Source organism: Schistocerca americana, chromosome 1 (genome assembly GCF_021461395.2).
Source record: "Schistocerca americana isolate TAMUIC-IGC-003095 chromosome 1, iqSchAmer2.1, whole genome shotgun sequence".
NCBI classification, from domain to species: Eukaryota; Metazoa; Arthropoda; class Insecta; order Orthoptera; family Acrididae; genus Schistocerca; species Schistocerca americana.
Genome location: NC_060119.1, coordinates 912,128,483 through 912,272,661, shown reverse-complemented (window position 1 = coordinate 912,272,661; position 144,179 = coordinate 912,128,483).

Genomic DNA, 144,179 nt, shown 5'->3' with positions numbered 1-144,179 from the left:
CGTGCGTTATCCTGCTGAAATGTAGGGCATCGCAGGGATCGAATGAAGGGTAGAGCCACGGGTCACAACACATCTGAAATGTAACGTCCACTGTTCAAAGTGCCGTCAATGCGAACAAGAGGTGACCGAGACGTGTAAACAATGGCCCCTCTTACCATCATGCCGGGTGATACGTCAGTATGGCGATGACGAATACACGCTTCCAATGTGCGTTCACCGCGATGTCGCCAAACACGGATGCGACCATCATGATGCTGTACACAGAACCTGGATTCAATCGAAAAAATGACGTTTTGCCATTCTTGCACCGAGGTTCGTCGTTGAGTACACCATCGCAGGCGCTCCTGTCTGTGATGCAGCGTCAAGGGTAACCGCAGCCATGGTCTCCGAGCTGATAGTCCATGCTGCTGCAAATGTCGTCGAACTGTTCGTGCAGATGGTTGTTGTCTTGCAAATGTCGCTGTCTGTTGACTCAGGGATCGAGACGTGGCTGCACGATCCGTTACAGCCATGCAGATAAGATGCCTGTCATCTCGACTGCTAGTGATACGAGGCTGTTGGGATCCAGCACGGCGTTCCGTATTACCCTCCTGAACACACCGATTCCATATTCCGCTAAAGTCATTGGATCTCGACCAACGTGGGCAGCAATGTCGCGATACGATAAACCGCTATCGCGATAGGCTACAATCAGACCTTCATCAAAGTCGGAAACGTGATGGTACGCATTTCTCCTCCTTTCACGAGGCATCACGACAACGTTTCACCAGGCAACGCCGGTCAACTGTTGGTTGTGTGTGAGAAATCGGTTGGAAACTTTCCTCATGTCAGCACATTGTAGATGTCGCCACAGGCGCCAACCTTGTGTGAATGCTCTGAAAAGCTAATAATTTGCATACCACAGCATCTTCTTCCTGTCGGTTAAATTTCGCGGTTGAAGCACGTCATCGTCTTGGTGTGTATTCAAACACTGAATATGACCAATTTATAGCGCGATTTGACTCTGGAACTGACACCGGAGATGGCAAAGTTTACGCAAAGTGCAAAGAAAGGTGGGATGACGTCGCTGGGAAGTTACTCGGATATTACGCGAGTGTAGAGCTTGAAACAGTAACTACAAATCTCATACTACACAGCCTCAAAGTGTAATAAATCACGAACTATGTGCCTGATTTGTTCATAGACAAATTTTTTAATCGTCTGTTGCCTACTCAGTTTAATAACCTGAAATCTAAGTTTGTATGGTGAAAGGAGTAAGTTGTGATGACGTAGTCTCCACCGCCGTACATCTAAAAGAACTAAATCAGTGTCACCTTACTGGAGTTGCTGAAATTTGTTATGAATGTAAATACAGGTGAGGCGCGCATGTTCAGTGTAGCTCCTGAGCTGAATATAACGTAAATAAATGGAACAGATTTTGCATGAAACCATTATTAAGTATTCATAGGAGATGAAAGTACCTGTGGTTGGACTGGTAAACCAAGAAAAAGGTGTAACATAATGAATTCTCGAAATCCAAATGTATTAGAAACACAATATAATACATAAGAATATCAGATATATAATTTAGCTTTTAGAGGCTATCAACAGACATTAAGCCAGGGTATTAAACATCCCTCATGAACATCGTATAACAGCATTACGAGAAAATAACTTCACAAACTGTTTAGAAATGTACTTGCGAATCAAGGAAGCTGTTGGTAAGTTGTTTGAATTTACAAATGGTTAACACAGAGACAGACCCAACAAGGTTTTTGAATTATATAAAAATGAGAACAATCATTCAGCATTTTACATGGCAAGTCCCAGCAAAAGATAACGTGAGAGGTACACGATTGTACCTAACTTCGATGTTATCATGGTTCACAATCGCACGAATGCAGCTGGAGTGTTTGCTGCTTATGCCCAAAGATGATGATCGAAAACATCCATATCAAATAAACAGGAAAAGTGTCTGAATACTACTGTTGCGACGTACTGCTCTTGTCGAAAGACGAGACGAGAATGGCTTTGTGCTTGAATCAGCGTGGTGGAGACAAATGAACGATGTGCGCCTAGAGCTTTGACAGGCTAATTCTGTTCAAAGCTTTCGCCTTTCAGGAAGGGATCTCTGCAGCTCATTGTTTTGGCAAAAGACGGAGACGGCTACTGATTGCCTGCAAATCAAAAGTGGCTTACTCCTAGTGCAGCTTGCAGCTTATGACACGAGCTCGATACGAAGTGACCGTTCTTCAAATTGTCCTTGTTACAAAAGCAGACTCGTGTTACGGTACCACACTGTTCTGAGGAGCATTATAGTGAAATTAGTGACGTCTTAGTCATCCACTACGCCTGATGTAAACTCGATGGAGGACATTTGGGATGCAATAGGGTGCCACAAAACAGTTGGGTGAGGTTCCAAGAAAATTAATTTAGGTTGGAGCTACTTTTAAAAACACAGCAAGATAGGCGTAGAGGGCACCTGACCTTCCCCTCTGCTCGGGTATGTCTTTTTTGAGCGGATAGAGTTCAGCACACGTCTTAGAAACAAACAATGCAGCACTGCAGCTATAAGTAATTTTATGTCACTACAATGGTTGCCGTATGTAAGGAAGAATTTTGTTTTCAGAAATGAACCATACTGAGCTCTAGACATCCTATTTGGTATAGTCTGAGTACAAAACCATCATGACAGAAGCTTTCTGATATCCTCTCTATGTTTAAAAACACCCATTCGTTACTATCTTCTTAGTTCCTTACCATATGGGTATACTCAGCGAGGCGCATCCGTGTGATATCCTTACATACAGGACGATTCCGTGGTGATGCATGCCTTAGGAACTACGACCACTAGCTCATCTTTGATACTTTGAAGCAAATATGTTCTACTGCAAGCTCTTTGGTTTCCATATGTTTGGAGGAGGTAGTGTGGACCAAAGCAAGAAAAAAGTCTAGTAAACATTGGCTCCAAAATGCATATCTTACGAGCTGTGAGCACTAGTTTATGTTCGTGATGTGTTTGACAGTATGGAAGATGAGCAGCTGCTCATAATTTCTGAAGGTATCGCATTTTACGGACAATAAGACGATAAGCACAATAAGACGCACCTTAATTTTTAAGCATTATTTAAATAACATTTTTACCATTATTATCATTACATTGCAAAGCCAGACTAAAAAAATTCTTAGTTTATAAAACCGAACTGACCTTCAAAATCCCCGAAAATCGTCATCTGAACTTCCTTATTCTTCTTCTTCGTCGCTGTCATCGGTGTCCTCTTCATGTATGACGTGGCCTTCACTTCCATCGAGAGCGTTACTCATGCCGCACTTCTTGGAAGATTTAACAACAATGGCTTCTCTCTTTCTAGGCTACGACTGTTTTATCTACTGACACGCTTGTTTGACTGTTCGTCGTTTTAAAGCTCCTTTCGGCCTAATTTCATATTGGGTTTCATTCATCATCCATCTGTTCCATTCCTCTCTGATATACACTTTAAACTGCTTATTTATCAAGACATCAAGCGATTGCGATTGTGAAGTAAGTGCTCCCGGAATAACAGCACGCTCTGTATTTCCCTGTCTCAGTTTCTCTTTCACAGTAATTTTCAAGTGACTACCAAACTGATCTAGTACAAGAAGAGAAAGAACTCTTCTTTAAGAAACACTTTTTCTTCTCTGCCTCACCCTGTTAATCCATAGTTTAATACCAGTCTCATCCATCAAACCCTTGTCATGTACCAGAACAACAGCACCTGGCGGTATTTCAGAAGGTTTTGGCATTGTTTTGTGCTTGAAAATGATCGTTAGATTAAGTTTACTACCGTCAGCACAACAACAGAGGACAACGTTTTTTCATGTCCACTTGTTTTTATAGTTTCAGCACCCTTCATGGCAACAGTTCTGTTATTCGGTACATCAAATGTCAGAGGAGATTCGTCAATTTTCGCTAATTGGCTTAGTTCCACATTAGTTTTCCTTCGATGTTGAAAAATGAAGTGAGAGAGAGACAATATTTTCTTTTCATACTCTTGTCGCGTTTTCCGAGATATTTTGGTTTCCGTTCGCATGCTAAGATCATGACGCTTTATACACGTGTAGCACCAGCAAACTCCACCCTTAAATTCTGTTACCTTCCACTATAGCACTACCTTAGGAGCGTGGATTTCAGTCACATTTGTACAAAATGCGTTCAAAAAGTTTTGCACAGTCGTCTCTAACTTCTTAATTTTTTGCAGGAGAAGATGAAATTTTTGTGAACATACTTGGAACATCTAGCTATAAGTTGGTATATAAAAGTATTTTCCTTTATTTACAGGTGAGCCATAATGGACCGTAAAGTAGATGTCAGGTTGCAACAACGGTCGGTGATGGAGTTTCTCTTTAAGACTGGCAATGACTGTGCCACATCGATTCACATGAAGTTGCTCTCTGTTTATGGGGAGGACATAGAGGATCGCAGCAGTATCCAGCGGTGGTTGCAGAGGTTTAAAGAAGGTGATTTCTCTCTACTGGACAATCGACGATGCGACAGACCATCGACGGCAGTGAGTGATGTGAATAAGGAAACTGGGACGTGCACGGCTTGCGTTTATCCCATTTATTGTTTCTCATCTTCTATTACAGTACCGCCACCTTGTTTTCTTATTCCATTTACTGGTTTTCCTGCCTTACTTGCCCGTGAGCGGCAGCAGCAGCGCGTATCGATAAGTACACTGTCCTGCCATCTCTGGAGCGACCGATAGTATTTCCGGGTCGTCGTGTGTCTGGCAGTCAGTTGGAGACGGACCAGCAGCGCAGTCGGGACGGAGTAGCAGTGAAGTTGGGGACTGAGCACCGGTGAAGGGCCGACAGCCAGTGCTCGCCGACCGCTGGCGGCATACAAGAACTGTCCTATGGAGGGAGAGTGGACCGGCACGACCGTTGGTTGGTCTTTCGGTTGGTCGTCTCGTCGGCCGACGTATATTTGGTCCTTTCACCGTTTCCGGGCCTGGGCAGTCGGTCGGTTGGTGTGGAGCAGCGAATGCTCCGCCGGACGTAGTCTGGCCAGGGACGCTGGCGGTTTCTACGTGGTGTTGGAGTGTGTGGGGCTGTTCTAATTGTTATGTGGTCCTTGGCCCACTAAGCCTTGACACGAAACTTGAGTTTTGATTTTATCTGCCAGCAAGTCAAGACTGTTCTACTGTGTCGTTTTTAGTTCGTTGTCGGCTGTTGGGATATTCCCACGAGTAACAACATGGTTTTCTAGTTGGAAAATTCTAGCCACCCTCCAGTGGAGTTTCACTGTATTTGGTTATTTGAATTGAAATGCACCAGCGGAATCTTCTGCCTTGTGGCCGTTAACATTCCGGTTACCTGCCCTGGCCGTTGACGTAAATTTCAGGCAGTGTAGTTTCCTCATCGTGTTGCTACTGTCCAGCACGGTGTGTAGTTGGACAGCTCCATGTGTGATTGGTTGTGGGCGCCAATATTTTCTACGTTGTTCCGTTGAACTCGCTGTTGTGCCCTGGTCGGGAGTTATCTTGACGGTGGGTCCGTTGACTGTCGGTCGGTTGGGTTGTCGTCGGATCGTGAATGGTTGGCCCGACTGCCTGTCTCACCTAAGTGAGCGTTAGACCGACCCTCGAACATCTGAGCGCCCTTGGGTGTACTGCCTTTTCAAAATTTGTTCTTTATGTTTGTACTTGTATGGCTTCTAGCCGATTTTTTTTAAAATTAAGCTGGTTTTACCCTTAAAGCGTAAGATTCTTTAGGCCTTCAGCCTAATTTAAAGAACTGTTTCACGTAAGACCTTTGGCATTTTAAAGGTTTTAATGTTGTTGAATTTTAAGTGTTGGGCATTCAGCCGATTTTAAATTAAAATTGGTTGCTCTGAAAATCACAGATTGTTTGAGCTTTCAGCCTAAATAAAGAACTGTTGTAAGATAAGGCTTGCCTTCTAAATTTCTGATTATGTTTGCGTTTTCAGTTATTGGCCTTCAACCATTTTTAATTTAAAGTGTCTTCCAGCTGGTAATTAAGTCCCAAAGATTAAAGCTGTGCGTTTAAAAAAACTTCCTTTGGCTCGTGTAATGTTTGATTAAATAATAAAGTTGTATGTTGGAGTGTAACTGACAGCCCCTTATTTTGGCCCCTTTCCACAATTTAAACTACCTGTCCCGTCGAGCAGGTTTAGCAGGCCGTTTCAGAGACCACTGATCAAATCATCCAATGTGACGACACGACAGCTTGCTGAAATGACTCGTTTGTCATTGGGCAGTGTGGTATCACTGGTACAGTCACTAGGGTACAGAAAAATCCTTGTACGTTGGGTGCCTAGATTATTGACAAAAGAAATGAAAACGCTGAGGAAGAATGTGTCCGAGGGTCTCATGAAGATCTTTACTGAAGAGTGGAAACAGTGTTTTGACGGCGTCATTACCCAGAATGAGACATGGTTGTTTTTGTCCTAACCTGAGAGCAAAATCCAGTCGATGGAATGGCATCATCCGGGTTCCGCTCGGAAGAAGAAACCAAGATTTTCACGAACAGCAGGCCGAAAGGTGATGGCGTCCTTCTTCTGGGATCAGTGTAGTGTCATTTTCATTGACTTTTTGGAACCTGGTTCCACAATTAACCGGAAAAGTTACTGTTTGTCACTGGACAAGCTGCGACGTGCCATCAAGGCCCATAGACCACAGCTTCAGAGTCAGCTCATCAGTCTACACCATGACAATGTCAAACCCCATACAGCCCTTATGACACAGGAGAAAATCAGAGAAATTGGGTAGAAAATCGTTCTTTCCCACAGTCAGGACTTGGCTCTGTCTGATTTTTACCTGTTTGGTCGTCTGAGGGAGCACCTGCGCGGTAAAACAGTTGAAAGTGAGAAAGACCTTATTTCCTGTGACAAGCGGTGGTGTAAAAGTCAGTCTCCAGAATTCTACCAAAGTGCATTTACATTATGGAAAGAACGTTGGCCAGATGCGTCACAGCTACATTGGGTAGGGTCAACGTATAGCTAAATTTTCCCAGTATCTTCACAAAATATTTCATTGTCCTCCAGCAAAAAAATAAAAAAATTACAGACGACTGTGCTAAACTTTTTGAACGCCCTTGTGTTATTTCCAGTGCCTTTTTGTCTGTGTCCTTAAATAGATTTCAATATGTCATCTTCTTCGGCATTTTGCATTCGGTCCTCTATTTTCATATCTAGTCTACATCATTTTGTGCAGCTGTTCTTTACTAGCCGGCCAGTCGCGAATGGTTTTCTTCTCTTGGTGCAAGGTCGAAATGACGCTCAGCTGCTCTGTTTCCAAGTCCTTCTTCATTTGCTGTTACTTTCCATTTATAGCCGGTATCATATGAATGCCTTTATCTTTGCATTACGAAACTAGCCACTTACAAAAATACTGTACTGTTTCCGACAACACAAATAAGTTTCAGTTCATGTTCACTGGCATCGTTGACTGCAATGATGCATCAGACTCTGGACAGTGTTCTAGGTCCGATGGCGGGGCGGACAGTGTCAGCGAGCTTGTGAATCCCTGCAACTCGTGTTCGTCGCATCGGTGCACTGCAGCTGCCAGTTGAATAAAATGTTGCCAAATAGAGATACACTCCTGGAAATTGAAATAAGAACACCGTGAATTCATTGTCCCAGGAAGGGGAAACTTTATTGACACATTCCTGGGGTCAGATACATCACATGATCACACTGACAGAACCACAGGCACATAGACACAGGCAACAGAGCATGCACAATGTCGGCACTAGTACAGTGTATATCCACCTTTCGCAGCAATGCAGGCTGCTATTCTCCCATGGAGACGATCGTAGAGATGCTGGATGTAGTCCTGTGGAACGGTTTGCCACGCCATTTCCACCTGGCGCCTCAGTTGGACCAGCGTTCGTGCTGGACGTGCAGACTGCGTGAGACGACGCTTCATCCAGTCCCAAACATGCTCAATGGGGGACAGATCCCGAGATCTTGCTGGCCAGGGTAGTTGACTTACACCTTCTAGAGCACGTTGGGTGGCACGGGATACATGCGGACGTGCATTGTCCTGTTGGAACAGCAAGTTCCCTTGCCGGTCTAGGAATGGTAGAACGATGGTTTCCATGACGGTTTGGATGTACCGTGCACTATTCAGTGTCCCCTCGACGATCACCAGTGGTGTACGGCCAGTGTAGGAGATCGCTCCCCACACCATGATGCCGGGTGTTGGCCCTGTGTGCCTCGGTCGTATGCAGTCCTGATTGTGGCGCTCACCTGCACGGCGCCAAACACGCATACGACCATCATTGGCACCAAGGCAGAAGCGACTCTCATCGCTGAAGACTACACGTCTCCATTCGTCCCTCCATTCACGCCTGTCGCGACACCACTGGAGGCGGGCTGCACGATGTTGGGGCGTGAGCGGAAGACGGCCTAACGGTGTGTGGGACCGTAGCCCAGCTTCATGGAGACGGTTGCGAATGGTCCTCGCCGATACCCCAGGAGCAACAGTGTCCCTAATTTGCTGGGAAGTGGTGGTGCGGTTCCCTACGGCACTGCGTAGGATCCTACGGTCTTGGCGTGCATCCGTGCGTCGCTGCGGTCCGGTCCCAGGTCGACGGGCACGTGCACCTTCCGCCGACCACTGGCGACAACATCGATGTACTGTGGAGACCTCACGCCCCACGTGTTGAGCAATTCGGCGGTACGTCCACCCGGCCTCCCGCATGCCCACCATACGCCCTCGCTCAAAGTCCGTCAACTGCACATACGGTTCACGTCCACGCTGTCGCGGCATGCTACCAGTGTTAAAGACTGCGATGGAGCTCCGTATGCCACGGCAAACTGGCTGACACTGACGGCGGCGGTGCACAAATGCTGCGCAGCTAGCGCCATTCGACGGCCAACACCACGGTTCCTGGTGTGTCCGCTGTGCCGTGCGTGTGATCATTGCTTGTACAGCCCTCTCGCAGTGTCCGGAGCAAGTATGGTGGGTCTGACACACCGGTGTCAATGTGTTCTTTTTTCCATTTCCAGGAGTGTACGTTTTCCGCGGCATCGAATTTATGGCCAATTCCAAGACTGGGGAGAATTTTGAATTACGCATTGGACATTTTTAATTTATTTCGAGGATAAGACCTACTTGAATTCTGCAGGCAATTTTTCGAAGAAGAAAGTGCTTCTTATAGTCCGTAAAATACGGTACTCGTTTTTGAGCCCATGTTTACTACACCTTTTTGTTGTTTTAGCCCACGCTACCACCTTCGAAAGTTGCGTACCTTTCGATTTTGGCAATAACAATACCGATACACGGATTCCACTATCAGAGGCGTCAGAATGATTTTTGCTGATAACTTTCTACTTGGTCCTTTCCCGATCAGGGTCACTTCTCAGACTGATACATTTACTTTTCTCCACCATTCCTGAAATTTTTTAAGATTCTCATGGGATCACCCGATATGTCGAATCTTGCGATATCCAAAATCACACTTGGTGTCCTTAGTCTGATGCTGATTTACGCTGAAAATGTGAGACTTTCAGACTCTTACTGCGACAGTTTATCTGAATGACATTAAATTAGTAATAAGAACATTTCCTATTCGGTGTTGCGCAATCTGGCGGCACACGGCATGATATACAGGGTAAGAAAGAAGGATAGGTACATGCTTTGAGGGGTGATACTATTAGTGATTCTGAACAACAAACGTCAAACGAACATATGTCCTGTTCTTAACAGTTTCCGAGGAATCTAATGAAAACAGTGCGGAACAGGACAAATGCAGACTATAATGAATGAAACATTGTGATCTAATGCTTAATTGTGTGCATTTCCTCAAAAAAGGTGATCAAGAAGTCTACCGTCAAATGCAGTGCGTCTTGCAGCTCTAGGTGACAGTTGCTGTGTTGCTGATCTAAGCTAATTCGTACTGTCCTTGAGCAGACACATGTAAAATAGGAGCGATAAGTCCCTTCTTTGGGTCTACGCTACGCTTGTAGACTTCAATGTTAAGCCATCCACACAAGAATAAGAGCAGGTGACTGCTGTGGCCAAGAAATGACTCTACAGCGACCGATGCAACACCCATAAAAAGTTTCAGTGAGATACTGTGCCACGGCCGTACGGAACATGCAAGATAAGTGTGCATGGAAATGGTCAGTGAAGACATGATGACGCTTAGTTTGTTTCCGCATGTGAGAGTTGGTGAAGAAGGACATGCGACTGGCGCCCGCTATTTTCGAACAGCTGAATGTCGGATACGGTTAAGAAGAGGGCATATGTCATTTGAAGTCTTTCGTTCAGAATCACAATAATTATCATCCTTGAAAGCATGTATCTTTCCTCTTGACTGACCTTGTAGTATCTGAACTTCAGTACTACTATTTTTTGCACATTACCGAGCCGCGCGGGATTAGCCGAGTTGTCTCAGGCGCTGCAGTCATGGGCTGTGAGGCTGGTCCCGGCGGAGGTTCGAGTCCTCCCTCGGGCATTGGTGTGTGTGTTTGTCCTTAGGATAATTTAGGTTAAGTAGTGGGTAAGCTTAGGGACTGATGACCTTAGCAGTTAAGTTCCATAAGATTTCACACACACACATTACCGAAACCGTGGCATCAAGGAATTGATAGCGTCGGCACTTATCTGTTCCGCAGTAAATAGTTGTTGTAAGGTCTCGACAGGGCACAAACTGCTTATGTCAACCTGCCTTGCAAGTCTCCTAGATTTGCCTAGTTGTGCTCTGGATCCCCAGGCACACATTCTCGACGTGAGACTGCTACACAGGCGCCTGGAATCACTTCGCGTCCTCGTTAATCCGTTCCACTCGGCCTGTCGCTTGACTGCCACTTTGCCACACTCTGTTGCGTTGATTCGCAACACGAGCGACTGTTTCTGGGCGCCCCATTGTGTCCCGCTGCTGCTCGCCAACCCCTGGCGCCGCCCCACGCGTTGCTGCATCATTTATGGCCCGAGCACCGCCGCCCAGCCGGGCCCTTCCGGAGGGCCGTCGAGTTACATATTTCAATGCGCATTTAGTTAAGCGCCTGAATAGAAATTCGCTCATTATAAATCGCGCGCGGGAACCTGCAATCCGGTCGTTCCGCCCTTGCCGTTGGCCGTAACTGATTGTTGCTGAGAGCCCCCCCCCCCCTCAACCCCCCGTTGTTCCTTGGGAGGCCACAGCGTCTCAGGCTTCACGCCTTCCAGAAAGGCTTGAGCGGGCATAAACTGTGCTGCAGCACAACTTCATAGCTCTGTCACCGTTTATGCGTTTCTGGAAGAGTGAACTCTAGAACGCATTTTCGTGTAGTATGGCACATGGGACATTCGGCATGTGATGAGAACGTCCTCATTTGTGTCTTCAGGCACGAAGCATATCTTCCCGTCAGTCGTCTCGGCGCTTCTGTAGCGCCTGATGAAATCTCCTCGCGGCCGCGGCCATAGTAAATTGGGGTGGCAAAAGTCATGAGACACCTCCTAATATCTACGTATACATTTATACTCCGCAAGTCACCCAACGGTGTGTGGCGGAGGGCACTTAACGTGCCACTGTCATTAACTCCCTTTCCTGTTCCAGTCGCGTATGGTTTGCGGGAAGGACGACGGCCGGAAAGCCTCCGTGCGCGCTCGAATCTCTCTAATTTTACATTCGTGATCTCCTTGGGAGGTATAAGTAGGGGGAAGCGATATATTCGATACCTCACCCAGAAACGCACCCTCTCGAAACCTGGACAGCAAGCTACACGGCGATGCAGAGCGCCTCTCTTGCAGAGTCTGCCACTTGAGTTTGCTAAACATCTCCGTAATGCTATCACGCTGACCAAATAACCCTGTGACGAAACGCGCCGCTCTTCTTTGGATCATCTCGTCTGTCAACCCGACCTGGTACGGATCCCACACTGATGAGCAATACTCAAGTATAGATCGAACGAGTCTTTTGTAAGCCACCTCCCTTGTTGATGGACTACATTTTCTATGGACTCTCCCAATGAATCTCAACCTGGCACCCTCCTTACCAACAATTAATTTTATATGATCATTCCACTTCAAATCGTTCCGTACACCTACTCCCAGATATTTTACAGAAGTAACTGCTATCAGTGTTTGTTCCGCTATCGTGTCGGACATCCATTTTCCCGGCGGAGTTCAGCAGCTTGACGTGGCATGGACTCAACAAGTCGCTGGAAGCCCCTTGCAGAAATACTGAGGCACGCTGCCTCAACAGGCTTCCCTAATTGCGAAAGCATTGCCAGTACAGGATTTTGTGCGAGAACTGACATCTCGATTACGTGTCATAAATGTTCGGTAGGATTCATATCGGGCGATATGGGTCGCCAAATCATTCGCTCTAACGGTTCAGAATGTTCCTAAAAAATGGGTCTGAGCACTATGCGACTTAACTTATGAGGTCATCAGTCGCCTAGAACTTAGAACTAATTAAACCTAACAAACCAAAGGACATCACACACATCCATGCCCGAGGCAGGATTCGAACCGCACGGCCACTCCGGCCAGCAGAATGTTCCTAAAACCAATCCCTAACAGTTGTGGCCCTGTTGCATGCTGCATTGTCATCCATAAAAATTCGATCATTGTTTGGGAACATAAAGTCTATGAATAGCTAGCTGCAAATGGTCTACAAGTAGCTGAACATAACCATTTCCAATCAATGATCGGTTCTGTTGGACCAGAAGATCCCATCCACGCCATGTAAACACAATCCATACCATTATGGAGCCACCACCAGCTTACACAGTGCCTTGTTGAAAACATCAAGGCTTCGTGGGGTCTACACCGAACTCGAAACATACCATCAGCTCTTACCAACTTAAGTCGGGACTCATCTCACCAGGTCATGGTTTTCCAGTCGTCTATGGTCCAACCGATATGGTCATGAGCCCAGGATAGGCGATGCAGGTGACGTCGTGCTGTTAGCAAAGGCATTCGCGTCGTTTGTCCGCTGTCGTAGCCTGTTAACTCCAAATTCCACCGCACTGTCCGGACGGATATGTTCGACGTACGACCCATAGTGATTTCTTCAGTTATTTGATTGCTGATTTCAGTGCTGTATGTAAACGCCGCTGCTCTTGGTCGTTAAGTGAAGGCCGTCGGTCTCTGCGTTATTCGTGGTGAGACGTGATGCCTGAAATTTGGTATTCTCGAAACAGTCTTGACACTGCGGATCTCGGAATATTGAACTCCATAGCGACTTCCGGAATTGGAATGTCCCGTGCGTCTAGCTCCCAAGTGCTATTCCACGTTGAAAATCTGTTTATTCCCGTCGTGCAATCATAATCACTTCGGAAACCTCTTCACATGAATCAGCTGAGTACAAATGGCAGCTCCGCCAATGCACTCCTCTTCAATACTTGGTGTACGCAATACTGCCGCCATCTGTATAACTGTGTATCGCTGTCTCGTGGATTTTTGTAACCTTTGTGTACACTAAGCTTTTGACAATGTTGACTGGAATACTCTCTTTCAAATTCTGAAGGTGGCAGGAGTCAAGTGCATGGAGCGGAAGGCTATTTACAATATGTACGGAAAACAGATGGCAGTTATAAGAGTCGAAGGGCATGAAAGGGAAGCAGTGGTTGGGAAGGGAGTGAGACAGGTTTGTAGTCTATCCCCGATGTTATTCAATCTGTATATTGAGCAACAGTAAAGGAAACAAAAGAAAAATTCGGGATAGGAATTAAAATCCATGGAGAAGAAATAAAAACTTTGAGGTTCGCCGATGACATTGTAATTGTCAGAGACAACAAAGGACTTGGAAGAGCAGCTGAACGGAATGGATAGTGTCTTGAAAGGAGGATATAAGATGGACATCAACAAAAGAAAAACGGGGGCTTTGGAATGTAGTCGAATTAAATCGGGTGATGCTGAGGGAATTAGATTAGGAAATGAGACACTTGCAGTAGTGGATGAGTTTTGCTATTTGGGAAGCAAAATAACTGACGATGGCCGAAGTAGAGAGGATATAAAATGTAGACTGGCAATGACAAGGAAAGCGCTTCTAAAGAAAAGAAATTTGTTAACATCATGTATAGATGGCTATCTATGGAGGTGAAACATGGGCGATAAATAATTTAGACAAGGAGAGAATACAAGCTTTCGAAATGTGGTGCTACAGAAGAATGCTGAAGATCAGATGGGTAGATCACATAAGTAATGAAGAGGTACTGAATAGGAGAGAAGATAAATTTGTCGCAGAACTTGACTAGAAGAAGGGATCGGTTGGTAGGACATATTCTGAGGCATCAAGAGATCACCAATTTAGTATTGGAGGGCAGCACGGAGGGTAAAAATCGTAGAGGGAGACCAAGAGATGAATACAATAAGCAGATTCAGAAGGATGTAGGTTGCAGTAGGTACTGGGAGATGAAGAAGCTTGCACAGGATAGAGTAGCACGGTGAGCTGTCTCAAACCAGTCTCTGGACTGAAGACCACAACAACATAGTGTACACTTACTCTTAACGCTGTACGCTGCGTGAGACAAATCACGCTACGTATTGGTCTGTAAACTTCCTCTGAAACGTTTGTTGGCGGACCTAGGTAAAGTATAGGTCCTGCTACACATGTGGTATCAAGCTAAATGACGGTCGCTCTCTTTGATCTGCGAGACAGGGTTCAGTCACTTTGCAAGATCCCATCATTGTACGAAACCTCCATAGTCACGAATACGTAGAAAGATGTGTGGGGAGATGTACAGTAGAATTGATTCTTATTTCCACTCGAAACTGCAGAATTTTAAGTTAACCATTTCCTGAAGCACCTTAATGAATCGGCAGTTAGGACGTCCTCCTACCTGTACTACTTACAATCCCGTTGATGTTGTCTGTAAACAGTTCTGGTAGCATACTTGATTCGCCTTGACATGCAAGCAGGCACCTGTGTGGCTATAATTTGGGAATGTGTGCCGCTAATCTATTTGAAATAAATTCCGGAACGCCATTACGATATATTTATTACCGAACACCGTAAAACAGTTTCAATTTAAACAGTTGAAATAATCCATCACAAAAATTTACTAAAGAACGAGAGCATAGCTGAGGCGAGTAGCATAGAGAACAGACTCTAATTACAGCCTATCACCGACTGACTAGACTAGCGCTCAGTAGAAGTCTCGTGCATACTTCCTATAATTTCGTAACTATTCGTATGTGATAGGTAAGTGAGGAATTTCCATTTGTTTTCATATATAGCAGATTTACTGCCTAGTGGTATTGCAGTATCAAAGCTTTAATGAGAGTTAGGCTCCTCCTAGTATTTACTCTGCAAACTTGGAGTCTAATAATCAATATTTATTCAAGAAAAGTTTTAGATTTTTCGCCTGGGTACTGTTGGGTCAACGTTGTATATATCGCCAGCCAAGATTCGGTGTCATGGCTCGCTCGTTCCTCCTTACTCCACTGACTCACTGCTGCGATGGTACATCCGTTACCGATGCCTGCGTGGAAAACAGATTTTCACTCGCTGCTGTAGCATTCCGCGGCACTGCTTAAAGAATCGAAGTACTTCTTGTAATGCAGTGTCTCGATAAAATTTAAAATTTAGAAAGTAAAATGCTATTCAAAGAAGCATAAGAGGAACCCTGCACCTTCCCCTATCTCACTACTAAATGCACTGTAGCTATCTGGTTCTTTTCAAAAGCTCCAAAGCTCGACCACTGAACTGTACAACAAACACCGCAATTAGTCACAACAGCATCTACAACCTGTTTCTACCATCTACTCTGCAAATACCACAGGTTCACAAAGACAGAAATGATACGAGCAGAAACAAGAACTCAACACTTCAAATTTCTATTGGAGCAAAACGCAGTTTATTATCCCTCGCCAAGTGCTCTTCATGTGTTAGGCAACGCCTCCAGCGAGATAGTTGCTCCAAGCTCTGTTAGGCAGCCTCTTCACGTAGAGGCCGTGTACGCTAGCTAACCAACAACAGTCACCTCGAAAACACAACTTTACTAATCCATCACATCCGAAATACGCCTCCACACCACCTCCGCCCCAGCGGGCTCAGCGACACCTCCTCTAACCCTGTCAAGGCTGCTGCTTGACTCCTCGACTACACCAGCTGCTCACAGTTACACGAAATTAAACCCTCACGTACGCCACTCAGCCAATCAAGCCTCCAGAGCAGCAAGTAGGCACTGCCATTGGACATTTGCTGTTAACTCTCGGAGCGCTACCGAAAATTGCTGCAGCTGGCTGACACTTTCGGCAGCTTGTTTCCGAAACGGTTTCCTTGGTAAACACCAGAAAATCTGTGAAAACACTCGCCTTCAGCCGTATTAGAGAAACCCAGCTCTTTATCTTCAGGCTGGAGAACAGTTCACGTCCGCCGGAATCCGCAAAAGCGACGTTGTTTCGCAATACCGATTAGCACTAGGAGATGGTCGCGACCCGTAAATGATACGTTACAGATACAGCGCATGGATATTATATTACACAGTTAAAACCACGCATATGGAGTATATAAAAAGGACAGACGAATGGATCAATAAAATTATAGAGCAATATCATTAACATCGGTGAAGTGCCGGGTCCTACAACTGAATACTATCATTTTACTGGAGCGAGTAAAGCAGGGATTAAGAAAGGAGCATTCATGCTTTTTGCAAAAAACAACCGGCGAACGGTGCATGCAGTTCAATAGACAGGTTATATATTCCTGTTTTTGTACTCTTGAGTCAAAGGACAGGTTTAGTGCAGCTCTCCACGCTAGTCTATTCTGTGCAATTTCCTTAGTCTATGCATAGCTACTGCAGCCTACATCCGTTTGAATCTGCTTACTATATTCGAGCCTTGATATCCCTCCACGATTTTTACCCTTCACCTCGTTTCGTTACTTATCAACCTACATCTTATTTTACTCAAGTTACCCCATAACTTTTTGTCCTCTCTGGTTAGATCCAGTACCTCGTCATTAGTTGTTCTACCGATCCATCCAATCTTCACCATTCTTTTGTAGAATCACAGTCCTAAACTTGCTTTTCTCATCTGTTTATCGTGCACGTTTCACTTTTGCACCAGGCTGCAACTCTGAAAAAGGTTAATTAACACTTTAATTAACTTTCAACGTCAACAGATTTTCATTTCTGACAAGCTTTTTCCAGTCTGCATTTTACATCCTCTCTGATTTCATCGGACTTATTTTGCTGACTAAATACCAAAACTCATCTAATTCCCTTTCGAAATTTCTCGTTGTCTTCCTTCGCAGACTGAATAATATCGGGGATAGTGTGCAATTTTCTCTCCTTCCGTTCTCAGCTTCTTGTTCCTTTTATGTCCTTCTACTTTTATAACCTCACTCTGGTTTCTGTACAAACCTGAGACAACGTTTCGTTCCCTTTACGTTATCTTTGCTACCATCAAAGAGTATCTTCCTAGATATTGAACGGGTGATTCACGATTATAAAGGGAAATGAAAATATAATAGTCATGGGGGACTAGAACGCAGTTGTAGGGGAAGAAGTAGAAGAAAGGATTACGGGAGAATATGGACTTGGTAGCAGCAACGAGAGAGGAGAAAGGCTAATTGAGCTCTGCAATAAATATCAACTAGTTATAGCGAAAACACTGTTCAAAAATCACAAGAGGAGCAGGTACACTTGGAAAAGGCCAGGAGATTCGTGAAGATTCCGATTATATTACATCATGGTCTGGCTGAGATTCCGAAATCAGTTACTCCTGTACCCAGGAGCAGATACAGACTCGAAAACACTGTTCAAAAATCACAAGAGGAGCAGGTACACTTGGAAAAGGCCAGCAGATTCGTGAAGATTCCGATTATATTACATCATGGTATGGCTGAGATTCCGAAATCAGTTACTCCTGTACCCAGGAGCAGATACACACTCGGATCACAATTTAGTAATGATGAGGAGTAGGCTGAAGAGGCTTGTCAGGATGAGTCAGTGCACAAACAATTGGGATTCGGAAGTTCTAAACAATGAAGAGACATGATTGAATTTCTCTGAGGCTATAGACACTGTGATAATGAATAGCCCAGTAGACATTTCAGTTTAACTAAAAATGGCACACACATAAATGGAAAAAAACGTAGGTACCAGTAAATTAATTGCTATGAAACCATGGACAACTGAGGAAATACTTCATCTGATCGACGAAAGAAGGAAGTACAAAAATGTGCAGGGGAATTCCGGAATACAAAAATACAAGTCACTTAGTAACGCAATAAATAGAAAATGCAGGAAGGCGAGAAGCTAAGGCGAAATGGCTCATGAAAAATGTGAAGAAATTGAAAAAGAAATGATTGTCGCAAGAACTGATTAAACATATAGACAAGTCAAAACAATCTTCGGTGAAATAAAAAGCAAGGACACTAACATTAAGAATATGATGGGAACTCCACGGTTAACTGTAGAGGAAGAGAAGAGAACGGATAGGTGAAAAGAATACATTGAAGGCCTCTATGAGGAGGAGGCCGTATATGATGTCGTGATAGAAGAAGAAAAAGGAGTCAGCGGGGGACAGATAGGGGATCAAGTATTAGACTCACAATTCAAAAAAAAACTGTGATCGCCTTAAGATCAAATAAGGCAGAAGAGATAGATAACATTCCATCAGAATATTCACTTTGATGTGTATAATGTATGAGACTAGATGTACCATCAGATTTTCGGAAAAACGTCATCGACAAGATTCCGGAAATATCAAGAGACGAAAACTGTGAGAAATATCGCACAGTCAGCTTAACAGCTCATGCATCCAAGTTGTTGACAAGAATAATATACAGGAGAACGGAAAAGATAACTGAGGAAGTGTTAGATAACAATCAGTTTGCCTTTAGAAAAGGTAAGGCGCCAGAGAGACAGGTCTGACGTTGCAGTTGATAGTGGAAGCAAGGCAAGAAAAACTGAGACACGTTCATTGGATTCATCGACCTGGGAAAAGCGTCGAAAACGTAAAATGGTGTGAGATGATCGAAATTTTGAGAAAAATTGGTATAAGCTAGAGAGAAAGACGGGTAATATACAACAAATACAAGAACCAAGAGGGAACAATAAGACTGGAAGAGCAATAACGAAGTATACGGACTCAAAAGGGTCTGAGAAAGGTATGTATTCTTTCAGCCCCCTGTTTAGTCTATACGTCGAAGAGCAATGACGGAAATACACTACTGGCCATTAAAATTGCTACACCACGAAGAAATGTAGATGATAAACGGGTACTCATTGGACAATATATGTGATTACATTTTCAATCAATTTGGCTGCATAGATCCTGAGAAATCAGTACCCAGAACAACCACCTCTGGCCGTAATAGCGGCCTTCATACGCCTGGGCATTGAGTCAAACAGAGCTTGGATGGCGTGTACAGGTACAGCTGCCCATGCAGCTTCAACACGATACCACAGTTTATCAAGAGTGGTGACTGGCGTATTGTGACGAGCCAGTTGCTCGGCCACCATTGACCCGACGTTTTCAGTTGGTGAGAGATCTGGAGAATGTGCTGGCCAGGGCTGCAGCCAAACATTTTCTGTATCCAGAAAGGCCAGTACAGGACCTGCAACATGCGGTCCTGCATTATCCTGCTGAAATGTAGGGTTTCGCAGGGATCGAATGAAGCGTAGAGCCACGGGTCGTAACACATTTGAAATGTAACGTCCACTGCTCAAAGTGCCGTCAATGCGAACAAGAGGTGACCGAGACGTGTAACCAGTGGCACCCCATACCATCACGCCGGGTGATACGCCAGTATGGCGATGACGAATACACGCTTCCAATGTGCGTTTACCGCGATGTCGCCAAACGCGGATGCGACCATCATGATGCTGTAAACAGAACCTGGATACATCCGAGAAAATGACGTTTTGCCATTCGTGCACCCAGGTTCGTCGCTGAGTACACCATCGCAGGCGCTCCTGTCTGTGATGCAGCGTCAAGGGTAACCGCAGCCATGGTCTCCGAGCTGATAGTCCATGCTGCTGCAAATGTCATCGAACTGTTCGTGCAGATGGTTGTTGTCTTGCAAACGTCCCCATCTGTTGACTCAGGGATCGAGACGTGGCTGCACGATACGTTACAGCCATGCAGATAAGATGCCTGTCATCTGACTGCTAGTGATACGAGGCCGTTGGAATCCAGCACGGCATTCCGTATTACCCTCCTGAACCCACCGATTCCATATTCTGCTAACAGTCATTGGATCTCGACCAACGCGAGCAGCAATGTCGCGATGCGATAAACCGCAATCGCGATAGGCTACAATCCGACCTTTATCAAAGTCGGTAACGTGGTGGTACACATTTCTCCTCCTTACACAAGGCATCAAGACAACGTTTCACCAGGCAACGCCGGTCAACTACTGTTTGTGTATGAGAAATCGGTTCGAAACTTTCCTCATGTCAGCACGTTGTATGTGTCGCCACCGGCGCCAACCTTGTGTGAATGCTCTGAAAAGCTAATCATTTGCATATCACAGCATCTTCTTCCTGTCGGTTAAATTTCGCGTCTGTAGCACGTCATCTTCGTGGTGTAGCAATTTTGATACCTAGTAGTGTAAAAGAAAGGTTCGACAGTGGGATTAAAATACAGGGTGAAATATATCAATGGTAAGATTCGCTGATGACATTGCAATTCAAATGAAAGTAATGAAGATTTATAGAATGTGCTGAATGGAATAAACAGTGTAACGAGTACTGAATATGGATAGAGAGTAAACCGAAGAAAGACGAAAATAATGAAACGTAGCAGACATGAGAACAGCGAGAAACCTAACATCAGTATTGTTGATTATGAACTTAACTTCATTAAGGAATTATAAGAGAGAGTCTGCTAGAGTCAAAACAAACCACAATTTGAGAAAGAAATTTCTGAGAATTTACGTTTGATACACGCAGTGAGACATGAACTGTGGGAAAACCGGAATAGAAGTGAATCTAAGTATCTGAGACCTGGTGCTACATAAGAATGTTGAAAATTTGTTGGACTGTTATGGTGAAGAATGAAGATGTTCTCCACAGAATCGGCGTGGAAAGGAATGTTCGGGAAAACTGAGGAGAAGAAGGAGGAGGATTGTAGGAGATCTGTTACCACGTGAGGGAATAATTTCCATGGTAATACACGGAGCTGTAGAGCTTAAGAACTGTGGAGGGAGACAGAGATTAGAATACATACAGCAAGCAATTGAGGCCGTAAGTCGCAATTGGCACTCCGAGATGAAACGGTTGGCGCAGGAGATGAATTCGTGCTGAACCACATCAAACCAGTCAGAAGACTGATCAATTAAAAAATAAATTACAGTCAGCATTGTCAAAAGCTTTCTCTAAACCTACAAACGCTGTTGTCATAGGTTTGCCACTCTTCCGTCTCTCTTCTCAGATAAGCATAGGGTCAGTGTGGTCTCCCGTGTTTCTACATTTCTTCAGAATCCAAACTAATCCTTCCCGATGTCGGCTTGAACCAGGTTTTTCGCTCTCCTGTACATAATTGGCGTCAGTGTTTTTCAACTACGACTTATTAAACTGAAAATTCAGTGATATTCATAGGGCTTACCACAGTGTTGTGTGTCTTATACAACTGGTGAAATAATTTTTCACAGTGGGTTCTCCCCTGGATCTCAGTAATTCTGAGGGAATGCCGTCTACTTCAGGGGAATTATTTCAATTGGGTCTTTCAGATCTCTGTCAAATACATCTCACAGTCTTATAACTTGCGTATCGTCTTCATTTACTTCGTCGTGGGTTTTTCCTTATATCGTCTTCAAGTGTGTTCCCCTTATTGCAAAGCGCTCTATGGGTACCTTCCACAATTCGGTCTTCAATTCTTGCTTAGTACGTGCGTGGCATCTGAGCTCTAAATATTCATACATGAGTTACTCTTTTCTCCACAGATCTCTCCACTTTTCCTCTTTGCTGCATCTATCTTGCCAATAATCATGCATGCCTCTACAGCTTTAAATACTTCGCCTAGGCATTCCTACTTTGCCAGTATGAACTCACTATCACTTTCATTTTTAGACGTCTGTATTCCCTTTTTGCAAGTTTCATTTTTTGCTTTTTGACACTTGCTACTCTTTACTTAGATTCAATCCCTATGTGTCTTTAAACGAACTGCAAGAGGAATAACAGAGCATTCGAGCACAGTGCGAGTTTTCGCTTTGCAGTCTATATTCTACCGACTGTAGAATATATGATCAAAAGTATCCAGACACCCAATAATAATAATAATAATAATAATAATCTAAAATCAAAGAAATAGAGAAACAAGAAAGGAAAATTCTCAGGAAAATTTTTGGCCCGATACAAGAGCAAGGAATCTGGAAGAAGAGACCAACATCAGAATTATATAAATACACAGACAAGATTACGGATACAATGAGGAAAAGAAGAATGCAATTCTACGGACATATCCACGGGATGAATGACAGCAGAATTTCAAAGCGAGTACTTAAAGTCATCAACTCAGGCAGGGGAAAAACAAAATGGATAAAAGAAGTTGAAGAGGACCTCAGACAAGCACACATAACAGTAAACGATGCAGAAAATAGAACTGATTTCAGAAACATCATCAAAAAACATAAATTTGACACCACAACACAGAAGAGATCAGGATGCAAATGGACAGCTGAGCGAAAGAAACAGCGCAGTGAGCACATGAAGAAAATTTGGGCTTAGCAAGAACATAAACAATCACCATAAAAGAATTCAAGTTAAAACGCTCTCTTTAAATGGGAATAATCGAAAAGTAATAAAATAATAATAATAACAGTACAGTAGAATCGCTCTGCACTCTATATTACAGTCTATCTGATGAAAAGCAAGCACACACTTAATAACAATAATAATAACAATAACACTAACATTATTGTAACTTCAGAGAAAGGGCGCTCCCTCCTAAGAGTGATACGTGTTATTATTATTAACGTGTCTTCTTTTGTAGCTAGACGTGTACTGTAAGCTGTGTTGTACTGCTTGGCAGTTGCTAAGGAACCGAGACATTGTCGGACAGGAATAATCATAGGCAATGATGGACACAGTACAAACGTAATAGAAGTGAAGTGATACATTTATAACGAAAAATGGTAAAGATCTCCACATGGGAAAGCAGTCACAAACAACATTAATTTCTGACACATGTCAGACTTCCAACATTAAGGTCTATATTGGACTCTCAGTGAGGTTTATACGCTCCTTGAACACTAATACACATTTTGCAATTTTTATTGATGCTGGCTACCAAAATGTTGAAGAGCCCTTGTGGGATATTGTCTATTCCACTATTGTCCAAGACCTTTTTCAGTTCTTACTGGTTCAGGAGGGAGGCATACAGACAGACATGATCCAGAATATTGTGACAAAATAAAACACCTACAGCCGTCCTTATGATTTTATTTAATTTTGTTGCAGCCAGTTTCAAAGCTTCATTCCTCCATCTTCAGGCTACTGCTGTACTGATTTATTTTGCTTTTGTTTCATTTAATGTTATATCATTGAGTATCTGTAAATGTGTTTGAATCGATAATATAAAATTGTATACTCCTTTCTTTGTTAAAAATTTGATGTCATGATTTGATTCTATGCAATGTAGTATATCTGTCATTTAAATTCTTTGTCCCAATTGGAGGGAACAAAACTTACTTTATATAATTGTAATTACTGTGTGGATAAATTCTTGTAGAAATGTCAATATGTGTAAATGGTCTGTTTTATTTAATGTGTTTGTTTGCTGTTCTGTAAACTGCTGATCCTCACTTAGGGTTCTTAGTTATTCTGTCTGTAAAAGTTGTTGTGGTTCCCCTCGGGAACGGAACTGTGTAGCGCGCACAAATTGTGGCTGGCCTAGGCAGAAAAGGTGGAACAAGAGTCAGTCGGGGACGAGCTACGAGTCGGGGACGAGCTACCAAACTGTGCACTGCCGTGTAAAAGATGCATATTGTCCTGGTTCCGAGAGAGGCTTTTTCTGCTACTGTCCAATGCCTCGGATGGATGGATGGATAAATAGCTGGAACGAATCTGGATTTGGTATTCATCATCGCCACCAAGAAGGGCCAGAGTCCAGCAATTCTGCCTGCGAATCCACCTACCAACTTGCAGTTGCCACCATGTTGCGCAATCACTGTAACGTAGTACTATAATGATGTACAGTGAAGGATCAGCTTACTGGATGTTTTAGTGTGCACAAATATAAGGTAATTTATAACTGAATTTATGTACCTACCTTAATTTTTTCCTCATCATAACATCTCTCAGGTTCCTCTCCGTTTGAACTAAAGTAATTACCGAGTGTCCCTACTGAAAGAACATTAAAGACCAGTGTTTTGCTTATTAATGCCTCTTGAACTTAGTAAAAAGAAAGTTAAAGTTAATGTGGCAAGAGAGTGAGTTAAAGTAAATGTTGTTTGCTGAAAATAATTTTCCTATTAAAACTGCTTATTAAAGTGCTGTTGCCAACTGCAAAATTAAAAGTTCTTAAGACTGAGGCTTATAAAGTTTTGCTTAGCAAATGATCACCTTGCTATCTGTAATAAATTCTAAAAGGTGAGTCAGTTTCTTGCAATTTTGTCAACATTGTGTTTCGCTGTAGTAAAAGTGGAAAACTGCAATAGTAGGAAATTATATGTTCATGATTGCTAAGTGTTTGTCTCTCTTGTGTATTGGAAGTGCATATTAATAGTAAAACTGGATCCACAGTTTGTCTATTGTGTTAATGCTCGGTAACAAGTAACGGAAAGACCATTCATTATGAAAATCATAATTTCTTTCTTCAAATGATAGTGAGAAGCAACCTCTCAGTGGATTCCAATTAACTTTCATTTCAAATAGTAAAGTATTTAACTGAGAGAGACTCAACCTATATCCAATTAATGATTCTTCAGTGAATATAAATAGTAACGTTATAAGACCATTCAGTTTGAATAAGCCCTGAAAGTAATAGTGTGTTTCGTTACCTATTATAATTTTACAAATAGTTTGTGCTGCTCTAGCTGTTTGTTCCAACTTTAACGTTAACATATGCAGGTGGCAGAGTTCATTGCACTCGCGTGTGGCTACGTGTTGGTTGTGTTTGTCCGTTACAGCTACGCATATCTACTTTCTTAAACGAGAACATTAATCTTTCTCTTGCCTAATTAGGCTGGCGACCGTTTTCCTTTTTCTTTAAACAGTGTAGATAGGCAAAAATATTGTTTGTTACTGTTCGAATATTTACGTAATTCTGACTTTCATTTTCCGATAAGCCACCTCCATTAGGTACAACACGGTCAACATAACAAAATTCCTCTCAGAGGGTAACACTGCTCTTTTGCTTTATACCATAATTGCCTTAACAAAATAGTTTTATTTCACAACCTGTTTCCAGCTTTAAGGTTATGGTACAGCAGTAGCACACGGAAGTGTTATAGATGGACATACAAAAACATGATCCAGAATAATCTCCATGCAATATTGCTGTGCTGTTCCGGTACCACGTGCAAATATGTAGAGCAGATTTTTGCCATTGCGCGTAATTCCTGTCCAAACTGTAACGCCTAGGTTATACCAACGACGTTCATGAGCATTCTGTGGGTGTGTAATGTCTCTCCACGCCAGGATCACTTGCCACAGTGAAGTGGGATTCGTAGGAGAATATCACTCTGGACCAGTGTTGCTGACCACAACCATCAATTTCTCTATACCCACGAAATCTTTCTCGACGATGGACTGGTTGAAATGGGATACACTTGAAAGGGTCCTGTAGCCACCTTTCAATAGTCCGGTAGCCCATTTTCACTAGTATTTCTCTTTCCTTCCTTGTTTCTCTTTTCTCACAATTATCATAGTGGTGTGATTGAATGAATGTGGTTGTGTGTCACGTTGCTAGACGGTGGCGTAGTCTGCTGCAGAAAGTCTGCGATAGTCGTACAGATTCAGCAGGAGTTGTACAGAATAGCCAACTCTCGTAGTGATCAAGTAGGCAAAGAGGTTTTCGCTACTTGTGAGAAATCCACCTGCGTTAGGTTGGTGGCGGAAATGGCATCTTTGGGTTTTCCGGGCCACGTGGAGCGTGGAAGAAGCTGGAGAAGAAGCAGGAGGCAGTCTGCCGCCGGTACGGGAAGCGTCCACAGCTGTGCTCCAGTCGAAGAAGGTTGAGTTAGACTGACCGCGTGCCGCGTTGTTACCTGGCGAGGGGAGAGCTGTTAGCTTTTGGTCTCGCTTTTCCTTGCTTGCTTTGCCTTGTCGCAGCAAGGAATGCAAAACTTTGGCAGATGTTCCACTTAGTAAATTTCTATAGCAGACTTGGATCCATCGGAAGAGCGGCACACAAAGGTGTCGATAAGAAGCGAGCACTCGCTTCTGTATGAATGTCTGTTTGCCTTTTGCTGTGCCTGTATAAGCTTTCATTTTTCTAAATATTAATAGCTTTGCCTTCTCGTAAATTTTCCTTGCTTAATGTATCTTTCGTCCGTGGGGAGCCGACCACGTGGTTGAACATTAAAGTTTTGTTGGGCTACCGTCATCACTAACTGTCCGGTCTCATGCTTGTTTTAAAGAACTTTAACTGCTCATGATTGTGTGATGTGTTATTGTTGCAACTTGGACACGATACCTACGAAGTGCGTCTCCACAAGCCACGTGGGCACGCGGGTGTACTGCGAAACGTGTACCGCTTTACGAGTTGTTGCGATCGGGCAACAGCAGTGGTATGAATGATTCACGCCAATGATTTTAGGAGTAGATTAGAACGGTGAATGTATCGGTGCTTTTCTTTAATGTCTTAGGAATAAATGATTTCATCCACAATTTTCTCTTGTGTTCCGAGGTTACGTTTTTGCACCTAAGCCACTCACCTCATAGCTTTCCCGTTAGCACATCCAACGCGTTTCCTTACGCACAGGTCCAGTGATTAGTTTCCTTTTTTATTTTAAAACAAGTGTTTTAGATTAAGTCTTATTTTCAGGTGTGTTCTGGGAGCTGATCAAATGCAGTGTTCATGCATTTTCTATTTTATTTTAAATGTTTGATTGTCGTGAACAGTGCGCGGGCAATACTATTAATTACATTGTATCCGCTATGAGCGACATTACAACGTATGCATTTTTGTGAGTTTTTGGTCTGTGATCAAATTAATTTATTTTCCGACTCGACCAAACCTTCGATTAGCTGTATGGTTAGAGTCGGTGGCTACCCTAATCTTCTCACGTCAACTTCCCAAGCAATAAGTATTTACATTCCCAATAATAACGTAATAACCCGTAGAAACAGGTTAGTTACACACTTAGCAGTATTCTGAGCAAACAAACCAGACCCATCTAATCGCCATGAAATCGTCCTGCCATTGGCACGTGTACTAGTAGTGGTTGCAAGGTCTGCGGTAATGTGTCTTGGAATGGAGTGTTTGTTTCTTTTCGCCAATAGGGCTACACATCGATCCTCTTGCAGTGTGGTGGTCTATCTACACTACTGACCATTAAAATTACTACACCATGAAGATGACGTGCTACAGATGCGAAATTTAACCGACAGGAAGAAGATGCTGTAATATGCGAATGATTAGCTTCTCAGAGCATTCACACAAGTTTGGCGCCTGTGGCGACACCTACAACGCGCTGACATGAGGAAAGTTTCGAACCGATTTCTCATACACAAACAGCAGTTGACCGGCGTTGCCTGTGATGCCTCGTGTGAGGAGGAGAAATGCGTGCCATCACGTTTCCGACTTTGAAAACGGTCGGATTGTAGCCTATCGTGATTTCGGTTTATCGTATCGCGACACTGCTGTTCGCGTTGGTCGAGATCCAATGACTGTTAGCAGAATATGGTATTGGTGGGTTCAGGAGGGTAATACGGAACGCCGTGCTGGATCCCAACGGCCTCGTATCACTATCAGTCGAGATGACAGGCATCTTATCCGCATGGCTATAACGGATCGTGCAGCCACGTCTCGATCCCTGAGTCAACAGATGGGGACGTTTGCAAGACAACAACCATCTGCACGTAAAGTTCGACGATGTTTGCAGCAGTATGGAATATCAGCTCGGAGACCATGGCTGCGGTTACCCTTGACGCTGCATCACAGACGGGAGCGCCCGCCATGGTGTACTCAACGACGAACCTGGGTGCACGAATGGCAAAACGTCATTTTTCCGGATGAATCCAGGTTCTATTTACAGCATCATGATAGTCGCATCCGTGTTTGGCGACATGGCAGTGAACGCACATTGGAAGCGTGTATTCGTCATCGCCATGCTGGCGTATCACCCGGCGTGATGGGATGGGGTGTCATTGGTTACACGTCTCGGTCACCTCTTGTTCGCATTGACGATACTTTGAACAGTCGACGTTACATTTCAGGTGTGTTACGACCTGTGGCTCTACCCTTCATTCGATCCCTGTGAAACCCTACATTTCAGCAGGATAATGCAGGACCGCATGTTGCAGGTCCTGTACGGGCCTTTCTAGATACAGAAAATGTTCGACTGTATCCCTGGCCAGCACATTCTCCAGATTTTCCAACTGAAAACGTCTGGTCAATGGTGGCCGAGCAACTGGCTCGTCACAATACGCCAGTCACTACTCTTGATGAACTGTGGTATCGTGTTGAAGCTGCATGGGCAGCTGTACCTGTACACGCCATCCAAGTTCTGTTTGACTCAATGCCCAGGCGTATCAAGGCCGTTATTACGGCCAGAAGTGGTTGTTCTGGATACTAATTTCTCAGGATCTATGCACCCAAATTGCGTGAAAATGTAATCACATATCAGTTCTGGTATAATATATTTGTCAAATGAATACCCGTTTATCATCTGCAATTCTTCTGGGTGTAGCATATTTAATGGCCAGTAGCGTACAATCACCGACAAGGATTCGCGTAACTTTTCCACCTTGAGAAGCCATTTTTAATCGCAAGATGACGCTTTTGGACATACCCATTACTGTGGCCACAGTAGTAACACTTTGACCGACTTTCAGTCGTCCAGTTGCTCGTCTAGGATTGTAGCAGTCAAAGGATGTCTTGCAGACAAGTTGCCATTCCATACGGACTGTCACGCTAAATGGTTCCATAACAACGTTCGTCAAACACCATGCTTTGTGAACTGCCGAATGCATGCAGAACGTTCACACAAAGTCTTCGCTGCAGTTAACACGTCTCGCCCTCTATGTTTCTTTGTACTGTTATTGGTCTGGCGTTCTGTGGCTGTTGTCGTTTCTTCCGTAGTAATTGGCAATTGCCCCTTAGAAAGTGTCAGTTGTTTCTTAGCAATTGTCACGCAGTGTACATTGTCTGCACTATGTTTTTTTATTTAAACGAGCAATAACGGTCAGTCAATTTCATTGCGGTAACGCACAGCTTACACCTTAACAGCACATTGATATAGGACTCTTGCACTGAATACAACAGCAGTTATACGTGACACAGGTCTCTATACGTTTCTGGAGATATATATTTTTACGAAATTCACGATACTTGGTACGTGTAGTATTCTTCCCTCATTCTGACAGAATAATCGTTAACGAATGTATATCAGGGATATGCTGTGTCACTCTTAGAAAAGTTGTAATGCATATTTTTCATGTGTGGAATTCTGCAAACTGTTGAAAATTCGTTTTGTAAGCTTCTCTGTGAGCAGTACTGCTTTCCTCATGTTCTTGGCTTTGATAAATATTTATAAAAGTGTTACAGTCGCTGATAAATGTTGCACTTACATTTCCAATATCTATCATCTTGAATGATTTACGTTCAGGTCAACTATACCAGCAATCAGCCACCCACCACACGCTTTTTTACAGGTTGCTACTACCCTCTTTTAAGTGCGAAACTACACTCCTGGAAATGGAAAAAAGAACACATTGACACCGGTGTGTCAGACCCACCATACTTGCTCCGGACACTGCGAGAGGGCTGTACAAGCAATGATCACACGCACGGCACAGCGGACACACCAGGAACCGCGGTGTTGGCCGTCGAATGGCGCTAGCTGCGCAGCATTTGTGCACCGCCGCCGTCAGTGTCAGCCAGTTTGCCGTGGCATACGGAGCTCCATCGCAGTCTTTAACGCTGGTAGCAAGCCGCGACAGCGTGGACGTGAACCGTATGTGCAGTTGACGGACTTTGAGCGAGGGCGTATAGTGGGCATGCGGGAGGCCGGGTGGACGTACCGCCGAATTGCTCAACACGTGGGGCGTGAGGTCTCCACAGTACATCGATGTTGTCGCCAGTGGTCGGCGGAAGGTGCACGTGCCCGTCGACCTGGGACCGGACCGCAGCGACGCACGGATGCACGCCAAGACCGTAGGATCCTACGCAGTGCCGTAGGGGACCGCACCGCCACTTCCCAGCAAATTAGGGACATTGTTGCTCCTGGGGTATCGGCGAGGACCATTCGCAACCGTCTCCATGAAGCTGGGCTACGGTCCCGCACACCGTTAGGCCGTCTTCCGCTCACGCCCCAACATCGTGCAGCCCGCCTCCAGTGGTGTCGCGACAGGCGTGAATGGAGGGACGAATGGAGACGTGTCGTCTTCAGCGATGAGAGTCGCTTCTGCCTTGGTGCCAATGATGGTCGTATGCGTGTTTGGCGCCGTGCAGGTGAGCGCCACAATCAGGATTGCATACGACCGAGGCACACACGGCCAACACCCGGCATGATGGTGTGGGGAGCGATCTCCTACACTGGCCGTACACCACTGGTGATCGTCGAGGGGACACTGAATAGTGCACGGTACATCCAAACCGTCATCGAACCCATCGTTCTACCATTCCTAGACCGGCAAGGGAACTTGCTGTTCCAACAGGACAATGCACGTCCGCATGTATCCCGTGCCACCCAACGTGCTCTAGAAGGTGTAAGTCAACTACCCTGGCCAGCAAGATCTCCGGATCTGTCCCCCATTGAGCATGTTTGGGACTGGATGAAGCGTCGTCTCACGCGGTCTGCACGTCCAGCACGAACACTGGTCCAACTGAGGCGCCAGGTGGAAATGGCATGGCAAGCCGTTCCACAGGACTACATCCAGCATCTCTAGGATCGTCTCCATGGGAGAATAGCAGCCTGCATTGCTGCGAAAGGTGGATATACACTGTACTAGTGCCGACATTGTGCATGCTCTGTTGCCTGTGTCTATGTGCCTGTGGTTCTGTCAGTGTGATCATGTGATGTATCTGACCCCAGGAATGTGTCAATAAAGTTTCCCCTTCCTGGGACAATGAACTCACGGTGTTCTTATTTCAATTTCCAGGAGTGTATTAAAAATGGTTCAAATGGCTCTGAGCACTATGGGACTTAACTTCTGAGGTCATCAGTCCCCTAGAACTTAGAACTACTTAAACCTAACTAACCTAAGGACTTCACACACATCCACGCCCGAGGTAGGATTCGAACCTGCGACCGTAGCGGTCGCTCAGTTCCAGACTGTAGCGCCTAGAACCGCTCGGCCATTCCGGCCGGCAAAACTATTAACACTGTAGTATTATGACAAGCAGTCTACATATGTTATGCAGGAACGTAAATGAGATTTCATGGAAGAAAGACAACAGCTTTTTCGAGACATGTGTGGTAGGAAGTAACATACATATTGCCCGGAACATACTTCCTCATATTTTGACCAGTTTAGCCCCTTCAGGATACACAATGCGTCTTTTGCAATATATAACACAGAAGTCACACTGTAAGTAACACAGAAGTCACACTGTTATACCATATCTCTAATACTCTACTGATTTATTTTGCCTTTTCCTTTGGTTTAATGTTACATCGTTGAGCTTCTGTAAATGTGTGTGATTGAATCGACAGCATAAAACTGTACACTCCTTTCTTTGTTAAAACTTTGATGTCATGATTTGATTCTATGCACTGTAATATATCTGTCATTTAAATTCTTTGTCCCATTTGGAGGGAACAAATCTTACTGTATATAATTGTAATTTTGTGTGAATAATTTTTGGTAGAAATGTCAATATGTGCTAATGTTCTGTTTTATTTAACGCATTTGGTTGCTGATATGTAAACTGTTGATCCCCATTTAGGGTTCTTAGTTAGTTTGCATGTAAAAGGTCTAGTGGTTCCCCTCGGGAACGGAACTGTGTAGCGCGCGCAAATTGTGGTTGGCCTAGGTAGGAAAGGTGGAATAAGAGTCAGTCGGGGACGAGCTACCAAACTGTGCACTGCCATGTTAAAATTTTATATTGTGCTTGTTCCGAGAGAGGCTTTTTCTGCTACTTTCTAATGCCTCGGATGGATGGATAAATAGCTGGAACGATTCTGGAACTGGTATTCATCATCGCAACCAAGAAGAGCCAGAGTCCAGAAATTCTGTCTGCAAATCCGCCTACCAACATGCAGTTGCCACCACATTGCGCAATCACTGTAAAGGAGTACTATAATAATGTACAGTGAAGGATCAGCTTATTGGGTGATCTAGTGTCCACAAATATAAGGTAACTTATAACTGAATTTATGTACCTACCTTGATTTTTTCCTATCACTTCACCTCTCAGGTTCCTCTCCATTTGAATTATGACTACCGAGTGTCCTATTTTGTGGAAAAAATGAAAGCCTCGAAGTTAGACAGTTAATTACATAATGTTATTTGATCTTTGATGAGAAGGGCATATTCAGATTTACTGTGGATTTAGTGAAATTGTGGGAGGCAGTAAATGTAGTTTTGTGAAGTTTCAAAGTCACCTTTTTAATCCTTTACTTGAAAGTAAAATTTGCTGTTCCTTTTATAAATCAAAGTCCTTAAAATTGAGGCTTATAAAGTTTTGCTTAGTTAATGATCATAGTGCTACCTGTAGTAAACTTTAAAAGGTGAGTCAGTTTCTTGAAATTTTGTCAACATTGTGTTTCACTGTAGTAAAAGTGGAAAACTGTAATAGTAGAAAATTATATGTTCACGATTTCTAAGTGTTTGTCTCTCTTGTGTATTGGAAGTGCATATTAATAGTATAACAGGATCCACAGTTTGTCTATTGGGCTAATGCTAGGTAACAAGTAATGGGAAGACCAATACTTATGAAAACCATAATTTCTTTATTCAAAAGATAGTGAGAAGCAACCTGTTAGTGGATTCCAATTAACCTTCATTCTTAATAGAAAAGTATTTAGTTGAGAGAGACTTACGCTGTGATCAGTTCATTATTTTGCAACGAACTACATTTATAATTTTATGTCAGCTAGGAAATGTTTGAACAATAATACTGAACCTATGTCCAATTAATGATTCTACAGTGAATATTAATAGTAAAGTTATAAAGACCATTCAGTTTGAATAAGCCCTGAAAGCAATAGTGTGTTTCGGTATCTGTTATATTTTTGCAAATAGTTTGTGCTGCTCTAGCTGTTTGTTCCAACCCTAACGTTAACATATGCAGGTGTCAGAGTTCATTGCAATCGCGTGTGGCCAAGTATAGGTTGTGTTTGTCCGTTAAAGTTACGCATACCTACTTTCTTAAACTAGAACGTTAATCTTTCTCTTGCCTAATTACGCTGGCGACCGTTTTCCTTATTCTTTAAACAGTATAGATAGGCAAAAATCTTGTTTGTTACTGTTCGAATATTTACGTAATTCTGACTTTCATTTCCGATAAGCCATTTCCGTTAGGTACAACACGGTCAACCTAGCAAAATTCCTCTCAGGGGGTAACACTGTTCTGTTGCGTTATACCATAATTGCTTTAATAAGATAGTTTTGTTTCACAACCTGCCTCCAGCTTCGAGGTTATGGTATAGCTGTAGCAGACAGGAGTATTATAACACCAACTAAACAACTGCATTGTTGTTTGTAATGATTTGTAATCAATAACAGACTAAACAGTAGCTGGTCTCTTCGCCTATATAGATGCAATAGTTACCTTTATTTTTGTATAGCTCCAGCTCACGTTGATCGTGAATCCTGTGCAAATCGCTGCAGCCTTGCTATAGATAAGACTTTACATAAAAACATATATTCCGCAAGCCACTGCACAATGCACTGTGGAGGCTCCATCATAACAGTATTACCGATTCTCATTTTTATTCATACACATACACACAACCACAAGCGTGATGAGAATATAAAAGAATAGTTATCCACTGCAATGACTAAAGAAGCCTAAGAAAATCTGATGGATAACGTCAACAATTAGTGGCTATCAAATAATTCTGTATTGTACCTGTCCTAATCTCTTTTATTGTATTCCTATGATAGCTACGCTAGATATGCAGTGGCAGCGGTATAACGGTGTCAGAGTCTCAGTGGAATGCGTAGTTTTTTACAGGAAATACATCGTTTTCTTCAAATTTTTTATATACTACAATTCCAACAGTGTTACACAGCATCCAACGAACTATCTATTGTATCATTTACAATGGTTCGGCTGCTATGCAGATCAGCCACGAGCAGTGATGCACAATGCAGAGCTACTGCATGAGTATGGAAAGATTTGGGCTGTAATTACAGTATTTCCCCGCATGGGCTCGTCGTGAGTTGATTGTCCCTGATACTGTATTCCGGCTAGAACAGCGTATGGGCAGTTCACATACATGTAGTGATACTCATTTTTAGGAACAATCCCACCAGTATTTTCACATTGGTGAAAGTTGTAGTGTTAAAGTCTATAGGTATCATGGAGACAAGATTTGCGGCTGCTCCTGTGCACTCATAAGTCAACTCGTCAGTTATTAGTGCTTGGATTATTTCCCTTAAGATTCCTGCAAATGAACCTGGGCCCGACATGAGCATCCTACTTCAGCTCGCTCCATATGCCTGCTGCTAGGTATTTTTGCAGTAGTTATTGTTTCCACTGATAGTGTAGGAGATTTATAGTCCTAATTATGTGAAATAATTAGATTTATTTACTATGAGGCCCTTTACACACCAACTACCAGTTCTCTATAGGTCTTCATGCAATTCGTTACTATCTTCTTGAAAACAACTCCATCAGGAGCGGACATCCTAAATATAAACAAAATACGAATACCATACAAGCCGATGTTATTTGGTTTTACAACAATTTTCACAAATTTACTACAAAAGACACAGATTCTCTAAGTTACCTCTTTACAGTTTTAATACTATATAACGAAAAGGTTCACTCTTATATAGTTAACATTTCATCATCTAAAAAAGGTTTAAATGTAGATGTTTAGTTTCTTGTATAGCAAGATGAATGACATGCTCCCCGTATCAAGGGATCTGAAGATGGTTTATTGTTCCAGAATCATAAATACAGAAGAACTAAAACAAAAACTAAGTACCAACAGCTTCATTATTGCACAAATTTGTCTCATTTTTTTCTTTCCCCTGCTCTACATACTGTCTGAATATGTCGGGGATAGGCCTTCTCAATTACTTTCTCTCTTCTGTAAACAGAGTTTTTCTTCATAAGTTGTAGTTAACTTTTCGTTGCCTGTTTTTTATGTGTAATAGAATAGTCAGATTTACAAAGAGTGTATGCCGGGTGCAAGGCATATTTTTCTTTTTTTTTTTTGTCCGAAACCATTACATGACAGTGAATATTATTCTGACATACACTTACTCGCGTCTTGGTTGCTGAGGGCGCCGCCAAAGCCGGGCCCTACAGAGATAAGTGGAAGTGGGTTTACTGATACACATAGAAGTGCACTAAACGACCAACCAGAAGTGCAGCGATGAGCAATCCCGAAGAAAACATTCACCGACTCTGGCGCTGATATATAGAACAAATTTATTCAAGCTGCTGGGTAAAACATGATGTATTAGCATACGGTGCAACTGTATCAATATATTTATACAATCTGGTAATTAAAAAATAAATTAATTTCATACAGCCTCTCGTAGCCGATCCTAATTTTCTTAATAAACCCGAGTAAAATTGAAATACGATACCCTAAAAACGAAAAAAAAAATATATGAAAGGATCGCTAGCACTTTCTCACGCGTAGCTGCCCTAAATCCTTCTGGGGTACCGTAAATAACAAGTCTCACGAACATTTCTCGGATCTTACACTGTCCAAACAGCTTCCGCTTGTCGATGCACAGGTTGCTTTTAGAGCCAGCGATAGCGTCAATACTCTCTCTGATGCCACTGATTCATGCTTCTGGGGAGAGACGATGAATGGTGATACAAAAGTTTTGCAAAAAGACTAATAGCGCCAAACAAGCCGATATCGACACCTTGCACTGGTTCCTGAGCTATATGACAGAACCTGAGGTTTCAAAATTAATGTCACTCACATCAGTTAATGTCAGTTTTGAGAGAAACATTGGAAAGGAAAACCAGTTGAATGAGTTATCCATGCGATTTAAATCGTTTTAGAAGTTCAGTTGCGTTTGTTAAGAGTTTAAGCAAACTATTATGCTATATTATTACTACTAATTTATTACAGCTATTCGTTAGACTGATAAAATTTAACTATGGACGGAAGAGGCTTCACTGCTTCATTGAACAGTCTAAGAATGTAAGTGGCCTAATATTAATTATCAGTACGGCTTTTACATTTCAAAATACACAAATTTTGTTGTTTCTATATTTACATACAAACCCTTCATATTTTGGGCTGTCATAGAAGCAGTGCTTAGACAGGCTGTAATATAGTTATACAAGTCACACCTGCGTATTATAATAATTCTTAACATTTTAATCATACATCATGTCATCATCATCGTCGTTCTGCTGAGTTACACCATTGGAGCTTGTTTACAGCTTGACTGTAATGTTTTGAAGTACACGTGGTTTATTCATGGCATGTATTGCAGCGGTTATTTAATACCATATTTCTTTTGTGCGTTCATGGCCATTCTGGACTGGCGAATAAATCTTTCTTGTCGTTGCTTTTACAGCTTCATCTCTCGAAAGGAAGCACAGAGTTCGTTGAATGTACCTTTGAATTTAACAGACTTCAGTTAGCGTAAATGGAAATGCCATGTGGCTAGGGCCTCCCGTCGCGTAGACCGTTCGTCTGGTGCAAGTCTTCCGAGTTGACGCCACTTCGGCGGCTTGCGTGTCGATGGGGATGAAATGATGATGTTAAGGACAACACAACATCCAGTCCCTGATCGGAGAAAATCTACGACCCAGCCGGGAATCTAAACCGGGCCTTAAGGTATGACATTCCGTCGCGCTGGCCACTCAGCTACCAGGGGCGGACAGTTATCGTACAGCATGTATTTGTGACCACTTTCCCCTTAGCTATGGAGTTTCTCAACGTTATGTTGTTTAGAAATTCATTCCTGAGAATTAAACCGAGTGCGTATTTAGGCTGACTTTATACACTACCGGCCATTAAAATTGCTACACCAAGAAGAAATGTAGATGATAAACGGGTATTCATTAGACAAATATATTATACTAGAACTGACATGTGATTACACTTTCACGCAATTTGGATGCACAGATCCTGAGAAATCAGTACCCAGAACAACCACCTCTGGCCGTAATAACGGCCTTGATACGCCTGCGCATTGAGTCAAACAGAGCTTGGGTGGCGTGTACAGGTACAGCTGCCCATGCAGCTTCAACACGGTACCACAGTTCATCAATTCTAGTGACTGGCGTATTGTGACGAACCAGTTGCTCGGCCACCATTGACCAGACGTTTTCAATTGGTGTGAGATCTGGAGAATGTGCTGGCCAGGGATACAGTCGAACATTTTCTGTATCCAGAAAGGCCCGTACAGGACCTGCAACATGCGGTCGTGCATTATCCTGCTGAAATGTAGGGTTTCGCAGGGATCGAATGAAGGGTAGAGCCACGGGTCGTAACACACCTGAAATGACCGTCCACTGTTCAAAGTGCCGGCGATGTGAACAAGAGGTGGCCCAGACGTGTAACCAATGGCACACCATACCATCACACCTGGTGATACGCCAGTATGGCGATGACGAATACATGCTTCCAATGTGCGTTCACCGCGATGTCGCCAAACACGGATGCGACCATCGTGATGCTGTAAACAGAACCTGGATTCATCCTAAAGAACGACGCTTTGCCATTCGTGCAGCAAGGTTCGTCGTTGAGTACACTATCGCAGGCGCTCCTGTCTGTGAGGCAGCGTCAAGGGTAACCGCAGCCATGGTCTCCGAGCTCATAGTCCATGCTGCTGCAAACGTCGTCGAACTGTTCGTGCAGATGGTTGTTGTCTTGCAAACGTCCCTATCTGTTGACTCAGGGATCGAGACGTGGCTGCACGATCCGTTACAGCCATGCTGATAAGATGCCTGTCATCTCGATGCTAGTGATACGAGGCCGTTGAGATCCAGCACGGCGTTCCGTATTACCCTCCTGAACACACCGATTCCATATTCTGCTAACAGTCATTGGATCTCGACCAGCGCGAGCAGCAATGTCGCGATAAGATAAACCGCAATAGCGATAGGCTACAATCCGACCTTTACCAAAATCGGAAACGTGATGGTACGCATTTCTCCTCCTTACACGAGGCATCACAACAATGTTTCATCAGACAACGCCGGTCAACTGCTGTTTGTGTATGAGAAATCGGTTGGAAACTTTCCTCATGTCAGATGTCGCCACCGGCGTCAACCTTGTGTGAATGCTCTGAAAAGCTAATCATTTGCATATCACAGCATCTTCTTCCTGTCGGTTACATTTCGCGTCTGTAGCACGTCATCTTCGTGGTGTAGCAATTTTAAGGGCCAGTAGTGCATAATTTTGATCCAATCTTCTGGCACGTCTAGGTATTCTTTGTTTTCACTGTTTTTTTTTTTTTTTTTTTTTTTTTTTTTTTTTTTTTTTTTTTTTTTTTTTGTTGTTGTTATACGTAAGTCAAATAACGCGTGACAAGGATGTATTTACAGACTCCCGGAACTTCATATCTACAGTTTCTGTTTTCAGGTAAGGAGCCTGAGCTCGTTTCAATATCGTCAGGGTCATTTTTGTGTTTTGATTTTGCCCAGTCCATGAGTCTAAAAAAAAGTATACTCTCCAAGTTTCACGAATTTACCCTCATATAATCGCTGATGCAAGAAGCTGTTAACTTTTTCTGTCTTTTCCAACTTCATCAAATTGTTAAGAATAAGAGGTCTAACAACAACTGCTGGATGAAAGTTTAGTTATGGACTCGGATCAAGATTGCTCTCAAAAGCAACGCGTATTAAGGATACAATGGCAGGTTTTATTGAGAAATTCCTAAAAATGTGTTTGATTCATTTTAACTCTGAGCCATCGATATATATTGAAGAAAACTGCTTATATTGCTTGTTACGAAGAGCGCCACTGCTTCGGAACACTTATGGGTCTCCGAGAAGCGGAGGGGACGACTTTTGCGAGCAGGTGTGGAAGACGGCCGCGATAGTGATAGAGGGAGCGGAGAGAGGATGACCGCCAGCCGGTACTCGAGTGGCGCGGGGTCAGTGTCGCTGACGTGCTGCCGATGGGCGCCGTCCCACACAGCGAGGGCGACGTCTGCGATATTAGCGGCCCAACCACGAGGTGAGTCAGACGCGGGGCGCCGCGCTGAGGCGGGGGACCTGGCGGCGACCAAATTACGGCGGGGTGCCGTCGGCGCTCGCGAGGACGCCGCCCCGGGCGTCGCGGGGGTTGCCCGGCAGCGGGGGCGTGGGCGGCGGGGGAGGAGGCGCGCTTATCTCCCGTCCCGCAGCAGTGGCCGCGAGGGCGACGACGCCGGCCCGTCATTTTTGTTATTGAATTACCGCCCCGGCGACCCAAAGGCCATTTGAGGCATCCGAATGGGCTCTCGCTGCGAAAGGATGGACTTCGGGCAAATAGAGATGAAATTATGTCCTATCGATGGGAGCCTCCCACCATGCTTCGAATGGTAAGTGCGAGAAGAGCACGCCAGCGGAAGAGAAAAGTGTTCGGGCTGAATCAAATTTTTGGATCAAGCCTCGAGCATAATGTAGGGCAGCGAGGGACTAATAAAGGACGGGACCGAGGGCAGATGTTCTAGTTGCATATCGTTCACCAGCATTGCTGCGGAACTTTCCGTACCCTTTTGCTCAATTACTTGTATTCACTAAACCATCACTATCATGTCCCGTCCAAGTTTAGGCGGCCATCATTTTCTGGTATCTTCTCTTGCTTGTCCGATTAGATTTTATTGCTTAGGAAGCCTTCTCATTTTTCACTCTTTGTATAAGTTGTAGATAAAGTAACTGAGATTTGAAATTTTCACCCGCGGAGTGTGCGCTGATATGAAACTTCCTGGCAGATTAAAACTGTGTACCGGACCGAGACTCGAACTCGGGACCTATGCCTTTCGCGGGCAAGTGCTCTATCAACTGAGCTACCCAAGCACGACTCACGCCCCGTCCTCACAGCCTTACTTCTGCCAGTACCTCGTCTCCTACGTTCCAACCTTTACAGAAGCTCTCCTGCGAACCATGCAGAACTAACACTCCTGAAAGAAAGGATATTTCGGAGACATGGCTTAGCCACAGCCTGGGGGATGAGAGCTCCTGTAAAGTTTGGAACGTAGGAGACGAGGTACTGGCAGAAGTAAAGCTTTGAGGACGCGCCGTGAGTCGTGCTTGGGCAGCTCATTTGGTAGAGCACTTGCCCGCGAAAGGCAAAGGTCCCGAGTCCGAGTCTCGGTCCGCCACACAGTTTTAATCTGCCAGGAAGTTTCATAACTGAGATTTGTTTAGCATTGATTTCTCGTGTAGTACTTCACTTGTGTGCTTCTTTGTTGCGTGATGTTATTAACTACCTCGTAAGGAGGTTTCATGTTGATTTGGAACCACATGCGTGTATTTCTTGCATAACTTATACCGAATCCCAAATGTCTGATATGTATGACTTGTTCAAATGGCTTGTTATTTATGACACTTTTCATTTTAGTATTTCTTTTACTATTATATTTGAGTTTCCACTGAGATCTTTAAAGTGTACGTAGTTGGCACATGTCTCCGACAGGTAATGTAAGCTGTTAAAGTATCTTACAAGACTGCACCCGGGTGACGTCGTCGACGACGCCGGTATTTTGACAGGGTGTGCACCTGTCGAAATATCGGTGAGATCCTACCGAATTATTGGCGGCCGTTGACGACCTCACTCGACTACATTTCCGTAAGTTGTCTGATCACTGTATACCCCAGGAAAAACTCAGATCCAACGATGATGCAAGCCAGTTGGAGATTGTCTTTTAGAATTAACCTGTCGCCAGGGATTAATGCGCTAGGGTTGGAACTTTAATAGTGGCAAGTATTTATTTACAGCTCGTACAAAATAGATACGTGTCTCAAAGTTTTACTGACCTTCAAAATAGTCGCCCGCATTGTGTATAACCCGTTGGCAGAGTCGTGAAAGTCGTAGGACATTCTTAGCAGTGCCAATTGTGTTGACAGTTCGAGCGGCGCGTCCTATTGCCCGACTAATTGCAGCAGTTCTGAAGCGAATGCCGTGAAGTGTTTCCTTCAGTTCAGAAATCGACTTGAACTCACTAGGGCCGGCCGGAGTGGCCGTGCGGTTCTAGGCGCGTCAGTCTGGAACCGCGTGACCGCTACGGTCGCAGGTTAGAATCCTGCCTCGGGCGTGAATGTGTGTGATGTCTTAGGTTAGTTAGGTCTAAGTAGTTCTAAGTTCTAGGGGACTGATGACCACAGATGTTAAGTCCCATAGTGCTCAGAGCCATTTGAACCATTTGAACTCACGAGGGCTTAAGTCATGGGAGTGCAGTAGGTGGTATAGCACTTAGTAGCCCCATCAGTAGCACAAATCAGTAACAGCTTGCGCTGTACATGCTTGAGCGTTGTCCTGCAAAATGATGGTCAGGTCCTGCAGAAAGTGTCATCACTTCTAAGCTGGTCGTAGGTTGTGTTTCAAAAACTAACAGCATAGGGACAGAAGTGAAGACACTTTCTGCTGGACCTGACCATTATTTTGCAGGACAATGCTCAAGCACGTACAGTGCAAGGTGTTACTGATTTGTTTCACTGATGGGGCTGCTAAGTGCTGTACCACGTACTGCACTCTCCCGACTTAAGCCCTAGTGAGTTCAACTCGATTTCTAAACTGAAGGAAACACTTCACGGCATTCGCTTCAGAACTGCTGCAAATTCGTCAGGCAATAGACCGCGCCGCTCGAACTGTCAACACAATTGGCACTGCTAAGACTATCCTACGACTTCCACATCGCAGGCAACGGGTTATACACAATGCTGGTGACTACCATGATGGTCAGAAAACTTTGAAACACGTATCTATTTTGTACGAGCTGTAAATAAATAGTTGCCACTATTAAAGTTCCACATCTGTCTAACGTTAAATGTATGGCACATTTGACTGATATTGGCTACATCAGCACATCTGACTAATCTTAATTATTTGAGCACATGCCACTAATGTTGAACATACAAACGCGACGAACTGATAATGAATATACATCTGACTATAATGAATACATATTTGACTGTAATGAATATTGAAACGCAACACAATTAATTTACCGTTATTGAAATAAAATTGTACACATGGATAACGTTTCTGACTGCATAAAACCATCTATATCTAGCAGTGCTTCAAACTTTCTGGCAGCGTTTTTGAGTTATTGGACAAATTTGCACCTATAAATAATCTTGATTTCAGAGTATGACATACCGGAACAGAAAGCTGAAAAAAAAGCCATGCTGTGCTGTGCGTTGTTATCGGTAATCGTGCAATGGACTAACTTGATCCTGGACGCTAAGATCTTGTGTCATTTTATCGAATTACTGTATTTCCTTATTAAGTCTCCGACTGAAATCGTACATCAGTCTTCAGACAGAATGTCCATTTTGCCAAAAAGGAATCAAAGCTGTAGACATAGATGGCACTTGATGAACAAACGTGACATAAGTCTTAAAGACAGGTAACAAAAGAAACGCAAGGAGAGGAAAGTAAGAGTGCATTATCTGCAGGCATCAAAATTTACAGTCTAATTTGTTTAAACTAAAAATACACGTGTTCATCACATCTCGTACATTTTTCGCCTCAGGACAAAGCATGCAAGAACAACGGAAATTTCTGACCGAAAATCACGAAATCTGTTTTCACTTAGATCGTTTATTAAACAAATCGAATTAACAGGACACACACAATAGGTACGTAACATAGAGATAACAGTATAAGGCGACGTTTCATAGCCTTTGCATTCTACACACACTCGTCGCGAACACCTCTGTTTTCTACAATAAAAATAATATCTGTGAGTCGACTCAAATAGGCACAAATCCCGACGCCTTTTGAGAACATTCCTATGTCGTAAAAATCACACATATTCTGGCCTCAACCACAGCCTGATAAGACAAGGGTCATGGAGCTCACTAACTACCATGTGGTACGCAAAAGCTAGAATTTAACAACGATTTCCTCTCCAGAAAGTTACAAGCACACCGCACATTTAACCATAACAAATTCCAAAACCGTTAGGATGTACGCGGTCGAGAAGTGACCGCAATAACAGCATGTAAATTAACACAAAGGATCCTGGCAAGACACCAACCAATGTCTTGTCACGCTAATTTGCGAAATATTATATGTATGGACACACTTAATGAAACACTGCAAGGCTAAGCATTTACGAAACAAAAGAGCAACGTAGTACTAAAACTGACTAACTGGGTGAGAGCGACGTGGGCTTTGGAAAAGACTCTCTCAAGGAATTGTAATTGCCGATTTCATTAATTAATTTGTTGAATTAATTCCAATAATTAAACTGAGAACAGATGTGTAAAGTGATATAAAGTCAATCCTCGTCGTCTCGTACAATAACGTCGTCTCGCGCATAACCCAGGTACTCCAAAGCCGGCGGCGAGGTTTATCACAGGTACCGTCTCCTGCTAGCGTTTGTGCCAGGGGCTCATCGTTCTCAGTTTTCGCTGTAAGTCCTTTACCTAAAAGACTAAAATAACGCACTTAACCGTTGGCAACAGATTTTGCTCAGCTCGATAGCCATTTGCCCTACTGAACTGCAGCTAACGTGACATCTTTGACTGATACGAAATCACGAAAGATAAATTACTGTTTGAGATGCATCGAAAGCCCTCTCTTCCTGCTCGCACATTCTAAATATATGTGTACGCGAGTTAGCTCCTGGAGAGTCTTTCGCGTTGTATGGCTGTTGTCGAAGAAACTTTTCGGTTCCGGGCGTTTCGTACAGCGTTGCGCTGGACATCTTCGGAGGTGCTCCTGGCGACGCTGCGACTTGCCAACTGACGAGTGGGACGTCGGAGAGCGGAGAAAGTAGTGTGTAAAATGGCCGTCGTCTGGTTTGCACGTGATTAGCAGAGATAATCCCTGTCAGAGATAAACTTACCTATAGATTGCCGCCTGTCAATGATAAAAACCTTTCAGAATTTCTCCTACATACTTACTTGCGTACCTAACAAAATTTCCCCATAGTTGATAGAAGATTATTCTCAGATATCAGGCAGTTCGATAATAACCTCGATACAGTTTGAAAGTATGATACACTCAAAATGAAAGGTTCGGTCACAGGAACGCAGTCAGCTCTACTGATTTGGACTGAAACACCTATTTACAAGTAAAATGAATCAAAATTGAAGTATTTGTTTGTCACTACTATAAAGTTTTTATAATGATTCGTTATGGGGTACTACTGTCTTATGCAAATGGGATCAATATACTAGCGGTTTCATTGTTAACGGAACATTTTATTTTTCTTAGGGATAAAAGTGTCAGGCAATATACATATTATCGTGAAGAAGGCTGAAGTCATATCTCGACTTCTTCACTGTTTCCATTTGTTTACCCACGCCGTCCTTTCCTGCTCTTTGCTTAATATTATTTATTTATTAGTTGATGAAAATATGTTAAATACGCCTCTATATACTGTTTTGAAATCAATTTTATGTCTTTTCGTTGTACAGTCTAAGTTGCGGCTTTGACGCAGCTGTCAACATGTTTACGTTATTTCAATCAACTGTTGTTAATAATGTGCAATATTTTGTCTCACGTGTTCACTTTGTACCGATCATAGACTACAGTTGCTCCCAACCTTTCTTCCATATTAATAGTATAATAATGCAATAATAGGAGGCACACATATGCTCCGTATCATACGGCAGGTAATTGCAAATGTTTTAATTACCATCTCGAAAAACTAAGTTACGTAATTTTTATTATTTGCTTCCACTAACGCCTTTAGTCCTGGTACACGGTGAAATCAGGGCTCCATGTATCGTATGTGAAATGTTTTACAAAAGTATTTTATTGTGAAAGCATTTTTACAGCTAACGTTTGAAAATTGCTGTTTGTCTCTTTGACTAGAAAAGAAAGAAATACATGTTTCACTGTTATTGGAAATTCAACGCCTAAGGATGTGAAATATGGCCAGACTGATTCACTGACCACTGGCCAGCACAAACCTTTAAGGATAGAAACTTGGAACTTGGAGAAGGTGTGGATCTTATAGTGTAAGCATCGTATAAGAAGGAATTATTTGAATTTCCACTCCTAAGTGGTTCAAATAGCGGATGAAAAGCTTTTTGAAAACATGTCGCTATTATGGCAGTTTTAAAACCAGAACTACGAAAATTGGTATTTGGTTTCTCAGACGGAAATAAAATAGTAAGCGTTCCAGCATTTTCGGAAATTCAACCACCAAGGAGGTAAAATAATGGGCGAAAGTGTTTTGAAAATAAATCATTATTAGCGAACTACTAAAGTATTTTGGAAGCTACATCTATGAAAATTGGTATTTGACTTCTCGATTAGAGACGAAAAATACTTGTTTCAGTATTTTAGAAATTCAACCCTCTAAAAGAATGAAGTAGGGGATGAAAAGTTTTATGACGTTATTTCATTATGAACGCATTCTTAAAGCTAAATCTAAAAACATTTGTATTTGGATTCTCTGTTAGAAACAGAAAAATATGTGTTTCACTGTTTTTGGTAATTCAACCCCTACGGGGTGAAATAGGGGATGATATTTTGAGAAAATGTTTCGTAATATTAAAAACAAATTTGAAGCAGAATCTATGAAAACTGGTATTTTTCTTCTCGGTTAGATACAAGGAAATATGCGTTAGAGAATGAAATTTCTACGGAAATAGTCACAAAAATGTAAAAAGTATGATTAATAAAAACCTTGGACTCCAGCTACCAGAATCACATTTCATCAGAAGTAAATTTGGAAAACATCATGCTTCAACAGCCTTAATTAGCTTGAAAAGTTTGGAAGGTGTTGCGATTTGTGTACAACATAAAATTCAATTAAAGAAAAACAGTAGATAAATAAAATTGTGCAAACCATAAATCTACGCGAGCGAAGCTAGTAAACAAATAAATAAATAAGGGCCATGCAGTCTGTTATGAGACTGATGATAAAGCATTGTCACTTATAATAGGTAGCATCCGGATGTTGTTAACAGACTAACCTACACCTACTAAATAGATCGCCCGGGTACCCACACGCATTGGCACTCCTCTTCCAGGATCGTGATTCGGAGAGGTGCGCCGGTCGTGGATCGAATGACGTAGGCCGGTGTGCCGGCCAACACAGACGTGGTTTTTAGGCGGTTTCCCATGTATACCTAGATGACTGCCGTGCTGTTACCCACGTACCACCTCATTTAGACGATTCGCAAACTTTTCGAAATCGTTATCACAATTTCACATTGATAACATAAGAGGAAGACAGATGGGGTACACAAATTCCGTCTCAGAAGGAGACGGGATGGTGACTGGAAGGATGTCTCTAACCTTGCCAAATTCACATTAACATGCCACCCTCGTGAAGGTAATTGATGGAAACTGAAGAGCTACATTCACGAAAAAGTAACCACCCGAAATACTGGTTCAGCAGCTGTAACGCTCAGGGACAATCAGGAAAATGTGCATAGCATCTGCTAATGGACACGTACTGGGCGTGTGCTTCCTATGAACTGAATGAGGGTGTCCACGAGTAAATTTGTTTGAGCGTCTCTCTTACACGTTTCTGTCAATAGAAAGAAAGAAAGTGAAGGATGAGAGCAGAAACGAAAAATAGAAATAAAATAAAAATTCATACACTGTCGACGCCTGATGATAGTTACAAAAGCGATAAAAATACGTTAAATGTGTTAAACTGTTTCGTTAAAATCAAACGTTGTATCAAACATTTCATTTATTTGTTTCCTTGTTTCTTTTTGGAATATAAATAGGATAAAAACCCATTAAGTACTAACGCACAGTTATCCGAAGTCCATTAGAGTGTGCATCCTCATCGATTATTGTTCTATTTGCACCGTAATCGGTCGTTTCCCGCAGGCACCAAGAGCAGGATTTTTCGTTTCTACTGTATAAAACATAGCAGAATACTTTTACGTTGGTGACAACTCACGGATCTACTGTAAAGGAATTAAATCTAAAAAAGGCCTTTTGAGATACTTGTAACTAGTGATATGTGATGTGTCGACAGAAGTGCCGACACAGTGTGGTTTGAGGGGACCGCAATGCACGCTATAAGCTCACGAAGGATGGCGTGAGGTCTGAAACAGGATACGTAATGAATGCTATAAGGAAAAGTACGTAGCTGCTGGAATACTTAACTTTAATCCATCCTTGTTGTACATCGCTATTGACGATACAACTGAGACTCTGTAGATTCAGGCAATAAACTACTAATGGCGCCTTGCTAGGTCGTAGCCATTGACTTAGCTGAAGGCTATTCTATCTGCTCTGCAAATGAGCGAATGAGCGAAAGGCTTCGTCAGTGTAGTCGCTAGCAAAGTCGTCCGTACAGCTGGGGCGAGTGCTAGTCCGTATCTCGAGACCTGCCGTGTGGTGGCACTCGGTCTGCGATCACTAACAGTGGGGACACGCGGGTCCGACATGTACTAATGGACCGCGGCCGATTTAAAGCTACCACCTAGCAAGTGTGGTGTCTGGCGGTGACACCACAATATGAAGGGATAATTGTGATTGTATCGGAAAATAAAGAAAATGATTTAACTGATCCACAGTTGTTAGACACTGTTACTGTGAATTTATTGTGCCAAGTCTTTTCTGTCGGCTTTTTGATCTCACTTGCTCCCTCTGCAAGCAGCACTAGATCTAACTTCTAGAAATACCTCGCTCCATCAAGGCATGTCCTTCAAATTGCAACGATACCTTTTGTTTTCCGCAAGAGTTACATATGTAAAAATTACAGATATTTTGTACGAGACCTCAAGAACATGCAACAAGTGACTGGCGATGCATATAGAAAAATGATAACTGTGGATACTTTCGTGGTTTGTATACATGAAATGACCCTTGTGACGAGCAGCAGGTACTCATTGAAGGGCAGAAGGCTTGACAGCTCCTCAGTAACCGAAGGCCGTCGCCATTTATTGGGGAGACCACCCGTGGGAAGGGAGTAAAAGCATTTCCCCGAAACGTGAATGATCTTTGAACAGAAACCGTTATATGGTATACAGCTGACAACCGTTACAGATGAAAAGGCTCCTTGGTGAGACGTTGGGCAGTCAGTAACGGAAGCGGAGCGCCAATCGTCAAAGACAGTAGCGGCGAGGAGGCAGCGTAGGTGCCCGCACTCGCCAGACGATTGGAAAGACAGAATGGAAGATCTTTAATATCCTGTCGATGTCAAGGTCTTTAGAGACGGAGCACAATCTTGTACTGGGATCGAAATTGGTAGAATCCTTTTCAGAGGAACCATCCTGGCATTTGACCTCAGCGATTGAGAGAGACCGAGGGAAACCTAAATCTATAATGCTGCATGGGGATTGATATCACCATTATACCGCTGACTGCTGCGCCACCTTGCTTAGTAGAGGTAGTTAGTTGGTTCGTCTGGAGAGACAGAGATTGAACGCCAGTGTCATCACTCCATTTTTCCAAATTCAGACGGATCGTGGATTAAAACCATTCTCCAAAGGAGTCTGGGAAAGTAAAAAAGGCGGAAAACTAACTGGGAAACACACTGAAAGACAAAACGAGAGAAGCAAAACAAAAGGAGGAAACGTGCACTAAAATGAAACAAACAGTAGAAGGTATTAATATAATATAGCAGATGGACTGGGCTGGCCAATCGCTAGAATAGAAGAAAGGAAGAGCCAGCCACTCTTTAACAAACAAAAATCTCCAGCCTAAAAGACAAGGCGAGAGAAACACAGATAGGAAAATACGAACACCAAGGGGAACAAAAGGCAAAGAAAGAGTGATGAGGAGTTAAAATGAAGGGAGGGTAAAGGCTTGGGAGAGAAGGCCAGACACCCACCCTTAAATTGTGTGATAAAAAACCCCCTCACGAATAAAACATAAAAATAAATCAGCTGTTGGGGTATTGTCTCCTAAAACTGCAGGCAGTGTGGTGGAAAGGTTAAAAGTCCGCCTTGGGGCGACTAAAATTGGACAGTCCAACAAGATGTGGACCACAGTCAAGTGGGAACTACAGTGACACTGAGGTGGGTCCTCGCAGTGGAGGAGGTGACCATGAGTCAGCCAAGTATGGCTGATGGGTAGCCAGCAAAAGACAATAGAGCCCCTTTGAGAGGCTCGCATGAATGACTTCCATACCACACATTCATTGTCTCCTTGATAACATGTAGTTTATTTGGCGTATTGAGGCTGCACCGTTCAGTATCCCAGATATGAAAACTTCACGGCATAAGACCGATCAGAGGTCAACGTCTGGCGTGTTGATCTCCAAAGTTGGTCTACTGGTAGCCTGTTTGGCCAGCTTGTAAACTAGTTAATTTCCAGGATTCTGCTATGTCCTGGGGTTCAAATGAAGGCCACTGAAGGTCCACTGTTTTTGAGGGCAGAAACAGTCCTGGATAGTCATTATCAAAGGATGGTGAGGGAAGCACTGGTCGAGAGCTTGAGGCTGCTTAAGGAATCCCTACACATAAGGAAGGACTCACTGTGCAAGAGCAGATATGCTTAAGAGCGTGACAGATGTCTACAAACTCTGCAGTTGAAACACTACAGCCATCGAGCGAGGAGCACTTTCAAATATGTTTAGAATGAGCATAAGCGAAGCCAATGTGACCATCGACAGTCGAGCCATCAGTGTAGATTATTTCTGAGCTCTAGAACTCACCGAGAATAGAGAAAAATTGGCGGGAGATGGCCTCAAGGGGGACTGACTCCCCTGAGGCACACAATAGGTCTAGACAAAGCTGTGGCCGAGCCATCAACCACAGAGATGTACATGAATGAACTAAGAAGAAAGGTGGCAGAGGGAAAGACTCAAGTTTAGTGAGAAGGGACCGGACATGGACTGCAACCAGAATCTCCAATCTCCACCCCCACTGCGAGAGATGGATCACAATCTTAGGGAAAATGAGATTGTAATTTGGATGTTGAGGCGAACTGTGAATGTGGGCCTTATAATTCACAAGCAGTTGTTGTCGCCTGATCCACAATGGAGGAACCCCAGCTTCCACGAGGAGGCTGTTCATTGGGCACATTCAGAAAGCCACCTTTGCAAGACGAACTCCACAGTGGTGTACAGGGTTGAGCACCCACAATGCTGGGGGCGATGCGGAACCACACGACAGGCTCCAATAGACAAGATGGGAATGTACAAGGGTTTTGTACAGCTGCAACAGTGTAGGATGATCTGCTCTCCAGTCAGTTTGACTCAGGCATTGAAGAATATTAAGATGCTGCCTGCACTTTTCCTGAAGCTTAAGAAAGGTAGGTAAGCCAAGTTAAACAGGGATCGAAAACCAGGTCTAAAAGGCGATGAGTCCTACAATAAGCAGCTGACTATCGAGATAAAGTTCTGGGTGCCAGTGGACAGTACAACGATGACAGAAGTGAATGATGCAAGTCTTGCTACCTGAAAACTGAAGGCCATGGGTGAGGGCCCATGACTGTGCCTTTCATATGGCTCCCTGCAGTCGACATTCAACCACTCCAATAAAAGAGGAGTAGAACGTTGTAGGAAAATCGTCAGCATATATGAAGGAGGATGAAGAGGATCCCACTGGTGCTGCAAGACCATTAATGGCCACTGAAAAGAGGGGAACACTCGGACAGAGCCATATGGGACCACATTCTCTTGGATATATGGCGAACTGTGTGAAGCACCGACTTCAGCTCTGAAAGTGCGGAGCGACAAAATGTTCGGTATAAAAATCGGGAGTGGGTCTTGGAGACCCCCACTCGTGCAGAATAGTGAGGATTTGGTGTCGCCAATTGGTACCATAGGCTTTCGTTAGGTCAAAAAACGGCTATAAGGTGTTGATGGCTGGAAGAGGGTGTTTGGATGGCAGACACTAGGTATACCAAGCGGGCATAGAGCCGTTAGAAGATAATGAGGTGTTCCAGGGACAGGTGCCACTTATGATGTTGGAGGGCCTGCATATGGTCTGTAATGGCCACAGCAATTTCTGGCGACCACCAAGGCAATGTCTTCTGCTGAGGGAAACCTGGTGAACAAGGGATTACTGATTAAGCTGCAACAACAATGGTAGTAGTGATGGTTGGGATCACCTCATCGATGTTGCCATGCAACAGAGATTCAACAGCGGTAGCAGAGGTGAAAGTGTCCCAGTCAGCCTTAGTAAGAGCCTAGCTGGGCCAGAATCCAGATGAGTGATGCCCGAGGAGGGTCAGGAAGAGTGGCAAAAATGGTCACAGCCACTGAAGTCGACGTGAGATGTCCAGTGGATAGACAGTAGAAAGTCAAGATTGCAAATGGAGAGATCAGTGGCCGAGTATGTGCCACGTGCTACAGTGAAATGAGTGGGGCACCTGTACTTTTGAAGCAAAGGTCGAGGTGAGTTAGAAGATTCTCGACATCCTTACTACTGCCAGTAACCTTGGTTCCACCTCATAAAGGGTTAAGAGCATTAAAATCACCCAGAAGTAGAAAAGATGGGAGGAGTTGGGAAATAAGTGTAGCCAGTACATGGTATGACACTTCACCATTTGGTGGAAGGTAGGTGTTGGAGATGGTAATTTCCTGCATTGTCCTCAATCTGACACCCACAGCTTCTAAAGATGTTTGAAGGGGCACAGGTAAGGACATAAATACAGACTCCACTGGACATCATGTGACAGTCACTACGATTTTTGTAGTAACCCGATAGCCTCATAGTGCGGAGGTCCACATTGCAGGAAAGCAGGTTTTCTGAAGGGCAACGCAAAAAGCAGGTGTAATGCTTAACAGTTGTCACAACTCAGCCAGGTGGGAGAAAAAACCGCCACAATTTGAATGGAGGATTACGCTCTTTGTCGTCTGGGAAGGCATTAAGGGATCAAGGTGACAGGTTATGCCTCAGGGCCACTTGCTGCCACAGGTTGAGTGCTGGTATTCAGTACCATTGTGTCTGAGGCGTCAGTGAGACTTAGGTCCTCAGGGGACGCTAGAATCTCCACCTCATCTTCAGAAGCAGAGCTGTTAGGGAATGGTGGTGTGGGGATCACCAGAATCGTCTGTTTCTTAACAGACTTCTTCTTGTCTGTTTGCCCATTCATCACTGTTTAAGGGCTTGCTGGGAGGGCATCTCTGAAGTAGCTTTAGGGAGAGAAGAAGACCGCAAAGCCCATCGACCAGCGGCTAGTGGCACCTTCACCCACTGGCTGGTGTCTACTTTATCATGAGCTGGTAGAATCCCAAATGACCCATGTGAGATTAGCTATAGGAGGCTGTTGCTTCTCCAGTTGGAGGGGACTGATGTACCTTGCATTTGAGGGGATGGTGCTTTGAGAGCAAGAGAAGGAGATGTGCCCCCCCCCACCACCACCACCTGGAGGGGAGCCACTGGAGAAGACTTAGATGAGGAGTATTCAGATGCAGTGGACATCAACAATCTCGACATGTGATCTACAATTGCACCAGGAGGACAAGTGCCCAAATTTAAAGCACTTAAAGCACTGCATAGAGGGAGGGACGTATGGTTTTACGTCACATCAGTATACCATCACCTTAACCTTCTCAGGTAACTAATCACTCTCAAAGGCCAAGATGAAGGCACTGGTATCAACGCTATTATCCTTAGGGCCCTTATAGACACAGTGGACGAAGTGAACACCCTACCGTTCTAAATCAGCTCGTAGCTCGTCGTCGGACTGCAACAGGAGGTCGCGATGAATAAAGATTCCCTGGCCCCTGTTGAGGTTTTTATGGAGAGTGACCGAAACGGGAATATCATCCAGCTTGTCACAACCGAGTAATGCCTGTGACTGGGCTGGGGATGCCACCTGCATCAGAACTGGGCCATTGTGCATTTTGGACTGCGCTGTTGCTTCCGCCAACTTATCATCCAGGTGTTCAACAAAAAATAGAGGCTTTGCAGCCAGAAAGGAGTCCCCACATCGGTTCTGCTGCACACTAAATAACAAGGTGTAACCCTACGTTCAGCCCATGATGTAGTCATTGAGGGGAATGATGTGGAGTCATATTCTTAACTTTATATTTAGATTTCCCTTTCTTAGATACTGCTGGGACCATTCGGTTCCCAGCAAAAGATGACTTGGTCCACTTCATTGCAGGTCATCCAGTGTGATGCCACCCACTCTGATCAGGGGCTTTACCCACCGCAAAGGCCTCCTGGCGCGCGTGATGCCCCAAGACGATGGATGTCTACGCCTTGGCATATGTGGGGAGGTTGCAGCTCAGGCATCAGCAATGTGGTCTCTGTGCAGTCAGGGGGCTATGACCAAGAGGGTGCATGACGACGCCTCCACGATGGACTGGCTACTGTGCTTGATATTGGGTGTGTGGAAATACAACATTGTCGTGGGGGAAAAAGAGAAGAATGGGCAATCGATGGAGATAATGTATCCCATTGGCGTTCTTGACCAAATGGCCCACGCTTCGGGAAAATTTGGACAGTGTGGAGGTCAAACCCTAAAAGGGGACCATAACGTATTAGGCCGAAAAGTAGAAGACTCCTTTTCGTCGCCTCTTATGACAGGCAGTAATACCTTGGGCCTATTCTAACTACCAAACACACATGTGGGGGTGGGGAGTAGAGGTGATTGGAGTTGTGGGAGCGAAGGTATTTTTCACTTCCTACTAGGGACTCACGGAGGTAAAGACACACCTAAGCATTTGACGTGTTGGAGAATATTTGTATTTATGAGATGACCCTTATGATGATTGCAGACACAGAATGTTGTAGAGGCAAATACCATAGCCGACTGCAATACTACCTAGCTCATACAGTCAATGCAGTGAATCAACAAATTAAAGTAACTATAAGTGATATTTTCACAGTGAAAAGGCACTGTATTATTAATACTATGTATTTGCTCCCTCATCCTATACTAATCACTATTGATAACTCATTCATAGAGCCTAATGATCTTCGTCATCGAGCAACAGTGGCAGGGTCGAAAACAGTATGAGCTGTGTTGTAACAAGGACCAGAACGGTCGAGGGGTTGAGGTGACGGAAAGTGCGGCGGGACCCGTGGAGCGCCCCGCGAACAACACAACGGGAGAGGACGGACACGACCAACGAAGGACAGAACGAACAACAACAAGATCGAAACAACGGAGTCACAAGAAAACCTAACAACCATGTCCACTCGCACACAGAACAAGAAAGTAAATAAGCTGTCTAAGGTGAGGCAAGGCGATGTGTTCAGAGACGTAAGCAAGGTTAGACTGCCTGGCTGAGCTTTTTTTTTTTTTTTTTTTTCTTTATTGATTTTCAATTCCCCCCGAAGGGGGCGGGCCGGCAGCAGCTTACTACGCTGCTCTACTACAGCCTAGACTTTTTGTAAAGAAAGGAAGAAGAAAGAAACAAGGAAAAACAGGCGATAAAATGGCGATTTAAAGTGAAAAATAGCGTAAAATTGCGGAAAGTTAAAACAGAAAGCAAGAGGGGGTTGGCAATGTAGATAAAAGACACAGGAATCAGACAAGTAACACAGTAGACACACAATTAAAAAACATGGCGACAGTCTGGTTTCTGTTCGCAAGTAATAAAAAGCACACCCAGCTACTGCACGAAAAAGGCGGCACAAAGATGGCACTCCCGACCCAAGGCAGATGGGGGGGGGGGGGACCTGGAGTAGGGGGAAAAACAAGGAGGGAGGAGAGGAAAAAACGAAAAGGGGGGGGGGGGGGAACCAAGGAGGGAGAGGACTAATAGAGGGGGAGAAGGGCAGACGCGAGAGGGAATGAGAGGAGGCAGAGGAGGGAAATGTAAAAGGACGCGGGGGAGAGAAGGGGCCAAAGAGAGGGGAGGTGGTCTGGCTAAGCGAGAAGCAGGCACTTAAAGTACTCTATCGGGCGCGCCGCTATTGGCCGCTGGAACCACGTGTTCGACTGTGGTGCCCTCACACTAAATGCGGGCCAGGAGGCGCGCGCCGCCACAGCGTACGGCGCTATGGTGCAGAGACCTCTAGGGCTCTTCGACGTCCATGACGTCTGGCGGGGATCCAAATTCCGCGGCGCGCAGTACCAGAAGCTGTACAACAGAAATGTTGTATCTCATTGTAAAATATGTGTATGCATATTGTAAAGGGGTCATTAGTATATATAACGACAATGAATTCATAATAGTTGTCGTTGCATTCATATTATTCTCTACATCTTTCGTAATGATAGTGAGACATACAATTGTGGGCTTTTAACTTGGTTTGTAAGTGCGAAACGACAACATCAAAGGTGCCCAGCCAGTTCTAGAAGTTTGGCTCAAATGGCTCTGAGCACTATGCGACCTAACTTCTGAGGTCATCAGTCGCCTAGAAATTAGAACTAATTAAACCTAACTAACCTAAGAACACCACACACATCCATGCCCGAGGCAGGATTCGAACCTGCGACCGTAGCGGTCGCTCGGCTCCAGACTGTAGCGCCTAGAACCGCACGGCCACTCCGGCCGGCTCTAGAAATTTATTTTATTGTTTTTTTTTTCTGTTCCGTTAAGTAGCTTTCAAGTGTGGTAATTCTTTGTATACTATATATAAAACCAAGCTGTAAAGTGCAACAAAATGCCGAAGTCGACTATCTCGTCTGAGACGTTTCACTTGCTGCATCAAGGTCAAGGGATATTGAGTGCAGTAGGGGCACGTACCCAAAGTTCTACGGTATGCACAATAGCTTTGGTGTCAGTGGGTGACAGTACTTTTAGCACTTACGCAATATATTGGCCTTACGAGTCCGTTATATAATATCTACCTGCTGTTTGCAATTTACTGGGAAATTTCACGAGACAGGAAAGACAGGAAGATTTCATCTATAGGCGTCACGCATCTCATACGGTACGCAGCCTACTGATTTCGTAACGGGTCAGACCGTTTTTTCAGCCATAATTTAACTGTATCAGGAACTACCGGAAACAATCACGTGTCTTGAATAATCTGTAGGCACAGTATTCATATACAAGGCTGTGGGAAACTACTACATGCCTGTGAGTTCAGAGTTGATAGCCAAGTGAAACTGTCTAGTGCCTTTTGTAAACTATTTGTGTCAGATTAATTTTTTTTGGGAGAGAGAGAGAGAGAGAGAGAGAGAGAGAGAGAGAGAAGACTATAGCTGGGCACATGTAACTGGACGTCTAGAGACTTCAATAACGCCACAACTCACGCCGGACGAGCAAGAACTGGACTTGATTTCTCGCACTGGTACTCAAAACTTGCTACAGTACTTCAATCGTGAGCAGTCAGGTAGAACGCCTAGTCATGAATCCTGTGCACGCAGCGCCTTCGTCTAGTGGTTTACCCCTCCTCACCGGGTCTCTCAATGTGCCACTTCTTCCTGCAGAATTTCTTACGAGTTTGCATAGCCAAACGTTGAGAGTCGAAAAATTACTGAACAGTGTCTGTGTGAGACGGTACAAGGGAGGTGTTTTGTCTGACTGTTTGAAGTCCAAGAGTACGTGTGCTAGAACGAGAAAAGAAGGATATAACGAAATTAGAATTATATGAATACCTTCAGCTGCTGATAGGCGTTGATATATATCAACGGGGACAGGTTAAAATGTATGCCCCGACCAGGACTCGAACCCAGAATCGCCTACTTACAGGGCAGAAGCTCTATCCAATTTGTTTTTTGTTCGATACAGTTCGTTGCGTTTGGTCTGGATGACGTCACAAGACAACCGTTCAAGATGATCGTTGATTCCTTGACTCAGTTTTTTTTTTATTACGGAGAGTACGCGGCCCTCTGACCGGACACACGGATCTACCGTGCCGGCATCTGAGCCACCGAGGGCACAGAGGATAGCGCGACTGCAGGGGGTATCTCGCGCACGCCTTCCACGAGACCCACATTCTCACCTTGTATGTCCCTCCCATGAACCATTGACCTTGCCGTTAGTGGGAAGGCTTGCGTGTCTCAGCGATAAAGATGGCCGTACCGTAGGTGCAACCACGACGGAGGGGTATCTGTTGAGAGGCCAGACGAACGTGTGGTTTCTGAAGAGGGGCAGCAGCCTTTTCAATAGTTGCAGGGGCAACAATCTGTATGATTGACTGATCTGGCCTTGTAACACTAACCAAAACGGCCTTGCTTTGCTGGTACTGCGAACGGCTGAAAGCAAGGGGAAACCACAGCTGTAATTTTTCCCGAGGGCATGCAGCTTTATTGTATGGTTAAATGATGAGGGCGTCCTCTTGGGTAAAATATTCCAGAGGTAAAATAGTCCCCCATTCGTATCTCCGGGCGGGGACTACTCAGGAGGACGTCATTATCAGGAGAAAGAAAACTGGCGTTCTACGGATCGGAGCGTGGATTGTCAGATCCCTTAATCGGGCAGGTAGGTTAGAAAATTTAAAGAGGGAAATGGATAGGTTAAAGTTAGATATAGTGGGAATTAGTGAAGTTCGGTGGCAGGAGGAAGAAGACCTTTGGTCAGGTGAATACAGGGTTATAAATACAAAATGAAATAGGGGTAATGCAGGAGTAGGTTTAATAATGAATAAAAAATAGGAGTGCGGGTAAGCGACTATAAACCGCATAGTGGACGCATTATTGTGGCCAAGATAGACACAAAGCCCACGCCTACTACAGTAGTACAAGTTTATATGCTAACTAGCTCTGCAGATTATGAAGAAATTGATGAAATGTATGATGAGATAAAAGAAATTATTCAGCTAGTGAAGGGAGACGAAAATTTAATATTCATGGGTGACTGGAATTCGAGAGTAGGAAAAGGGAGAGAAGGAAACATAGTAGGTGAATATGGATTGCGGCTAAGAAATGAAAGAGGAAGCCGTCTGGTAGAATTTTGCACAGAGCATAACTTAATCATAGCTAACACTTGGTTCAAAAATCATAAAAGAAGGTTGTATACATGAAAGAATCCTGGAGATACTAGAAGGTATCAGATATATTATATAACGGTGAGACAGAGATTCAGGAACCACGTTTTAAATTGTAAGACATTCCCAGGGGCAGATGTGGACTCTGACCACAATCTATTGGTTATGAACTGTAGATTAAAACTGAAGAAACTGCAAAAAGGTGGGAATTTAAGAAGATGGGACCTTGATAAACTGACTAAACCAGAGGTTGTAGAGAGTTTCAGGGAGAGCATAAGGGAACGATTGACAGGAATTGGGGGAAGAAATACAGTAGAAGAAGAATGGGTAGCTCTGAGGGATAAAGTAGTGAAGGCAGCAGAGGATCAAGTAGGTAAAAGACGGGGGCTAGTAGAAATCCTTGGGTAACAGAAGAAATATTGAATTTAATTAATGAAAGGAGAAAATATAAAAACGCAGTAAATGAAGCAGGCAAAAAGGAATACAAACGTCTCAAAATTGAGATCGACAGGAAGTGCAAAATGGCTAAACAGAGATGGCTAGAGGACAAATGTAAGGATGTAGAGGCTTATCTCACAAGGGGTAAGATAGATACTGCCTACAGGAAAATTAAAGAGACCTTTGGAGGAAAGAGAGCCACTTGTATGAATATCAAGAGCTCAGATGGAAACCCAGTTCTAATCAAAGAAGGGAAAGCATAAAGGTGGAAGGAGTATATAGAAGGTCTATACAAGAGCGATGCACTTGAGGACAATATTATGGAAATGAAAGAGGATGTAGATGAAGATGAAATGGGAGTTACGATACTGCATGAAGAGTTTGACAGAGCACTGAAAGACCTGAGTCGAAACAAGGCCTCGGGAGTAGACAACATTCCATTAGAACTACTGACAGCCGTGGGAGAACCAGTCTTGACAAAACTCTACCATCTGGTGAGCAAGATGTATGAGACAGGTGAAATACCGTCAGACTACAAGAAGAATGTAATAATTCCAATCACAAAGAAAGCAGGTGTTGTCAGATGTGAAATTTACCGAACTATCAGTTTAATAAGTCACAGCTGCAAAATACTAACACGAATTCTTTACAGACGAATGGAAAAACTGGTAGAAGCCGACCTCGAGGAAGATCAGTTTGGATTCCGTAGAAATGTTGGAACACGTGAGGCAGTACTGACCTTACGACTTATCTTAGAAGAAAGATTAAGGAAAGGCAAACCTACGTTTCTAGCATTTGTAGACTTAGAGAAAGCTTTTGACAATGTTGACTGGAATACTCTCTTTCAAATTCTAAAGGTGGCAGGGATAAAATACAGGGAGCAAAAGGCTGTTTACAATTTGTACAGCAACCAGATGGCAGTAAGAGTCGAGGGACATGAAAGGGTAGTAGTGGTTGGGAAGGGAGTGAGACAGGGCTGTAGCCTCTCCCCAATGTTATTCAATCTGTATATTGAGCAAGCAGTAAAGGAAAGAAAAGAAAAATTCGGAGTAGGTATTGAAATCCATGGAGAAGAAATAAAAATTTTGAGGTTCACCGATGACATTGTAATTCTGTCAGAGACAGCAAAGGACTTGGAAAAGCAGTTGAACGGAATAGACTGAAATGTGCAGGAGCTCCATCGTGCATGAACCACATGTTGCGTCGTACTTGTAAAGGCACATGTTCTAGCAGCACAGGTAGAGTATCCCGTATGAAATAATGATAACGTGCTCCATCGAGCGTAGGTGGAAGGACATGGGGCCCAATCTAGACATCACCAACAATGCCTGCCCAAACGTTCACAGAAAATCTGTGTTGATGACGTGATTGCACAATTGCGTGCAGATTCTCGTCAGCCCACACATTTACAATTTCATCACGTTGGAATGAAGCCTCATCTGTAAAGAGAACATTTGCACTGAAATGAGGATTGACACATTGTTGGATGAACCATTCGCAGAAGTGTACCCGTGGAGGCCAATGAGCTGCTGATAGTGCCTGCACACGCTGTACATGGTACGGAAACAACTGGTTCTCCCGTAGCACTCTCCATACAGTTGAGAGGTGGCATGAGCCCCCTCTCATATTTCTATCTTACGATTTTCCTCTCTAATTGCATGCAGTGAAAATTCGCTGTTCCTTCACATGCGGACTTCCCACGCAGCGTCTCTCGTCACCCGGGTGGTCCGGTGACAGGCGGGCACTGCTGATCTGGAAAGGGTTAAGCCGACGGGTGTGAGGAAGTCGAGTGTATGCTTTGCAGACGCCGACATTGTCAAAAGACACGCCCGGAGGGGTCTGAAGTAGTGGCTGCGCTAGAGGTTCCGTTACTTCGCAGAAACTTAGCGAAAACACTTTCTGGCGGGCTACCAGCGAGGCGTGGGGATGACTTGTGTACCCAGGCAGTTGTGGCGGGAAAATTCCCGCGATTTCTGCAAAATAGGAACTGTGATTGGCTTGCTCAGGGCATAACTCCGTGATGTAGCAAAATCAGCGCAGAAATTGGCGCCAAGAATCTCCATTGGTGGAATGGTAGTGCTCCGGCAATAGAGTGGAATTTTCCGCCAGTTTTCGAGTTGCTGATTGGAACGTTTAACCACGGCCACTGTCTTGGGGGCGGGAATGTTGTGTGTTCGGCCTGTATGGGTGCTCTAGGTAGTCGGCTCTCGCCTTTCTGTCGAAGACGTCGAAGCAACCAGCCATCGCCTCCGGTACGCCAAATCGTGTTCTTGCAGTTAAGAAGACAGATTGGTAAGGTATGTCCTCAGCACCGGCAGACAAGGATTTTCCTAGGTGATAATCAGAGCTCAGCAGAGCGCACCTGTTCGTCTTTTTCTAACTTTGTTCTGTCTTGGGTAGCAGCAATTAATGTTGGGTTGGCTATGTGTTTTCTCTTAAGATTTGAGTTGCAAGGAATTGGCTCCACATACCACTTCGTCATAATCCTCACAATCTAGTTTAGGGACAACTTCACATTCGCAGCGTTTGTTTGAGTATCCAATTTGAGCCAATTTGATGTAATGTAAATGTTTCATGTGTTTTTGTTTATTATTTTGTGTTTAGTCTTAATAAATCATATTGTTATTTTGCACAGAACTTTCATTCTGTTAATCGGTAGAGCAACCCTATCATTCGTCACTATGTTAATGAAACCTTCGTTTATTTAACTTATTTATCAAATTAAATTATTGCAGGTGCCAAACTCTCTTCTACTCCACTGGCAGGGTTGATTAGAGTCAGTTCGCGTATTTTTTTTAATCCTTGTGCAACAGCAAAAGTCGGAGTTAGAATAGGGGGGGCTTAGAGCATCATTTACATATGTAGATTCTAGAAGAATTTAGTGTTAAATACACTACTAGCCCCGGCACCTCGCACAGTGACGTGGTCAACGTTACCTTGTACAGCAGCAACTTCTCTGACGCTGACGTTAGGGTTATCGTCAACTGCACGAAGAATTGCCTCGTCCATTGCAGGTGTCCTCGTCGTTCTAGGTCTTCCCCAGTCGCGAGTCATAGGCTGGAATGTTCCGTGCTCCCTAAGACGCCGATCAATTGCTTCGAACGTCTTCCTGTCGGGACACCTTCGTTCTGGAAATCTGTCTCGATACAGACGTACCGCGCCACGACTATTGCCCTGTGCTAATCCATACATCAAATGGGCATCTGCCAACTCCGCATTTGTAAACATTGCACTGACTGCAAAACCGCGTTCTTGATGAACACTAACCTGATGATGCTACATACTGACGTGCTTGATGCTACCTAGTACTGTAGAGCAATGAGTCGCATGTCAACACAAGCACCGAAGTCAACATTACCTTCCTTCAATTGGGCCAACTGGAGGTGAATCGAGGAGGTACAGTACATACTGACGAAACTAAAATGAGCTCTAACATGGAAATTAGGCGTTTCCGGGTATATGTCCACATAACATCTTTTCTTTATTTGTGCTTGAGGAATGTTTCCTGAAAGTTTGGCTGTACCTTTTGTAACACCCTGTATATGCCATGAATATATCTCCAAAAGAACAGACACCATACGAGAAGCATGTAACGTTCTTCAAGTACCATCGCTCATAATGCATATGTTGGTAAAATTACGGAAATTTGAATATCGTATAGACTGGAACCGACACTCATCCTTTCTAAGTACCAACCGCAAATTTAATTGTAATTGAGGAATAGAAAGTAATTATAGTGCTTTACATGCCCTCAGCGGTGCACAATGCGGTGGCTTTAGGAAGACATACAAACAACAACAAAAGTTTTGTATCACCTCGGGTCCGAGAGTTCCGGAACCTGTACATAAAATTGTAATAGAGATCAAGAGAAACATCATTTCCATCGTTTTTATTTATGTGTGAAAACCACACAATGCATGTTGTGCCACCATACGGTGAGACCTCTAGAGGTGTTGGTCAAGACTGCTGTACACACAGGTACCTCTAATACCCAGTATCACATCCTCTTGCATTGATGCAAGCCTGTATTCGTCGTGGCATACTGTCTACAAGTTCATCAAGGCACTGTTGGTCCAGACTGTCCCACTCCTCAACGGCGATTCGGTGTAGATCCCTCAGTGTGGCTGGTGGGTCACGTCGTCCATAAACAGCACTTTTCAGTCCATCCCAGGCATGTTTGATAGAGTTCATGTTTGGAGAAAATGCCGGCCACTACAGTCGAGCGATGTCGTTATCCTGAAGATGTGCACTATTTGGGCGCTAATTGTTGTCCATAAAGACGAATGCCTCGTCAATATGCTGCCTATATGGTTGCACTATCGGTCGGAGGATGGCAGTCACGTGTATCGTACAGCAACTACGGCGTCTTCCATGACCACCAGCGGCGTACGTCGGCCCCACATGGTGCCACCCCAAAATAGCAGGGAACCTCCACCTTGCTGCACTCGCTGAACTGTGTGTCTAAGGCGTTCAGCCTGACCAAGTTGCCGCCAAACAAGGCTCCGACGTTTGTCTTTTGAAGGCACATGTGACACTCACTGGTGAAGAGAACGTGATGCCAATCCTGAGCGATCCATTCGGGACGTTGTTGGGCCCATCTGTACCGCGCTGCATGGTGTGGTGGTTGCAAAGGTGGACCTCGCCATGGACGTCGGGAGTGAATTTGCGCATGATGCAGCCTATTGCGCACAGTTTGAGTCGTAACATGACGACCTGTGGCTGCAAGAAAAGCACTATTCAACATGGTGGTAGCCCTAGGGTGGGCTGAGCGAGGCATGTCATCGACAAAAAAATGGTTCGAATGGCTGTGAGCACTATGTGACTTAACTTTTGAGGTCATCAGTCCCCTAGAACTTATAACTACTTAAACCTATCTAACCTAAGGACATCACACATATCCATGCCCGAGGCAGGATTTGAACCTGCGACCGTAGCGGTCGCACGTTTCCAGACTGTAGCGTCTAGAACCGCTCGGCCACCCCAGCCGGATGTCATCGACAGTTCCTGTGTCTCTGTATCTCCTCCATGTCCGAACAACATCACTTTAGTTCATTCCGAGACGCCTCGACACTTCCCTTATTGAGAGCCATTCCTGGCACAAAGTAATAATGCGGATGTGATAGAATCGCGGTATTGACCGTCTACGCATGGTTGAACTACAGACAACACGAGCCATGCACCTCCTTCCTGGTGGAATGACTGGAACTGTCGGACCCCCTCCGTCTAATAGGCGTTGCTCAAGTATGGTTGTTTACGTCTGTGGGAGGGTTTGGTGATATCTCCGAACAGTGGAAGGGACTGTGTCTGTGATACAATATCCATAGTCAACGTCTATCTTTATTAGTTCTGGGAACCGGGATGATTCAAAACTTTTTTTGATGTTTGTATATACATGTGGAACATGACGGGAGACCTGCTTTAGTTTGTGAATTAAATTCTGCCTCGATGTCAGTTGTAGTGAACATGGAACTTCCCTGATTGATGTTGTGCCGAGGCCATGTATTATGATCAGTGCTGGTGACAATTCAGTGCCATGAAATCGTCCAGTAATTTCGAATAGCGCTGTACAATAAGCATAACAGCAGTAACCAGCTTTGAGAGTTGGAGGGAGCTTTCCGCGTAGAGATCCAGATTTTGTAAAATTAAAAAATCTGGTTCCCTCCAGCGAGAATACAGTCTTTAAAATCGGAGAAAAATTTATGGCCGATGATACTTTGATGCCTGTGGAACGCCAGGCCGAATCAGCCGCAGAGTGTCTCATGAAATAAACAAAAGAACCTACCTCAAGATCTTTGTGCGGAAAAACGCGTTTCCTTGCCGGGCCGGTATTAGGCGGTAAATGTTAACGAGTTGACACAAGCGCAGATCGCGCGACAGCGCAGCTGCAGCTGCTCATGCAGAATGCAGGCGCGCCGCCGCACAATGGGCCATGGCTAATTGACAGCTCCTGTGCGCCCGCCACCCGCCATTCGCCACCCGCTCCTCTGCGCACGACCCAGTGCTTCTTCTGCCCTCACACTGTACCACTCAGTCTGAGCTCCACAAGACCACGTTTCCAAGACAGTTTTACTAACACACAGGTACTAACATTCCCTATCGTCTTATCTCTTTTCTTTGATATCACGTAAACTGCAATTTACCTATTTCACTGAAGGAGAAAGAATAGCACTCCAGGGTGGAGCTCTGCAACCTAAACGAAAGTTGGTACGTGTTTCCATATCTGAAACTATGGCTATTCAGATTTCACGCCAGTCGCGTAAGCGAGATGCTACTAGCGCCACTATGAGGATGGAAAACAGTTTTGCATTAAATACCGGTCGTAACGGTAGCCAGAGATAGTTGCCTTTGAGGTTGAGTGTGGTGAGTTGATGTTACTCAAGAACGCCTTTAAAGCGACAAAGACTCCATTATCAGCTCCTCACAAACTTTTATTGATGTCGTGTAATAGGGCTGTGACTAGCTGGATGTTCCTTCTACGATATTGCTGGAAGACTTGGCAGGAATATGACTGTTGGCAACGGTGTTTAAGAGAATGTATGGTCGCGAGAAGTTCGGAAACACGACGGCCTCGTGACGCTACCGAAAGAGATGACCACTGTGTTCAGCGTATGGTTCTGACGCTTGGTACTGCATCTGCTGCTGCAGCAATTTGAGCAGCATTTGACACCCCAGTGACAAAACGATGTGTTACAAATCGGTAACAGCTCCGAGGCAGCTGCCTGTAGCGTGGATTTCATTGACCGAAAACCACCGCCAAATGCGTCTTTAGTAGTGTCAAGAGTTCGTCCACACATGGAGCACCCTCTTTCAGCGTGACAATGCCAGACCCACACATGAGGGATGCAGCATCTCCAACAGTTAGACGACTTCGGTTCACTTACATTGATCACCTTCCATACAGTCCCGAATTGACTCCGTCCGATGTTCATCTGTTTCTAGATCTTAAAGAACAATTTAATGGACCTCACTTTGATAGTGATCATGCGGTGCACGTGAAGGTAAGGTTGTGACTCAATCAATAAAGTGAAACATTCTACAGTAACGGTATCAACAAACTGGACAGAAGTATTACAAAAAGCAGGCCGGAGTGACCGCACGGTTCTAGGCACTACAGACTGGAACCGAGCGACAGTTACGGTCGCATGTTCGAATCCCGCCTCGGGCATGATGTGTGTGATGTCCTTAGGTTAGTTAGGTTTAATTAGTTCTAAGTTCTAGGCGACTGATGACCGCAGAAGTTAAGTCGCATAGCGCTCAGATCCATTTATTACAACAAATGTGTGTTAGTTTTAATGCAATTATTTTTGTAAACCGTGGACATCAAAATGAGAAACGTCTACATTTTTACGTACTTAAGACTGTAACTTGTTCGAGATTTAAACAACCGTGTTAAAATACGCAATAAGGTGTAATTTGAAAAAATTCTGGCAAGTAGAAGGTGTAAGTAGGCTGTTTCGGTTTTTTTATTGGTAACGCCACGTAGCGCTCTATATGAAAATCGCTGACTGTGCTGTGTGCAGTCTGAGGCTGATCGGCGTTGTTGCAATAATCGCTATTGTAGTGTTGGGCAGTTGGCTGTTAACAGCGCGTAGCGTTGCGCAGTTGGAGGTGAGCCGCCAGTAGTGGTGGATGTGGGGAAGTGAGATGGCGGATTTTTGAGAGCGGATGATCTGGACGTGTGTCCATCAGAGACAGTAAATTTGTAAGACTGGATATCATGAACTGCTATATATATAATGACTTTTGAACACTATTAAGGTAAATACAATGTTTGTTCTCCATTAAAATCTTTCATTTGCTAACTATGCCTATCAGTAGTTAGTGCCTTCAGTAGTTTGAATCTTTTATTTAGCTGGCAGTAGTGCCGCTCGCTGTATTGAGTAGTTCGAGTAACGAAGATTTTTGTGAGGTAAGTGATTTGTGAAACGTACAGGTTAATGTTAGTCAGGGCCATTCTTTAGTAGGGATTTTTGAAAGTCAGATTGCGTTGCGCTAAAAATATTGTGTGTTATTTAGTGTTGATCAAAATAGGTAAAGAGCGAAATGTCTAAGCACGTTCAGTTCTGCTCAGCTGTTTGAAAATCAAGTAATGTAAGAAGTTTATCAGCACAGTAATTCATTAATTTTTCTAAGGGGACGTTTCATAAGGCAACCGTTGGCAGAATAATACACTCCTGGAAATTGAAATAAGAACACCGTGAATTCATTGTCCCAGGAAAGGGAAACTTTATTGACACATTCCTGGGGTCAGATACATCACATGATCACACTGACAGAACCACAGGCACATAGACACAGGCAACAGAGCATGCACAATGTCGGCACTAGTACAGTGTATATCCACCTTTCGCAGCAATGCAGGCTGCTATTCTCCCATGGAGACGATCGTAGAGATGCTGGATGTAGTCCTGTGGAACGGCTTGCCATGCCATTTCCACCTGGCGCCTCAGTTGGACCAGCGTTCGTGCTGGACGTGCAGACCGCGTGAGACGACGCTTCATCCAGTCCCAAACATGCTCAATGGGGAACAGATCCGGAGATCTTGCTGGCCAGGGTAGTTGACTTACACCTTCTAGAGCACGTTGGGTGGCACGAGATACACGCGGACGTGCATTGTCCTGTTGGAACAGCAAGTTCCCTTGCCGGTCTAGGAATGGTAGAACGATGGGTTCGATGACGGTTTGGATGTACCGTGCACTATTCAGTGTCCCCTCGACGATCACCAGTGGTGTACGGCCAGTGTAGGAGATCGCTCCCCACACCATGATGCCGGGTGTTGGCCCTGTGTGCCTCGGTCGTATGCAGTCCTGATTGTGGCGCTCACCTGCACGGCGCCAAACACGCATACGACCATCATTGGCACCAAGGCAGAAGCGACTCTCATCGCTGAAGACGACACGTCTCCATTCGTCCCCCCATTCACGCCTGTCGCGACACCACTGGAGGCAGGCTGCACGATGTTGGGGCGTGAGCGGAAGACGGCCTAACGGTGTGCGGGACCGTAGCCCAGCTTCATGGAGACGGTTGCGAATGGTCCTCGCCGATACCCCAGGAGCAACAGTGTCCCTAATTTGCTGGGAAGTGGCGGTGCGGTCCCCTACGGCACTGCGTAGGATCCTACGGCCTTGGCGTGCATCCGTGCGTCGCTGCGGTCCCGTCCCAGGTCGACGGGCACGTGCACCTTCCACCGACCACTGGCGACAATATCGATGTACTGTGGAGACCTCATGCCCCACGTGTTGAGCAATTCGGCGGTACGTCCACCCGGCCTCCCGCATGCCCACTATACGCCCTCGCTCAAAGTCCGTCAACTGCACATACGGTTCACGTCCACGCTGTCGCGGCATGCTACCAGTGTTAAAGACTGCGATGGAGCTCCGTATGCCACGGCAAACTGGCTGACACTGACGGCGGCGGTGCACAAATGCTGCGCAGCTAGCGCCATTCGACGGCCAACACCGCGGTTCCTGGTGTGTCCGCTGTGCCGTGCGTGTGATCATTGCTTGTACAGCCCTCTCGCAGTGTCCGGAGCAAGTATGGTGGGTCTGACACACCGGTGTCAATGTGTTCTTTTTTCCATTTCCAGGAGTGTAGTTACAGAGAAAGATCGCTTTTCCATAGTAATGAATGTGACAGAGACAACAATAGAAACAGACAATATGGGAACCAAAATAATTATTATCAAGGGAGACAGAATAACTTCAGACGCAACGGTGCACCACGCAGTTACTATTCTGGGAGAAATTCTCCACCACATGACCGACAAACAAGAAACTGTGTAAACTACCGTCAAAACGACAGACCTGAATTCCATCAGAACTGGCGAGCTTCAAACAGGGCAGGGCCCTCTCGTCAAGGTGAATTTGTAGAAGTTAGGTCTCCTAATCCCAATAACGACGCGCGCTAACAAAGAGACAGACAATGACTCCCATCGCAGGCAGCCACGTGCGCTGGCTGCCTCAGCGAAAAATAACATACACGCTAAGCTTGAGAAAAATTTTAGCATTCCTTACCGACGTATACAACATGATAATTGCTTTGAAGTTTAAACTCTGTCCACTAGTAAGAGTAAAGGATTGCACCATATTTCACATGTAAAACCGTTTATTGAGAGATAATTGCCTTTTAACTTAGTCTTTCCTATCAAATTTTTCACTTCACGTTACTAGTACTCTTTGTCACATTTAGAAACTGTTAACATGTAACTATGTTTTAAAGTTAACTATCCAGTCTAGAAACCTAGGGAACATATTTAGACAGTAATTACAAATGCATTGTTATAGTGAACAGACGACACAGTGTTATTGTGTGTGTACATTCTTGCTTGTTAGTTGCAAGATCACGTAACGACTATAAGGCTCACATACTTAGAACATATACCGGCACTGCTAATGAGATTTTCATGCAACATTTTGGTTTACTTGAAAATACATTCTTTGTTTGAAGTACTTTCTGTGAGATTAAAGATGACGTTGTATTTGGTTTCTTTGACAGCTACACGATTATATCACGACGCTACTAATATGTGACACAATTTACATTGTTGCTTTTGTGGTGTATCTGTTTTATATCTGCACAGTTTTTCTGAATTCTTCTGGAAAGTAAAACATGTTTTAGTAATAACTTTTGTGGTATAGCTACAATGTGACAGCCTTTTTCGCAGCACAACAATATGTTACAGTATGGTACTTTCTTGAGCACGGTAATGTACACTCTTTGACATAAAACTTGACCGGCGGCCGGCCGCTTCAGAGGCTAAGTCCGCGCCGATCGCGACATGGGACAATAAAACTGGCCAACTCGCTAATTCTCTAAGTCCGGTCATCTGCACAATCTGGCAACACTGCAGACTGCGGCACTTCCTGGAGGAAAACTTGTCCCATGATGGAGAAACTATAGGCTGATTGCACCTGTGGTCTAGCGGTAGCGTGCGTTGTTTCTCTTCATAATGTCAGTGGATCGAGAGCAGCTGGCATCAAATATTTTTATAGCCTCTTCTGCCTGAATACTGAACACGTGAATGTAATAGTAGCGCAGATTCAATCTATTTCGCTTTCTGACACACCGATATCAAAATTTTGTCCAGTAACCATTTTGCGGCAGATTTCCTGCAGACTGTCCTCCTCTGGACGCCGTAATCGGCAAAGCTCCGGGATCCATTTGCTGGCTACTGGCAGCGGCCGTGGCGACAGCAGCGGCGCTGCACTCCCCCGTTCTTTATCGAAAGCGCCTGCTACCTCTCATCGCTTTTGATGATTTAAAACGCTTTATTATTAAATGTTGCTCCACAGAAAATTTCTACGATTTCCATTCACGCTCAAAAGCAACGGAGACAGACGCCCTGATTAGTAGGTGGGTATTATATTACATTAATCGGCAAGAGCTGAGTATGGCCGGAAATTAATTTTATAGACAGGGACGAAATTAAACCACCTCACTACATTCGATGAATTTATAAATGCTTCATACCTCGTTTCTTTTCCTTTCAAACTCAATTATTTGTGCAACTTTTGGTCAATGTTTGGATGTTTTCGTCAAGCCAGAGTGAGCGTCTGTGGTGTAAAGTGTATTACAGTTCTTGTTTCATTTCTTATGGTAAGTCTATGCGATAAACTGTGTGAATACCTTGCAATGCATGCTCTGTAGCAGTGCAGGAACACTGCACATTTGGAGTTCCATGTATGGGTTCATGAAGTATTTATTGTTGATCGGAAGTGATAGTTATGGTCATCAGATTTAAACCAGAAAAATTTGTCGTTTTGAAGGTTTCAGAGAACGGAAAGGAATTGCTAACGCCGGTGTTAGAAAACGTCTACAGTTAAATGCTATTGCAAAAATTTAGAAGAAGGGAACTATATTAATGAACATGTGCACTTCATAAACAACCTTCTGACATGTTAGACCTATATGACGAACAAAGCTCAAATTTATATCGTTGAAAGTCGGTTTGAATCTTTTCAGGACCTATTTTACAGTGAAGCACCTTGGAATTTGCAAAGCAGAAGTCCATGATATTAACTTAATTTACTAAGTCGAAATCGGACGAAGGTTCATGTTTAAAGGCATTCTTCAGATTCCGCATAAGAAATTTTTACTAGCAGTTTGCAACTCCATTACTTAAAATGGAAAGTAAAAGGTTGTAGTCAGCGGCTTCTACCGTGATTCGAACTGCTATGTCTTATAGTACAAGCACTGCAAAGCACAAGGGAACCTCTGAACTAACGACACACTGGCGGCCAGAGGCGGACTATAGTCACTGCGATGTTGCCTGAGCCTCAAAACGCAACCTTAAACACACAGAGGAGGTGGAGATTACTGTTTTAACGTCCCGTCGACAACGATGTCATTAGAGACGGAGCACAAGCTCGGATTAGGGAAGGATGGGGAAGGAAATCGGCCGTGCCCTTCCTAAGGAACCATCCCGGCATTTGCCTGAAGCGCCGGCCGAAGTGGCCGTGCGGTTAAAGGCGCTGCAGTCTGGAACCGCAAGACCGCTACGGTCGCAGGTTCGAATCCTGCCTCGGGCATGGATGTTTGTGATGTCCTTAGGTTAGTTAGGTTTAACTAGTTCTAAGTTCTAGGGGACTAATGACCTCAGCAGTTGAGTCCCATAGTGCTCAGAGCCATTTGAACCATTTGCCTGAAGCGATTTAGGGAAATCATTGAAAACCTAAATCAGGATGGCCGGGTGCGGGATTGCACCGTCGTCCTCCCGAATGCACACACAAACAGGTGTTACTTATGTGAAGAACGCCGTTCTTGGAGTCCAGAAATTAAATATACTTTCTAATTGTGTCATCTTGCAGTGGATTATATCGTACGAGTCTTCGATGTGGGAAACGAATGTCAAGTGAATTTAGCGAGGTAACGCCGACCTACACCCGGAAGTAAATGCACTATCAGAGTGTTGACAAATACTTGCTACGATGCTGCCATTTCTCGGCTCTCTGACGAGGCAGCTCTTCAGCGAAATGCTTGCCGTGATTCTCCGATACGGTTCTTCAGAGTGGAGACGCGCGCGCACGTTTGGTTTTTATGCGGCGTTCTCCCCTGATGGTTTCTGACGTCGCCTTGTGGGCTATGGATACATATGAGACACTCAATTATCATTAATCCAGAATGATACAAGTTTCAGCTTCCGGCGTGGAAGAAGGCTGTTGACGCCGACATTATATCATTTCAACGTAGGGAAAGCAAAACGGATCATTCAATGTTTCTCATTCAACATAAAGCATGTGAGATAAATTTCCGTAACGTTCATAATCATCTAAAAATACAAACGAAGTAAAAATACACCGGAAGCTTATTCGAATTGAATATAATGTAAGATACCAAACGCTTTGCACCTCGATGTCGAATTTGTCCACTTGCAATCTTTTGCAGCATACACATAGAATGTCATGATTACCACGAGAATGAAGAAATATGTTGGTAAGGATGGAAGCAAGAAAGGACGCAGTCAACAAATATTCTATTCCTCATGGCATACATTTCATTTGACACGTAAGAAGAGGTAAAGCGGGAATTTACTTTCGTTAACACGAAAGACATGCCGCCCATATTGATAACGAGGAAGTCTGCGTCTTCATACGTTTCCTTAGCAAATATCAACTTTAAACTGCATAACGCAAACATTTTTAACAGACACGAATTCCTACCCAGCATCTATTGTCCCTGTTAACGAACAACGAGAGATGTTAAATATTGCTTCTTCACAAGTAACTTACTTGAAATGCCGTGAGGTAAAGCTGTGTGTTGGACACGGATTCGAACCCGGAACCTAATCGGATTGCTATCGAAGCACAATCAAATGTGACATATCGGAATTTTGCGGCAGTAGCTAGATGTTTTAACTGAAATGACGAGACGAAACATTAATTTTTTCCTTCCCAGGACTCCAACCGGGCACCTATCGCTGTTATATTCTAGAGAAAACGAACGTTAAATATAGGTTTGTTGCACCAGCAGTGACATGTGAGCATGTTTGAATTGAAATAATATGACGAAGAGTTCAGCGCTCACTGGGAATAGAGCCCCACACATATCGTTGTTGACTGCACATAAAGAGAAGTCAGCTACCGAATTTTTCTCCACCAGCTGCTCAGAATAGCATCTTGAACTTACAGTCATCTCGCAAATAGTTCTGTGTCTCACTGGGAGTTAAAAACGTCAGATATCGTTAGTGTTGACAGCGAATGAAAATACATTAAAAATCAAAATTATCATCCACCAGCAGATAGGTGTTCTCATGATAGAGCTTGATAATACATAATTAAATCTTTAGTGCCGGCCAGGATTCGATCCCATTCACACGTAATATGTGAAGGTGTTGAGGAATCTGCAGTTTTGGACAAACAACAAATTGTAGCCGAGCTGTATTGCCACGAAGGGATCAAATTCCGCGTTAAGGGCGGTCTGAGTTGCATTCCCAGTTCAGAACCAATTTTATCGACATACAGAAGCTCAAATAAAAGATGGAATAAGTGTCCTGTGACCATACATAGCGTTTGTGTCGTCACTTGAAATAAATAACTAGTATAAGAAAGGTTACTGGTGATAGAGTTTCTACATGTCGCCACTCCAGACTTTATTGTGGTTCAACCTACCGTCTACTTGGTAAAGAAGGAATATCATCTTTAATGTGAATTTTCAGACCACGCAGCCATTATATCTCCTTCACTTGGTGTAGCCAGGAGAGAATGGAATCTGTCTCTCACTATCTAAAATCATTGACAGAAGTGGGAATCGAACCCAGACCATAGGTATAACAACCTACCATCCGTCCAACAGACCACGAAATCCCCGTCTCTGCGAGTCATTTTTCTATCGTAACGCAGTTGCGCCACACTGGATGAGAATTCTGACACACAGGCTCCCTGTAGTAATTTGCAGCATGTTCAGTAAATTCATTTACCTGGTTGACCGAATCACCATGAACTAGCTGCCTCGGCTACCCAGTGCATACATTCGACTATTTTGTAATCACAGAAATAAAATCACGTAACTGCCGCCTACACACAACTGCCAACAGTGTAGGATGCAGAAGTTTAAATAGGAAGTGTTCCTTTCCACTTGAGCTATTCTATTGCGCTATCTGTTACTACAAAACGTCGCTCAGTCCAAAAGAAAAGCTGTAACTGTTTGTCTCTCAGAAGTCAAGACCTGGCCATATGCATAATCTCACAGTGCTGTGGAATCCAAAAGTTCTGGAGGAATAGTTGCCGAGCTCTGGAGCTGTTGTAGCTACGTGTCAGCTTGTAGCATAGATAAGATGTCGCGAGTTCGAATACATTCAGTGCCACATTTAATAAAACGCAATTCTGCTCTGCTGAAGTTATCAATCTAATGGAACTTTGAACTTAATTCCCTTCACTTCTCAACCCAAAGTAGTCGCATGTGGAAAAAGGACTAACTACTGTGACATTTTGTTCTGTTCAGGTTTAATAGACAGCAGGCAGCAGATGCATCTCGAAGATGTGTAAAGAGAGCGCATCGTGCCATAATACGTCAGAAAAGTATTTTCTACATTAGCTGTCGTGTGGTAGTGATATTTTATTCTTCTTCAAACTTTGACAGCTTTAACTCAGAACAAGTTTTCTACATGCATGTAATCAATAAACTGCATGTGCATTGTCAGACTGTCATAGGTAACATCAGAGAATTCGCATATATCGTTGACGATTAATTTCTCTCTCATGTTTACTATTGTTTTAACAACACTAAAGGAAACCTTACGAAAATTGTGCACTGTATTATAAGAAATGAAATAAAACTAACCATGATAACCTTACGACGAAAGTATCTATACACAAGCATGCCTCTATCGACACGAATTAGTAAAATACTACTCACTTAGTTTTTGATTGGGTCTGTATTTAATTGGTATGCTGTGTCATACTCAAGAGGTATGCAAATGTGACATTTCATAAATATAGTTACGTATTCCTAGAAACCCAAAATTCGCTTGTCAGCAGCGGAAAGAGGCGTTACCTGTTGTGCAGCATTGTGAGTTTTTCAACATTGCACTATGAGCTGAAAGCGTTTTCTTGCGATTTCCTTATTGATGTTTGATCTGACTGCTTGTAGCTCTTTCACAGAAGGGATAAAAACGTTACAGTCAGTGAGACTGGAACTGCGAACCGTAACAGACGCTGTTTCACAGGTAAGCACGTTACCACAGAGCTGGCGAGGAGGCATGGGTCTCAGCTTCCTATTTCGAGGGCAATAGTAACTAGAACTCGTAAACCGCTATTTAAAGGTCGAGATTAGTTGCGATTTCCACCTGCAACGACTTTCCTGGGCTGAAAACCGTAAATTTTCAATCTTTTGTTACCCTTCAAGCGATAATAACTCAGATTATTCAATGGAAATGACAGGTAAAATCAAGTGAACTTTGAGGCTTAATTCCGTGCACATCAGGAAGTAACTCGTCGATCACAGAGTTGCCAAACATACGTTGCCTTGTTGCCAAATCTCAGTTACAGTACCAGCAGGAAGAAGACGAACCGATGTGATCCTACAGCGGTCTGGGAAGTGACCATAGCTGGTGTCTCCAAGTCGCGGCTGCTACGGCCTGGAATACGTAATGCGTCTGATTCGCTTTCTGTAACTAGGTTTAGGGACTGAAGCGTAGTTACTAATAATACTCAGAACTGACTGCAAACTGAGCATCATAAATCAGTAACTCTCACTGTTGTTTTTATATTTCTTTCGTAAGTGTACTCAAAACTAAGAAATTTGCTGAATTTGTGAAAAATCAAAATGGCTTCACATCCAGCCTATGATGCCTAGAAGAGTCTTTACATCCTGCTGACATGAGAATAGCATAATCTCTGCATCAGAAGCTTGCTTCTACTTGACCATTTAATAGACTCGCATTTTTTCCACCGTTACTAATTTTGTAAGCTAAGCACATCATCCGTTACAGCACACTCCTGGGGCTGGGTAATGTGACCACAATGGTCTGGTGGAACGAGCTATCACAGGTGCAATGCGTGGGTTCAGGCATTTACTTTTAAGAGGCACAAACATATTTATTTTACCTCTGGTAACCTCAAGAGAAAGACGTTATAATCCAGAATCCGCCTTAAACATCACGTTCCTTCATTACCGACTGGGCAGAGCCGGTTTACGTTGGGCAATGACACAGCGGAAATCATGGTAAACAGAAATACAGTCGCCAGTAAGCTTACTTACATTAGCAAATTTTATTTTATTTGATGAACCGATAGCCATTTAAAGGGACAGGGCTCTTATTTTACTTGTACTTGATTGAACTAGAGACGTTTAAAAATTTGGTGCTGGACTGTGATTCGAATTCGTATCTCCTCTTTCGAGTATCTGAATCTCTCGGAACAGTATAGTTCAGTCATTTCGTTCCTTTTCCCAAGACTGCAATCTTCTCTAGGTCTCCAAAGGTAAGTATGTGGGTCTGAAACCTGATCCAGTACAAAAATATTCATAATTTCATTTCTAGCTTTATCAAGTGCACACCGCCCTGCTAGTGAAAATTAACGCGCAATTTCAATGTCTGTTCATGTGTTTCCAACAATCGCAACAGGTGTCGTTATTTCTGGTCAAACACGCACACATCTTACTGTTCATGAGTAAGCAACTGATACTTATGCTATATTCGTGGATGCACGGTAGGTGTGCAGTTCGATTGTCGCTTAGGCATAAAAGTTTGTATCCTTATTTTAGATTCAGACACCTAGCGGCTCGTAAGAAAAACCGATACGTAACATTTGATTTTTCTTAGTTAACAATCGGATTACATGTTGGGTTCGTATCTCCGTCACAGAACTTCACATCATGCACTTCATCTTTAAATGCATGCGCACTTTGTTGCTTCAGAATGGAGGTATATCAGACATCTTTCGTGGTTAGATAACAGGGACGAAAGGGTCTTGATAGGAGTCACGGTTTATTACAAAAATTGTCGTCTTTTATTTTCAAGTTTAGATTTGGTTACTGGTATTGGCAAAACTTTCGGTAATTCATGACTCTTCATGGCTAATCATCAATATGATGTGATTAGATTAGATTAGATTACATTACATTAGATTACCTCTTGTTCAATAGATCATGAATACGACATTTCGTAATGATGTGGAACGTGTCATTTTAATGAAAAAGTTCTTTAAATACCATGATTCAATTTCTTTACAACAATTTTTTACACACTCTCTCATTGCTTTTTATTTCCCTCCCTCCCTCTCTCTCACTCTCTCTCTCTCTCACGCACACACACACACACACACACACACACACACACACACACATTCTTTTTTTTTTATTTGTTTGTTGTGCTCGATTATCGGCGAGGCACGAAAACGCCTGTGAATGACTTTCTTAGTTTTGAGTACACTTACGAAAGAAATATAAAAACAACAATGAGAGTTACTGATTTATGATGCTCAGTTTGCAGTCAGTTCTGAGTATTATTAGTAACTACGCTCCAGGCCCTAAACCTAGTTACAGAAAGCGAATCAGACGCATTACGTATTCCAGGCCGTAGCAGCCGCGACTTGGAGACACCAGCTATGGTCACTTCCCAGACCGCTGTAGGATCACATCGGTTCGTCTTCTTCCTGCTGGTACTGTAACTGAGATTTGGCAACAAGGCAACGTATGTTTGGCAACTCTGTGATCGACGAGTTACTTCCTGGTGTGCACGGAATTAAGCCTCAAAGTTCACTTGATTTTACCTGTCATTTCCATTGAATAATCTGAGTTATTATCGCTTGAAGGGTAACAAAAGATTGAAAATTTACGGTTTTCAGCCCAGGAAAGTCGTTGCAGGTGGAAATCGCAACTGATCTCGACCTTTAAATAGCGGTTTACGAGTTCTAGTTACTATTGCCCTCGAAATAGGAATCTGAGACCCGTACCTCCTCGCCAGCTCTGTGGTAACGTGCTGACCTGTGGAACAGCGTTTGTTACGGTTCGCAGTTCCAGTCTCACTGACTGTAACGTTTTTATCCCTTCTGTGAAAGAGCTACAAGCAGTCAGATCAAACATCAATAAGGAAATCGCAAGAAAACGCTTTCAGCTCATAGTGCAATGTTGAAAAACTCACAATGCTGCACAACAGGTAACGCCTCTTTCCGCTGCTGACAAGCGAATTTTGGGTTTCTAGGAATACGTAACTATATTTATGAAATGTCACATTTGCATACCTCTTGAGTATGACACAGCATACCAATTAAACACAGACCCAATCAAAAACTAAGTGAGTAGTATTTTACTAATTCGTGTCGATAGAGGCATGCTTGTGTATAGATACTTTCGTCGTAAGGTTATCATGGTTAGTTTTATTTCATTTCTTATAATACAGTGCACAATTTTCGTAAGGTTTCCTTTAGTGTTGTTAAAACAATAGTAAACATGAGAGAGAAATTAATCGTCAACGATATATGCGAATTCTCTGATGTTACCTATGACAGTCTGACAATGTGTAACGACAATTATACGTATAATAAATTTTTTTCTTTATGAATTTAGATAAATTAATAATAGCAATGTGTTGAATTTCTTTTTCGATTCTTTTCGTGTCATGTTAAAGAAACTGTGTGTAACTTTTGAAACGAATATTATTATTTCTGTTAGATTTCAAATAATGTGGTAATCAAAGGGAAGTGTATTTAGTGTTAAAACTATTGTAAGATGTGAAAATTGTAATTTATACACTTGGTCCATACGTAGGTAATGCGTTAGGATATGTGTAGTAGAAAACCTGTGGTGAATACCCTACCTGTAGGGGAGCGGGAAAAGGTGGAGGCAGGCGAGGCGGGAAAACGCACACTAGCGCGGTTCTGCACAACGGGCTCAGAAACACAGTGGGAGGCGAGCAACAGTCGGAAGTACTGTACCGAGGAGGCTACCCAGGAAAAGTGGATTCCATTGAGCCTCGGATGGACCGATTCCGACGACTACTTGGCATGGCTATATTCTGAGGCACAAAATTGGAAAGATTACGACGCTAAGAAGATGGAAAGTGCCGATGTTGTGTGAGCCTTAGCCGTGCTTGCATGTGTGCCGTGCTGCCCGCTATCTCGCTGCCCGCCAACCGCCGCACCGACTTGCACAGGTCAAACATTTATTTCATCTTTAGAAGTGTATCTGTGTGGACCAGTGTCGAAAATGTTTCTAACTGTTCAATAATAACGTGACTTTTACCAGAATTGCCTTAGCCATTACTTATCCTGATCACTGACCTAGACAGGATCCTTACCTCGTATTGTGCAATCCGAGTATCTTAAACTGAAAGTTTAATATTTGTGTTAATGAAAATTATCAGCAGATTAATCTATGCCATAAAGTAATCTATAGTTCTGTGTGCTGTTGCAAATATTGGTAAAGAACAAAAGAGTTTTTGTTGGATTGAGTTAGCGATGTTATTTAATTAATTTGAGACAGAAATAATGACAGTTAAATTATCCAGAAGTAAGACAAAAGAGTAGTTATCCAGAGATTGATAAAGTTGTGTGTTAATTTGCCTTCAGTACTAGATAGTTTCAGTATAACGACTATAACAGTTTCAGGGCCCCCCCCCCTTTTGCTCTTGTTCATTCGTTCAAACCTTGATGTGTACTGATCAAATTTGACCAGTAAAGCTAAATTCTATATTAATCATAAATGTATTAGTGTTTTTCCATTATTCATAGTGATATTGTGTGTGTACTTTTAAGATTGTCAACGCTAGGGCAATCTATGCCCGATTTCAGTCTGCTCAACATACAAAATGCAATTCGTAGTAATCATTACTGTGTGGTGTTGTGTAAATGTAGCTCGTCCAAATTAGTATCAAAAAGAGAAAACTTTAGTTCAGTGGATTTTTCGGGTTCCAAACTTTGCCATATAACGCATCATTACTACGTGTTACTATGCTTGTACATGCACCCACTTGTACAAGGAAAAACTCACTAATTGCCTAACTAGGCTGGCGACCGAATTGTTAATTATAGGTAGCATTTACTGTGTGTACTTCTTGTCCATGCGGAAGAATAATTATACTGTACATTTACTTGATGCATCACTGTGGTTATTGACTGAATATAAGTCCGATCTTGCTTCTATTAGGTACACGCGGTCAACTAATGTACTAAAATCCTTGTTTATAAGGTGAAGCCCGTGAACTTATTACAGTACAGGCTTTATATAGCTAACCTACGTCCGAGCAGGGCGGTAGCGTTACAAGTGGCTTCCCGGTGACAGGACATCCAGTTGTTGTCGGTTACAAATTAACGTAAAGATTGAACAGTGGATGTTCAGTGGCACGAATAGCAATAAAGTTTAGCAAAATAAACTGCAGTGTGAGTCAAGTATAATAGTGTGGTATAGTTGGCATTCAATATGGACAGGAACGTAGGCAGGGTAGATGCGCCAAGTGAAATGGAGAATGCGGCTGGCAGTAGCCGGAGTTTACGCGGCCAGATAACAGATGGCGTTAGCGAAAGACAGTTGGCGTACATACAATACCACGAACATGTCAATGAACAGATTGAAAGGTTGAGATCGCCTCGAACACAACAAGGGACAAAACAGGAAGCAGAGGGTGACTTTGTAGATGATAGTGGGTATGTGAACGAATCCACTGACATATTTGATTCACCACAGATAAAGAAAGAACCGAAAGAAACTTCTGAAGTAGAATCGGAACACATCGATCCTGTAGAACAAAACAGTATAAAAATTTTAAGTATGAACGACTTATTTGAACAATTAACCAAACAAATTGCAGGACAGAATGAGCAACTTCAAAATCAAGTCGGCAATCAGGTTAATCAGCTTAAAACACATGTTGATCAGCAGCTCAAAACGCAGAATGAACAGCTTAAAACACACGTTAACGAGCAACTCAAAACACAGGTGGATCAAATTAAAGCACAGGTGGAAGGACAGGGAATTAAAATTAGTAAACAGATAGAACAGGTAGAACAAAAAGTGGGTAATTTAAGTTCTGTGGTAAATACTCTGAAATTTGAAATTGATACCATTAACAAAAATATGGATACTATGCAGGAGGAAATTGGAAACATTAATAGTAGATTTGATGTTGAAATTCTCAACATCCAAGAGAAAGTAGAACCTTTGGTTGAAACTAAGGTAGACGAAAAAGTTTTCGGTCTTAAAACTGAGGTCGTAAACAAATGTCAACACGGGATATCGCAATTGAAAAAGGTAGTTTCAGACACTGAAAGTGATTTAAGTAAAAAAGTAACCGGATGTGTTCACAATTGTGAACAAAATACTACGAAAATTTAGGGCAAAATTTTCGATCTGGAGAGCAAAATTAAAGATAGGCCTGGTGTTGTCTGTAATGGCACACCAATTACGAAGCTGTTAGAAGGCGAGGAACGCTTCGATCCGGCCAAGAAACATAACGGGTGGCATCCGTTAGATTTTATCAAAAATTGCGAGAGAGTATTTCCTGAGCACTTGTCTGATCAGGAAAAGATAAACGTAGTAATTAGCGCCTTAGCAGGTGACGCTAAGCGCTGGGGAATAAATTTAAATACCGAACGAATGACTTTCGAAGAATTCAGGCAAAGATTTACGGAAGAATATTGGTCTGAACAAAAGCAGGACCATTTATGGCGCGAGTTTATCATGGCCAAACAGCATGATAACCGGGGCAGAAATTCTTTGAAAGATTTCTGTGAGTATTGGTACCGGAAATTGACACACCTAAGAGGTAGAAGATCAGATTCGGAAATTATCTGGGAGCTATATAAAAAGCTTCCGGAGGATTCAAAAAGGTATGTAGGAAGCAATCATCGCAGCTTCCAAGCATTTCTCGAAAGAGTCGAAGACGAAGATCATTGGCGCGAAAGTCGTGCCAATTATCAAAGTTTTGGTAACCGTAATAACCGACACAATGACGAACGAAATGACGGCGATGGATTTCGCGTCAATGTAATACAGAGAGGAAGAGGCAGAGGAAGAGGTAGAGGAAATAATCCAGGTCGCGGTAGAGGGTATACCGCGCAAAATAATAACGACGCGGGAAACTAATTTCCGCGAACGTTGCGGGCCAAACGGAAGCGGACAATATATACCGGCCCCGATTCAAGAAAAGATACCGGACCGACCGTAATGTAATAAGACAGGCTAGGGACGAGCGTGGAACGCCGCGACGTGTTGTGGCGAAACAAGCGTCAGGTGCGAGCCAGAATGAATCATCGCTGCCGCACAGAGCGCTACATGTTAACAGGCGAGTGGAGCATCAGAGGGCAACGGCCCAGCCTAGCCGAACATCTGTTCGGAAAGAAGCCGCTAGCAATACGGCAGCAGTAGATACGAACATAGCCGTCAGAGCTAAAGAAAATTTTACGAGTGATAATTCCGTGGCAAAGGAAACAATAATTGAAACTTTAAATACACAGAGAGGTGCGGTTAGCAGTGTTTGCAATGAGATAAAAGGCGAGGATGAACTAGCAGAAGTAACTGATTGGCGTGTGCAGATCGATGATCTGTACAAGGGCCTAAAGCAATGTGAGTGGGAGGATTTTAAGAAGGAGTATGAGGCGAAGAAATTAGTTGGTGGAAAGAGAGATAGTAGGGACGTCCATAAAGTGACGTGGCCCAAATTTGAAGAGGGGAGAATAAATAGCGCCGCGCAAAGTACGCGTGCTGCCAATAGGATGAAGGTTAATGATAGGAAGGATTTGGAGGATGAAATCCTCCGCATTGATGAAGAAATAACTTCTGCTAACAGTCCGCCAATAGTACAAGCTGCTACCGAGAGGCACCGTGGAGAAGGGGTAGATGATTACCTGAAAGTAATTAAAGTCCACGAGGATTACACCAAATATGAAGTCACAGTGGATGTGAATAAAGCTGAGGATGAGGCCGTTTTGCCAAAAGAGGAGATTGAATTAAAATCTAAGCCTGACGACAATACAGAGGAAGAACTTAGTGCCTGTCTCAGAAAAGCTTTTATGTTAGAACCTGAAAGCGATCCGGAATGGTCGGATTCCGACGATAGTTCAGATGATGATAGATACGTAAATACAGACGAAAATGAATGTACTAACTCTCCCTATTGTGCAAAAGTAGCGTGCTTAAGTGAATCTGATGTTGAGGAAGAGAGTAGTAATGACTCTAGTGAAGATGAATTTTCAGGTGTAAAGGAAAATGAATATACTTTTACTGAAAGAGGGTATGAGAAAATCAGTGAAAATAATAGGGATGCAGTTAATTGTGGCATTGTACCTAATGATGAAGAAACTTCAAAACAAAATCCAGACGTTGAGACCGAACAAAGAAAGAAAGAACCACCGGACGACTCTGTGTTTATTTTGCGAAGAGTTCAAGTAAGCAAAGACTTTGAACTCCAGAAGCCTAAGAAGCCACCAGACTTAAGTGACTGTTTTATGAACCAGAAAAGACTGCCTTGTTAATAAAGAGATTATGGGGGCAGGATGTTGTATTTTTATATATTATTAATATTATGCATGACTTTATTATTACTGTAACTCAGTTTTATCTGAAAGTGAATTATTGTTTGTTGAATTAGAGCCTGGGGCAGATTTATATCGGATTTTGAGAATATCATGAACACCTTACATCATGAAACTACAGGATTTCCACCGGAAGAAATTTTGTTAGGCAGAAGTAGTAAAAGTTTAATTGAAGAAAAACTAGAGTTTCCACCTTGTACAAGTTTGGGATTGGATCAAAAGAAAGAATTGGTGATAAAAAGGGCAAAGCAAAAAGCTGAATCTAGATCTAAAAGACACAATAAAAATTTAAAAGTTTCAAAATTTAAAATTGGAGATTATGTTCTTTTAAAAACCCACGAAAAGTCTAGTGAACTAAACCATGAAATTTCAAAATTTAAGTATATTTATAATGGACCATATGTAATACAGAATATTCCACACGACAATGCTTACTACCTGATCTACCCAAAATCCAAAAGACCTTTAGGCGTAAGAAATATTGTGGACCTAAAATTGTATGTACCTAGGAACGAGTAAATGTGCTGTATCTTATGCTGAACCCAAATTATTCTAAATGTATCTAATCTTTGTAAATGTCTGTATACCCTTGAAAGTGTGCTAATGTAGTTATGTGAGTTTCAGATTACCAATTGTACTGTAACTGTAAAAATGTACGGAGAAAAGGACTGAAAAGAAAGGATAAATGCTATCAGTCAGATAAAAGATGGGACTGTCAAAATGAAAATGAGCAGTGTATGAACCATAATATGAAGGACTGCCAAATACCAATGAGGGCAGATAAATAATCGATGGAAAATTGTAAATGTGATCCAGGAGATGTCACCATATGAAGTGAAAAGGACTGCCCAAATCCGCATAATAGGCAGCAAATATGTGTAGTTAATTTTCTGAATATATGTGTGTGTGTTTTGTTTAGTAAGTAAGAAAATGGACTGCTATTCAAAGCATGCAGCGATAAATTATTTTATAGTGTATACAAAATATGCAATTGTTTTTGTAGTTAAATGTTTGTATTCCAGAATTTTAAATTATTTCTTTGAGAAATTCAGAAAAAATGAGTAAATTGCTATTTTAGTGAGGTTATGATGGGAAGTTGGACTGTGCAAAAGACACTTGAGTAAATGACAAGTAATTATTCTAGAAGTATTAAAAAAGTGTAAACCTATATACAGTGAGCAAAAGGAAATATGTAGTGTAAATCTTTTTGAACAATTAAGTAAAGACTCGGAACCACTGTATAATTGTAAGATTTATTAGTGTTCCCATAAAATTTAGACTTAAGAAAATTTTCTGGAAACAGGGGCATGTGTAACGACAATTATACGTATAATAAATTTTTTTCTTTATGAATTTAGATAAATTAATAATAGCAATGTGTTGAATTTCTTTTTCGATTCTTTTCGTGTCATGTTAAAGAAACTGTGTGTAACTTTTGAAACGAATATTATTATTTCTGTTAGATTTCAAATAATGTGGTAATCAAAGGGAAGTGTATTTAGTGTTAAAACTATTGTAAGATGTGAAAATTGTAATTTATACACTTGGTCCATACGTAGGTAATGCGTTAGGATATGTGTAGTAGAAAACCTGTGGTGAATACCCTACCTGTAGGGGAGCGGGAAAAGGTGGAGGCAGGCGAGGCGGGAAAACGCACACTAGCGCGGTTCTGCACAACGGGCTCAGAAACACAGTGGGAGGCGAGCAACAGTCGGAAGTACTGTACCGAGGAGGCTACCCAGGAAAAGTGGATTCCATTGAGCCTCGGATGGACCGATTCCGACGACTACTTGGCATGGCTATATTCTGAGGCACAAAATTGGAAAGATTACGACGCTAAGAAGATGGAAAGTGCCGATGTTGTGTGAGCCTTAGCCGTGCTTGCATGTGTGCCGTGCTGCCCGCTATCTCGCTGCCCGCCAACCGCCGCACCGACTTGCACAGGTCAAACATTTATTTCATCTTTAGAAGTGTATCTGTGTGGACCAGTGTCGAAAATGTTTCTAACTGTTCAATAATAACGTGACTTTTACCAGAATTGCCTTAGCCATTACTTATCCTGATCACTGACCTAGACAGGATCCTTACCTCGTATTGTGCAATCCGAGTATCTTAAACTGAAAGTTTAATATTTGTGTTAATGAAAATTATCAGCAGATTAATCTATGCCATAAAGTAATCTATAGTTCTGTGTGCTGTTGCAAATATTGGTAAAGAACAAAAGAGTTTTTGTTGGATTGAGTTAGCGATGTTATTTAATTAATTTGAGACAGAAATAATGACAGTTAAATTATCCAGAAGTAAGACAAAAGAGTAGTTATCCAGAGATTGATAAAGTTGTGTGTTAATTTGCCTTCAGTACTAGATAGTTTCAGTATAACGACTATAACAGTTTCAGGGCCCCCCCCCCCCTTTTGCTCTTGTTCATTCGTTCAAACCTTGATGTGTACTGATCAAATTTGACCAGTAAAGCTAAATTCTATATTAATCATAAATGTATTAGTGTTTTTCCATTATTCATAGTGATATTGTGTGTGTACTTTTAAGATTGTCAACGCTAGGGCAATCTATGCCCGATTTCAGTCTGCTCAACATACAAAATGCAATTCGTAGTAATCATTACTGTGTGGTGTTGTGTAAATGTAGCTCGTCCAAATTAGTATCAAAAAGAGAAAACTTTAGTTCAGTGGATTTTTCGGGTTCCAAACTTTGCCATATAACGCATCATTACTACGTGTTACTATGCTTGTACATGCACCCACTTGTACAAGGAAAAACTCACTAATTGCCTAACTAGGCTGGCGACCGAATTGTTAATTATAGGTAGCATTTACTGTGTGTACTTCTTGTCCATGCGGAAGAATAATTATACTGTACATTTACTTGATGCATCACTGTGGTTATTGACTGAATATAAGTCCGATCTTGCTTCTATTAGGTACACGCGGTCAACTAATGTACTAAAATCCTTGTTTATAAGGTGAAGCCCGTGAACTTATTACAGTACAGGCTTTATATAGCTAACCTACGTCCGAGCAGGGCGGTAGCGTTACAAATGCACATGCAGTTTATTGATTACATGCATGTAGAAAACTTGTTCTGAGTTAAAGCTGTCAAAGTTTGAAGAAGAATAAAATATCACTACCACACGACAGCTAATGTAGAAAATACTTTTCTGACGTATTATGGCACGATGCGCTCTCTTTACACATCTTCGAGATGCATCTGCTGCCTGCTGTCTATTAAACCTGAACAGAACAAAATGTCACAGTAGTTAGTCCTTTTTCCACATGCGACTACTTTGGGTTGAGAAGTGAAGGGAATTAAGTTCAAAGTTCCATTAGATTGATAACTTCAGCAGAGCAGAATTGCGTTTTATTAAATGTGGCACTGAATGTATTCGAACTCGCGACATCTTATCTATGCTACAAGCTGACACGTAGCTACAACAGCTCCAGAGCTCGGCAACTATTCCTCCAGAACTTTTGGATTCCACAGCACTGTGAGATTATGCATATGGCCAGGTCTTGACTTCTGAGAGACAAACAGTTACAGCTTTTCTTTTGGACTGAGCGACGTTTTCTAGTAACAGATAGCGCAATAGAATAGCTCAAGTGGAAAGGAACACTTCCTATTTAAACTTCTGCATCCTACACTGTTGGCAGTTGTGTGTAGGTGGCAGTTACGTGATTTTATTTCTGTGATTACAAAATAGCTGAATGTATGCACTGGGTAGCCGAGGCAGCTAGTTCATGGTGATTCGGTCAACCAGGTAAATGAATTTACTGAACATGCTGCAAATTACTACAGGGAGCCTGTGTGTCAGAATTCTCATCCAGTGTGGCGCAACTGCGTTACGATAGAAAAATGACTCGCAGAGACGGGGATTTCGTGGTCTGTTGGACGGATGGTAGGTTGTTATACCTATGGTCTGGGTTCGATTCCCACTTCTGTCAATGATTTTAGATAGTGAGAGACAGATTCCATTCTCTCCTGGCTACACCAAGTGAAGGAGATATAATGGCTGCGTGGTCTGAAAATTCACATTAAAGATGATATTCCTTCTTTACCAAGTAGACGGTAGGTTGAACCACAATAAAGTCTGGAGTGGCGACATGTAGAAACTCTATCACCAGTAACCTTTCTTATACTAGTTATTTATTTCAAGTGACGACACAAACGCTATGTATGGTCACAGGACACTTATTCCATCTTTTATTTGAGCTTCTGTATGTCGATAAAATTGGTTCTGAACTGGGAATGCAACTCAGACCGCCCTTAACGCGGAATTTGATCCCTTCGTGGCAATACAGCTCGGCTACAATTTGTTGTTTGTCCAAAACTGCAGATTCCTCAACACCTTCACATATTACGTGTGAATGGGATCGAATCCTGGCCGGCACTAAAGATTTAATTATGTATTATCAAGCTCTATCATGAGAACACCTATCTGCTGGTGGATGATAATTTTGATTTTTAATGTATTTTCATTCGCTGTCAACACTAACGATATCTGACGTTTTTAACTCCCAGTGAGACACAGAACTATTTGCGAGATGACTGTAAGTTCAAGATGCTATTCTGAGCAGCTGGTGGAGAAAAATTCGGTAGCTGACTTCTCTTTATGTGCAGTCAACAACGATATGTGTGGGGCTCTATTCCCAGTGAGCGCTGAACTCTTCGTCATATTATTTCAATTCAAACATGCTCACATGTCACTGCTGGTGCAACAAACCTATATTTAACGTTCGTTTTCTCTAGAATATAACAGCGATAGGTGCCCGGTTGGAGTCCTGGGAAGGAAAAAATTAATGTTTCGTCTCGTCATTTCAGTTAAAACATCTAGCTACTGCCGCAAAATTCCGATATGTCACATTTGACTGTGCTTCGATAGCAATCCGATTAGGTTCCGGGTTCGAATCCGTGTCCAACACACAGCTTTACCTCACGGCATTTCAAGTAAGTTACTTGTGAAGAAGCAATATTTAACATCTCTCGTCGTTCGTTAACAGGGACAATAGATGCTGGGTAGGAATTCGCGTCTGTTAAAAATGTTTGCGTTATGCAATTTAAAGTTGGTATTTGCTAACTGATACTGTCTAAAATCGAGGTATATCACTCTCTGTATGCCTAATCAGGAATGACTGTTAATGTCCGTCAGTCACGAAATCTTTGCTTAGTCTGCATGAGCTGGGTTTGAATCCAAATGCAGAACAAGACGGTTCGTCGTGCCATTTAATGTTAATACATATTCTCAACTAGCTGCTTGTGAATAACTTAAATTTTTAATGTCATTTTGTGTTAAGTAGTTAAAATGGTTCAAATGGCTCTGAGCACTATGGGACTTAACTTCTAAGGTCAGCAGTCCCCTAGAACTTAGAATTACTTAAACCTAACTAACCTAAGGACATCACACAACACCCAGCCATCACGAGGCAGAGAAAATCCCTGACCCCGCCGGGAATCGAACCCGGGAACCCGGGCGCAGGTAGCGAGAACGCTACCGCACGACCACGAGCTGCGGGCACATCAATAATAACCTCGTGTATTGCTTCAGTGACTGTTACCGTCTTGTTTGACACCGAGATGATGTAAACAACACAAATTCGGGTCCCTGACAGATAATTCTAGTCTCTTCAGGGACTTAGGCTTGTTTGGTTGTTGTTGTAGATTGGCATTCGCGAAGAATACTACTGTCGCAAATCCTGAGAGGTTTTCGAAACACATACGATACGGAGGGCTAAGAATAGTCTCTCAGTTTTGACCTTTAGAATAGTAGTTGCCGCGCGGTGTGGCCGCGCGGTCGAGTGCGACGTGTCACAGATTTCACGGCCGCTTCTGCCGGAGGTTCGGGTCCTCCCCCGGGCATGAATGTGTGTGTTGTCCTTCGAATAAGTTAAAGTTAGTGTAAGTAGTTTCTACGTCTAGGGACTGTTGACCCTAGCAGTTTGGTCCTTTAGTCATTAGAACTTAAAAAAGAGCACTAGCGGAAGGAATTGATAAGATCAAGCTTCTGCAGAACAACTGGAACTAATGAAAAAAAAAGCAGCTATGGTTACACAATTTGAGCACTTTACTGCAGCAGTGCTTTGTTCGCACAGTAGTAAATACTGCCCTTACCATAATCGTAGCTGACGTATACAGCTCCCAACGTGAAACATGAAGAGTACGACCACCTTTTGCATGAAGCGACCATTTTGAACTGAAATACGTTTCCTAACTCAAAACCACTCCTTCTGTGATAATTATTGACAATATTTGATCGAGATGACAAGAAAATATTAAATGGATGTAGCAGATACAATGTAGCCCCACAACCGCAAATCATTCTCATACTAACACAGTTGCCAACAAAGGTGTACGACGTTGTGAGTCCTTGACTACGTTAGTGGCAAGAAGATTCCGTTTCCTTAGCAGGAATTCTTCACGAACGGATGCGGATGCATTGCAGTCCGAATGACAGGTATGGCGGTATGCCTACATGTCTAAAAAGAGCAGAAAACCTAATTGTTAACACTTTGAGTAATATTCCCACGTCTGTGACTCGTATCATGGTTAAAGCCCATGTATTACCACTGTTCGTGCTTACCTACATCATCAAATAACAGCAGAAACGGAGAGAAATACTTTCGGAGTATACGCCTTGATATTTGAATTCATTTTTGGATTTAGCAGATTTTATTTTTCAATAAAGCTATTGTTTCTATTTCCAGACAACATTTCATATCGTTCTTACTTCTGCGCAGCAGTTATTTTGCTGCCCACATGGGAAACCACGCCTACGACTACCACCGTCTCATTTCCTGACCTAATACATACTGCATAGCCTTACGTAATTTTACTGCTGCTCATTACCCTTTTATTAAAGGCTATACATCAAGGAAAGAGAAATAACATCTACATGCAATGTTTACCGTGATGCAATCAGAAAATTGTGCTTATAAAAGTGCTCAGAACCGCTGAACGAGCCTTTCAATTTGCAGCACACTCCAGACCGAGTGAAACAAAATAATATTAAGAGGAGCAAGTTGACCATAGCGAGCGTCCGGAGGGTTTGATGTAGTGCCGTGAAGTTGGACCAGTTTCAATCGAATTTAGTTCCTGATAGAACAAAATGTGATCTTGATACAAAAGCATCAGTGTACTCATATGGGAGCTCCTTCGGACGTGTAATTGATAGAATACCTGGTCACGTTAGGTAACGTTTCGCTTGCGACCATCACTGATTTTAATTTCAGCCCATTCCTTGATGACGCACATTTTTTCATTGTTTCCGGCCTCAGATAATTCCTAAAGCGTTATATCGTGTGTTAGTCACACCGTAAGTTAGACACCCATAAAGCTCTGGCTTGCTTTAGAGCATCAAATTGAGCAGCGATTCGAAAATACAAAAGACCACTTCTGAAGAAGGGCCTGCTGGCAGCACCACTGTGGACAGTATCAATGCCCATGTTTTACGTCACAAGATACAGAAGTGATTTATATACATTTCGAAAAATTCATTTACTGAATGCTTTCGAGTCTGGTAGCGTATGGGAAGGGTGTTTTTGTCATGATGAAAAGTCGCGTAACGCAGATTTCACTAGTTTCGTTGGATTTGAGAATGGGAGTCAGTTTCTGGGTAGTCGAGTGATGTGATCATGGTCAAGACCGACTGCTATTTTCACACCACGGTGGCTGCAGCAGCGTTCCTGTTTCGTCAACACAAACACCACGTGTCTGGGCCCACTGCTCATGACGTCACATGCTGCGAGTGGCAGTGTCAAGAGGGCGCAGTGTTTTTTCAACATGTTACTCAAGTAATAAGTCAAATAGATTACATGGATATTATAAGTGGGACAGAAACCTTAATTTATCTTTCATTGCTTATTTGTGGGCTGACTTAAATGAACAACAGCATCGTTTAATATTTTGCCTAATGATTGTCAAGAATCACTGTTAAGAAAGAAACGACAAAGCATTTTAACGAAGTTTATATTTTTGTGTGTCAGATAACTGAAAAAAGATATTCTTTTATTTTGTCAGTCGTTGTTTCTCCACTGAATTGTAAATGGTTCTCTCTATAAAACGCATGGTAACGTCACAAGGGCGACAGTCGCAATGCAGTCGCAGTGGAATCGAGAGAGTAGGGTGCGCGTGGTTGCACTGATTGAGCATGGCAACTACTCGGCATCAGAAGCTGGAGAAAAGTGTGGAGTACCGGCAAGAACAGCTAGACGCTGGTGGAAAGACTACCAGGAAAGGGGCTATATAGGGCGGAAAAGAGGAAGTGGCCGGCGCTGTGTGTCTACTGCAGCAGATGATCATCGTGTTTTGGAGAATATACGTGCTAATCCATTCCTCAGTTGCCGTGGCCTGAAAGAGCTATCTCAGTTTCCCGGCAGCGGAAAGACTGTTGCGAGGAGACTGAAAGACGCCGGATTATATTGTCGGAGAGCTGCTGTAAAGCAGTCATTGACCGACTATCAGAGGATTGACCGCATGGCTTTTGCCGCACAACATATCGACTTTGACTGGAGCAGAGTCATCTTTTCGGATGAAAAAATATTTTCTTCCTGTAGCGACGCCCCTGTTCAGGTGAGACACGAAATTTTCTCTATAAAGTTATTAGTTTATGCTGTTAGTGACATTACATTTGTAGTAAGCACAAAATAATAAATATAAACAGTTCCCTATATCATGATTTTAGTAGTTCATCCCTCATCTGATAAGTAATTGTAACCCCTGAATTTGTGAATATTTGCATTAACACGCAAATGTTTTTTGCGTTAGGTATACCGCCCACGAGGACAACGCTTCCAGCCAATGTATATTAACGAAAGACAAAGAAGTGGACGGTTCTCTGTAGCTGTATGGGGCTATATTTCGGCTCATGGGGCAGGTCCTCTCTGGAGAATAGAAGGAATTCTCAACGGAGAGGCCTACATTAACATACTGAATGCCATTATGAAGCCGAGTGCTGAAATGCTGTACCCAGGCGGTGAAATATATCTTCTGCAGGTGTGAACAGTGGACGTGTGGAACAATTAAGAGTATTTCCGGTTTCTCCTACGATTTATTCACTACTTTGATAGGCTCTACTTCTTATCGAAGCGACTAATCTACTCTGTCCGACGTATAATTTTGATATCTCCACCTTGCTTTGATATTGATGGCCGTGAAATATAGCTTTCCCGGGCATCATCTTAGTCTCTTTCTTAGTGCCTCGTTCGATAATTGTATGTGTAAGGAAGACGCCGTGTATAAAAAACTGATATACATAAATTTTCCTACTTACCTTTTCTCTTCTTAGGCTTCTCTCCACAGTTACTTCTTACACGACTCTGCGATTCGTTTCTATCTCCGTCTACGTTGTTTTGGTCATTTTCCACAACATTCAGTATCCTGTTACCTGTAGGCGGATTATACTTTATTTTTTCAGATTCAGTCTTTCACTTCCAAAGAAAAGAGTACTCCACATCGTCCATTTTGCAGTGTGTTTCTATGTTTCTATCACTTGTATGTTTACTTGAAAGAATATTATTCGTAAACATAAATGGTTTGCTAGCACTTTTATTCGCTTTACTTTTGTTAAGCAACTATTTCTCTCTCATTCTGGTCCTGGCGTGGCTGAAGTGCTATACTTTTAATGCCATCAGTTTTTATTGCTGTGTTCCTATGTTTATTACTTTTTCTCATTGCCATTACCATTGGTGGTTGTTCTTACATTCCAGTGTTATTATCTTCTCGATTTTCGGGTAATACCTGCAAAATGTTGTTCATTTTGTTTCTAAATCTGGAATGATTAGGAAATTGTTAACAAATGTGATGCAGCGTATCTTTTCACAATTGAATTTAACTTTTAATGTTAACTGTTCCGTTGTTTGTATTGCTTCTGTAATATATATACACGGTGTTAAGGAAAGTGGTTTTCCATACTTTGCGTGTCGGTAGTATGGACTAAAACAAGACAAACTGCATATCGTAAGAGCTACACGCACTTCTTCTGTACAAGAAAAGTGTTTTAAGTAGAAAGACAGATGTTTTTCACAGTGGTAAAGGTGAGGAAGTGCTCATTGCTCTTAAGATAATCATTTCAGACTCATTGCTCTTGTTTACTGAATATGTTTGTCTTATTTCTGTCCATCCTATCAGCTCTCGAAATATGGATTTCTTGTTTTTAATACCCTATATTCGAAGCAGATATGTAGACAAAGGACGTCCTCGCTTACTGATTTCCAGACGTCATATTCCCATTTTATTCCATTTGTATTGATTATTGAGCTAATCAACTCAATCCAGGACAGTTTTTTATAATAGTAAAATTATACCTTCCATTTAGAACCATTCCTAAATCAATGAAGGCATTATTTCTTTATCGGTTCATTTCTTCTCTTTTAACTAGCAGCACATACGAACCTGTAACTGATTTGGTTGTTCTTACTTTGTTCCCGAATTGGCCTGCCCCAATAAACCGATCTATATTTCCTTTTATTAAAATAGTACGATATTCGTACGTTTCTTGGAGGCATGCTGTACTTTTCACTGTTGACTGCCTTGACTGATTTTTCTCTTAAAGTTAAGCATGAGATAAAATATACTTTACAGTACTTTACTAACATTACAGTCATGATCTATAACATTTTCCCCAAGGTATACACTCTTTTTCTCCAGGTCACTTCTCGTAACTTAGAATATAACTGCATTTCCTCACCTCCTGGCATGGGTGAATGATAACACATCTGTCAAACAGGAGAGACGAGGCCTGTATCACCAAATCCCAGGTCGTTCGCGCTGGTTTCTGCCAGCCACTTTGACATTGGAAGTGCGTGGTGACGGGGCTAGGAATCGGAGAGTGAACGTACTGGTGACGTAGTTTGAGGTTCCTTGTGTCTCAACCTAAAGCCGCTCACCCTAGTGTGCTTTCTGTCAGGAAATATCGTCCCCGAAAAGTGGACAGGATGGTTTTCTCATCCTTTGAAATTGTGTGATAGCCGGATCAGCACGTTTCCAGGATAGTACACAGTTGTTCATGGGTTCGAGATTTGATTCTTGTATATCTTTTTCATTATTCATCCTTTACATTCAGTTTTGACATCAGCTGGCCACTGCCCGCATTGCCTTGATTAAAAATTATATGACAAAGAAACAAACTGTTTTCATGTTTAATATTCCGTAGGTGCATGCAAATATATGAATTGGGTTACGATTTGCAGATTTCTTGATCTTAGTCATAACAGCAACGTTGCATACACGAATTGTTCTTGAGCAATGAGCATTACATAAAGATACGTACTCGTAGTGATATTTAGTTCTCACTAATATGAAGGGAAGATTATTTTATTAACATTCCTGAAATCAGCCATTTACCTCAACTGCAGGCGTTTACTCCGAGCGCGGGGCCGCGTTGGCACGAGGTGTGAACAGGTGACGTCAGCGGCCACGGCCGCCTTCCGTAAATGCAACACATTGAGCGAACGAGCACGTGTAAAGTCCGTAGAGAATATCTCACTATAAAACAGATTTTTTTCTTCTATATATCTTTGACGGTGGATGTACAGAAGAAAGAATTCTATAGTGAAGGCAATCAATCGTTTTGAATAAGCGAAGCAGATTAGCTTTACAACCATGCAACGAGTCTAACAGTTCAACAGACTGCTGCACTGTATTGAACAACCTACACTCGACCTCATCATTACCAAAGCATAGGAGTGGTCTCGCGGTTCTAGGCGCTTCAGTCTGGAACCGCGCGACTGCTACGGTCGCAGGTTCGAATCCTGCCTTGGGCATGGATGTGTGTGGTGTCCTTAGGTTCGTTAGGTTTAAGTAGTTCTAAGTTCTAGGGGACTGATGACCTCAGATATTAAGTCCCATAGTGCTCAGAGCCATTTGAACCATATTCCGAAAGAAGGCCTACCTGTGTGTTATAACTGGCGCCTTAAACTGTATTACCATTCGCTCTGTATCCTGATCTCCGTCCCAGCACCCTCCCCTTGTCAGCATAGGTTTTTGTCAACAGCTATCAGCAAAGTATTTTGGACTGTGGAATCCTCCGAATGATTTATAGACCTGTAGCTTAGACTACACAGCCATTGCAGTTGTCGAATTTTTTCACAGTATGGAAATTAAGTATTCATAGTATTAGAAGTACTGAATTTCGAAATTAATGGATGATCATTCCTTTACAGGATCATAGCCCGATTCATAATAGCCTAGCAGTCCAGAACTGGTTCCAAGATCAGCAGAGAATAAAACTTCTTCCTTTCGTGCCAAAATCACCAGACCTCAACCCCATTGAAAATTTGTGGGTGGAGGTTACGAGGTCGTTACCACCTGGGTCAAGGAATTCGGAAACTCTGTGGGAAAATATAGAGAATACATGGTGGGAGATCAACGATCATCTCAACCTCTCGAGGAATTTAGCCTTATCACTTCCCAGACGCCTTCGAGCAATTATAGAAAACGAGGGAGGATGGGTAGGGTACTGAAAGAAAAATAAAGGTCAAACCAGTTGCGTGGTCCTAAAGTGTTCCGGAAACCTACTAAAGCTAAATGGTCCCTGTGTATTCTCATTAAATGTGTCACTGCGTGATTCTTCCACATAGCACCTACTAATTAAATTCTTTACTCAAGGAAATAAATAAACAAATTTATGCACAACGGATAAATGTTTGATTTTGTAGTATTAACCCCAAATTTGGTACACTGTTAATCACCTGACGGTGTTTAAAGAAAAAGCGTAAGTAACCGGAATCGTAACTGGACCTGCATAACAACTCCTCCTCCGTTCTACAATCTATTTCGTTTCATTCTGTCTTACTTTCATCTCTCAAAACATAATAACGGTATTACCAGTAACATACAGGATTAAATTCCCTAACAGATGATCTTGTAACAGCTCATATAAAGATATTTCTACTTCCTATGGTTTCTTACGAAGATAACCATTGTCTCACCTACGGGAAGGAACGAAGGATAGCCCACAATGCTTGATTCATAATGTCACAGCCACACACTATCACTCTTATTACCATTGGACAAAGCAATGATCGTATCTCACCGCGGACTAGTTCTAGAAAAATTCTGTAACTTCTTCAATCACTGTCTCATCCCAAAAACACCTCTCACTTATCGATGTGTCTCGATGTTAACTAAGTCTCGCGTGGTTGGAAAGTTCGCGCGGTCGCGATTCTGAAATTTACGTTCCGCTCATATTCGTGCGCGGCACGTTATTCCAACTGAAAAAAAAACCTCCACAAGTTACTTAGACTGATTTCCTAATAATATCTCGAGACCATTAAATAATATACCATCCAAAACCTCCCTTCCAAAAGATACATAAATACACACACAGAACTTTTCACAATACTTACAGTTCGTGTATAGATTGCATAGCATGGCTACACGAATTACTGTTATGCTGGTTCCCCTTTATTTAATTCAGGAAACCGGTCTCACTGATTCCCACGTATCTTTCAAATCCTGTTGTTCTAAAAATCAGCTTCACACGTAAATTTCTACTGACTCATTTCACAAAACGTGACTTCTTATTCTTTCATATTAAATTAGCAACCTTTCCTTCATCCATGAATTTCAGAAACCCGTCAAAATACAAATTGAAACACATGCAAGCTACAAATGGCTTCTTTGAAAATTAATTTTTTCAGATCAAAATTAAGAACATTACTTTCTACCATGAATTTCTCGTAGCAGCTCGATTAGTTGAAGCCACGAGTTAATATGTTCCTGCACTTCCAGATCAGATTTTGATACAAACTAACCAAAATCATGAATTGAAATTGACCATTACTAAAAAATTATGGTAAATCAACACATTCCTACTTATAAACTAATGGTTCCGAGCACTCACAAATGGTTCAAATGGCTCTGAGCACTATGGGACGTAACTTCTCAGGTCACCAGTCCCCTAGAACCTAGAACTACTTACACCTAACTAACCTAAGGACATCACACACATCCATGCCCGAGGCAGGATTCGAACCTGCGACCGTAGCGGTCACGTGGTTCCAGACTGAAGCGCCTAGAACCGCACGGCCTCGCCGGCCGTCCTCTCAACCCAGTCGACGTATATTTAGGATACGATAAGTGGGAAAAGTGGGTTTTCATACATTATACCAAAATAATAAACTCATTCAGTTACTCTGATCAATTTCCTTAACACAGCAGGTTGATTCAATAAAAATTAACAGCTCAGATCGAGCGTCTGATAACACATACCTGATACCTGACGTAGCAAGGTATTCTAGCAATTACATGTGGATAGTAATTCCTGTGTGAATATGCTGATATTTTTGTAGTGACAGCGCCTTTGGGTTATCGGGAAGTAAATTCGGAGGAATATGGCCAAAGTAAGGGCACTGCGTTGACAGTGCCCACGCTCAGTATGAAGAGCCTGCTGCTCTTCCTGTTATTTTGTTTCTTTCGTTCTGAGGTGTACCACGAAGTAAAGTTCTCATCCGCTAAGCGATTTTCGCTTCTATTCGAAAAGCTTCTTGAGTAACCCCGCAGTGAACATTACATAGAGATGATACTTGTACTTTTTGAAATATGGACATATTTCTAAGGATAACGAACTGTAGTCGAAACTAAACCAGATGATGCTGAAGGAATTAGGGTATGACATGCGACAGTGAGAGTGGTAACCATTGTTTGCTATGTGGGAAGCAAGACACCTGAGGCCTTCAGTTGTAACTTGTATGTCAAATGCAATAACAAGAAATCCTTTTTGATGGGGTAAGGATGCTAAAAATATATATGTCTGAAGTTCAGGAAACATTATCTGAAAGTATATGACAGGCTTCCTGCTATTATGTAATGTCGCTTGCTTTCAGTAAACATATAGATAACCCATAGCAGGGCTTTCTCGTCATCCGAATCACATCAATGGGAATAGCCATCAGAGGGTTATTACTAAATTGTAGGCACATGGCCAAAAATTTGGAGAGCAGAATCTCTCGCGACAGATGGATGTCTGGATTCTATCATGAAATATTCAGGCTACGAAAACACGTTCTTCTTGCTGTCAGCGTGGTCCTGACTGCAACGTTGTAGGCATCACTTGGCAATCCTGTAGGCATAACAATGATTTGCAGCTGTGGGACAGATTTATTCTGCTAAATTCGCCTGACGTTTTCTTGTCTTCTCTATGAAATATTCTGAATATTTTGTGAATACAAGGTCATTTCATGCAGAAGCTACCCCTTGTCTCATCTTTCATTTTGCGAGTTTATCAGTTATATACTGCAGCCGCGATTGTGGCAATGAGAGTGTTTATGCTGGAATTCCTTGGCAGCGTAGTTGTAGTGACTTTATAAAATGGTAGTTGCCTCCGAAAGCTGTTCCAGGTTTGCTGCAAACGATGTATCAATTCCTTTCAGTAAATTTTAAATCAGGTGATACCTGTCACATGTAAGTGTGTCCTAACAAGTTCGCAGAGGTTGCCATGATCGTAGACCTAACTGATCTTAAGTCACATCAAAATTACTGACAAAATTACTGAACAGATTCGAAGCATCTGTAAGAGTCACGAATTTGTACTTTTTTTAATCAACTTGGTCTGAAACAAGAGGGAAAAAACTACAGGGACAATGGCTAAGTTTGTCAGTATACATTATCTGTGGTAGATCTGGAGGTGAAAACGTACGAAAAAGTACAGCTGCGCTTTTGCGAACTGCTTTTTTATTTTCGCATCAATAGTGTTGTGAACCCACCATCTGGTATCGATGCATTACATTAGCATCCATTATATATAATCATTTTGATAATACACCGGATATTATAGATGAGTAGGACACAAGACGGGACGTATATAATGTCCGTTTGACGTCAACAGTGTGTAACATTTTACTTTTTTTGAATAGGACAATGTTGCTCTCCAATCATTTTAGATTAGTTACAATAAGCTTAAGCTGCAAGAGAATTCGCTTGTATTTTTCAATACGTGATCTGTTATCGGTTTGAAGGTCTTCCATTACATCGGCAACTTAGTGCAGCTCCTCCGAGGGCTCTCTGGAGTAGGGTGCAGATAGCAATGTGAAAGCCGCGAGCTTCATACTGTTAGTGCGATTGGGACTTGGTATACTCTTGACGACGTTTAGCACCTGTGCGGTCAGTAACCCAATTTCAAAATTAATGTTGAGTAATCCTGCTCCATTCAGATAATATTGTCTTTTTATATTGATAAGTAATCTGGATAGTCGTCACGTTCATGTGCCATCTACATCGCAAATTTAATGTTACGATCCTAACAAGTAACCTGCAATACGTTTTGTATTTCATAATCGGAACTATCTGCATTAACCGTCATCAGAGCAGTGTCAGGGAACAGACTGCAGCACTGCCTTGGTAGCTACTTGGAGACCTGCTTGAGTCGTGTTCTAAGGTTCACATTATATTACACTAGCGAGAAGTATCGACTTTTCCTTTTTTTCTGCAAACATCCAGAACTAAATTCAGTAACAAAATGCTAAGAAGATTTTGCATTGTGCCAACTCAATGATCAACCTATTTTTATAGATTTTTATTTTCACAGCCATTCTCGTTCTGCATTGCAATAAACTTCATTCATCATTTGCTTGTTCTTGTTACGATTATTATTGTCATTCTCTCACTCGCAAGAGTTTTCACATCCCTATTTGCTATCGATGCACATGAAGAGTGGCTATGAAAGAAGGGAATACTGAATGTTACGTTATGCAGAATACACTAATTTACTTCTACTTCTCGTGATCAACGCTACAGGAGAAAAGAGATACATGAAGTTGACAATGGAGGACAGATATGCTGGCACAACTCTGCAACTATTCCTGTTGTTTTAACACAGCGTTACCAGATAAACAGGTGCTGCGGAATCGAAAATGTAGTACGGACTTTGCCACAGTAGCAGAGAGCTGCTAATTTCGGACCATGACCGTGGATTACCCTTCGGTCAGCTGCTGGTTAGAGTGTTGCAACTGTAAATGGATGACTTTGTTTGATAGTCTTGTGCTGATGTTGTCTGAATAAATTATGCCATTGGATAAAAAACGGTTTAGTTTTGAGACCTAACCCTCGAGGGGAGAAGGCACAGTGGTCTGCTTCATGAATTCCAAGCAAAAAACACAAACAATACAGGAAGGGTTCAAACAACTACTTTCATGCAGAGACACGCATTTGGAACCTGTTCATCTTTAAGGGCCAAACAAGAGCGTAACATTACGGAAACAATAATCAAGCTACTTAGTATATAATAGAGCATACAGATTTCAAGGAGGAAACGTATGAAGACGCATACTTTCTCGTTATCCATATGTCTGGTATATCTTTCGCGTTAACGAAAGTAATATCCCGTTTTACCTCTTCTTACGTGTCAAATGAAATGAATGCCATGAGGAATCGAATATTTGTTGACTGAGTCTCTTCTTGCTTCCATCCCTACCAACATATTTCTTCATTGTCGTGGTAATCATGACATTCTATACGTTGCTGCAAAAGATTGCACGTGGATACATTCGACATCGAGGAGCAAAGCGTTTAATATCTTACATTATATTCCGTTCAAATACGCTTCCGATGTATTTTTACTTCGATTGAATTTTGAAGTGATTACGAACGTTACGGAAAATTATCTCACATGCTTTACGCTGAATGAGGAACACTGAACCATCCGTTTTGCTTTCCCAACGTTGAAATGATATGTCAGCGTCAACAGCCTTCTTCCACGCCGGAGGGTGAAACGTGTATCATTCTGGATTAATGATGATTGAAAGCCTCAAATGTATACATAGCCCACAAGGCGACGTCAGAAACTGTCAGGGGAGAACGCCGCAGGAAAACCGAACGTGCACGCGCGTCTCCCCTCTGAAGAACCGTATCGGAGAATCACGGCAAGCATTTCGCTGAAGAGCTGCCTCGTAAGAGAGGCGAGAATTGGCACCGTCGTAGCAAGTATTTGTCAACACTGTGATAGAGCATTTACTTCCGGGTGTAGCCCGGCATTACTTCGCTAAATTCACTTGACATTCGTTTTCCACATCGAAGACTCATACGATATAATTCACTGTAAGATGAGACACCTATAAAGTGTATTTAATTTCTGGACTCCAAGAACGGCGTTCTTCACATACACAACACCTGTTTGTGGGTTTAAGGTTGCGTTTTGAGGCTCAGGCAATATCGCAATGACTATCGTGGGCTTGTTGCCGGCAGTGTGTCGTTAGCTCAGTGGGGAAAAAAAAAAAAAAAAAAAAGGGTCCCTTGTGTGCTGCGATGCTTGGGCTATATGAGATTGCAGTTCCAATCTCGATGAAAGCTGCTGAGTACAACTTTTCAATTTTAATTAATGGAGTTGCAAACTGCTAGTAAAAATTCCTTATACGAAATCTGAACAATGCCTTTACACCTCAATCTTCGTGCAATTTCAACTTAGCAAATTATGTTAATATCATGGATGTCTGCTTTCCGAATGCCAAGATGCTTCACTGTAAAATGGTTCCTGAAAAGATTCAAATTGACTGTCAACGATACGAATTTGAGCTTTGTTCGTCATATATCACTTCCGATCAACGTTAAATAGTTCATGAAACCATATATGGAACACCAAATGTGCAGTGTTCCTGTACTGCTACAGAGCATGCGTTGCAAGGTATTCACACAATTTATCACATAGACTTACCATAAGGAATGAACCAAGACTGTAATACACTTTACACCACAGACGCTCACTCTGGCTTGACGAAAACATCCGAATATTGGCCAAAAGTTGCACAAATAATTGACTTTGAAAGGAAAAGAAACGAGGTATGAAGCAGTTATTAATTGATCGAATGTAATGACGTGGTTTAATTTCGTCCCAGTCTATAAACTTAATTTCGGGCCATACTCCGCTCTCACCGATTAATGTAATATAATACCCGTTTACTAATCACGGCGTCTGTCTCCGTTCTTTTGAGTGTGAATGGAAATCGTAGAAATTATCTGTGGAGCAACATTTAATAATAAAGCGTTTTAAATCATCAGAAGCGATGAGCGGTAGCAGGCGCTTTCGATAAAGAACGGGGGAGTGCAACGCCGCAGCTGTCGCCACGGCCACTGCCGGTAGCCAGCAAGTGGATCCCGGAGCTTTGCCGATTACGGCGTCCAGAGGAGGACAGTCTGCAGGAAATCTGCCGCAAAATGGTTACTGGACAAAATTTTGATATCGGTGTGTCAGAAAGCGAAATAGATTGAATCTGCGCTACTATTACATTCACGTGTTCAATATTCAGGCAGAAGAGGCTATAAAAATATTTTATGCCAGCTGCTCTCGAACCACTGACATTATGAACAGAAACAACGCACGCTACCGCTAGACCACAGGTGCAATCAGCCTATAGTTTCTCCATCATGGGACAAGTTTTCCTCCAGGAAGGGCCGCAGTCTACAGTGTTGCCAGATTGTGCAGCTTACCGGACTTAGAGAAATAGCGAGGTGGCCAGTTTTATTGTCCCATGTCGCGATCGGCGCGGACTTAGCCTCTGAAGCGGCCGGCCGCCGGTCAAGTTTTATGTCAAAGAGTGTACGTAATAACTACGATATCTATAGGCGTAGCATTTCGCTTTTGTTTATTACGAGGTAAGTACATTGACTTCTACAGAAATTTGCTTACGGACGACGATAATAACGACACTTGGCACATTTTTTACCCTTAAGTAATGACAGAGATTATCTTACAACAAGACGCACAGTTTAGCGCTACAGTACACGTATTTGAGTGATTAATTTTGTACTTAAAACATTTATTTTTAAAGATTTTTGAATTACAAAGAAAGTTTTCCATGATACATTTCATTTCATTGTTGTAATCTGTAACACCTGAGGGTATAAATATGTTAATCCTCAGGGGGATACACACTTACTTTGTGTACCATGTGTTTGACAAGCACAAGGAGCCCTAGCTAATATGGAATTTGCTTATACAAACTTTACACATCGAAACCATATTTCTGTAACACACAAATTACACAGCTATCTGATTATTTAACTGAGAGAGACAAAGATTTTTTTTACTACGTCGGTGACAAATGTTATCGCAATTACACAGTTGGATAACTTCACACCTATGAAACTGTATTTTGTATGTACTTTGTGAACTCTTCATATTTTTTCAGAACCATTGTGATACTATGAGACATTTGAATGATGTATTTGGTATGAGATCATGATTTTTAAAGTATGTTTGAGGTAGATGACACTACTGAAATGAGCAGACAATATTTTTTAGGTTTTGAAATTATTGAAAGAAGCGGCGACGATTTTGAGACGTGATTGATCTGTTATGGTGTTATTATTATGACGACGGTGTGTATTATGCTGTTGAGGTAGGTTTATTATGATACATATTTATTATGATGAAATATCAAAGAAGTGTCAACGAATATGTATATGGGTGATAAGGTAAGGAATAATGAGTAGTGGTTAGGGACTCTGATTTGAGAACAAGGATGTTGGAAACCAAGAATTGTACTTTAAGAGATATGAAACTTGTGTACATGTGTGAATGTATATCAACACTGCTATTCATGAGATTCCGTTTCTACACATTTCCACCGTAATTTTTCGACCTGTGTATTTTTATTGGTATCAAACTGTCACTGTAGCGGAGATCGCTGTCGTAAATGTTTCGTTAAGGAAGGTAAGTGACCTTAATGTAATGCGTAATGGGCCCCCAGCTGAGCGATAGTCGCCTGAAAAAATAAAGCCATTTGGTGAAAAAAAAGAGACCATCATCCTCGCTATTGACATTTCTTTATAGAAAGCATTGCAAATGCGGCACGCTCAAACTTGGAAACATCTGATTATACTGTGGATCATATACTTTGCGCTACTTACTGAAATGCTTATGAACTGATGGGAAATATTCTTACATTTGCACACCTCATTATGACAAGTGTCTTTCTACGAGAGTTGAGAGGATTTCTACTAACTTATGAAATGCCACATGGCTATTGAATGATATTTTTAGGCTTCGCTTTAGATAGTTGCTTATTTCTTTTGATATCTGGTTTCCAGCTGTGTTTCAGCATTGGTTTTATAAAATAAAATTAAATGCATTTGCTAATGTGAAAACTTTCTGTCAACAGATCTGTTAAATAATAATTTTAAGATCCACATTTTTCGAAAAGGGAGCACTTGGAAATAAAAGAACAATAAGAAAGGACTAATAACAGTAACTGGATACATAGTTTTCTTTTGAAGTACTTGGTAAATTTTTTTGTAGAATAAGTTGTGCTGCACCACTTTAATTACATAGACATTAAGATGTGTATAGACATTCCCCTTATCTGCATTGTTGTCTTTAGTGTACTATTTTTTCTGCTTGTGGGTTTGTCATATTTAGATATAAGTTATTGCATTTGATGCTGCTGTTTGCTAGACATAGTGTTAGTGAATTTGACTTTGTATTACTCTTTTAAGCCAGTTTTACTACTGATTTATTTTTCTTGTTGCTGCAAATTGGCTCATATTAATTGTAATATTGCATTTGCTTTGCTAATTTAGATATACTGCTACTTGCTTTGCCAATTTCCATTTCTTTTCCATTGCTGTTTATGTTAATTGTTTTGTGCTGCTGCATTGCCTCGTCCCTTAGTATATATATCTGAGCTCAGTAGATTTAAGTTATCTTAAGGTGGAGTAGGCTACATAAAAGAACGAGTTGTGATGAATTGGAAGAGTTGCATTGAGAAGCTATAAGAAAATGGCTTGGCCACAAAAAAATAAAAAGGATTTTGTAAGAGGATATGAACAAAAAAGTAGGGTTTAGGGACAACAGGTTTAGGTATAATTTTCTTGGAAATAAATGATAGGGTAAGATAATGGAAAATAAATAACGAGGTAAGAAATATGTGAACATATAAGTACAGAAATCATGCTTGGATAGGACTTTTTTGGTGGAAACAAATGTTGAAATAAGAGAAAGATCTAGGGAATGAAGTTTTGGTTTGGACTGCTGTAGCAAAGGTTACACTGAAAACAAACCCTGTCCTTTTCTTTTGTGTTATTCCACTATGTGTATTTGTGTTTTCCCTGTCTTTATGTGATTAGCTAATAAGATTTATATTGTAGAATTTTTCGAATACTAAGCTACATTCACTATGATGAGGAATACTGTTATCCTCAAATATAATTTGCATTAATAATATGTCATTTTCTTTGTAAAGATGTTTACACATTATTAATTCTGTTCCGTTTCAATTCTCATGTGTGAAATTAATGTTTCAAAAACTATTCTCATTATTTTATTTATTTACTTATGTCATAATTCCTGTAACACTGATGTACATGTCTATTTCTATTCTTTTGTAAAGCCTGTATTACTACAAATGTTATCTGTATTGTTATGTTCTTTAATGATGTATTTTGTACCTTTGTTATTGTATTCTCATGTCATAAAATTGTAACTGACACCAGTTCATTAAATTAAGTAACTTATAAGCATCCCTTTCACTGCACATATTTCTGTTGGTCATAGTATGTGCACAATATGTGAAAAAAGAGAACTATAGTGTTTGGACGTGTGTTAATAATTCAGCAAGGGACTAGTGAACAGCATTGCTGGTTCTAAGGGTATTTCAAAAAAAATTTTTGTGGGTGCACAAGTGGTGGTTCATGGACTTGCTGTATTGTCCGCAAGACTCTTCGATGGTGATTGTGCACCTGCACAGTCGCAACAGATGATTGCTGGCCGTCTCTACAAGGACTGCAGTGGGTCTGGTGGCCCACCAATACCATACTCTCTACCAGGACTACAGTGGGTCTGCTCTGTGATGACCTACCCACCAATATTCTGACTCTGCGGTGGGTTTGCTCTGTTGTGGCCCATTACCTGTCTGCATGTCAAGAGTCAGCACTGTCTTTCCGTTGGAAGGACAACACTACTTCTTCAAGACTGCATGGAAATCCACTACTTCCATGTGCATTTTCTTTTACTGCTCAGACATTGTGCATAAAATTGTAATTAATACTGTGATGAATGATTAGGACTGTCTTTATGGACTGTGAGAAAATCTTTGCTTTTGATCAACATTGTATCAATAAGTGTGTGCATTTGATTTCTTTGTTATTATAATTGTGAAAAAATTTTAACCAATATGTATTGGCCAGTGCCCAAAACAATTTGTAAAATTTTTTGTGGGGAGCATAGGGGCTATGTAAGTAGGCTGTTAAGGTTTTTTTATTGGTAACGCCACGTAGCGCTCTATATGAAAAACACTGACTGTGCTGTGTGCAGTCTGAGGCTGGTCAGCATTGTTGCAATAATCGCTATTGTAGTGTTGGGCAGTTGGCTGTTAACAGCGCGTAGCGTTGCGCAGTTGGTGTGCCGCCAGCAGTGGTGGATGTGGGGAAGTGAGATGGCGGATTTTTGAGAGCGGATGATCTGGACGTGTGTCCATTAGAGACAGTAAATTTGTAAGACTGGATGTCATGAACTGCTATATATATAATGACTTTTGAACACTATTAAGGTAAATACATTGCTTGTTCTCTATTAAAATCTTTCATTTCCTAACGATGCCTATCAGTAGTTAGTGCCTTCAGTAGTTTGAATCTTTTATTTTGCTGGCAGTAGTGGCGCTCGCAGTATTGAGTAGTTCGAGTAACGAAGATTTTTGTGAGGTAAGTGATTTGTGAAACGTATAGGTTAATGTTAGTCAGGGCCATTCTTTTGTAGGGATTTTTGAAAGTCAGATTGCGTTGCGCTAAATGTATTGTGTGTTAGTTTAGTGTTGATCAAAATAGGTAAAGAGCGAAATGTCTAAGTACGTTCGGTTCTGCTCAGCTGTTTGAAAATCAAATAATATAAGAGGTTTATCAGGACAGTAATTCATTTTTCTAAGAGGACGTTTCATAGGTGACAAAAGGTAAATTCTATTTTTTAAAAATGGAACTTGCGGGATACAGCTGGTTAAGTTGTCAATGCATTTTAGCTCCATAAGGCTGGCTGTCTGCATCGTCTTGCAATGTCCTTTTTCCTGCTAGTCTGTCCTTTTCCCTTGTTTCAAAGTTTCTAATAGCTCTCTCTGATGCCCTAATTCTTTCTTTATCTAATTTTAAAATATTTTCAAAGTAAAACGGGCGACAGTTTGCAGCGCAGTCCCTTCAGTACTTCACACCATGCAATATTTCCTTCATTGGACGTTGCCGCTGCGTCAAAGAAACAAAAATGCATTGCGCTATGTTGCACAAACACTGTCTTGAATATTCTCGCCCAGATTACGCTGATGATGAACTCATTACGATTCCGCGTGTGGCCATGAAGATATTTCATCAATAGTCTTTACATCTGGCAAATCTCTTAAAGTTTCTATCAAGGTCTCGGCTTTGACAAAAGTCATACCTGGTTTGTCAACATATTTTCGTCATTTTTCAGTGCTCTGTTGTATTTTCATCATGAATCACTACTGTTGAAGAGAGGTGAAACTAAATGTCTGAAATGATCTTTCATTGGTAGTGGCAAGGGTTCATGAAAGGGCCAAGTCCCAGGTTCAACATCACACTTGGTTGACAACATCTAGACTTGATTCGTGAAAACATTTAAAATTTCTCTTTAGAATGGTTTATTTTTTTATTTATTTACACGCCAATTTCCGTAGGACCAAATTGAGGAGCAAATCTCCAAGGTCATGGAACCTGTCGGTACATGAAATTACAACATAAAAGTAATAACAGATAAAAATAAAATGTTTATGAAACCAAAAAGTCAAGCCATAAGTTTAAGTAAACGCAATCAATAATATAACATAAGAATCAGCTTAATTTTTCACGGAACTTCTCAACAGAATAGATGCAGTGACCGAAGGTATGAAGCGAAAAGTCAATTAACAACAACCAATAATCCAATAATCACAGATTGCCAGATGGGTTTAGAAATTAGCTTTGAAATTTATCTCCCAAAAGAAAGCGACAGAAAGCTTAAATTTACTTTAAAATTCTCTCTTAAAATTTTTGCAACAGAAGGCTCAGAAATTCCCTTGAAATTTTCAAGTATTGCAACAGATCAAGATCAATACAGAGCCCCAGAAGTCCTATAAATATTCCCTTAAAAGCTTAAAAAACACATTATCAGAAACAGAACAAAATATTTTACTATTCTTGCTAAATAATTTAAGAGCGCAAATTCCCCGCTTAAGAACAACCAAGCCAGGGAGGTGGCTACCAGGAATGCAACAAATGTACAAACAGTGACAGTAAGCAGGGCTGTAGGGGCTTTAACCTTTGGTAAATTGGTAGCAATTCCTAAAGTAAAACATAAGAATAATTCACCAATTGAACCTTCAGCAAATGTGCTCCCATTTTTTAAAAAAAGACAGACACTTAAATATGATCAACACTTAAGCCGAATAAATAATAAAAGATAACTGCAATTATACTGTCATTTGTCCCCAGAACTCTGAAAATATATATTTCTATAAGAGGGCCATATTTAAACTTAAGATTAATGCAACGTAATTACAACAAGCTGCCTCCACAAATCCAATACTCAGATAGCGTTAGCCGGCCGGAGTGGCCGTGAGGTTCTAGGCGCTACAGTCTGGAGCCGAGCGACCGCTACGGTCGCAGGTTCGTATCCCGCCTCGGCATGGATGTGTATGATGTCCTTAGGTTAGTTAGGTTTAATTTGTTCTAAGTTCTAGGCGACTGATGACCTCAGAAGTTAAGTCGCATAGTGCTCAGAGCCATTTGAACCATTTTTGTCAGATAGCGTTAAGATTGACTGCTCATTCAAAAATTTCACTAGATGCAAATACTGCAACTTATCAACATAGGGCACTCATCAATAGTCCACAGTGTCCACTACATGACAGCCGTCTTCCTGTGCGGCTAGGGCTAACGAACACCCCATTGGATGGCCAGTGTTATTCTAAAACACAAGAGAGTTTAATAACAACTCGGCTCAATAATTGCCATGTTTATCTCCTTCTTCTGAATTGGACAACGTACACACGAACATTCACGCAAGCGCGGTTCAAACACGCTTGACCACTGTCTCTGGCTTCCAAGGCCAGCCAGAGAACAATTGTCATGTGTGTGAGTTGCATTTGCGTGAACGTGTGTGTGTGTGTTTGTGCGTGTGTGTGTGTGTTGTCTAATTTATAGGAGAGGCCTTTGGCCAAACGCTTGCTTGTTTGGCCGTCTTTTTGTTGAACCTCTCTGCAGCTCAGCATTTCCACTGCGTGGTGGATGGCAGTCAGTCCTCCTCGCAATGTTTTCAGAAACTGATAATTTTTACATTTCATCGGTTATAATGACAGATAATACATAAAAAACAACAGGAGGAGGTTGTGCAGCCAGCCGCTGTGGCCGAGCGGTTCTAGGTGCTTCAGTCCGGAACCGCGTGACTGCTACGGTCGCAGGTTCGAATCCTGCCTCGGGCATGGATGTGTGTGATGTCCTTAGGTTAGCTAGGTTTCAGTAGTTCTAAGTCTAGGGGACCTGAGCTGTTAAGTCCCATAGTGCCCATAGCCATTTTTTCGCTACGACATAATCGCTCGCGAACTCCCAAACGCTAATGACTCTTCAAATGTTACGAATTCTGCAGAAGAGCTGCAAGGCTAGTATCAAGATTTAGTCATGCATGCCACATATTCTCGACGGGTGTAAACATCAGTAAGACCGTAATATGGTTGAGGGTGCTAATACGCAGCCGAATATCGCATTAGATGGAACTACTCCGAAAGTCGTGGATAAATTCTGCTATCTTGGATCCACTACAGAATCCAACATGTCTGTTGACAAGGAGATTGAAGATCGCATTGGAAGAGCTGCGACAACTTTTGATAAGCTTTATACACGTGTTTGGAAAAACAACAACCTCTCTTTGACCACCAAAAGTCTTGTACATCAAACTTCCTTTTGTATGCTTCGGAACAATGGACTACTTAAGCCAAACAAGAACGTCACCTTAATGCTTTCCACATACGGTGCCTATGGTTGTGAGTGTTTCGTATCGAGTAACTTAACCTCTTGCCTGTGTTTATATTCCGCGCTGACCAGTTGCAGCTGTAGCGGCGCATCGAAAGCTAAGTACTAATTAATTGTTTGTGTATAGTGGTTTATTTAGGAACTTTAGTAGTCTTCAACCGGTGTTCTTGGTGTTTTCTGGTGAAATAATTTCAGAAGAACCTTTTGGGAACTGTTTTCAGCTTCGTTACTGTGTCATTAGACGTTTGATTCTCTTTCTGTATTAGTGTTTTGTTATATTCACATTTGTTGTTTATTAATACTGTTAATAATAGTAGTTACTTCCCTTGTAGAGTAAGTTTGTGATTATTGTAGTCAGGTTTTTAACATCTTCTTATTGTAGTCAGGTTTTTAACATCTTCTTATTGTAATAGCGGAACTTAGAAAAAGTAAAATTTTACCATGAGTGAGAAGTGTGGGCTTTGCCGTAGGTTCGTGAGTAGTGGATTGCGGTGTGAGACTCGTTCGAAGTATTTTCACTGGGGGGAATGCAGTGGGGAAGCCAGTGGGCATTCTGGTGAGATCCTCTCCTGGAACTGCAGGTTATGTAGCAAGAGTAAGTTGATAGAGGAGCAGGAGCGTAAGATCTGTGCCCTTCAGGTGCAGTTGAAAAACGCACAGGAGGAGCTAGATAGGATGAGGAGGGAGAAGGGGGTTGGGGAATGGGAGCTGGCTGTTGGCAAGAGATCTGCTAGGAGAAGAAGATTTTCAGATAGTTTTACTATTGGTGTTTACAATAGATATGACCAATTGTCAGAGTCTAGTGGAGAGGAATCTCTAGTAGCTGTAGATGTAGGAAGTATGCAGCAGACCTCAGTAGTTACTGTGCCTAGAACAGTTGCAAAGTCGGAGAGGAAGAAGAAGGTTCTGCTGTTAGGTAGTTCTCATGGCAGAGGTGTAGGCCAGCAGTTGCAGGAAGTGCTGGGGAGTGAGTACTAGATCACCAGCATTGTGAAGCCTAATGCAGGGTTGGCTCAGGTGACTGTTAACATAGGGGGGTTATGTAGGGATTTTACTAAAGAGGATCATGTAGTGATTGTGGGTGGGGCTGGGAATAGTATTGGTAGGGATGGGAACATAGATGGTGACCTGGAAAAGATAGCCACTCAGACTGGCAACACGAATGTGCATTTCGTGGAACTGTTTCAGCGTCACGATCTGCCTCATCTTAATACAGCCGACAGGTGTAATAACATGAGACTTAGGGGTGCGCTGATGACAGAAAGCATGGGTCACATTTCAGTGGTGTCGGTGGAGTCTATCAGCAGGACGGGTTTCACTAGACATGGCCTGCACCTCAACAGGTACGGGAAGGGGAGGTTGGCAAAGCTTATAGGTGACAGAATAGGTGGGGTTGGTGGGGTCACTCATGGGAAAATTCCTGCAGTAGTGGGTGTTAGAGCTGCACCTTTTTTAGATTGAAGTCAGCTGATAGGTATTCCTGCTTAAGGGAAGTCTCTGTAACAAGGGAATCACTTTTGACAAAGCTTAGGTATCCGAGTAATGAGGGAATTAGTATATTTCATCAAAATATACAAGGTATTAGAGATAAAGTTAGTGAACTGCTTATAGATGTTGACTCTGAAATTATTGGTATATCTGAACACTTCTTAAATAAGGAGATATTTCAGAGGCTTCCTTTACCAGGATACAGGTTGGCTGGCAGCTCTTCGAGGAGCTCTTTGCGGTATGGGGGAGTAGCCATGTATGTGAAAAACGGCATCCCATTTGAGTCAATTGATGTTTCAAAGTACTGCACTGAAAAGGTGTTTGAATGTTGTGCAGGTGTGGTTAAATTTAACGGAGCTAAACTTCTAACTGTTGTTATTTATAGATACCCAGACTCTGATTTCACAACATTTTTGTTAAAGCTAGAGGAGGTTCTTGGTTCACTTTATAGGAAATACAAAAAGTTGGTTGTATGTGGTGACTTCAATATTAATTGTATAAGTGATTGTGCAAGGAAGAGGATGCTGGTAGACCTCTTTAATTCATATAATCTTATGCAAACCGTATTCTTTCCAACGAGAGTGCAAGGGAACAGTAGAACAACCATAGACAACATTTTTGTTCATTCCTCATTACTAGAAGGGCATTCTGTTAGCAAAAAGGTGAATGGCCTTTCAGATCATGATGCACAAATTTTAACTTTAAAAGATTTTTGTGCTGCACCACGTGTTAAATATAGTCATCAGCTGTTCAGGAAAGCTGATCCAGTTGCTGTAGAGACCTTTGTAAACCTTATATAGGAACAAGAGTGGCAAGATGTTTATAGCGCTGATACAGTAGCCGATAAATATAATGCTTTCCTCAAGACTTTTCTCATGCTCTTTGAAAGTTGCTTTCCGTTAGAACGTTTAAAACAGGGTACTAACACAAACAGGCAGGCTGGGTGGCTGACTAGAGGGATAAGAATATGTTGTAGAACAAAGTGGCAATTATATGAAAACGTTAGAAACAGTCAAAATCTAAATGCAGCAGCCCATTACAAACAGTATTGTAAGGTGCTTAAAAATGTTATTAGGAAGGCAAAAAGTATGTGGTATGCAGATAGAATAGCTAAGTCTCAGGATAAAATTAAAACCATATGGTCAGTCGTAAAGGAAGTTGCTGGTCTGCAGAGACAGGTCGAGGATATAGAATCAGTGCTTAGTGGGAATGTCCGTGTTACTGATAAGTCGCATATATGTACAGCATTTAATAATCACTTTCTGAAAATAGCAGGCGATCTAAATAGAAACCTAGTCCCAACAGGGAATCATATAGCGCTCTTAGAAAAAAGTGTTCCGAGACTGTTACCTGAAATGCTCCTCCATGATACTGACAAGAGGGAGATTGAGTTAATAATTAAATCACTAAAGACCAAGAACTCTCATGGATATGATGGGGTATGTAGCAGAATACTGAAGTATTGTTCTATGTATGTTAGCCCAGTTCTCAGCTGTATCTGTAACTTTTCCTTTAGGAGTGGTCGGTTTCCTGACCGATTAAAATACTCGGTAGTGAAGCCACTTTATAAAAAGGGAGACATTGATAATGTTGACAATTTTAGACCTATTTCTATGCCATCGGTGTTTGCTAAAGTTATCGAGAAGGTTGTATATACAAGGTTACTGGAGCATTTAAATTCACATAATTTGCTGTCAAATGTTCAGTTTGGTTTTAGTAATGGTTTAACAACTGAAAATGCTATATTCTCTTTTCTCTGTGATGTTTTGGACGGATTAAATAAGAGGTTGCGCACGCTAGGTGTTTTCTTTGATTTAACGAAGGCTTTTGACTGTGTTGACCACAAAATATTACTGCAGAAGTTGGACCATTATGGAGTAAGGGGAGTAGCTTACAATTAGTTCGCCTCTTACTTTAAGAACAGAAAGCAGAGGGTAATTCTCCGCAATATTGAGAGTGGTAGTGATGTTCAGTCCCAATGGGGCACTGTTAAGTGGGGCATTCCCCAAGGGTCGGTGCTGGGGCCACTGCTGTTTCTTATTTATATAAATGATATGCCTTCTAGTATTACAGGTGATTCAAAAATATTTCTGTTTGCTGATGACACCAGCTTGATAGTGTGTAATATTGAAACAGTAACAAATAATGTAGTTCATGAAATAAGTTCGTGGCTTGCGGAAAATAATTTGATGCTACATCACAGTAAGACTCAGTTTTTACAGTTTCTAACTCACGATTCAACAAGAACCGATATTTTGATCAGACAGAATAGGCATATTATAAGCGAGACGTAACAGTTCAAGTTCCTAGGCGTTCAGATAGATAGTAAGCTGTTGTGGAAAGCCCATGTTTAGGATCTTGTTCAGAAGCTAAATGCTGCTTTATTTACCATTAGAACAATATCTGAAATAAGTGACACTTCAACACGAAAAGTAGTCTACTTCGCATATTTTCATACGCTTATGTCGTATGGTATTGTTTTTTGGGGTAGTTCTTCTGATTCAAAAAGGGTATTTTTGGCTCAAAAACGGGCTGTTCGAGCTATATGTGGTGTAAGTTCGGGAACGTCTTGTCGACCCCTATTCAAAAATCTGGGAATTCTGACATTGCCCTCATAGTATATATTTTCTTTAATGTCGTTTGTTGTTAGCAATATTAGCCTATTCCCAAGAGTTAGCAGCTTTCACTCAGTTAATACTAGGCAGAAATCAAATCTGCATGTAGAGTGCACTTCCTTGACTCTTGTGCAGAAAGGAGTGCAGTATTCTGCTGCATCCATTTTCAATAAGCTACCACAAGAACTCAAAAATCTTAGCAGTAGCCCAAACTCTTTTAAGTCCAAACTGAAGAGTTTCCTCATGGCTCACTCCTTCTATTCTGTCGAGGAGCTCCTGGAAGAGCTAAAAAATTAAGCAAATTCCAGTGTTACATTGTTGATTTTCTTCATTTAAACTTACGACTTATCACCTGAATATGTTTTTTTATATTTCATTTTATCTGTTTCTAATATCGTGTTATAATTTCATGTACTGACTCGTTCCATGACCATGGAGACTTCTCCTTAATTTGGTCCCACGCAACAATAAATAAATAAATAAATAAATAAATTGTCTGTTCTCGGATTAACGTGGAAGGACAGAGTGACCAACGTAGCAGTGCTATTTGAAACTAACTGCAACAGCGTTTCAGCTATCTTGAAGCAGAGATGACTCCGCTGGCTGGGGAACTTCTACCGTATCGATCCTGTGAGACTACCATGTGAGGCAAATTGGAGAGGTTTCTACAGCCAAAAGACCCGTAGCAAGTCCTATATTGAAGTTCAACGACTCCTGTAAACGAGATTTGGAGAGCTTTGACATCAACAGCAGCAGGTAGGAGGCATGGGCTAGCATGAGACCAGAGTGCCGCAGTTATGTATCATGTGGAATGACGAAGCATGATGAAGGCTTGTTAGGCAGATTAAGGCAGAAAAAGCTTCGCAGTAATACCACTGCTCCTGCCTCAGCATCTATATGTACTTATGACAAATGCAGCAAGAGATGCCGTGCTGCCGTTGGCTTGATAAGCCATATAAAAAATGTAACTCATGACTACACAGACAGTGTAACAAATATCTACCAAGATGTTGAGCCCAATATGTATCAAAAAATGGTTCAAATGGCTCTGAGCACTATGGGACTCAACTGCTGTGGTCATAAGTCCCCTAGAACTTAGAACTACTTAAACCTAACTAACCTAAGGACATCACACACATCCATGCCCGAGGCAGGATTCGAACCTGCGACCGGTAGCGGTCGTGCTGTTGCAGACTGTAGCGCCTTTAACCGCTCGGCCACTCCGATCGGCCCAATATGTATCCCAGCAGGACTCATATTAGTTGGACTTCATCACAGACCCACCAAAAAAGAATACCACAAGCAGCTCATAAAACAATAAAACCAGTCACGGTGACGTAGTAGGGAGGAATTGCAAGTAATTGCAAGCGGCCAAAAGAAGCAAAACACGTCGTCCGCTTACACGGCTGACGGACCAACCAACGGTCACTCCCGATGAAATCACAGCCAAAGGAAAAGGTTGCAAGTGAATCGCCTACTGACAGCTTAGTACCAAGAGGTCACTTCAACGGATGGCAGCAGAATAGTTAGTGGCGGCAACACACTTCCGATGGAAAACCTCCAGCCATCAGACTCTCGCGGGACGGAGACTCTGGCCACTTCTCACATTATCAGCCAACTGTCGTCCCGACCGCTTCAGCTCGGAGTCCCAACTCCTTCCCACCGCTTCCCAAACGAGACTCTGCTGCGAAAAGGCCCACCGGCCACGGCGCGGATGAGGGGCCACCGGTCGAGCAGAGGAGGGAAACAGCAGGGAAAGTCGGCCGGGAGAGAAATCGATACGAGCCGACACGGCTAACAGCTCACAGAACTTCTCTTATACCTTCTACGCTACTTTTGCCTGACGGCCATGCCATCATAATTTTGGCCGGCCGGAGTGGCCGTGCGGTTCTACGCGCTGCAATCTGGAGCCGAGCGAGCGCTACGGTCGCAGGTTCGAATCCTGCCTCGGGCATGGATGTGTGTGATGTCCTTAGGTTAGTTAGTTTTAATTAGTTCTAAGTTCTAGGCGACTGATGACCTCAGAAGCTAAGTCGCATAGTGCTCAGAGCCATTTGAACCAACCGTAATTTTGGATTTTATCTATGACAGATTCTTTGGGTCTATTTAATCTTCTTCCATCTTGCAGTTTGTTTCCCTTGTGCCGGCCGTTGTGGCCGAGCGGTTCTAGGCGCTACAGTCTGGAACAGCTCGAGCGCTACGGTCGCATGTTCGAATCCTGCCTCGGGCATGGATGTGTGTGATGTCCTTAAGTTAATTAGGTTTAAGTGGTTCTAAGTTCTAGGGGACTGATGACCTAAGAAGTTAAGTCCCATAGTGCTCAGAGCCATTTGAACCGTACTTGTTTCCCTTGTACACAGCTTTCAGTCGTCGTAGCGTCATACACATTCGCTTTGGTACATGTCCTATGCTCTCGAATTCAGTGATAGTTACATTTTCCCCGTATGACTTCTCTTCCTGAACAGGTCCGCCCCAATAACTGAGTGGTGCACGGTAGCTCAGCGTGTTCGGTCAGAGAACCGCTCGCCCTCTGTAATAAAAAAACTGAGTAAAGGAATCAACGTCTTGTGACGTCCACCCAACCAAACGCAAAAAAAAGTGGTCAGCGTGACGGATTGCCGTCCTACGGGCCCGGGTTTGATTCCTGGGTGGGCGGGGACTTTTCCCGGTCAGGGACTGGGTGCTGTGTGTTGTCTCCATCATCATTTGATTCCCATCCGGCGCGCAGGTTGCCCAGTGTGGCATGTGGCGTCGAATGTAATAAGACCTGCAGCAAGGCGGCCGGACCTGTCCTGCAAAGGGCTTCCCGGCCAATGACACCAAACGCTCATTACCATTTTTCTCCTCAATAGCTTTGCAAGCTTTTGAATCCCCATCTCCTAAGTAATTGACGAATCTTACCTTCTTCAATTGTTTAGATTTTTGAAAAATGGTCACGCCCATAGAGTGTTCTGTTTAAATAATGAAGAAACCAGAAATAAGGCAATAATACACAGGGTGAGTCAAAAAGAACTTTAAAACTTTGGAAGTATAGAGAAATTTGTGGAGATAACTTAGAGAATGAATAGCTGTGTCATTTTGTTGCAAACAATTTCACATTAAAGTGTCAAGTGTCATTTTGTTCCGATGTGACTACCATTAGTGATGCAGCAGACATGTGACAGGTAACTAACTCTCTCACACTCGCCTGGACACATTTCCTGTCTGCTGGAATCGTTGCCATAATCTTGAGATCACACTTTGTGCAACACGGAGGGCCCGTGTTACGACCTGCTGTGTTGGACCAGCCTCCAGTCGCCCTGGTATTCTACCCCACATAACGTCATCAATATGTGTTCTTTGAGCTATTTTCAACACACAGTCACCATTAGCAAGTCTGAGAACGCCTGCACACTTACTCGCTTCACCGTACTCTTGACATGCACCAACACACCTCTGCGTATGCGGACTGCTGCCAGCGCCACCATCCGACGACCGCAGGTCAAATGCACCGCATGGTCATACCCAGAGTTGATTTAAACCCGCAAACCGCCCAGCATTATCATTAATTTATCAGCGTGGGTGTAGATGATTGGAAAGGAAGAATTAAAACCAATGAAAAAAAAAATCAAAATTCCATGATATCAACTGGTACAGAGCCTATTAAGAGTTTTCGCATAGAAAATTCAGAGACATTACTTTTCAGCAAGCCCTCGCATAACGCTAGCCGTCCTGTCAGACGCAGAGGGCGCACTGTTCTTCGTGGCGATAACGGTGTCTGATGCCAGCAGAGCGGCCGCTGCACGGTGATGTGAGTTTTGAGAAGCAGGAAACAGGGACGTGGCGGGAACAACCGGAAGCGGCCTGGCAGGCTAGGGCAACGCAGGGCAGAGCAGGTGGAGGGTCCCGGGGCCGCCGGGGTGCAGTTGGCCGCGGGCCAGCGCGGCGGCTTTGATGTGGCTGCGGGCGCGCGCGATGTCATCTCCAGCTGCCGGCCGCCGCCGCCGCCGCCGCCGCAGCCGCCGAGCCCGCAACGCTTTGTTCTCCGCGTTATCAGATTCCTTAGCCAGGCGTCCGCGCTGCGCTGCGTCTCGCCGCCGTCTCCAGCCTGCCTCCGCGTTTTCCAGCAAACTCTGTCGACGCCTGTCAGAATGCCCGCAGCACAGCAGAGTGCAGATGCCACGGTGGTCCCACTAGTGAGCGGTGCCTAAGGCTGACTTGATAGTTACGCTTTGACGCGATACTGACATTCGAGAGTTACCTCACTCTGCAGCCAATACAATATTGGCAGCATTGCACTGTCAGTTTTATACGCTGTCTAGTCACGTTAATTTGAGCACCTGTCAAAAGCCTGAATAACAGCCTTTTCAAGCGCGGACCGCTGCGATACGCGCCGGACGAGACTCAATGAGATCCTGGAAGGTGCCGAAAGGGATGTGGGACCACGCTGACTCCAGTGCCCTGGCCAGCTGCGGTAGTTTCCTCGAGTCAGAATCCATGGCACGAACAACCCGATCGAGGAGGTCCCACAGATTCTCGATCTGGTTTTGGGGGAGTTTGGCAGCCAGAGGAGTACGATAAACTTATCCTGGTTCTCTGCGAACCACGTACCAACACTGCGAGCTTTGTGACACGTAGCATTGGCCTGCTGGTATATGCCATCGTGTCGAGGGAAAACAAACTACATGCAGGGGTGGACATGGTTCCCAATGATGATGCATTCTTGCGTTCACCCGTTGTGGCTTCCTGAATGCCATGAAAACATTCCCCAAATCATAACGATCCGTCGATAGGCCTGGACCCTTCAGGCGATTGTTGCATGGTGTTTGCTTTGAGACGTTTCACGCCGTATACGCAGACGGCCGTCTCTCCGTCTGAGCATATAACGTGATTCATCTGAAAAGGCCACCTGTCGTCACTCAGTGTTCGTCCACTTGCGGTTTCGGCGTGCAAATTCCACCCTTCATAGCCGATGAACAGCAGTCGGCATAGGTGCATGAAACAGGCACCTCCTGCAGAGGTCCATACGCAACCATGTTCGATGAACGTTTGTTGACCAAACACAGTTGATAGCCTCTTGGTTCATTTGGGTGGTCCTGCTGGTGCTGCCATCTGCCTTTTGTGAGTGGTTATTCCACGCTGACCTCGAGCATAGGCCTTGGACACATCGTTGTTGTATATTAACCGGGGACCTAGAAACGACGGAGAGACTCTGTCCCCGCAGCGGCAGTGGTCCACAACCCCACAACGACTACCGCAGTCCACTTCACCCCTCCGCCGCGCCACACCGAACCCAGGGTTATTGTGCGGTTCGGCCCCCCCGTGAAGCTCCCACTACCCCCCCCCCCCCCAACCCCCCCTCCACCCGCCCGGTAACGTCTCACACCAGACGAGTGTAACCCCTACGTTTGCGTGGTAGAGTAATGGTGGTGTACGCGTATTTGGAGAACTTGTTTGTGCAGCAGTCGCCGATATAGTGTAGCTGAGGCGGAGTAAGGGGAACAAGCCCGCATTCGCCGAGTCAGATGGAGAACCGTCTAAAAACCATCCACAGATTGGCCGCTTCACCGGACCTCGACACCAGTCCGCCGGGCGGATTCGTGCCGGGGACCAGGCGCACCTTCCCGTGCGTTAGACCGCACGGCCAACCGGGCGGGCGTGGACACAATATGACTCTACCGTATAATAAGAAACACCACAAACACAACAAGGTAACTAACATGGCGCAGGAAACCCGTTGTTATTCAAAACATTTTCCAATCGTCTCGGATAAATACAGCGCCTTTATGATTTTCAAGGGAATCTTATACCATTCTTTCTTCAAAGCAGTGATAAGCTCACGTAAAGATGTTGCAGTTAAATAGGATTACCCACACTTCTCTCCAAAGTAGACCAGAAAGTCTGCATAATATCGAGCTCTGGTGACTGTGGTGGCCAGAGGAGATGCGACAATTCATCCTCGTGTTGAAAAAACCAGCCCTGGACGATGGAAGCTGTGTGAACGGGCGTCCTGTCGTCTTGGAACGCAGCATCACCACAGGGGAACAAACACTGTACCATGGACGGTATCTGATCGGCCAAAATGGTTACATAATCCTTGAAAGTAGTGTGACCTTCAGATCAACAATGGGGCCCCTATAATACCACAATGATATGACTGCCCGAATCATCATGGACCCCCCCCCCCCTCCCCCCCGCCACATTTTACTTCTTCGACGCAAACTCACCCAGAAACTGGAAACAGTGTGAAACAAAACTCACTCATCACACAACATTCTTCCATTGCTCCATAGTTTAGGTTTTATGGCTTCGGCGCCACGTTTTCCATTTACCGGCATTTGAACCACTGATGAGTGGTTTTGGAGTTCCAGCTCGCCTCGTGATGCCGAACTTCTGGAGCCCCCTCCGTGTCCTTTTGGTGCTGAAAGGGTTCCTGGCTGCGACATTTAGTTCTTCAGGAACTTTTGCAACTGATGTCCTCTAGTTTTTCATCACACTTTCCTTCAATGAGCGCCTCTCACTATCGCTCAACACACGTTTCCGTCCGCTTTCCCTACATGCGGTATTAATTTTCGATACGGTGCCTTTTAAAACACCAAACATTTCGGCTACGTTGCTTATCTAAGCACCCACCACACGAGCACCAACAGCTTGCCAACGTTCAATTTCACTCAGTTCCGACATAACGCGCTCACAACTACACAGAACACTTTTCTCATCACGACTGATACCTTTAAAATATTGAGAACATTACAGACGTGCTGTTAGTGGTTAAATAGAACGGAACCTGCAGGCTTGGCTAGCTCCTTCATTTATGTTCAAACACGAATTTCTTGCGGTTTTTCCATCTTTTTGTCCATTCGCTGCAGTGATATCGATGGCGCTGCACGGGCCAGTATGTCTCTAAAAGAAATGAAACAAGATCAAAGAGCAGCCGAGTATATGCCAACAAGGTGAGCCACAATAAGAGGACCATTTCGAGAAGAGACAAAATAAGGAAACAATTAGGAGGAAAGCTGATTATAAGTTCGGACAGAAATCAAGATGGTGATGAATCGAAATGAGATACTAACGACACGTAGCGTAATAACTGAAATAACATGTTCAAATCGTGACTCAGGGATTCAGTGATTATAACCTATCACAATTAATATTTTTTGTGCATAATATTACCAAGCGAATTTTGATAGTACTGAATTTCATTTCGAGAACTAAATGATTCATTTGAATGAATCTGTTAATAATAATAAATCCATGTGGATCAACGATCTAACGTAACTCTTTCAATTGGAAAATCCTCCGATGACTTTCGTGTCCTTGACCTAGCCTGGTCGTCCTGCTGGGGTAAAGGATCTACTGTTAAGCGTGGAATCCGGATCAAGAGTCGTTCTTAAGCGAATCTTGGCATCATTGAGAAATGAAGGCTAGGTTAAGGCAGACCAAAATATTGCGTCGTCCAACAAAGATTAGATTCCCCGACCTTTCAGTATTTTGCACGAGCTTTAGTATTGGACCATCAGACCCGACCTTATTCGTTAGATGAACAGTACATTGACTGAACTTCATACTTAGAAATACAAATGTCACTTCGAATTCTGGAGAGTTGTCGAGAGATGCAGGATCGTTTGGGAGCAGTTTAAGGGATCTATAAACATGGGCAGAGAGAACAGCATTATAGGCAACTCTGTCCAAGATTGCTGACTACAAAAGCAGAAGAGCGTTCATTTCAACATTTTTCTGCTACTCCTTAGCTGTGTGACTACTCTGCAATTCACACTTAAGTGTCTGGTGGAGGTTTCATCGAACCACCTTCGCATTCGGAGGAGAAAGTTGGTGAAACGAAATTTCATGAAAATATCTCATCGCAACGAGAAACGTTTTAATGATTGCCATCCCAACTCGTGTATCATATCCGTGAGGCACTTCTCCATAATTCGCAACAATACAAACCAAGCTGCCTTTATTTGAACTTTTTCGATGTCCTCTGTCAATTCTACCTGGTAGGTATCCCATAAAAGACAGCAATAGTCCAGAATAGAACCAACTATCGTAACGTAGGCAATCTCTTTTGTAGATCTGTTGCATCTTCTAAGTTTTGTGCCAGTAAAAGACAGTCTTTGGTTCGCTTTCCTCACATTTTCTGCGTGATCGTACCATTTTAAGCTGTTCCTTATTGTAATCCCTGGATATTTAGTTGACTTGTCAGCATTTACATTTGTGCTATTTACCGTGTAACCGAAATTTAACAAAAAAAAAAAAGGTTCAAATGGCTCTGAGCACTATGCGACTTAACTTCTGAGGTCATCAGTCGCATAGGACTTAGAACTAATTAAACCTAACTAACCTAAGGACATCACACACATCCATGCCCGAGGCAGGATTCGAACGTGCGACCGTGGCGGTCGCTCGGTTCCAGACTGTAGCGCCTAGAGCCGCACGGCCCGAAATTTAACAGATTCCTCTTAGTACTCACGTGGATGACATCACAGTTTAATTTTTTAGCGTCAGTTTCCTAAACCATTTTACATCATTGGCTTTGAACTTATGATGACGGCATCATCTACCTTGAGCCCAGAACAGAAACATCGACGAGTGGACGTCTGCTGCGACCTGACAGAAATGCTAAAGGCAGAGAACTCTTTTCTTGTTTTCATTATAACGAACATATCACAAAACGATAAAAGGGAGAAATTCCCATGAAAGGTACACGTGTTGACGAAATAACCGACATTCAAGAAATTGCGACTCGCAAGTTGAACAACATCCTAAACGAAAACTCTTCTGACAGCTTCAGTTTGTTGTAAGAACATTCTGTGCGTCGCAGTCAATTGGTGTTAGATTATGTAGGTCACCTGCAGCATTAAAACCACCATCTTGATGTTTCTATATTTTTTATTAAGCCAGTCTCCACACTTTTTGTACTGACATGGTCGTTCGGACTATGGTGAAATTGAAACGATGGAGAATGTGACTTATAGACGGGCGAATGCATCGCAGCTGGTCTCAGGAATTTCTTCCCAGTAATATTAGAGATAGAAAGATCCGAGACGACGACATAATATATATGGCCGCCATCAGTCATATAACACTACTGCTTCAAATGTTTTATTCCTTTTGTGGGCATAGCACTACGCATTTCGGATATCCATCCACCATAAGGCACTTTATTTGTCTGAATCTGTTTGAAATCAAAGTAGTATAGTAGGGTTAATTCTGGACCACAAAACACTTGAACAATATCGGTACTCAAGAATGAGTCACTGGCGAAATGAGGACTTATGGTGATTAGATAATGCTCTAAATGATAAGCAGTAGATAAGTAGGAAAGTTCTGTTCCTGGTCTGCTTTTAACTGGTTTTTTATCTCAAGGTTACGGATAACGACTTAGGTTGTACCTACTGAGGCATCTGGACGAGGTCACACCCTTCCCTCCCCAACAGGGAATCACCATACAGGCAATGCGTATGATGTTATTGTGCAAAGTGTATTCAAGGGCATTACATGGTCTTATACTAGTCACGTGGTCACCAGGCACTTGTGTGGATCACATTCAAGCCTAGTATGTAACCTGACATCCCATCCACACATCTTGGGCAATAAAATTGGTGGGAAAATAAAGGTCACTCTAACACCTCCCTCCTATCTCTCTCTGCCATTAAGAGCACATTAAAATGGCAGGTAATATCCTTTCCTGCTTTATAACTATTTGAATTTTGTGGATGGCGAGGGAGAGGATCAGGTTTATTGTACACAATAATTTCTTCTCTAAAGCTGTATAGTGAAAGGGTCCGGAAGTAATAACAATGATATAACAAACTATCATACGGTTCATTAATAATAATGTTGCGCAATACAAATTTTTGTTGTTGTTTAGTTAAAATTTTTTCATATTCCAATGGACGTATCTACAAATGCAATGTACCATAAATATTTTTATGATCGACGAACGTGAATACTAAGTTTCCCATTTAAATAGTACTTTCTGATCGTTTCTTTCATTCTATACACGGTACTTACATTTTAATTATTCCTTACTGCTTATATATATATATATATGCATATTATACAGAATAAGGGTGCATGTATATATTGCACATTTACACATAATCGTCGTTTTTCTTCACCTGCCACTGCCAGTCCCCATTTCCCACATATATGGGAAATGGGGACTGGCAGTGATCTATATATGAAAGAAACGATCACAAAATTAGACACACACGCATATGTATATATATATATGTAATGGGGACTGGCATTGGCAGGTGAAGAAAAACGAAAATTGCATGTAAATATGTACAATACATGTATGCACACATAGTCTGTATAATTTTCACAAACCCATGTAGTGTTATCATTCTCACATACGTACACACAAACAACTGTGACAAGCAGTTCAGCCAACAATTCTGCACACACAACCACTATTTGCGAATAATAACTAAACAGCCACATCCACAGTCACTCTACATCTACCTCTACAGCCATACTCCGTAAGCCACCTGACGGTGTGTGGCGGAGGGTACCTTGAGTACCTCTATTGGTTGTTCCTTCTGTTCCAGTCCAGTTCGTAGAAAGAAAGATTGTCGGTATGCCTTTGTGTGGGTTCTGATCTCTCTGATTTTATCCTCATGGTGTCTTCGCGAGATATACGTAGGACGGAGCAATATACTGCTTGACTCCTCGGTGAAGGTATGCTCTCGAAACTTCAAAAAAGCACGTACCGAACTACTGAGCGTCTCTTTTGCAGAGTCTTCCACTGGAGTCAATCTATCATCTCCGTAACGCTTTCGCGATTACCAAATGATCCTGTAACGAAGCGCGCTGCTCTCCGTTGGTTCTTCTCTATCTCTTCTATCAACCCTATCTGGTACGGATAGCAGTATTCAAGCAGTGGGTGAACAAGTGTACTATAACCTACTTCCTTTGTTTCCTTAGGATTCTTCCAATGAATCTCAGCCTGGCATCTGCTTTACCGACGATTAATTTTATATGGTCATTCCATTTTAGATCACTCGTAATGCCTACTCCCAGATAATTTATGGAATTAACTGCGTCCAGTTGCTGACCTGCTATATTGTAGCTAAATGATAAAGGATCTTTCTTTCTATGTATTACACTTGTCTACATTGAGATTCAATTGTCATTCCCTGCACCATGCGTCAATTCGTTGCAGATCCTCCTGCATTTCAGTACAATTTTCCATTGTTACAACCTCTCGATATACTACAGCATCATCCGCAAAAACCCTCAGTGAACTTCCGATGTTATCCACAAGGTCATTTACATATATTGTGAATAACAACGGTCCTACGACACTCCCCTGCGGCACACCTGAAATCACTCTTACTTCTCAAGACTTCTCTTCATTGAAAATGACATGCTGCGTTCTGTTATCTAGGAACTCTTCAATCTAATCACACAATTGGTCTGATAGTCCATATGCTCTTACTTTGTTCATTAAATGACTGTGGGGAACTGTATTAAAGGCCTTGTGGAAGTCAAGAAACACGGCATCTACCTGGGAACCCGTGTCTATGGCCCTCTGAGTCTCGCGGACGAATAGCGCAAGCTGGCTTTCACACGATCGTCTTTTCGAAATCCATGGTGATTCCTGCAGAATAGATTTCTAGCCTCCAGAAAAGTCATTATACTCGAACGTAATACGTGTTCCAAAATTCTACAACTGATCGACCTTAGAGATATAGGTCTTTAGTTCTCAAGTGAGTAGTGTGAGTACGGTAGGATTCAGATCCCATTCGCACAAATGAATAGTTTGTCGTCATGACGGGGCAGCCCTACCTCCAGCTGCAGTGCGGTATGTACCTCACGGCCTCGCGATGGGAAGGCTACTTGGCCCACAATATATGGAGCGGCGACAACGCACTCGAGCAAGCACCTCTTACAAATCTCTATCGTGAGAGCCTTCGAGGTCACATGATGCACACCCTTTGGCCGCCTTTAGATAGTACCTAAATGTATATGGTGTGCGAAAGTTTTCGACTGACCCGTACGAACTCCACTATCTCCAAAAAATAGCGTGTTTGGGGTTACTGATATCTGCTCTTGCTTAGCGGCGTCTGGGTAAAAGTCAGCACTATCCGCAGATATCACCAGAAACATGTGAAATGCATTACAAATCGTGAGGAATTTATGCCTGGTGTCATGTGGGTGCCTTGTTTACCGTCTTGTGATAGCACAACACACACTTTTTATATCACTTCTATTGTTTTCGTATGCTTAGCCCGTGCAGCTTGTATTTAGTCAAAACTTTTTGTTTCCCAAGTCCAGAGTTTTGAGACGACATTGTTTATGATTTCGTCAAAAGACACATAGTTTTCTAAACTACGGTTATAAAATATGGGATAGTTAATAGTGTGACTCAGCTTTTAAGAAAACATGAACGATTTTGTACAATGCATTAAAATTGATGTACATGAATGTTAACATTATTATGCCCTTGGAACCGCTTGTTGAACTTTCCCCTAGTTTGTCCAATGTAAGAGGATTAGTACTGAAAGTCTGATCATTGTCTGCTTGATGTTACGAACTATTGTTTTGCTAACGTCATTATTATCCTTGAATGCTTTGGAATGTTCTGCTATATTATCTTAAATATTTCCCATATAAGGTAAACTTATGTATTAGTTTATATTATTGCCTTCTGTACTTCAAGTATCCTGTTTGTTTACATATGCATCCGGTTCGCCTTATTGTGGACAGAATTGATGGTTCAAATTGCTCTGAGCACTGTGGGACTTAACTTCTGAGGTCATCAGTCTCCTAGAACTTAGAACTACTTAAACCTAACTAACCTAAGGACATCACACACATCCATGCCCGAGGCAGGATTCGAACCTGCGACCGTAGCGGTCGCGCGGTTCCAGACTGTAGCGCCTAGAACCGCTCGGCTACTCAGGCCGGTGACAGAATTGATGTTTGTTTGGCTGTTGCATTATTTATAACATCTTATTAATTCTCTTCAGTCCTGGTTCAAATATTCTGAATTGTCCATATCGACACAGAACCACGCTGAATTTACGTAACTCACAGAAAATAGAAAACAGGTTGGTTATCTACTATCCAGGAGGCCGTGAAAGGTGTCTGTTAACCAGTGAAACGATTCAAAATTTTTCACTCTGATGTGGAGTGTGCGTTGATTTGGAACTTCCTTGTAGATTAAACCCGTGTGCTGGAGCGGGAATCCGTGTGTACAGAATTTTACTGCGAAAGGCAAGGATTACGGCCTTAAGTCACAATCCGAAACAGTTTTCATCTGCCATGAAGTCTCAGTAAACGATTGATAGAACCCTCAGTTAATAATGCACGCTACTAAGTAGACACACGATTTGGAGATGTACCGTTCGAATTCTGATGGTGGAAGATGTTTTCACTACCAAAGTTTGAGTGGAAATGGAAGTTGTAGTTGTGACTATTCTTGAACAACAGACTGTGTACTTGACAAGAGCAAAATCCTAAACCTTCAGCAGATTGTATCACGAACTGATGGTGCGTCATACCGTTAATAATGATCCGTCCTTCAGATAGCGACGGGCGTGATGCTGTTGCAGAGGAATAATTTATGTACTCCGCAGGTCTTTGACGTTAGATTGCTGAACCTCTTGGGGTTATAACGGCAAATAATGTTGTAACTTTTGGAGTTATGCAATATAGAACAGTACCTTCTTCTTTATTTACAACGTGGAAGGGTATCCAAAAGGTCAATGCCGAACTCATGTGTTTCTGTGAGTAGTGTACGTATGTGTTAATGTACTCTGGTTAGACTTTAAATCGACGTAAGGAGCTTTCCTTGAACTTGGGACACAATAAACCTAACCTTAAACGTATACTGTTTAGTTTAAAGTCCCTTTTCATCATAATATGTTCAATGATGCTTTTATATTGAAGTGTGTCACGTAGGCACATGGTTATGCAAGTGATTCGTATACCTCGGGAGTAAGGTGGCCGCCGTCCGGAGTGGCCGAGCGGTTCTAGCCGCTACAGTCTGGAACCGCGTGACCGCTAGTGTCGCAGGTTCGAATCCTGCCTCGGGCATGGATGTGTGTGATGCTCTTAGGTTAGTTGAGTTTAAGTAGTTCTAAGTTCTAGGGGACTGATGACCTCAGCAGTTAAGTCTCATAGCGCTCAGAGCCATTTGAACCATTTTTTTTTTAGTAAGGTGGCCAGAAATGCTGTCTACAAATACTCCTATACAGAATCATTATGACATAACAACAAATCATGCAAATGAACAGTTTAATAAAGGCGTCCGACAACTGTGCAACTTACAGTATCATGCACTTACACTTCGTTGAAGTCAGAGTTCAAATTAAATCTGTGTCGTGTGAACGGGGTCAAGTTAGTCTTAAAGGGACGAGGAAGGAAGTTGGCCGATGTACTGAAGGGAGCATTCAGTGTTTTACCGGAAGTGGTGACAGAGAAACAAATCTGGATAGTCGGATCGGCAATGTTACGTGCAGCTCACTATTATCTCTTCACCATGCACCACGCTGTTCACAATCGGTAAACAGGGGGGAGAGACCTGTTAAGTACAGATACTGTAGAACTCTGCTGGCGTATCACGCTTGGAGAAATTATATTCAATCAGATAATAAGAAACAGACTGCAATCACACATTTTCGTCCTTTCATGTGAGTCTTAAAATTCATTTTTTTTCATGATACAGGTTGACTCTTACATGCAAGATAACAGCAACCAGCCAATACCTACAATGATATTTGTGTATTTAAATAGGGCCATTACCGGTTTCGAACCGACAGGTATCTTCTATGTAAGAGTCAACCTATATTTTGTACGCAGCCACGGGCTCAGAACGTCACTTCTCGACAAAATAGCACTTTTTTCACGCTTGTATCAAAGTAATGAATATACTGGGTGTCTTCCATAAATGGACAGTTGCTTTTTTATCTAGTATTCCACAGACAGTTACAGTTTCGCTTTTGTGATGTACAGATATTTAACTAAAACAAAGGTCACTTATGTGTGTTTCATGCAATATCCATGATTAACAGAAAACAAGGTCTGGTTTTCGTTAAATGATTTTTTTTTCTTTATACATTGCTGGGGCAGCAACCGTAGAGTGAAATCTTCTTGTAGAAAGAGTTGGAAAGTGGAAGTTTTATTAAAAGCCCTTTACCATGGTTTCAACGTTTATAAAAACGTCTTCTTCAGAAGGAAAAATATAGATGACTGGGTTACATCTTGTGGCAGAGGTAAGTCAAAATATAGCCAATATGTTTCAGATATGTGAGGTGTATAACAGAGATCGTGGTACATCTTGCTATATGTTTGCAATGCCGTTGGTTCTTAGGACAAGGAATCGTCGTAAAGTAAGTGAATCAGAGCCTGTGTATGGGTTATAGGTGCGCTGAATTGTGCAAAGACTAAAGTTGTTGATGATGTCATGCATTATTATTGAAACGGATGTTTACTTTTGTTGGCTTGTTTATATAACGCCAGAAAGAGAAAGTAACATCTGACGTATCGAAGAACAGATCGATCAAAGGGGTGGGTAGGGCTTAAGAAGTAAGCTACTTTTAATCACCAGGATTAAGTTACATGCTGAATGTATATTTTATATGGGTTTTTAAATTGGTATATGCTCTTGTCAATCACAAGAAAAGCTTTATAAATTTTCTGTGTTATTCTAAAACTAGTGCGATTTGTAGAAGCCTAGTAACACCGTTAACAGCATATGAAGTTTTTATTTTTTGAAACCTAAATTTTTTTTCACTGTTGTTCTACATAAAATTGAAAAGAGAACTTTCTTGTGTAGGCAATATTTTCGAAAACTGATCTTTTTTGGCAATAAAATAGAGTGTTATACAACCGTGCAGCAGTGTTTCTCTGTTGTTTGGGCTACTGATGTCAAATAAGGATTTTAAAAGTCCCTAGTACGTTCTATTTCCCTGTATCAATGTCCTGTCAGTATCCTATTTGAGACGGCTCTATTTTTAAATCACAAAAAAGAAATTGAAAGTAATTGTAGAAACTAAAAAATTAGATCATGTAACTTTCCTGGGGGAGTGTGTCAGACGATTGTTACTGTTCTAGACATTTAATTTTAGGGACACTTAATGAAACTTTCCTTTTGTACGTCCTCGAAGCTTCCGTGGCATCGCGTGAAATCACACTCACGGCTGCGGTGAGAGTCTACGTACTCTTCTAGTTGTGTGTGGCGTGGGACAGCAATGGCGCGACGTACTGGTCCACGGATTTAATTGGAAAAGTTTTTGTCGGACCCGAATTAATTGTCTACTGTGCCACACTACCCTGTCGGATTAAATAAGGGTCGCCAGCCTTGCTTTCTCCGCGAGCTAGAGTTAACCTCTCACAAATCCAAAGTCAATAATTAAAAAGCCCTATATTCAGGAAATATTACAAGATCAAATCACTGGATGGGAAAAGTTTACCGCTAACACTTCAATAAATCGCCTCCACCTGGCTATTAGCAATTGCCGTTGATAATTACATGACAAGAAAAGGAGAGCTTTTGCGAGGTTTGGAAGATAGGAGACGAGGTACTGGCGGAAGTAAAGCGGTGAGGACGGGCCGTGAGTCATGCTTGGGTAGCTCAGTTGGCACAGTCCGACTTCCGCAGCCGTGCACCGCGGACGTGCTGTTGTTTCCGCCTGCGGAGCGCGCGTTTGCTGTTGTTTACTTTTCAACGGCCGTCGCTTAACGTGTCGCTTACATGTAGTACAACGATGGCCAACCGTTTTAGAAAATCAACACTGCGATTCAGCTTCTCCAACAACGACACACGACCAAAGGCCCTGGAAGTGGAACGCTTCCTACACGCTTCGACTACGCAGTCTTGGGAACGCGCACCATACGAGTTTTCGAACTCCCGTTCGAACTCCCGGCGGAAGACGTTATCGCTGCTTTCCGCCCCTATCGCACTCCACATGGCCACACTGCCGGACACTGGTCGCAATTTCAAACGTATCCCGTTCTTAACGATGTACGACAGATCACCATCGATCTTCATCGCCACGTGCCATCTTACCTGCAAATCAGCGGGTGTCACGCGACCGTCATATACGACGACCAACCCAAGACCTTTTCCGGGTGTGTCAAAGAAGGCCACCTCAGGTCTGAGTGTCTTCGGCGACGAATCACCCAACTGCCAGCCGCTACCGTGGCGCCTCCCACTCCGATGACAGTTTTACTGATCACCTATTCATCGGCTCTCTCTTCTCCTCCAGCCAGCCGCCGTCCATCGGACCATGTACTGCTGACCCTTCCTGCCGCCGCGGATAACACCGGGGTCGACGCGTCGCACAACCTGACACTATTCCGGAGCCTTTACCAACAGCGACGACTTCCGATCCCCACCCGGCCGATGATATGGACACCCCTTAACTTATCACCGAGCGAGGTGGCGCAGTGGTTAGCACACTGGACTCGCATTCGGGAGGACGGCGGTTCAATCCCGTCTCCAGCCATCCTGATTTAGGTTTTCCGTGATTTCCCTAAATCGTTTCAGGCAAATGCCGGGATGGTTCCTTTGAAAGGGCACGGCCGATTTCCTTCCCCATCCTTCCCTAACCCGAGCTTGCGCTCCGTCTCTAATGACCTCGTTGTCGACGGGACGTTAAAACAACACTAACCTAACCTAACCTTAACTTATCGTTCCCGCGACGGCCTTCGTCCCAGACCGCCGCGACTCCCTCCCGTCTTCCGACACAGAGGGACGATACGCAAACAACGGTCACCTAAGAGGCGCAAGAGGAGGCGCCGTACGGTCTCGGAACGAGACGGATCACCTCCCCCTGAGGCTGCAGAGGCCGTCCGTCCCCACGAGGCCTCGGAGAACCTGCACGACGACATGAATGACGACAACATGACGCCGGCTGGGCTGTGCCGGAGCGTGCTCTGCTGGCTCGTCAAGGTGCACCTGAACCAATGGACTCCACCGTTGCTACTGCCGCCGAGACGTCCTCCGCTCCTACGAACGAAGTGGACCGTAAGAACAACAACAGCACCTTCAATGGCATGGAGTGACGACATCCTGGAAGGCCCGAACCACACGCTGGGGACGGATTTACCCCAAACGGAAGCCTAGTCACGCCGCCGATAAGGCCGACGTACGTCATGACTCTCAGTTGCTTCGCCCTCTTCACCCTCCGCTGATGGAGTTCCCCTCCACGTCGGGGCACGACTCCAAACCTACCAAGCAGCGACGATCAACAGTAACACCATTAGCTGCCCGTGAAAATTCAACTGCTGCGAGAGATAATATGGACATCGGACATCGACATCGCATTACTACAGGAAGTACGCTTGGCCGCACTTCCAGACGTCGCGGGATATAGCACTTATCCTTCTCCTGGTGACCACGAGGGACTTGGCGTAGCCATCTACGCCAGAGAAGGCACTCAGGTGGCTGATATCACGTACCTTTCATCCGCCAGAGGCATGGCCGTCACCGTCATAGGGACGCATATTGTCAACATTTACGCTCCGTCGGGCTCCACCTGCAGGCGCGACAGGGCACGCTTCTATTGAGAAGAAATCTCCCCTTTGTTTCTTGGACACCGTGACCATTACTTGCTTAGGGGTGATTTTAATTGTGTCCTGCATCCTAAGGACCAAATGCCCCACTACAACACCTGTCAAGAACTGCGTTTTGTCGTCCGTGGTCTGTTGCTCCGCGACAGAAGGGAAGTTCGACACGGCGACGCGCCTGGACATACTTACCAGACGAATCACTCCGCGAGCCCCTTTGATAGGATTTACCTCTCTCGGGAACTCACATCTGCAGTCCAAGGTGGAGAACTTTGGCCATTGTCCTTTTCGGACCACTGTGCCTACATCTGCAACATTCTCCTCCCGCAACAAGTGGACTGGCGCAGTCGTGCACGGTGGAGGCTAAACACCTCCCATCTTCATGATCCCGAATGTCTTCAACGTGTTTACCGAGACATGGGCCACCGGTTAACGTCGCTTACGTAAGCACTGCACAGCCTTGACTTGGTGGCTGAAATGTGCCAAACCCGCCATTCGACGTACCTTGATTCAGTATGGCAATGAAGCAATTGCGTGGCGCCGGCACCCTATTTCTACGCCGATCTCTGCGGCCTGGACGCCCAGTCGCCCACCCCTGAAACCCAGGGGGAACGCAGCAGTATTAAGGCACAAATTGTAACGTTGACACGCCGTAGACTTCAGGGGGCAATGGTGTGGACCCGATGTTAGGATTCGCCGGAAGAAGATCATCCCACCATGCATCATATCACTTCCGATGGGAAACACCGACGACGACGACTCATCACCGAGATCTATACCTGTCGCGCCCAGCAAGTCACTTGCCAGGCCGAAATCGTCAGTGCCTTTGTAGATCAATACCGCGCAATGTGCCAGGAGGAGACTACCAACAACTGCTTTGAGGAGTTTGTGTTACCACACGTAACTCACAACCTCGCCAGCGACGAAGCGGACGAGCTGATGGAGCCAGTTACGCCCGACGAAGTCCACGATGCAATCAAAAAAGGTGCTCTGAATAAGTCATCTGGTGTCGACGGATTACCGACAGAATTTTATCGTGCTTTCCTCGCTGTAGAGGCGTCACGGTGGACGACGATGTTTCATGAACTGACAACGATGGGAAACGCCGCACCGCTGTCCTTTGTCCGGGAATTATTGTACCCATCCACAAACCGACACCGGGAGTGACGACAGCACACTACCGTCCTCTGATTGCTTAATGCAGACTATAAAACTTCTACACGACTCTTGGCGCCGCGATGCTGCAAGATCCTGACTAGCATTCTATTCCCGGAACAGAAAAACCACGGATGGCTCAGTTAATATACAAACGGCGACAGAAGAATTTCGTGATTTAATTGCTCTGGCAGCGGCTTGCATTAGTTGCCATTGATTTTGACAGCGCATTCGACAAGGTGAGGCGTCGTTCTCTGCTCTCAGTAATGAGCCTAATTGGTTTTCCCCCCGCCTTTATCGATGCCATCCGGCGCCTGTACGGCACCGCCAAATCGCTGATTCAGGTCAACGGGCGTGTGACGGGATCAGGGACGATCCGGTGTTTCATAAGGTAAGGTTGCCCACTTTCAACCCCACTCTATGCAATAAACCTGGAGCCTCTCATCGGGAGTCTGACGAGCCATCTTTCTGGTCTCTCACTGCAACAGCACAGTTTTCGGTGTCGTGCGTATGCGGACGACCTCCTCCTCTTGGTCCACTCACGTAATGAAACAGAAACGGTGCTTTATTTGATATCAACGTACGGAACTGCAGCGGGCAGTAACATGAGTGTGGCTAAATCTACGGCGATGTCCATTGGACGTGGCGTCTCACACGACAACTTAGCACAGACAATGCAAGTATCATTTTCACCTCCATCGTGCGCCGCTCCTCTGCCATCAATTTTCGCCGTGCACTCTAAATTATCCGCAGGGCGGTGCGACAAAATCTCCTCCGCCGACTGCATTCTCTACAGCTTGTGCAATAACTCAGTGAACATGTGGCGTCCAGAATGGTCCACGTGTCACAGGCACACCCGCTGCCATCACTTATTGGACGCAGCCTCCAGGCTGCTTTCGGATACTTTCTTATGACCGGTACTCTCTTTAAGGTCCGTTACGAAACGCTCACCCTCCCCCGCGAGCGGGTGGCCTCGTCCTTGTCAATGTGTGACTCCGAGCGGTGCTCTTGTACATGTACAAGGAATGGAACGGGGGCATCTCTCTTAGGCGCAGCTTGCTGGCAATTCTTATGCCCGCGGCCACAACGCCACCAGTACCAGGGGGACACATCAAGCACCATCTGACGCACATTTCTCATTTCATCGTCGACTTCAGTTATGCTCACATACATACGCCACAAATCAACGTCTTCACGCAATCGGACTCTCCGCTTTGTTGCCACCAACAGAAGGTACTCCTGTACCGCCTCGTACAATTGCTACAGTAAGCCAACCGTTACCATGAGTAAATGAATCGTTAATGTCAATGCTAAAATTAAGTCTACATCCACAGAAAACACATGGTCCATCGACAAGTGCAGTAGCAGCAGTATTCTTCACTGTATTCTTCTTCTTGTCTGCAGCAGATGTAGAGAATTCAATGTTCTCAATTGTTTTGCAAATTGTCTGCTGCCGCACACGCAACTGCATTGAACGCCGCCACGATGCCGTACAGAAGAATACGTCGTCGTTCTAAGCAGACAATTTACAAAACAATTGAGAACATTGAATTCTCTACATCTGCTGCAGACAAGAAGAAGAATACTGTGAAGAATATTGCTGCTATCGCACTTGTCGATGGACCATGTGTTTTCTGTGGATGTAGACTTAATTTTAGCATTGGCATTAACGATTACTTTACGCATGGTAATGGTTGGCTTACTGTAGCAATTGTACGAGGCGGTACAGGAGTACCTTCTGTTGGTGGCCTTGAAAGCTTTGTAGACAGAGACATATTGGAGAACTAGCAAATAAAGTCTTTGGTAGTCACCTTCTGCATTGTCTTTGTATACTCGTAGTAAGAGAAAAGTATCTGTAAATGAGTCTGAATTCATTTGGGTTAAAGGCAAAGGTGTATGTGAATATGTAAAATTTATTGGAGACTGTACTGTGTATTTTCATAAATAAATTGTCGATAGTTTGTTGCCTGTTACCTCCGCGTTCCGTCGGATTCGATTGACCCATGGACTTTTCTCCATCCTGAAGATACTTATTTCGTCGCACCAAAAATAGTGCGATTGTGTGGGTCAGGGGCTGGACGATCACCTACATGTATAATCATAGTGACAAATCAGGCCTTGATTCCTGGCAGTACATACAAACCGCGCACAGTGAAGTCGAGCACCGACCGCGCTACTGCTCCTTCTTCGCCAATTACCTACATTCGATGTTTACGTCAGCTCCACTCAGCAGGATGATGAAAAACGTGGACGACTCTTCTGCCCCCCCCCCCCCCCCCCCACCCCCCTGCTGAGATCTGAGCTACTTTCTATATCGTAACCCACAGTGGAGTAGGCGCATGGATCAGCGCCTCCTTTCTTTTATGCACTATACCAGAGCACGCTGGTGGTTCCCCCAACTCTACTGTCCCCTTCTACCCACCTTTCGGGCAGTTCTTCCCGGTGTACCTGGGACACAGTGGCCCGGCCTCGCATGTTGACACCTGCCCACTGTCTCCACACTCCATCTGCCGGGCAATTGCCTGCAAGTCTTATCATATCCCGGCACCTTCTTCCCTTTTCGTCTATTGCCTCACACCTCTTAGCTTACTTCAGATTATTGTTACTATTTTTTCCGACACCTTCTTAATAAAGACTTTCGCTAGCATTTTCGAGTGTAATGTCTCGTGTTGATTCCGCCGGAATGATGGCATTTCTGTCGTATTTACGCCTGTACAAATAAAGATATTTTGTTTACTTACCTTGCTCCCGGTAAAAAAAAAAAAAAAAAAAAAAAGAACTAGAGGGGAGTGATTCAGGTATGGGAAGGGGAGGCATAGTGGCCAAGCCTCGGGTTTGGACTCCTGCCCACCAGCTCAGAACTGACCACTTTACTCTTCATCATTTTTTTATAAAATAATAAAAGTGGTAGCATAAAAAAGACATAAAAGGAAAACAAAAATAAGGTTGAGGCGAGCGTTCGGGAAAAGCGGGAAATCCGGGTTCACATGTCGTCAAAAAAATAAAAAAAAATAATAAAAAAGAAAGTTGGTAGAGCACTTGCCGGCGAAAGCCAAAAGTGCTCAGTTCGAGCGTCGGTCCGGCACACAGCTTTAATCTGCCAGGAAGTTTCATATCAGCGCACACCCCGCAGCAGAGTGAAAATGTCATTCTGGAGTTACATGACAAGCTAACGGGAACACACTTCAATATTAACAGGGAAAAGGTCACTCAAAAACATTACCCTCAGCTGTGCAGTGATACAAATGAAATTTTTAGTATCGCATAACCGTAGGTAAGTTCATCACTTTTTGTCTGACTGCCACTCCCAGCTAGTTAAAATCACCCATTTCCACAGAGGCCTTATGTAACTGCGCAAGCCTGCAATTATTACTCTCTAACACTAAAAAGTGACGCACCACGACGGAGTTATAGAAATTGATTAGAAATTGATATTCATACTACAGGCATCGACGGAAAAATTAAAATTTGTAAACTTTGGCTGCCAGTGGACGAATGTGTGACGCTGCAGCGCTATTTCGCCCCACAGCTGACAAGGACAGTAGACAGAAGACATGTCGACATTAGGGATTAAGTTTTTGCGACTATCATTCCATGTACTCAGTTGAACAGCAACAATGTTTCACAGGAAAACGCGTGGATAACATACGCAAATGTCAGCATTTGAGAGAGAACATGTAGTTGGGCTCAATGAAGCCGGTTGGAGTAATTACTCGACACTAAAGTAGGAGTGGTGCCACTACATGGCGATGTTGGCAGGAATGGGTGGACCATGGCCGAACACAGCTGGAGATACACTCCTGGAAATTGAAATAAGAACACCGTGAATTCATTGTCCCAGGAAGGGGAAACTTTATTGACACATTCCTGGGGTCAGATACATCACATGATCACACTGACAGAACCACAGGCACATAGACACAGGCAACAGAGCATGTACAATGTCGGCACTAGTACAGTGTATATCCACCTTTCGCAGCAATGCAGGCTGCTATTCTCCCATGGAGACGATCGTAGAGATGCTGGATGTAGTCCTGTGGAACGGCTTGCCATGCCATTTCCACCTGGCGCCTCAGTTGGACCAGCGTTCGTGCTGGACGTGCAGACCGCGTGAGACGACGCTTCATCCAGTCCCAAACATGCTCAATGGGGGACAGATCCGGAGATCTTGCTGGCCAGGGTAGTTGACTTACACCTTCTAGAGCACGTTGGGTGGCACGGGATACATGCGGACGTGCATTGTCCTGTTGGAACAGCAAGTTCCCTTGCCGGTCTAGGAATGGTAGAACGATGGGTTCGATGACGGTTTGGATGTACCGTGCACTATTCAGTGTCCCCTCGACGATCACCAGTGATGTACGGCCAGTGTAGGAGATCGCTCCCCACACCATGATGCCGGGTGTTGGCCCTGTGTGCCTCGGTCGTATGCAGTCCTGATTGTGGCGCTCACCTGCACGACGCCAAACACGCATACGACCATCATTGGCACCAAAGCAGAAGCGACTCTCATCGCTGAAGACGACACGTCTCCATTCGTCCCTCCATTCACGCCTGTCGCGACACCACTGGAGGCGGGCTGCACGATGTTGGGGCGTGAGCGGAAGACGGCCTAACGGTGTGCGGGACCGTAGCCCAGCTTCATGGAGACGGTTGCGAATGGTCCTCGCCGATACCCCAGGAGCAACAGTATCCCTAATTTGCTGGGAAGTGGCGGTGCGGTCCCCTACGGCACTGCGTAGGATCCTACGGTCTTGGCGTGCATCCGTGCGTCGCTGCGGTCCGGTCCCAGGTCGACGGGCACGTGCACCTTCCGCCGACCACTGGCGACAACATCGATGTACTGTGGAGACCTCACGCCCCACGTGTTGAGCAATTCGGCGGTACGTCCACCCGGCCTCCCGCATGCCCACTATACGCCCTCGCTCAAAGTCCGTCAACTGCACATACGGTTCACGTCCACGCTGTCGCGGAATGCTACCAGTGTTAAAGACTGCGATGGAGTTCCGTATGCCACGGCAAACTGACTGACACTGACGGCGACGGTGCACAAATGCTGCGCAGCTAGCGCCATTCGACGGCCAACACCGCGGTTCCTGGTGTGTCCGCTGTGCCGTGCGTGTGATCATTGCTTGTACAGCCCTCTCGCAGTGTCCGGAGCAAGTATGGTGGGTCTGACACACCGGTGTCAATGTGTTCTTTTTTCCATTTCCAGGAGTGTAGAAGCAGTCGACCTGGAGAGACGATTGAACGAGAGGACCGAGCAATCATCAGAGAGACATTCAAAGCCTCGGTTTCATCATTATCACCGATCCGACTTGCAACTAGTGTTTCAATGAACACAACTACCATTAACAGGAGGCCCCGTACGCCGGCTACCATTTAACTCTTTCTACCAACAAGCCCCTTTGCAGTGGTATTGGGCACATTCCGCCGGGAATCTCACTGACTGTAGCAGAATTGTCTTCAGAGGTGAGTCCTGCTTCAGAATGAACCCTGATGACCAGCGGAAACGTGTCTGGAAATGGCTAGGCAGAATTGAGAGACCAACCTGACTGTAGACCGCCATATGGCCCGGCAGCCAGGAGCGATGGTTTGGGTGCGATTTCATTTCTCAGCAGGACACCTTTTGTGGTCATCCGCGGCACACTTACAGTACAGCGACAAAAGGACGATATTAGACGCCAAGTTTTGTTGCCCTTCATGGGAAGCCAATTGGGGATTATATTTCGCATAAGGCGAACATTTCCACTGCTTGTCTTCATGCTTGTCAATCCCTATCTTGGCCAGCTATAGCTCTGGATCTCTTTGCAAATGAGAGCGTTTGGAGCATCATGGGGAGGGGCCTCAAACCAGTTCGGGGTTTTGGCGATCTAACGCGCCAGTTGGACATAATTTGGCAAGATATCCCGCAGGAGGACATCAAACAACTGTGTCATTTGATGCCAAGCCGAGTAACTGTTTGCGTAAAGACTGGAGATGGACCAACGCCTTAATGACTTGCTCAGTTTGTGAAGCTTTTTCTCTTGAATAAATCATCCAGTTTTGTTGAAATTGTAACCATGCGTTTGTGTGTGCATATTTATCATGTCTAACTATATCAGTACCATTCGGATAATTCGTTCGTGGTGTGTCGCTTTTCCTGTCTTATAGCTTATTTATCACCACTTACAAAGCACAGCTGGAAAATAGTTAAGGAGAAATCGCTGCCCGCCCATGAAAAAGTGACATCAATACTCTGAGTCTTCCGTAATGCACTCACTACCCAAACTCGCAAAATACACTCCCAGAATACCATCTCAGCCGCAGAGGGCACACGACCTCTCCACGCTACAGAGACCGCCGACTGCCTCGATTTCATGGGCTCCCTACTCCTTCACGAAATTGTTGAACATATGGGCATTTTGGGCAGTCAGGAAACCAGAATCAAAAGTAGGCATTGCCATTGACCCTTCCCTTTCCCCTTCTTACAGCAATTCTGTCAGGCGCTGCCCCTAGCAGACAATTAAGAATCGTTTCTGCAGACCACCATCAAGACGAAATTTTTCGCTAAGCCAGCTATGTTGGCTTTAGCCATCGCCATTTGGCAAGATTAGGGAAACCCCAACCAATTATCTTAGGCCGAACAAAAATCTCCTTTCCGGGCTAGCGGAAATTGGGCGATACACGGTAAAATGGTCGTGAGCATTTGCTCCCTTTTAGATCGGACGTGGTGTTGATGTTAGTCAAGACTGCCTTTAACACGAGAAAAGCACCAGTGTCAACACTTCACTGAGTGTGAACAAAATCGTGTAATAGGGCTACAAGAAGCTGGATGTTCCTGCTTTGATACTGCAAAAAAATGGTTCAAATGGCTCTGAGCGCTATGGGACTCAACTGCTGTGGTCATCAGTCCCCTAGAACTTAGAACTACTTAAACCTAACTAACCTAAGGACATCACATACACCCATGCCCGAGGCAGGATTCGAACCTGCGGCCGTAGCAACAGCGCGGCTCCGGACTTGAGCGCCTAGAACCGCACGGCCACCGCGGCCGGCTTTGATACTGCAGAAAGACCTGTAAGGAACGTAGCCCCTGTACACGATTGCTGGCAGCGGTGATCACGAGAATGTACGGTCGCAAGAAGAATGGAGTCCGGAAGGCCACGTGGCACTACCGAGAGGGAAGACCATCTGTAAGTAGGCTGTTTAGGTTTTTATGTTGGTAACGCCATTTTGCTAACTATGCCTATCAGTCGTTAGTGATTTCAGTAGTTAGAATCTTTTATTTAGCTGGTAGTAGTGGCGCTCGCTGCATTGCAGTAGTTCGAGTAACGAAGATTTTTGTGAGGTAAGTGATTCATGAAAGGGATAGCTTATTGTTAGTGAGGGCCATTCTTTTGTAGGGATTTTTTGAAAGGCAGATTGCGTTGCGCTAAAAATATTGTGTCTGTTTAAGCACAGTCATTTATAATTTTGCTAAGGGGACGTTTCACATCGAGTTCAGCATATAGCTCTTGCACATCACAGTGTCTCTGCAGCAGCAATTTGAACAGCAATCGACACCACTGTGACACAACGATGTGTTACAAATCAGTTACTTGAAGCACGGCTCCGAGTCTGACGCCATTTAACGAGCATTCCACTGCCCCCAAAACACCGCCATTTGTGACTTCAATTATGTCAACCGATAGCTCGTTTGAGGGCAGGGTGGAGGTCTATTCGGTTTTCTGATAAAGGCTGTTTCTGCCTCGGCACCAGTGATGACTGTGTCTTGGTTAAGAGGAGGCGAGTTGAGTGGCTGTGTGCTATACAAACTGGACCTACAGCTAAAGTTATGGTTTGGGGTGCGATTTTCTATGAAAACAGGAGCACTGTCGTCGTTATCCCATGAACCCAGACTGCGAAATTGTATGTAAGCCTGTTGATTGCACCTGTTGTGCTGCCATTCATGAGCAGCATCCCAGGGGATGTTTTCCAACAGGATAACACTAACTCACATATCGTTGTTGTAACCCAATATGCTCTACACAGTGTTGACATGTTGTTCACCAGAAATGTCTCGAACAGAGCATACATGTGACATTATTGGACGAGAACTCCAGCGTCATCCAAAAAAAAAGTTATGTTTCCGTGAAAGGACCGACCAGGGGCAACAGGCATGAAACTCCATCCCTCAAACTGACATCCGGGAGCTGTACAACACAATGCATGCACGTTTGCATGATTGCATTTGACGTTGTGGCGGTTACAGCTGTTAACAGTGTACCAGCATTTCACATTTGCAATGGCTTACCTCATGCTTACAGTACCGGTGACCTCCCAATGTTCATTACATAAATTTCTTACCTACGTGGGGAATAACTTTACACATCAGAGGAAAGGTGAGCAGTAATAGGCTAAGATACATAAATGAAATGGGAGGAAGAAAACAGAAACAGACAGGGATAGGAAAACATGGGTTCCTTTACAGTGTAACAGATGCAGTCGTTTCCTGTTGGACAGATGGAAAGTGGCTGGATATGCTGAGAGCGTAGATATGACAACGATAAAACTTTAATTTCCTATTGAATGCAGATAGGTTTTGCATGAGACTCAGTTTACAGAGTGGCTTATTCCTTACTCAAATGGGTAAATCGAGAAGGCAAGATGATTATAGGTATGCAATACGGTATTGCAGTTATGGGATGATGATAGGTATTTTATTTCTGCAGAGAGGTACCAGTAAAATAAACAGAGGTTGCATAAACGGCTTTGCTTAGCTTGTTACAACCAGACTACCTGCCCGCCGCTGTGGCCGAGCGGTTCTACGCGCTTCAGTCTGGAACAGCGCGACCGCTACGTCCTTAGGTTAATTAGGTATAAGTAGTTCTAAGTCTAGGGGACTGATGATCTCAGATGTTAAGTCACATAGTGCTCAGAGCCATTTGAACCAGACTAACTGAGCATAGCTAAGACTGCAGCGATCAAACAGCCAGATGTTGCAAACGCATCTGACACAAGTATCGGCAGCCAGCTTGAGTCATCTCGAATTTTTATTATCTGTGCTCCACTGAACTACGCCACAGTAGTAAAGACGTTCTAGAACTAAAGAGTGGACTAATTTTTGTTTAGTTTGAGATTGTAATTTTTTTTACATACATACGTGTAGGAAACTAGTAATCTGACACCATAAATGTCTGAGTGCCCTTTTCTGGTTTAAGACTATGCTTGGTGAGTGCAGACAATTGACACAAAATATAACACCATACAAGGTAACAGAGTGGTGAAAGCAAAGTAAAGAAGCGATCATTTTTAAGTAACAGAAAAATGGAGATGATACTTATAGTGAAGTTAGCAGCAAACGATTTCTGCCCAAGGTCTGCAATGCAATATTTCAAGGAAAGAATTATATGTATCCTGAATCTTAAGAATTGAAAACGATCGACATAATTGGGAGGTCACCGGTACGTAATTGACTTCTTTAAAAGCCACATGCTGATGATACTGATTACCCTATTAGTCATAAAATTTTATTACATTCCTTGTCTTCCACAATAACAATAGTGTCGTCTAGAGAAATAAAACTTTTTCGGTCATCTGACATGTGTATTGGCAGATCGTTTACAAATATAAAAAAGAAGCAATGGACCCAAAACAGAACCCTGTGGCACCCTGTTACTTTACATGACACCAGTCAGATACAAACCTCTTTTGCCGCGTGGGATTAGCCGAGCACTCTAAGGCGCTGCAGTCATGGACTGTGCAGCTGGTCCCGGCGGAGGTTCGAGTCCTCCCTCGGGCATGGGTGTGTGTGTTTGTCCTTAGGATAATTCAGGTTAAGTAGTGTGTAAGCTTAGGGACTGATGACCTTAGCAGTTAAGTCCCATAAGATTTCACACACATGTACATGTACATACAAACCTCTTTCCTTTTCATTGACATTGGAGGGCAACCTCCTGCGTCCTACTTCAAGATATGAACCATTATTGAGCTGTAAATTATTTGCTGTCTTGTTCCATGACAAAGTAGCTTTGGCTCACATAGTCCGATGGACTCTGATACATAGATAAATACGTAAATGTAGTAAATTGCAATCGACTTCTTCCATCATGTGTTACTGAAGTTAAAGTCTAGATGTTGACCATATATCCACTTTCCGGAATGCTCTCGACCTGATAGGAGAAATATACGGAATAGCCTGAAATCACGGGTAAAGGGCAGATGCCGGGGGCAGGACAGTGGCACTGCTGGGAGCCTCTCGGCTCAGCAAACACGCGAGCCAGCCGGCCGGCACTGGTGCGAGGCCGGCTCTCTGCCCGCAGGCTGGCTTCCGCGCCTGACGGACGCCACGCCGCGCGTCGCCAGGGGCAGCGGCAGCAGCGGGCGGGCGATTTTTTCCGCATGGGCCGGCGCGACCCCCGGGCGCCGGCGTCAGCTGGGCCCCTCGCAGCCGGTCGCGCAGCCCGCCTCCCTCCCTGCCGCCGCTGTCCTGCTGATGTTTGCAGGCCGGCCGGAATTCATTAGAGCTCTCGCCGCCGCGTTTTTGGCGCGTAATTAAACCACCATTGTCCCAGGCCGCCCTGGCAAGTCGCCGCGGCGCCAAGTGCCCCGGCAGTCAT